Source organism: Carassius auratus, chromosome 30, assembly GCF_003368295.1.
Source record: "Carassius auratus strain Wakin chromosome 30, ASM336829v1, whole genome shotgun sequence".
Classification (NCBI taxonomy): domain Eukaryota; kingdom Metazoa; phylum Chordata; class Actinopteri; order Cypriniformes; family Cyprinidae; genus Carassius; species Carassius auratus.
This window is the reverse complement of record NC_039272.1, coordinates 5929627-6073805: the sequence shown is the minus strand read 5'-3', so window position 1 is coordinate 6073805 and position 144179 is coordinate 5929627. Positions and strand designations below refer to the sequence as shown.

The following is a 144179-nucleotide window of genomic DNA, read 5'->3' as shown; positions in this document are numbered from 1 at the left end:
TGCTGCTAATTGGAAGGCAGGAGTGTGAAGTGATGATTCTGTGCATGAAGATGCACAGCAGTGAGTAATGCGCTTCTCTCTGCATCCAATGGAAATGCTCGCCTGTTTAGGTCAATACTCCAGAGAGACAGAGAGAGGGGAAAGAGAGAACAAGGGAGAACCGCAGAGAACCAAAGACCCCAAGTTCAAAAGTCTCATTCTTCATTCTCTCTGTGAGTGCTGTTCATTTTTTTGTTTGTTTCTCTGACTTTCACACTGTTTCAGGTCCTGTCAGTGGTGTGTGTTTGTGGTGATTTAACATGACCTTTCTAGAACATGACACGGCGAATTCGGACAACTGCTCTTTAGTGAGGCATCAGTAGCTTCAATAGTGCAAAAATAAAAAAAAAGATGACATTTTTTATATTTATATATATATAATTTTTCAGCCTGAAAATATTACAAGACTTATTTAGGACTTAAACTAAATGTATTTAAAGGTTACATTTTTATAGAATTTTTTTTTTCTTTTGTTGTGACAATCAGCAGAAGCCTTCTTTTCAATTAGCTGTGCTCTTCATTGTTTCTTGAGATGCGAGTGTAAATGCACTTTGGTATATAGGTCACAGTTTGACACAAACTGAAAAAACTGACCCTTTACAGCTAATATACGATATAGAAAAATTAGACATCATTCTGAAATGTTAAAAGTGATCTTGAGTCCATTACATAGTAACTGTGTGGATAAAAAATACAAACTGGGAATAAAAGTGTGGTGAATGTCTGAATTGCACTGGTCTGGTCTTGATTGATACAAGTGCAGTTAACTGTGTTTCCTTGAGTTTTGAGACTCAATTGTATTCTGGAGATGCCGCACTTTTAGCGGCTGATGCAGAGCAAGGCCTGTCCATTTGTCTCTGCCGGAGAGAGAGTGGGACTTTGACAGTTTGGAGAGCGGCACAAGTCCCCAGGAGAGGAATTGTATGACTGTGCAACTGACTCGAGGATTTTGACTTGCAGTCTCTTGGGATTTCACTGTAGAGATGTCTGAGAGTGCTTATTTTCTTTCTGATCTGATACCAAATACTATCAAGGTCAATACAAATATAATTAAGAATAAGAATTTGAATATTCATTGCCTAAACTGAAAATTCTTTACTATTTTCTTCATTTATCAATGGCAGTTACAGAATCTGATCAATAACATTTACACCAATTTAAATAAGCTTTGTTTAAACAAAAACTAAATTAAACCTTTTACAAAATAAAAAAGCACATTTAGTATATTATTTAACTTAGGAGTGAAAAGAAAATAGCTCCTTTTCTTTTTTGCCAACTTGTGATACATTTGTTAAATAATAGAATACATTTTAAAAATGTAGGATCGATATTTTTATGCATGGATTTTAAGTAACCTGTATCGACTAGTAAGGTGGAAAGCCAAACACTGCTTCATGCAATGCCGACTCCATTTACCTAGAAACTGAATTTACCTCAGTAAAAAGATCTTTTCTGAAAACATCCACTAGGGTCATGGGAGCTGTGATCTGATGCTCATATTTAAAAGGCGTATTTTTTGTCAATGTACTACTAGGGTTGCCTTCAGCTACATTTGACATAATAAAACAGCTACAGCGACCCCACCAGTGCCGTCCATGCATTATGACTCACTGTCTATCACCTCCTGACTGCCTGCGTTTCATAATTCATGCTGTGTCTAATAGAAAACCTGCCTCTGGTCCTGTAAGACATCCAGAGAGATGGAAGCGAGGAGAGGGCATAGTCTTTAACAAATAACCCTGTGTAAAAGATAAAAGATGGGCCGCAAACTCTAACCAAGGCCACTCCATCTCCATAAAGGAGTGGGACAGAAGCAGATTTATTTGCTCATCTACCAGTGAGAAGGATGCCCAACCAATCACATGGGACAGGGAGTTGTCACATACAGGATACAGAGTAAGAAACGAATCCTGGGGACGAGTGTTGTTTAAGAGCACAGTTAAATGTGTTTTAAAGGGAAAGGATAACACATAAATCCACATACTGTAACTGAATGTTGAGACATCAGTAATGGTTAGGTTTCCAATACCAAATATCCCGGAATTTCTTTTTTTTCTTCCAGTTAATGTGGTCAAATGTTGTTTCATGACACAATGTTGGGTGAACTCTTTCAGATCACATGCCGTGGCAAAAACTTTTCTCTTTATCCTAGTAACCTAAATTAACAGACACTTTCACTCATGGATCAAGTCTTGCACATTTATGCAAATACATTGTTAGCTGCATGTTATTGAATAATGCTTATTCTACACCACCGGGCTTTAGTACAAACCCACAAACAAAAAAGTAACTGAGTACATTTTGGCCCTGTCCCAAATCGCACCGTAAACTTCACCATAAGGATCCTCTCCCTTCTGAATGCTAAAATGATGAATACGGTCTCATAGAATTAACGTACACATGCACTGGTGGCCATTGTAAGTCCGTAAGACCGCAAGTGCACATGTTTTCCATATATATATATATATATATATATATATATATATATATATATATATATATATATATATATATATATATATATATATATATGTATAGACGCTATACAAAAAGTCTTCAGGCTAAATACAGGAAATGCATCATAAAAGTTGTCAAGTGGTCAAGTGCAAAGGTTTTATGTGGGTATTTGGATAAAGCATTAGTCTCCTCTTTGCTTGATTGCTCTTTTTTTTTTGGTACATTTAATTTTTTTGTATCGCAATAACACTAGCTGTAATTGATAACTGTGATGAATGAAAATCTTCATAGTATTTTTAAACCAAGTCTTGTGGTTGCCTTGACAGGATTCAGCAAAAAAAATACTTTTATGACTCATAACCTTCATAGAGATTTTTTTTTTACCATTTATTTAGTCACCTCTTTAATCAGCTCTTACTTGTTGAATAATTTGTTTCATTTGTCTGTCTTTTTAGTTTAAATCAGCTTGGATTATTGTAGATAAATGTTAATTATTCGGCTGAGATTATGTTTATCATTGTGGTATAAAAGAGTGAAAATTTTCAAAGCTCCGATATCTTCAGCAGAGCTGTAGACCTACTCTACGTAATTACTGTGAAATTTGATTGATGAGGAACCTAATTAGGTGACTAAATAGCAATTAGCTAATCATCAGACATAGTGAGAAAGATAATGTCACTGAGAATGAGCAGATTTTACCCAGCACAGGTTTTATCATCAATCTGTCAGTATTATGTAATCAATTATTTTAGAGTGTCTTCATCAGGGTGCGGTACATTTTTTTTAAATCCGTTTTTGTAAATCTGCACAAAAGTCTGTCTGTAAAGACATACATATTGAGCTGGTTATGTGATGCAGACATCAAGATGCATTATTTTACAGATACCTTGTGTTTGTGGTGTCTCAGTATAGCTCTTAGGTTGAGAAAATATTTAAAATATATATGTATTTGATTCACTTGTGAGTCTTATATTCACATTAATGAATTACTAAGATGTTCTTTTCTAATTAAATTAATATGCATGTTTGCTATTATTATTGAAGTATTACATTACTGTAAGCCTTGATTGATCCGTCATTACTTTCACAATAATTATTTTTATTTTTTTTATGTTATGATGCTGAACTAATACTAAATGCGCAGCAGCTAGTTTTGTGGTGATGAGCGTTTGCAGATGATTAACACTTTGTCTAATATCCTGTTCATCTGGAACACAGACTTCTGACAAGCTTTACAGATAATGCCGAGCTGAGATCATTAATTTAAATTCATATCATTAAAATGAAGTAACTGATTTAGGGTATTAACTGAACTCACCAACCTATTACAATATTAATGAGTTCTACAGAAGCAACCGGAGTGTAAAATGGAGAGATCTTTGAAAATAATGGACCATGTTCAAGCACACATTTCATAATTTTCTCCGAAAGGTAGCATCTCAAAGGAAGTGACACTAAATGAACTAGATGAGGTACTGTTTGCACTGTCAGCCATGATGGCATATATTTGACCAAAGTAGGCACTCATTTTAGTGGTATTTTCCATAGAATAGGAGCAAAGTTTTCTCTGGCCTGCTGCTAAGGACATAGGCTGTTCTAAGGGTGCTTGACTTTACAAATGATTCACAAATTTTCAATATTACCGACAAACAACAGACTACTCATTTGTTCTAGCATCGTGTGCTGTGGCTCAGAGTAATGGCTCTCGGTTGTTGCCTACGGTTTTTGTTGCTTTGGTTAATAAGACATCTTTCCAAAGGCTTTATCTCGAGCTGATGGATTTCAGTTTTCGCTCTTCTCATGTCTTAAGTACATCACTTGCTGCACGGTGCAACACTTTTCCCACACATTTCCATTTGATAAAGCATTTGTTTCAAGGTTACATTGTTGCCTTAGAGAACTTACTTACGAACGATACATTAAATATAGACAGCTAAAGCAGCATTCAGTTGACCTCATTTTAAAGGGCATGCATTCCTCAAGAAAGTCCCACAGGGATCAGAAGCAGTGCTGCTGGAGGATCATTGTTTATTCTTTGCATGAGTTTAATAGGCGTCTGCATATTCATAAACAAGCTTTGACAATGATGTTTTATTTTACCCCCCAAAAAACAGGCACTGTGTCCTTGAACTTTTTAATTCTTCATTGACGGTCATTTGAAGCAACAGTAGACTTAATTGTGGGCACTTAAACCATGTTAAGATGCATGCATGTCAATTTAATGAAATATCAAATCAATTTGCAGTGTTCTTTAATAGCATGCTCAACTAGCAAAATATTTAATGAAAATAGGTCAGAAGTATGATCATTTTATTTTAACATTAAGAGGGAACACATTTTTTTAACACTTTCTGGTTGTAAAACATTAGTGGATCGTGTACATAGATTATGTAAGGAAGTACATTTGTGGCCATTCTTGTAAGACACCTGTGTGAACTTGAGAACTGATTTCATACAGCCATTAAAAATTATTATCACAGTTCAGTTAGACACTATAAAAATAAATCAATCTTTCAAATCTTTTAGAAAATTTGTGTACAAATGCCACTTGGTTTTATATTTCATAACTAACGATGTGAAAATCCTTCTGTAAGTCTGGCTTAACTGGCCATTTTTTTTTTTTTTTTTGGGTGCATTCAAATAACAGAATCTGCTTTCTCGTTAAAAGCTAGCCTTCAATTGGTGGCATCTGCAATGCATGGAGAACTCATTAAATGGCTGTCTGTAAGAAGGACGACTTGTCAGTAAAATCCATCAAATGTTGAAAGTCATGTCTATAGATACTATAATGTAAGACTGGCAACTCTTTGAGAGCTTAAGGACTTACAATCACGCTGGCTGTGCTAAACCATTAGCATAAGCGCACATGAAATGTCAGAGATTCCAAATCCTTCTTAGATTCAGCTGAGACAGCACATTAGAAAGAGAGAGCAGAGGAGTAAGTCCTACAGACATGTCCGTACAGTACACTGCAGTCAGACTTTCCACCTCCACGTTAAAATTACTCACAAATATACATTTATTTTGTACTAAAGCCCTATTTGGTTTTTCAAGAATTTACAGGCAGTAGCTGGTGATTGTATTGTAGCCAAATTGTAAATGCGTGTTTTGCTCCAACCACCCAGAGAGAAGTTGAAAACAAACCTTTTTTATTTTCTTTCCTTTTTTCCCTCTTTGATCCTTTTGTAATATAATCTTCATTCCATTCCTTAATGGATTTCCATTGGCCTACATTTTTTTTTTTGAAAATACTGTTTGACCACTGCTGAGTTTAACCATTTATTCAACTATTCTTCTCCCCGAGTTAACGTCTTCCACCTTTTCAGAGAGTCCCACGACGCAGGCACATGCTTTCCTCAAAACGTAATCAACGTTGTTTACGGTTAGGAGAAAGTGTGCACATGCTGAATGTAAACAACGCTGATTATGTTGATTAAGTTCTGAGGAAAGCATGCACATACATCTTTTTTCTTTTTCTTATTAAAAATGGTCTTAATTATTCACTAATTGCTTTAGTGAAAGATCAGTGGAAAAACCATATCATTCTGAGATGGGAGGATCAATAGGAGATTCGAGAAAAATCATATTTCACTCACAAAATTAGAAACTTTGCATACACTTGTAGAACCATTTATCATCAGTTTTGCATTCACTTTGCAAAGGTTTTCAAATTGAATGCAAAGTTTCTCTGGGAAATGCAAAACTTTTGTGTGGGGATGCAAGGTTTCTTGGGGGAGTGCACAACTTTTGCAACTTACCACAAAACTGGTGATGGAAATAATATAAAGTGGGGAAAAAACAGATTTCAGTGCTTTTTCAAGTGAATGCAAAGCTTCTCTAGTGAATGCAAAAATAATTTTTGTTTCTTTTTTTGCGAACATCTTTTCCTACCATCTATTTTTTTCTTATTATTCTTTTAGGGCCTCCATAATAATCTCAAATCATCACATTTTCAGGAAACAAAAAAGTTTTTCAGGAAAAAGCTACTTTTCTTGTGAGAATGTAAAATGTTTGCAAGGGAATGCAAAGTTTCTCTAGGAATTGAATGTTTTGCGAAATACTTTTCCTCCATCTCATTTTTTTTCCCATATCATGTCCTTTTAGGGGTCCTGTAATTTAGTCTCCATTCCTTGTAATAGCATGAATACAAGCTTCCGGCAAAATCAAACTTTGGAGTGTTTCGTGTTTTAGAAAATATTTACACAAAAGGAAGAACATCATAAAGATTTTGAGAGCATTCTCATTTTTGGGCAAACCATTCCTTTAACACTACTGTAACCGGAAACATCACTCAAAAAATGAAAAACATGCTATGATGGGGAGGGGGTTTGAAAGTAATGAAATAGATAGAAAAAAAAAATCCACCCTAGATACTCTGTAAGATCAAATGGCCCTGTGGCGTAGCCTCCTCTGACAGGTGAGTAAACAGAAGGAGCTCATTATAATGCGTACCTGCTCGGATCTCACACTGAGAGACGCAGGGGATGAGAGCGTGAGTTACATAAGCACGCGACACATTAGCAATGCAGGTTCACTGTGTTTTTTTACGCCAAATCAGTCAGCACTGCCTCTTAAAGAACCCAGGATTGTTAATCTCTGTTTAACGTCCGTGTTCAGCAGCGTGAGCCCTTCGACCCTCATTCCTCACACACACAAATGTGTTTCTAACCATCCATCTCGTGTTTGTCAATCTCACCTCGCTTTGATGTAGTTTATGAAAATTGACTTTACAAGGGTCGTGTTTTATGTTCTTCCTTTATTGGCTAGTCTAGCATCCGCCGGCGTGCCGTTGTGTGTGTGTGTGTCAGATAGACAAGTATGTGATTAATAGCTCTCTTGGTCTCTGGCTGGCTCATTTTTCAGCACTGTTGTTTAAGACCTGTGGCTCTTCTCTTTGGTGAGATGTAGATGCGTTTCCCCTTGCTGTTTATTGATATTCTGTTTCCCTAAATACAGACCTATTTGTCTCCGCTGTCTCCCCCCGCCCCAGCCGTACACCGGACCTGAGCGGATGGGCGGATCGGGAGGAGGCGGAGAGGGGCAGGAAGGGAAAACTATCCGTGATTGATAGGCAATCTCAACGCCTGTGGCGTCTGGAGAATCACCAAGGTGATGGTGAGTGGTTTTCCTTTGCTTCCTCTCTTTCCTGGTTGCACTAATCACAGAGCGTGTTGTCGTTCTGGAGTGTGTGTGTGAGAATGTGTGCTTCTGACTGTTTGAGAGAAAGAGAGTTTATCTGTGATGCTCTGAATCTAATGTAGAAGCCAATGAAGAGCACAGAGCTTGTGGTGGCCCTATCTCCAGTGTAAAGTACATCTGAACTGCTAATTCTGTTCATTAAATCATTATAAGATTTCGGAGATGTCTTCCATTCTGTAACCCAAAAGAAAATCCCCAGATAAAGATTTCTCCATGAATTTTGATTTCTCTCATCTCATCTAGTATAATGCAGTTTCCATAACCTCTAGGCCTTGCAGCCAAATGTTACATGCAACCAAACTATTCATTTATTATAATGATTTCATTTAATAAATGTATTTATAGTATCTTTTTACAAAGCAAATTTATATAGCATGTCTGGCGAAATAATGAGTTGGAAAGTGATGAGTGTGCCTCCTCCAAAATAACAAATTCCAGCTCTGCACGTACAGCACTACTTCCCCATTCTTTACTACCTTCCAAGATTAAAAAAGCCAAAGGACAGAAAAAATACACTGACTCAGAATCAGGCAATGAGCATCTGTGTTTTAGCTGTTATCTCTCAGTGTTACTAGAGGCAGTTCTAGACTATTTTAGCCTTTGGGGGCTCAACCCTTATCAAGCTATGTTGTGTTCTAGTCTAGAATAATGTTTTATGAACAACAGGTTGCAGTTGTTCCTTTGAGAATGAGAATTGCCTGAGCAAATGACCATTTACTCATCCACATGCCATTCCAAACACAAATAACTTAATTTTTGTCAAGTTTTGAAAAAAATAATAATAATTACTGGTCTTTTCCAAGCAATTACACTGTACAAAATGACTATATGAGTTTTTACATTAACTCAACAAAATAAATTAAGCAATTTTCAACTTTATTTTATGTTTTGAAAGGTCTGTTTTATAAAGATCAAATTTTGTAAGCCTGCTTAATGAAAATTAAAGGGATACTGTACCCCAAATTTTGTCATTAATTATGTTGTTCCAAACAAGTAAAAGCTTTGTTCTTCTTCGGAACACAATTGAAGATATTTTGGATGAAAACCGGGAGGCTTGTGATTGTTTTGAAGACAAAACAAAGCTTTTGCGGGTTTAGAACGACATGGGGGTAAGTGATTAATGACAATATGTTTATTTTGGTGTGAAGAAACCCTTTAAGTTGAAATGCCTTAAACAGCTAAGTTGATTGTACTTAAAATTTTAAGGCAGCAGCTTATTTTTTACAGTTTACAATGAATGGCTTTCAAACTTCAAAAGGGACTCGAAGGCATCATTTAAAAAAGCATCATAAAAATGATAAATTTGACTTGAGCATCAATGATGTGATGTTTGTCAGTTTTGTGATAACCTGATCAGTCCAATTCAGACCAATGTAAACTAAACTCATTCATTAGCGTATACTATATGGACAAAAGCATTGGGACACCCCCCTCTAATTAACACCTCTGGTGTGACTTTAAATGCCCTTGAGCCAAAAACTCATTACCAAACACCAATGACTTGTACATATGGGTATAGTTATTTTAGACACTTTCAAAACTGTTGCAACAGAGATGGACATAACATTTTTAAATACATGAATTATGTTCCCATCTTCGTTGACACAGATTTGGAAGTTCCTAAAGTGTTCTAAAGAAGGGGTTGTCCCAATACTTTTGTCCATATAGTGTATGTGCAAGTTATTGGTGTTTAGTGACGAGTTTTTGGCTCAAGGTCTGCACCAGAAGTCACACCAGAAGTGTTCAGCTGGGAATAGGACTTGGGTTTCTGCAGACAAGTTCTTCCACACTGACTCAGTCAATCATTTATTTTTAAACCTTGCCTCATTATATGCTTAAACATTAAGATTTACAATCATGGAAATTACTAAAGTAGTCAGACCTGTTCATTAGAAGGGGGTGTCCCAATACTTTTTTTCCATATGGTGTTCACTCTAAAAAATGCTGGGTTGTTTCAACCCAACTTTGAGTCAAATTTGGACTAACCCAGCTGTTGGGGTAATTTTTTTTAATCAAATGTTTAACCCAAAATATTTAAGCCAAATATTCATATTTGACTCCAAAGTATGGTGAAACAACCCAGCATTTTTTGAAAGTGTATCTGAATTGAAATAAATATTTGTTCATGTTTTGGACAGTTATTTCTCTCATGAATGCCCCAAAGAGTGAATGAGAATTTAAAGTCTTCAAACACATGGGGTTGGAACAACATGAGGGTAAGTAAATGATTTATTTGGGTTTTACAGACTTGGACTCACAACACAATGTAACCATGTGATCAGTGGAGGTCCGATAGTAGTTTTTTGTGTTTATTTTGTTGGCTTTTTTATGAGCACTCAAAACGCCTGAACACAGAAAGTTAAGAAAAAGCCTCCAGCACAAACCACAAACTTTGTGATTGCTTAGCCGTAAGCAAGAAGAGATTCCAACCCAGCATCTCTGATCACACAAACAGACACTTCTCCTGTGAGCTTTTACACAAATCAGAGCAGTTTCTTCTGATGAAAGGTGCAAAAACAGTGATAGATATGCATTTTAGCCTTTCATGATGATGAATGATATCGTACTGCATTACTTTAGACTTCACAGCATGATGCTAATGATCTCTAACCCCTCTTAAAGCTCAGCGAAGCAGTGTAGTGCAGCTTAGCAGTGAACTAATAAAACCTTATCCCATGACAAACAAATGCATCCCTTGCCACAAAGAGATACTGTGGCAAGGGATGAAAAACAGGATGAACTTTGGTGGAACATGTTCTTACAGACTCTGCACAGGCCTGAGTCCTTGAAACTCAAAGATTGGTTTGGTACCTGAACATAGTCCAGAATTACAGACGAAAGAGATGGAGACCCACAGCATACCCAAGTGTCTTCATTACAGGTTTTCTCGAGCCGCCAATGGTCGAATGGAACAGTATCTACAGTCACTTCTCAAACTGGTAAGCAGTATTTTACAAACAATGCTGCTTGTTCCAAATACTAGTACAATGGTGAATTTCATGATTGCTCCTCCTGGGAGCTCTCACAGACAGGATAAAGACAACTGAATGAATTTCAGACAATGAGCAACGGCAGAAGGTTCCAATCAATGAGTATTCAAAGAAAACGTATGCTCGCTGTTTACCAACTCGCTCAGTACGAAAGGATGTCCAGGGAAAATGCATTTAAAAGTAAAAGGCAGAGGAGAAACACTCTTGTTGTTCTTCGTATTTCACTGTATTGATTACATTCCAATTTACCGTTACCTGAACACAGAACAGGCTTTTAAATTACAGGGCAAAATTACATTTGTCATACATAGCCATTACAAAAGTGAATAGAAGAGTCGATCAGCCTTACTTAAAGTCCCTGAATAAACTTTCCAGTGTTACGTCAAGCGGCGTTTCTATTTGTATTGATGCACAATAAATGCCTTATTTAAAAAATGTGTGTTGTAATGATGGATAAATTAAATGATATGCCATTTGTCGAAGTGGCGAGCTGTGGTCTTCTTCTGACATCAAAGAGAAAAATATAATAAACGTGGTATAGATAAACTTGGTTGGCATACACATACAAATTCTGACATATGCTTCTAGTTTCAGAGGAATTTGTTAAAGTTTCATAGACTCAATATGGTGTGACTTTTGGAGGGTTTGAGGATGTCTGACCCTAATTAGGACTTGAACTCCTGATGTGAAAACAAATGAAAGAATAGTCTTTAAACATCCATATGTTTAAAAATCTTCCAATATACAAAAGTTACACAGACACTCACAAACAGAAGTTGTATAAACCTGATGTAACCAAGTAATACACTTTTACACATTTCTTGTATTTGCTTATGTTTTAAGTCATTCATTCATTTATTTACACTCCTATTATTGCATGATTTATATTTCATCTATGCCATTTTTAAGCCTCCATAGATGCCTGGCTAATAAATCTAGTCAATACCAGACAATTTGGATGCTGTGAGATAAACCTTAAAAGTAACTTTCACTGTAAGTATAATTCGTACACTATTCTCAAAGACAATGTTTATTTCTCTATGTGAGATGGCATTCGATTTTATTTAGTAGATGCTTTTATCCAAAGTGACTTACAAATGAGAAAGCACATGCACTTTCTCAAAAAGCAACATTACCGGTGATGCAATGCTGAATTTCAATATTAAACTGAGGAAACAAGGTTCTGTTTTCTCTATATTATACTTGTTAGTTATTTAGTGCCCTGTATAAAAAATAAAATCTGAGAATATTGAGTGTTTTTTTGTCGAGTGTCTAACATGGCAGACAACCAATCAGCTTTCTTGGCTAGAACTCTGCAGCCAATCAGCAAACAAGGCCACAACACTGAAATGACAAGCGTTTCCCTCCACATCAAATGCAAAGCAAGTGAGTCAGAGTGTCAGAGCTCTGGGGGCCTTTCTCCAAATGACAAACTGTGACAGAACGAGAAAGACATGCTTATTAATGTAATCCATGTAAAAGGGGACAGCAACATCCACAGGGTTTAAAGAAGGAGTCATTCTAAATCAGTCTAAAATTAGATTAAGAAAATTAGATTACACTATCAAGAGACTCAACTGTTGTTTCCCCTCAGCAAATACAATAACTAAAAAAAAAAAGGAAATTATTTCATTGGTTTGTATCCAACCATTTGAATAACCGCAACAACAACAATTCCTAATTATTTGTCACATTAATAGAGTTCACCCCAGAAGAGGTTTTTATATTTTATTTACTTTGACAGATTCTGAAGCTATATAAAGTATCCACCACGTGGAAGAAAAGCAGGCCTATATCCACAGATACTGTAATATAGGATCAGTCAGTCAGAACAGGTCTCAGCACGGCTTCATAGACATTAATTTGGCTGGAATAGGATACACCTCACTTGGCTCTCAATAAAGGATGATCCAGAGCTCTTGACCGAGGCTTTGTAAATGTAAAGAAGATGAGACAAGACTTGTATACGAATGACTTTGTAAAGCTGACATGCTCGTCCATGTCCCTCAAAACGAAAAAAAAGAGAGACCCAGACATCTTTCTCCTCTCCTCTCACACAAAGTTACTCCTTATCTCAAGAGTCGTCCTTTGTGCGCTATTACGAATTGTATTATTGCTTTGTTGGCTGGTAATTCAATTAAACCGATGGCATCTTTGCAATTAAGCATTTCCATTATTTCGGTGCACTGAATGGTGATGAGTTGGTCTGAATATTCAGCTGAAATGGAGTTCTGACGTGAAAGAGATAAGACCCGTTGTCCAAAGTTATGCACTTGGTATTGTTCTGCGTCTGAAGAACAAGAAATGACTCTATGCATATACGAAGAGGGGGAAAAAACCCACTTGAGGGTTTGCAGCTGCTTTTCAAAATCCAGCACTTTAACATGTTCATTTCCAAGCAGCTGAGAGAGATTTGAAGTCAACAGAAAGTTTCCCGAGTGTGTAAAGCACTTAGAGAAGCATGTGGAAACAGTCAGCTTTCAGCCTGATGGGAGATGTTTAGAAATATTATTCATTTATGAAGAAAACGTGGCCGGACTTGGTTTGAGAGATCAGCATAATCATTCTGTTTTGAACATATTTCCTGATTCATTATAAGCATTGGATTATATTCTAATATAAAATGTATTTTTGACTTAACCCTATAAAGCCAAATGTACTGGCTTTTGAAGGCATTTGATCAATACTTTCCTAAAAAGCCCACGTGTGGATCATTTATATTTTTCAGGAAGTAAAAGGTATTTTTGCTAGGACACCTTTGTTGATTTGTATAAAGTCACGGCAAGAATAATTTATATATTGTTACTTTGTGAATTAATAAGATCTTGATATTTCATACATTATTTATAGGAAAACAGTTTTCAAACTGCATTACAAATACCAGGCATACAGCATGCACATCAGTTTATTTTGATGTTGACCGTTTTTTTTTTTTTTTTTTTTTTTTTTTTACTTAGCTTTTTTTTTTTACTTTATATATATTTTACAGAATTTTCTTGATCCATTTGAAATCTTTTTCTAGATGGTCTTGGATGTCTTTCTCTCTAATGGCAATGCAACGTTTAATCTCTTTTCATGTTGTTGCAAAAATGAGCTTCCTTTTCAAGGAACACGAGACCTTTTAATTCAGGCTCATTGGCCCTGGAGATAATTCACCTAAACAGGCATTTGACTAGTCAAGCATTGAAAGTTTTTCCTCACCATTGAATGACACCAATATGTAAATGGAGCATTAAACCTTTGCCCAATTATTATCGTCCCATAATTATTGTGGAAGAGCTACATGGAGCAATATAATTAAGTCATCCAGCTGGGCACATGGTTTCCAAGCACATTAACTATTAAATAAAAAACAATTAAGCATACGTCTGAATTCTAAAACGAGGACTGAAAGCTTGGCAGGTCGAGAGGAAAGTCACTTTACTTTCGGACATTAGATGGAGTCTGTTCTGGATTGGAATGTGGGAACTGAGATGAAGGGAAGAGGAATATACGCAGAGGTGCAATGTCTGGCTTAGATGCCAAGATAAAGAGTTTTTCTCTTTTTCTGATTATTATTTTTGATTTTTTTTTTTTTTTTTTTGGAAAGCAGCCACATGTCAGTAATGTCAATTAACAGCAAAGACCCGATTAATTAATCTTCCATTAAATTCTTGCTGAACCGGCACTTCGCTACAAACGCAACTCTCAGTCTAACTCTTTGTCTCGCTACAAAAATGAATGTTTTAAACTCAAAGAATCCATCTCATTGGCTGTTGGAGTGTGTCCCCAAAAAATTCTTAAATTATAGTCTACACTACGGTGATTAACAACTGGTGAATTGTGACCTTAATATGAGTCACAGATTGGTTCAGATTGGTTCACTGGTTCAACACACACACACACACACACACAATGTTTTGAATGCAAATAATAAAAGGAGGGAAAAACTGGCGTTCATTTCAATTAATATGTTCAACAGGCCGTTTCTACTGATTAAAACAATTAACTAAGTCCCTGTGTGGTACTTTCATATATACAGATATATTTACTGTATTTAATTACTGGAAACAAATTTCCACCACCTTCAATCTTCAGCTACTTTCTTAAATTCAGTATCATAAAATTTGTTACACAAATTAGTACAATTATTTTGATGAGATAAAATAATGGAAAAACATGTTGCCAAAGTTGCCAGTTCATATATTAATAATATGTTTACTGTGTTTAGTTATATTCATGCATATCATTGAAAATGTTTATACTTTTTGTTATTTAGTGCACATCTATGAACAAATGATGTTCATAATTTTGCATACTGTTGGGCCTTTGCAGTTCATGGTAATGGTATAATGGTCATGCTTTTGATCATTTAATAATTTATTATAGAATGATATTGCGGACATTATTCAAAAGTAATCACAAATTGTATTTGCAATTGCGTTTTCAATTTGTGGATGCATAAAATGTGACATAATCCAAACGCAAATGCAAATTGCGCATTACTGTTTGCATTTTCAGTTAAACGATAATGCGCGATTTGCATTTGTGTTTGGATTATGTCACATTTTATGCGTCCACAAATTGAAAACTAAAAATTGAAGAAATTGAAGACTATAATTCCATAATTCAGGTTCTGACTTGAGTTGCTACTTCATGACCAATGTGAAGTCCTGAAGCAAAATGAGTTGGTCTTCGTCAGCATCACATATACCATGCTAATAAAGAGAAATAAACACACAGATCTTATTGAAATTAGACAGATTCAACAGTCTCTCACCTAGCTATGAGAAAGTTAGTCAATCTGCTAACACAGCAAATCCATCGTTAAGAACAAAACAGCCAGTTTAATGAAGGAGCTGGAGTTCAGAGAAAAGTGTTATCATCACCTGACCAACACCTTCTCATTGTCTTAATATATCCAGACCGGAAGACCTCACACCTGATCACTCGTAAATCCACCTCATACATTTTTATGGCATGTTCAGATTCCTCTCTCTCTCTCTCTCTCTCTCTCTCTCTCTCTCTCTCTCTCTCAGCAGCCCTAGTAATGGGCTACATCAATCCTTTCTTACCCTCGAATAGAAATGTAAATTTCTGTCTGCCTATTAATTTCTGTTAACCCAGGAGGCGTTGAGCTCATTAATCGTGACCAGGGGCAGGGCTCCTCGATAGCTGCGAGTGATGAAACGTGCAGTGTGAGGGAAGATGGGGGGTCCAGATAACTGAGGACTACATATGTACAGATGACAGGCCGCTTCAGCACAGAGGACCAGTGACAACGGCTGGAGCAGCAGGAAGCACTACACAGGCTTTAAAGGTTCAAGCATCACAGAGAACAAGGCCGATACGTTGTTTAAATTTAGTTATGAGGTTTACCTGCACAGCACCTACTCGCTGGCCTCCGTTACACTTAGACATAAATAACTATTAGTATTGTGGTTTAGATATATATTTAAACATTCTCAGAAAACCTTTTGTAAAGGTTTAGATTTTTTTTTTTTTTATTCTTTGTAAAATAAAAAATGCATGTTGATTTGAAGCGTCAGTTTTGAATTATCATTACTACAGTCAAACCTGAACACTGAGAAAGCATTTTGTTACACGAAACATTAAAATCTATAAAATGTAACAAAAATGAACAGGAATGTGTTATCAGGTTTTACATGGTTATAGCCTAAGTCATTAAAGTGTGTGTTTTCTGACTCGTTTTGGCCATATAGCCAAGTGTGTGTGTGTCTGTGTGTGTGTGTGTGAGAGAGAGAGAGAGAGAGAGAGAGAGAGAAAGAGAAAGAGAGAGGATTTGTCTGTTTTGCACTCGTGATGTTTTAAAGTGTAACCCCTTCCTTACTGTCCACTTTTTTACTGCATTGTAGTTGAATTATTGCTTTTATTTACATATTTACTGTTTTATCGTCACACCAGTTCATAGGTGTGTGTGTGTGTGTGAGTGGATGTGTTGGTTTTGCACTCTTGATGTTTTAAAGTTTCACCAAGTCAATGCTGTTTTTTTTTTCCTCGACTGTGGCAGATTTGTAGATAGTTTGTGTTTTTGTCGATTTCCCATTCATTTGCTATGGTTGGTCATTTCTGACCGAAGACCACAAGTGTGACTTTTATTTCATTTTGTAGAACCACTTAACCTGCTTGAATCATGCCCTCAATTTTTTGTGTTCACATTCCAAATCCCATAAAAGTCACCAAGTTTCGTACCATTTCGATGAAGCTGTGATAAAAAAAAAAAAATTCAAAAGATAATTTTTTTTTCAGCCAGAAGAGCACCAGAGGGTTAAATATGACTTTTTAGGGTTCGTTTTAGTTGTAGTTTAATTATATTTTTTATTTATTTCAATTCCAGTTAGTAATTTTCTACTAAATCAAAATTCGAAATGTAACAACGATCATTTAATCATTGTATTTAAGCTAACAATTTTTTAAAAATAGTTTGTTAATGATAATAACCCGGTCTCGAGATTGTTAATGCCTGTTGTAAATGGCCCAAATACTCATTTTTATTACAAGCATTCATCAAGCACATTCTCGAATGATCCTTAAACAAACGATTAGTATCAAGCACTCGGTTACAACATGTAATGGGAAACGTTTAGCCTTTTTCAAGCAGTGCAGCGACAACAGCAGGGGGCTAATAGATCCAAAGCCTTTATGACTGCATTCGGTATAATCTTGCTTGTGAAATCACATGATAAAAAGCAGAATTTTAATGTTGTGGATAAAGTAACAAACCACTGAAGAGCCTGTCTCTCCATTTTTAACTTGATGGTCCACCAGCAAATTCGTAAACCCAACAGCACAATTCAGAGACTAAATCAGAACCAGGCAGAAGTCCAATTCACTTCCAGAACATTTTCCCACACAATTACCGAAACCCAAGAAGTGATGACTGCTAAAGTAGCTCATATTTCCGAGAGCCTCTTTTTCTCCCTCTATGAGATCTGGCTGGGAGAGAGAATCTGAATTGAGTTTTGATATTTGTGCCAGAGAACTGATCCACAGATGACACCCACAGAACACAAGAGTCTTTCCAGTTTAACAAAGACAGACCCACGGCTCTTCTCGTCTAGCTCTGTCCGACAGGAGACAGCATGCCATATACACCGCTACTCACCACACTCGGCCAGCGCAGATTCAAGCAGATGAGCAATATGATCTGCAGAGTTTGGGCTTCATTTGCAAGGTGATTTGTGAAGGCGTTTTAACTTTAAACCATCACTTCTGGACAAAATATGAGTCCATAATAATGCATCATCCAGTTGGGGAAAAAAAATCAATTCCCTGTTGTCCTCTAACGTCTATTTGTTGAGAACTGTACACTTATGTTTGATCTGTGCATATTCTTCTCTTGATTCAGACAAGATGACTTTTTCATCATAGAAAGCAACAGCATGGATTGATGAGCAAGTAATGTAAAGTAATGCTACATTTCTCCAAATCTGTTCCGATGAAGAGCCAAACTCATCTACATCTTGGATGGCCCTATGGATGAGTACCTTTTTTGCACATTTTCATTTTGGGTTGAACTATTCCATTAAAGAAATCTCAAAAAAGTCAGAATCTCAAAGTTATGCGATCATCTTGAATGCCTCGTCCTCTGTACGCGAGCTCGAACATTGACGCTTGTGTATGTGGGCAATGCTATTCAGTTGAGTGTCAGTATACAGTGCTGTAAGGCTTTGGAACTTTTACATATGTATAGGATGTAAATAGATGTATTTAAATAGACACATTTGACCAATGGATACATTTAAATCAATTTATATATACATGAATTCTTCAAAAATTTTACAATTCAGAAATGTTGTTTGTTTAGAAATACATAGTTTAGAGGATGATTTATAAAAATAAAAATAAAAATTATGATGCACAGTTCATTTTTTTGTTGTTGTTGCCATGAATAGAGTTTATAGACAAGAAAAGTGTTTCTAGGAGGCAATAACATGAAGGAAAAAAATACAGAAAATAATGTTGATGGTAAAATGAAATCAGAAAAATCAAGCTCGGGAATCTGAATTATCACAGAGGATGTTTCTGATGTTTTATCAAGTCTAATCAGGTTGTGATCCCCTTATATGAGGTATTGTTTTTCAGCTGGAGCAGCCCAGTTGGGGGGGGGGGGGGTCTCACTGTCAGCCTTTTGATTGATTGAATGGAGTTTGTTTTAGCAGAACATATAAAAGTGACAGAAAGCACTTTTAAAAGCCTCTGACTGTGTAAACTTATTTATGTGCACAAACTTTCCTATATAAAGCCTTCCTGTGTACAGCCCTGAGTAAATTTATTTTAAATTTTTTCTGCTGTGCATTCTGTGGCTTTCTTGCTCCCTCTTGTGGCCCAGTTCAATCCAGACTTCTCAAAGAGAGTTAGATTTTTACAGCCACCTCGTTTTGTAGACACAATTGTGTTTCCGTTGTATTTTTTCCTGAAAGGCCATTCTCATTGGATTCTAATGTTTGGCTCCGGCTGATTTATTTATTTTTGCAGGCACCTAACATTTAATCACAGGATTATTGGAAAGAGCCATGTTCAAACAGTCATACACCAGTGGAAAGCAGCAAACACAGATGCACACCAGTGAAGCATGTCCGATGTCACCCTAATCTCCTCCTCATCTTTGCTCATTCTCTTCTACGACCTTTCATGCCTGGCTTTATGACACACACACTTTTGATGCAAAACAAACACACATCTATCACCAAAACAGAACTAAATACTCATTGATTGGATCCTTTCACCGAATCATTCCTTTGGCACAAAAACAGATCATCTCTCACCTAATACCTTCTTGTTTCCACAATGCAGACAGCACAGAATGAGAATGAGGCAGCAGAGGAGAAGCTTAATGTGTCCCCGCGGGTCACAGGTGACTGATTCTGTCAAGCAGGACACGCTCTTGGATTCACCTCAGGTAGTCCCTACCAATATTTCTTGCGGTTACATTTGTGACTGAATGTAATAATGTCCCATGTTTTCATCTGTAAAATTAAATTATTTCCCTTCGTAAATAAAATTGACAGTTACCAGTGACATTTACTCACAGCTGCGCTTGATATAAGACTTGCTTGTAGTGCTTGTTGTCAATTTGGAAGTTAATTCACCTTCAAAATCATACTATTATTACAAAAGAATGTGTGGACATTTAAAATAATATTTTCTACTATACTATAAAATAATATATATATATATATATATATATATATATATATATATATATATATATATATATTTATATATAGTTTTTATAGGTTTTTTTGTATTTACTTTTGTAAAATATCAGGCTTCAAACCTATTTTTTGTGAAAATATATCATTTTTTTATATATATATAAAATTCATCATTTTTATTTAAGTTTTAGTTTTCATTATATTATGTTATATTATGTTATGTTATGTTATGTTATATGTTGTGCTGTCAAACGATTAATCATGATTAAACAGGGCTAAAGGTTTTGTTTACATAATATATGTATGTGTACTGTGTATATTTATTATGTATATATAAATAACCACTCATACAGTATATATTATTGATTTTTTTTTTCATGTCGAGAGCCTCAAGATTTTGCACTTCAAATCTTGTTATGAAATGAAATTGTATATTCGTGTTTTATAAACAAGTTGTACAAGACCTGTGCATCTTATATTAAAATGTTGTTACTGTTATTAAAACTACAGTTATGCCCTTGATCTTGTTGTTGGAGGAAGAGCAATACTGTAGACGTTAATTCAGGAGAAGACATTTGGAGCACTGTGGATGCCAATACACTACATAAAACATTTGCTAGAATTCTTCCTTGTTTATCTGCAGTCTCCGCTGACAATCTGACCTGTTCAAATCTAGTTACAGACGGTGAGCCGACTCAGATCGAGCTGGCCAATCACACGGGGGTCAGATTCTGACCTTTCCTTCCCCTGCCCTTGTTGGCTTTGTGTCTCAAATTGACACCTAAATGGTTTTGTATAACGGCACTTACATTGATTACAGACATATTTCCTCTAGAGCTTCTCAGCCTGAGGAGAATCTCACATTCAATTACAGAAAACTTGTTTCATTGATTTTTCGTTTGGTGCTCACAGCTGCGAGTTAGAGTGCAAACGCGTATGTTAGTGAATGTCCGCTGGAGCGTCCCTTGCTGTCCTTGAGACCCGAGAAACTTCTATTCTGCCATTAACAAACAGTGGATCTCGGGTTCACCTGTGAAGTGCGCTCTGGGTAATTTACTCAATGAGTATTGAGCGGCTGAAGATATGGACACTGCAGGTATTCCCCGTTCATCAGTTCATCTCTCCGCAGTGCTCAGTCAAGTATTAGATATTACACAGCCGTGACTCAATGTGTTCATTCAGACAATGTAGTCTGACTCTTTCAGTGCACGGTGAGGAAGTCTTGCTGCACTTCTTTTTTTGTCCATATCTGTCTGTGAAGAAAATTATGATGATCATTTGTTTTTTGTCATTATAAACATTTGCTGTGTTATAATTGTTTTATTTAAAAACCTTTTGGTGAATATGAGTCTTCAGCTACACGCTGAAAATCCATTCAGTGCTTCAGAATCAGACAATCTTCCAGCAAGCAAATTATTACATAGATACAGAATCTCAAATCTTTTGTAACTGGCTGAATTTCTAGACATGTGAAGGATAACCTGTTTGAGAGTATGCTGGTGGTCTGTGTAGTTGGGGTTGAGGTGGCATTGAATGGATTTTCACATTTATATTTTACAATTTTAATAAAATGCGAGAATTACGAACCATATTCTCTAACGCAAAAGAAGCATTTCAGCATTAATAAGCATTAAATTCTAAACAGAGGTGTATCCAATTGTATAAGTAGTCCAATCACTCCCATTGGTTGGTGACATGTTGTCATTTGCATATACACTTAACCTCTGCTTAACCATGTTGCATCATTCGCCAGAAGCGCTCAAATCGCCTTTATTGAAAATGAATGATTTCCGGTCACTTTGTTGCTGCAAATCACCTCTTAAAGGGGGGGTGAAATGCTCGTTTTCACTCAATATCCTGTTAATCTTGAGAACCTATAGAGTAGTACTGCATCCTTCATAACTCCAAAAAGTCTTTAGTTTTATTATATTTATAAGAGAAAGATTTTTCCCGGAAAAACACGAGCCGCTGGAGGCGTGACGTGTGGGCGGAGCTAAAGAATCACGAGCGCGATTAGGCTTTTGTGTATAGAGCGTTTGGAAGCTGTGACATTACCGTGAGGGAAAAACCATCATCCAAAACAAACCATGGCTTACAGTCAGATTCAGCCGTTTATTTATGATCCAGAATCAGATCCTGAGGCTGAAATTTAGTTCCACTTTATGTCGTCTTTTTTTTTTTTTTTTAAAGCTGTACATGTGGAAAGTGCAGTTTGATGACAACAACACATGTTGTTTTCTTGATGTGCTTACACGCCGATAGCTAAGTTAACAACACAGAGATATTTGAAGCAGTTTTACTCACCGCCTGCGGTTCCAACACACGATCGTGACCCTTTTTCGTTGGGACTGCATTATCCTTAAGAAATAAACTATATGCAAATCCGGCGTCAAACTGGGCCTTGTTTGTAAAACAAGCATCTTCGAAATGCAGGGAACAAACACATACACTTGCACAACTCCGTTGATGCTCTGTAAAAATAAACTCCATCCACTGGTCCATTAATGCTGTTTTTTTTTTTTTTTGGTAATCTGTGCAGGGTTGTCTTGCCCTGGCAACCAAAACACACTCCTTTTGTGACATTTGGCGACGCTCTCGCTCTGATCAGTGAAGTCTGTTGTGCTCTCAGTGCTCTGCTATACGGGAGCGCGCGCTCTTCCGGCAGAAGTGCCTCAGGACCCATATAAGGAAACTCCGCTCCATCTAACGTCACACAGAGCCATACTCGAAAAAAACTTTCCGAAACTTGCGACAAACCGGAAGAGGTATTTTTGGAACAGAAATACTCCTTCAAACGTACAACTTCATTTTTGAAACTTTATCCATGTTTAGCATGGGAATCCAACTCTTTAACAGTGTAAAAAACTCAGTATGCATGAAATAGCATTTCACCCCCCCCTTTAAGAGTTACATACGTCTTTCAAATGAGTGCAATTTTTTGACCGTTGCCATCACCATGTGGAGATCCATGAAAGAATATCCTGGCCTCATTCTGTTCCACACTGAAATGGCTCTGATCTCTCTGGCATGAGATAAAGACATTTAAATAATGATACAATATTATTGTATATCACGCAGACTGATGACTATCAACATCTTTCCATAGAATTCTCAGCAACAGATTCAAAATCTGCTTCGGGCATGTCGTATTAGCATACAAATACAGGAAAACCTTGCATGGCGGTGAAATATAATCTCAAAGAAATGTATTCCCTTGCTATAGTTCGACAGCGGAACGCTAACGTGGTTTTGATTGAATTTTTGACTTACAGCATAGGTCTACACTGGTAAACAACAGCCTCTATTCATCCAAAGAGAAATCAGTGAAGTTACATGGCTCAGGAAGTAAAGCGCTGGAGCAATCAGCAATGGTAATCGGAAAGTGCTCTGTGGCTGTATGGTTTTAAAACATTGCTATTAGTCTTCAGGTCAGACCCGTGCTGAAATACCGCAGGGTGAGTTTGAGCCCAGATGCAGTCGGAATGATTTACCTCCCGTCGCTTGTGTTTCACCAGAGGTTACAGCTACTCTGCGGAGCATGAACAACGCTCAAGCCAAGTGAAGGGAAAGGATGACAGAGATGGATAAAGAAGGGGCAAAAAAAGAGCGAGACTTCTCCCCACACCTGGTCTCCCCATTTGTCCCTCAGGATACGGACAGATATCCATTCAAGCATGGATATAACAAAGAAGTGATAAACAAATACTGAAAAATGGCACATGCTAAATCCAGCGTGTCTCCAGAGCTCAAGAGTTTGAGGGCATATTAAGTGACAAGTTGCCAAGAAGTTCAAACTGAAGTTGGCTGGGGTGAAGTTAAAAGTTTATGTAGGAGGACAATGGAAGACGAACTGGCTTTGGCGGATAGCATGAACTGGCTTCTGCATTCTTGATTCTGTTTACATGTTCGATTCCAATCAAAACCTCTATTTGTTTCATGCCATTGTTAGCTGCTCTCTTATGGCTTTGAAGGCTTTGTTGAGTTGAGTGAACACTCTTTCGTACAATCCAAGTCCTCTTTGGCCTTCATCACTGCTAATTGATCACAGCGCTTTCTGAAGAGTGTGATTACCATATGTTTATTGTTTAATATATTGAATCTGTTCCAGTCCGTTACATGTTTGGGGCTGCTTTTGTGTTATTTTTATGAGTTTATGGCAGGCGAATTGAGTGCCTTTCAATTTAAATAAAATAGTTTCTATTTAATTTGAGTAAAAATATTAATATACACGTATAAATATATCAAGTACACACATATATATTATGTAAACATACTTTTATTTTGTATATATATATATATATATATATATATATATATATATATATATACCTGGGTGTGAACATTGCATTTACAAGAATTTGATTCAAGTTCCAACTCATTCATTGAAAGTTTTTTCTCAACCCTGGTACTTTTTATGGTTTAATTTTGGGAGCTTTATATGGTATCCCTGCATTCACGCATTTATTGTACATTTATAAAAACACATCAACATATCTGTATAAAAAAAGAAAGCTTGTTTGAACTAAATAAGTGTAGTTTCAGTGTAGTTGTCAGTCGTGGTTGTAATTCTACATATATACTGATAGAATGGCTCAGAAAGAGCTTTCCTCAGCTTTGATTCATGGTTTGACTATGAAAAGGATCACGACTTAAATAGGGAAACTGAGATTTTAATTCTTGTAGCCATCTCAGGTTAAAGAGATCTCAGGTTTGGCTTCTCTTGATAAGGAGCATGAGCAGAGAGAGAGAGATACATGATCCATTAGACACAGAGGTCACACTGTCCACACTGTCAATCAATCGATCTTGTATATTAGCAACGCCCCCCCCCCCCATGCATTATTCATGAGGTGACAATGGATTTGAAACAAGCCACTAATTATTTATACAAGGCAGACACTGCAGCTTAACAACTCATCAGGATGAGATAAATGATCCTGTTCCCTCACTAACATATGCTCTTACCCTCATCTGTTGGCCAAAACTGCTTGTGCCACACTTACTCAACTATGGCCATTTTATTATAACATATGGCCCGAGCTATTCTTGTATACAGATTCATCATCTAAAATAAATAAATTTTAATATTGCTGGTGCATAAAGTGTTCAGACTGTCAATCGCAGCTGCTCATGGCAGATAATGCTAAAACAACACACGTGTGCATAAAAGTACTGTGTCTGTACATAGTAAACTACTACAACTTTTCAAATAACAATTGATGTTTTCGAGTGCTCTAACTTAAGGTGTAGATTAGTCTCATGGTTTAAAGGGAAATATTGTATTTAATACAAATCAGCTTTAACATATAGAAAACATTCCTCGAGGGCATTAAGAGAGAGAAACCTGGTTTCAGATCATCAGTCTGACACACTGTAGCGTGGACTCATTAAAGTGGCAAAGACAGGGCGGTTTGATTGCAAGGGGTGTGAGTGAGGACTGAAGCTCTTCTGTGGGGAGTGTGTAATGAGAGAGGAGTCGCTGGGGGCCGTACGGAGAAGAAACCCCCTCGCTCATATTAGCAAGCTAACAGCCTGATTATTCAGCACGTCTGCTGACTGACTCGGGTCACCTCATCTCTCTACCTTAGAGAAAGAGAAGGAAATAGAAGACAGAGTCTCTTTAATTTGTATTTGTGTCCTGTCATGGATTGTAAAAAGAATAGTTGGCGTGCTGGTTGCTGAATGCTTATACATACATTTCATTTGTAATTTTAGATTGTAATATGTATTAAAATTTGTATTATGTAATTTTTATAAACAAGTATATACCAAAGGAAAAATATGCATTCAGTTAAGAAAAATGTACATTTTTTTTTTTTGGTATTGTATTGTATTGTAATTTTAATCAATTTTAAAACTTTTGACATTTTTTGCCAGTTTTTGAAATGTCAATAAATATGGTACATTACATTGCTACATACATCTAATATGTGTGTGTGTGTGTGTGTGTGTGTGTGTGTGTGTCCCTACCTATTTTTTATTAGTAATATGCATTGATAAGAACTCATTTGGACAACTTTAAAGGTGATTTTCTCAATATTTAGATTTATTTATTCATTTTGCACCCTCAGATTCCAGATTTTCAAATAGTTGTATCTCAGCCAAATATCGTCAGATCATAATAAACCATATATCAATGGAAAGCTTATTTCATATGATGTCTAGAACTCAGTTTCGAAAAATTTACCCTTATGACTGGTTTTGGGGTCCAGGGTCACACACACACACACTATTATATAAAAATATATATATATATATATATATATATATATATATATATATATATATATATATATATATATATATATATATATATATATATATATAGTAGTGTGTGTGTGTGTTCATTTATAATTTTATGTTATTTAAATTTACATTAGTTATGATGTAAGGAATCTGAGGGGCAAACAACACACTTTAGCTGTGTATAGAGTATAGCTTGGCCTCTTGTGTCTTATTGCTCTGATAATAAAGAGGTGAGTGAGACCGCAGTGTTCAAACTCTACTCCATCACATCAATCTTCAGCAGGTGCTTCTGTGGTCATGGCTGTACATAAATACATTCCTTGAGAAGGAATCAAACACAGCTGTTTTAAAAATCCTGAGAGCTGTGGTTCATCGGGCCATCTGTATGTGATGTATAATAGCACTGATTCAGTCTGACTGCTGTCAGATTACGGCCCTGCAGCCAATGTTTTTAACAGACAAGACAATGCAGAATGAACAGGGTGTACAACATGGCATTTCCTTCACACTTTGATTGCTTATGTGTGTGTGTGTGTGTGTGTGTGTGTGTGTGTGTTTGGGTCTGTTTGTTTGTTGTGGGCTGCAGAGTCTGAGTGTTCATCAGAAATCCGCAACAACCCAGCAGAGGGTGTAATTTACAATGATTGCATTTGAATACTCTCTGACACATGCTCCGTGACAATTCCCATTCCTTTCTTTCACCCACCGGCAGATGGGCCATGAACACTTTTTTAATATGTTCTACAGTTCATATTTCATATTCGACATTAAAAATACATTTAAAAAACACACAGAAAAACATACCTAATGCAGAAAAGTCGCCTCTTTTTCCATATTGCATAGATGACCAGTTTTCTGTCACTATCTCTTCTCTTCTGAGAGTTTTTCAGTCAAATCGTTCTCTATGTCGTTCTTCTTTCCCTATCTTTAAATAATGCAAACAAAAGAGAAAACTAAAATAATAACTTAAAAATGGTTCTTGACTGATGGTGGTCATTGTTAAAAACTGTTAACTAATGTTAAAACTGAAATGAAAGCTAAATTGAAATTATATAGTTTGTTTGTGGGATGCAGTTAGGTGCTCATGAATAGATAAGTCTCTTGTGCATAGCGTAACTGATTTAAAATGGTGCATATAAACCCTGTTTGGTTTTTTAACCGCTTGTTATGGCCAGTTTTCTGTTTTCCCTGCTCGAAGTCTTTCTTTATCAAACAAAACAAATAGAATGTTTCCGAGCACAAGAAGCAGACTGTTTGTTTGTCTGTAGCTCTGTCTTGACACTCACTTAACATTCAGCAAAGCAGAGACTGATGGATTTAATTATGATTCTGTCCATGTGAGTGTGTGAATGATTTCTCAACATTCCAGAATGCAAATAGCAGGAGAAGAGGGAATTGTGTATGATGGGAATCAGGCAGGGAAAAGAACGAGTGTGGGGGAATTGCATGTCTGATTAGTTAGAAAGCGGTTTAAAAAAGATAGTTTAACTGGTTTGAGGTATGAGAGCATAAAAATGACGAGCACAGGATGCATGACTCATGATGTGGGTGAGATGGAAACATCGTTCTCCTTTCTAAAGAATATTATAGAAGTGCAACTGTCAGATTACCTGGCACTGTATGAAAAAGCACAAAACATGACAAATAGTCAACGAAAGAAAGTGCTTAGAAAATCCAACTAAATATATTGAGTTGTTTCTCAGCGACTCGAACAACAGAATTGACAACTGCAATCATTGCAACTATACAGTATGTATAAAACTGAAAAGATTGAATGAGTAACTACAACACTGTGTTGTATAAAAAAATAACCTAAAAGTGTTTGTAGTTTGTGTAATTGTTTATCTAAAATAACAATTATTCGTAAATAAATGAATTAATGATTAATGAATGTTACATAATTTTAAATATTATATTTTTCATAAAATATTTTCTAAGAAACAAATTCATAATCTAATAAATTAATAAATAAAATAAAAGTGATTTTTGCTACAAATTTGCTATTGTGTAACTAAATAATACAAGTATTTATTAATTAACAATAACAACTATGAATCTCTATACAAGTTGGCTACTATTATATCATATTTGTATTGGGTTTTATTCAAATAACAGGTAAGATTTGATTTTATAAAAATTATTGCACTTTTTTTTCTGTATTTATTGATTTGTAGTTTTTTTTTTTTTTTTTTTTTTTTTTTTTTTTTTGCTTATAGACTCCAGATGGAGCATTTGTTGTGAGTCTCATATGTGGGTTGTTTTTTCTAAAGCTATATATTTAAATAATGAAACCCCAAGTTTGATGGACTTGTCTGGAGAACTCCATTTGTGTTTGTATGTTTGCATGAGAGCAGTCTGGCTCTTCTAACAGCCAGATGACTGTGTTTTTGATGAATTGTCCAACAATCATTTGATTGACTGCTTCTTGTTTTGTGGCAGTGTCACCATGTCAGTATTCTCAAAATACAAGCGCCGGTCCTGTCCTGATGGATCTGCAGAGAGGAAACCGTGTCAGAAAGATGCCAGGCAGACAAACAGGTGCTCGGCACAACCGTCAGTCCTCACAGACTTCCCCGCTGTTGTGTATTTATACACAGTTGACTCGATAACCGCGTCCGCCCACCTTCCCCCTGTCTGTCTCTCAGATCCAAGATCTTATCAGCTGTTTGAAACTGAAGTGTTAGACGGCTGCCCGCACAGACTTTAAGTCCAGATAAGAGATATAGACATTTCAGATTAGTGCTGACAGAGCTTCTACCCAACAGGACACCAGGGCAAGTCTGTGAAGATGTGCTCCTGACAAAAAAGCTTGTAAATTGCGGTCAAACTGGCTATAGTCCTTTTCAATGAAAGTTTCGGAAGTACTTGTTTTGCACCTTGCTGGTCTGATCTGAATCATGTAGCTGATGAGAAACATCATAAAAGAAATTAGAGGATAAGATTAACTGATGGACTGTTTCTTACAATAACACTTTGTTTTGCAGATGTTAATGGATGGACTGCGGTGATGTTTTTATCAGCTGTTTGGACTCTCATTCTGACGGCACCCACCCAAAAACAAACAAACAATTTTAAATGGCCTGAGTCTGAGTCTTTATTTTATTTATTTATTTATTTTAAGCTGATAGAAGTCGTGTTTTATCTGAACAGAAATAACAACAACAAAACAAAATAGTTAATCTCCATCAAAGCAACAAACAAACCACTTCTTCAAACCACTTAACGGTTTTTTCGTTAAGTTTATTTTGCACAAGAATAAAATAAATACAATAAAAACAAACTACAGCTTAGTATTTTAACTGTTTGCCAAGCAGTGTAATAGAACTCATTATATACCCATATAATGCATTTAATTATTTTGCTATAGTTTTATGCTTTTCAGAACTTTTACAATTATAATATGATAGTTAAGGATCATATAAATGTGAATGTGAAAAGCTGAAGTATTAATGTTTATAGTCCTCCTCCCTGTAGGAAGCTGCAGCTCTCATCAGTAAGTCAAGGAGGACAGCGGGGCCAGAGGCCAGTCTGAGGGACGCTGGTAATATATTTTACTCTAAGCCTTTTCAACACCAGGATTTATATTGTATTAAAACCAGTCCTGACACACTGAGGTTGCTTCTCTCCCAGCTTCAACCTTGAGAGCAATGGCATTGTCCCTCTCCCACGGCTCTCTCGAGAGACAGAAAAAAGAGGACGTATTAAGAGGAGTGAGATGTGTAGATGGACTGCCATCATGTGGCCCAGCTTCTGCAGAGAGAGGAGAAACTGACCCACAGACGCTCACCATATTATACATTTACACTGAATCATTTAGCAGACGCTTTAATCCCAAGAGACTTACTAATGTGGACATTAGAAGCAATCTAAAGGTCAAGACAAATCACCTTTATTTATACTGCGCTTTATACAATACAGATTGTGTCAAAGCATCTTTACAGTATTAAACAGGAAAATAGTGTGTTGAAAAAGTAAACACTTTCTAGTTATAGTCAGTTTAAACTTTAGTCAAAGTTTAGTCACAGACATGTCACTCGTATAGTTTTGAATAGGGAAAAATGCAACGCTCAATATGGCCGCTCAATCGCAGGAAGCTCCGCCTTCCGAATGAAAGAGCCAATCGCTAATCATAAGCTTATTTTTTATTTTTTTTATTTAATAGAATATTTTAATTGTCCTTTATTCTGATTGGCTGAGCCATGTTCAAATCACCTTTGTTTATTTTTGTGTGTTGCTTGGCAACCACTTTGTTGCAACCACAACAGATTCTGAGGAACTACTTAATTGGTTTAAGAATACTGTTTTTATTAATAATCATTACACTTTATTTTGCATCATTACACTCGGTTTTATTTTTTGAAACTTTACAATGTGAACCTATATGTTAAACTATAAAGCTACTGAGCCACCATTATTACTGCTTCCAGGTTCTTTTTTTTTTTTTTTTTTTGTCTTTTTTTAAAGGTAAAAAAAAAAAAAAAAAAATCTGTTTTCTGTTCCTCACTTCAAGATAAACAAGTTTTGCAGTTGGAGTCTAAATGATGAAGAATGAGAGTGGAATTCATAACTTCAAAACTCATTTTCCTGAATGCTCAAATAGATTTAAGCACAAAACTGTTCAGCTTCGTTACAGTGTGCTGCTGTGATATCCATCAAATCTGTCGACAGGTTGAGATGGTAAAAGACTCGGGCCTCGACAGCCTCGACAGCCTCTCTGTGGTGAGATCTCCAGTGAGGTTTCCTCTCTGACAGATGGACCACTCATTGACCTCCACTGTCTGTTTCTGCTAAAGGCAGCGTGGCCCAAATATCACCTGTCCATTTATAATTCATACAGCCCAAATAAGCAAACGTCACATTTAAACTCAAATTGAATGGGCTTTTGTCACAAAGTAAGCAGTCTTTCAAAGTGTTGAGTGTTCTTATTATGATATAATTTGTTAAGAACTAATTTGAGAACTACTGTCATATATTGTCATCTCATGTCACATAGATGAGCGACACATTTTTAGGTGTCAGGTTTGAATTTGTGCAAATAAAAATGTCAATATCAGCTTGTTAAACCAAAGCTGTAGTATAAGTTCAAAAGATGTGGAAAGTATGGCCAAGAGTCACACAAACTACATTTATGGTGTTTTTCTTTTCATTATTTTTAGAGGTCAGCAGCTCCAGTCCCCATACACTCCTAGTGGACAGAAAAAACAGCTTGAACATTGTGAATCAGTGAGTAAATCACTTTCCAGTTAACTTTTAAAAAAATAATAAAAAATGAACAACTAATACATGTTTCAGCCACTGAAGCTCGGTTGTGTTTGGTATGCACTTCAATCCACACTCGACATTCTTGCATTGCTTTTTTTTATCGAATCCAAACAATTAGTTGATTAAACATCGATTGAAAATTTGTACAGAACAAAATCCACTTTTAATGGAAAGGCTTTTATACAACAAACTTAATGCCAACAATTCCCCGCCTCTTGTGACATCTCAAACTAATTCACGTGCCTCACTTGCACGATCAAGGTAGATTCAATTAAACCAAAGTTTAAACAAGCAATAAAAAATCGAAGCACATATGTGAAATGAAATAAGCTTTCTTTAATGTCTCCACACAGAGTCAGCCGGAGTCGAGAGCTATTAGTCTTCACACTGGTCTGAGAGGTGAAAGTTTGAGAGTGTGTAAATCATGAAATGTGCTGTGTGTGAGGTTTCAGGCTGTGGGTTTTTGAGGGGACGGCTTCTAAATTGTGTTTAGCTCAGAGTCAGACCTTGTGAGATGTAGGCAGCACATGTGTCACTTCCACTCATCCTCCTGTCTGTCTCTCCTCTCCTGTTTTCTGTCCTGTCTCTCTCAATCTAAGCCACATAGCCTTTATATATTCTCACTCTATACTGTTAAGATGTTGGCTTTCAGATCTGGACTGCTATGTTTTTAGATTTCATATTCTCAAACTAAGGTTTTCTTTCTTATTTTTCTGATCAGCTGCTGCTTTTATTGACATTTCATTGCTGTTTGGCATTGTTAAGGGTGCTTTGCATTTTTGGGGGGCCCACAGTGCATTAGCCTTTAAATGTTTGGGTTTCATAAATGTGTGTGTGTGTGTGTGTGTGTGTGTGTGTGTGTGTGTGTGTGTGTGTGTGTGTGTGTGTGTGTGTGTGTGTGACCCTGGACCACAAAACTTAAGTCTTATGTCGCTGGGATATATTTGAAGCAATTACTACAAGATAGTAAAAATACATTGTATGTGTCAAAATTATGGATTTTTCTTAGATACTCTGTAAATGTCATAATGTAATAAGTATATTAAAACCTTTTTTTTTTTTTTACCCTCAGATTCCAGATTTTCAAATAGTGGTATTTCAGCCAAATATTGTCAGATCCTAATATACCATACATCAATGGAAAGTTTATTTCATATAATGTCTAGAACTCAGTTTGGAAAAATTGACCCTTATGACTGGTTTTGTGGTCCAGGGTCACACACACACACACACACACACACACATAATTTATTCCTATGATGCAAAGCTGAATTTTCATCAGCCATTACTTTATTCTTCAATGTCTCATAATCCTTCAGAAAGAAAAAATATATATATGCTGATTTGGTGTTCAAGAAAGATTAATATTATTATAAATGCTGGAAACAGTTTAATATTTTGTAGAAACCATTTTTTCATGAATAAAAAGTTCAGAAGAACAGTGCTTATTTGAGATAGAAATCTCTTGCAGCTTTATGTCTTTACTGTCACTTTTGATCAATTGGATGCATACTTGCCAGATAAATAAATAAATATATATATAATACCAACCCCAGGCTTTTGAAATTTTGTGTGTGAACTACTTTTCCCTTTAGAATCTGTAAGTAAACAACAAAAAGGTTGTACAACATACTAAAATGGCATTTTGGCATTTTCTAACATTTACTGAACTGATTGCAGCTGTGTTTCTTTCAGAAAAATGGCATCACTCTGAACTACGGCACCAAAAACAAGCATTTGAGCCCCAGAGAGCTGACACTTTCAAGCCCTCCGGCAAAGCCTCTGGACTGATATGGTGAGCTGAGAAATGAGAATTAGAAATGAATGCGTTTGAACACTGAGCACAGACACTTCTGACTTCTATAAGAGGCATATTGTCCATGCTAGAGGTCCCTTTATGAATTAGTTTGTGTGTGTGTTAATGTGCGGACCTCAGGTGTTTATCCTCTAGTTAAAATGCAGCTGTTCCTGGTTTTAAAATAGGTTTCCATCATTCACACAGTGACATTAACTGAAGCCATGCAGTAGGGTCATAGCTCTTGCCACTTGAAAAGAAAGTTGTTCCTGTTTGACGAGTTTTACACGTGTGTATTTGTATTAATGTGAATATTCTGCATGTGAATACTGTGGCATTTATGAAGGTCAAAAGCTTTTTCAGTTGTGTGGGGTTTGCCAGTTGACATCAGTTAACGTTCATCATTCTAGTGTAAAAGAGATCTGAAATTCAATAATATTTGATGTCCATATGCAAAGATGCTGCAGTATTCCATTAGTCAGAATAATCAGATAGCTTCATAATCATTTTAATGAACAGTATAAATTAGGCTAGTCATTGGTCTGAGATTAAACTGTAGTAGGATAATAGATCCAGCGACTATGCATTCACCAAGATGATTTGTACACTACTGTTCAAAAGTTTGAGGACAGTATGATTTCATTTTTATAAACCAGTACTTTCAATCAGCAAGGATGCATTGAATACATCAGCTTGACAGTAAAGACTTTTACATTACAAAAATGTTATTTAATAAAAAACGTTGTTCTATTAAAGGATCTTGTGGGAAAAAATGTTAGTCAAGTTTCCACAAAAATATTAACCTGCACAATCATTTTTCAACAGGTTATTAATATTGATTAATGTTCCTTGAGCATCAAATTAGTATATTAGAATTTCTGAAATCTTACATACAAAACGGTAAATGTACATTTTAATGGTGTACTTTTTTTGGCTCAAAAAGTGCAATCACTGCTCACACTTATCAGGATTCAGGTTATATTTCTTCCAATTTGCTGCAGTTCCAAGAAAAAGTTTACAAACAATGCTTTTCCTTTCTTTTTTCTCGTTAGAGAGCGGTCCCTGTCCAAACAGTCAGATCTCTGCTACCACCACCAGCACAAAACAAGGTAGTACTGCACACGACCGATTAAAATGCCCTGATCTTAGTAAGTCTGTAGCACCAGCAGCAAATAATAACCAAAAGTACACAAGACACATGAGAAAGAAAGAAGCAACAGATATCGGTCAATTGATTATTCCTTTTTTTAATTGAAGGTTTACCATTTTCTTCATTTTATAGAAAACGGAGAAAAAAGAAATAGCCTTTTACAAACATTTACAAATAAATGACATGTGGCTGTACAAATAAGATTTGAAAGAGAAAGACAAGAGAAAAAAAGGAGGGTGAGTTGGATCACCATTTACAGCTATTTTTAGTTGTAGAAGTACAAATGTCCAGTTTTAAGCAAACTTTGAGCTTAATCAACATGTGAGTTAACCCATACCTTCCTCTTTCCACAAAGTTTACAAACATAATTCATATATGTATAAAAAAAAAAAAAAAAAAGCATTGTTATTTTTGTCCATTTTTATTAGTGTCCATTTCTGCTTTAAAGATGAAGCTGTCAGTGAAGCTACAGCAGACCGTTGTAGAGGCCAGGAAAGGGTCAGGGGTCAAGGTGAAGTGCTATTTCAAACGCAGCAATTCGAGCTGATCCTGGTACTCTGTGAAGAGTCTCTGGAAGCGCAAGTTCTGACCAATCACAGGCAACACCTCTGTCAACAGATCCCTCTTTCTCAGTCCCTGAAATAGACAGAGAAGACAAAGCAAGCTTTATTTACCAACAATTCAGTACAGACATCTGTAATGAGGTTCCAGAAATCATACCAGGACTGTGGGCTCCCAGGAGCTGCTGCTGGATCTGTGAACAGGTCCTAGTAAGTCCTGACAGAGTTCCCTTATCCTCAGCTCATAGCCTGCACGGATACACACAGAGCTCTTGTTAATCTGCTCCCATTAAGAAACAAACTCATCTTCTGAGTTTTTTGGACCCTTTTGACTCTTGTTGCCAGCTGAGCAGCTTCTCACTCACCCTCATTTACGAGGAAGCGTGTGTAGATGAGAATCCAGTGCCTGTACTCGCTCGCTGAGAGGAGGATGAGGGCCGAGGAGAGCTGCTTCTCCAGGAAGGCCAGAGTTATTCCCTGCTGCAAGAGGTGAGGAGTCGAAGACAAGCCAGATGCCAACCGCCCCGCACTGACACAGACAGAAGAGAGACGGTTAAGGTCTGTTCACCCCCAATTACAATAAAGAGAACTATATGTGACCCTGGACCACAAAAATAGTCTTAAAGGAACACTCCACTTTTGTTTGAAAACAGGCTTCTTTTCAACTTCCCTATAGTTAAACAAGTATTCATTTTCCGTCTGTCTTGGTACACTGTGTAACTACAGAAGAGTCAAGTTTTACATGGGAAAAACCTGTAGAAACTCTTTGGTCATTTTTGAGCAAGATGCTAACTGTCTAATTAGACTTTGTGTGTCAATTTTGAAAAAGCTTATAATTGATGTATGGTTTGTTAGGATAGAAGGACAATATTTGGCTGAGATGCAACTATTTGAAAATCTGGAATATGAGGGTGCAAAAAAAAAATTTAAAAGGCCTTTAAAGTTGTCCAAATTAAGTTCTTAGCAATGCATATTACTAATCAAAAATTTAGTTTTGATAGATTTACAGTAGGACATTTATAAATTATCTTCATGGAACATGATATTTACTTAATATCATAATGATTTTTGGCATAAAATAAAAATCTATCATTTTGACCCATACAATGTATTTTTGGCTAATGCAATACACTAATGCAACACAATAGAAGATACTTAGGAAAATAATGGAAAAGTAGCTGGAAGCCATTAAATTTCATAGTATGGAAAACAACAGTCTGGTTATTAGGGCTGGGCGATATATAAAAAAAAAAGATATCTCGATATTGTCAAAATTTCTACGATATTTGATATATATCTCGATATGTTTGCATTTGCATTTAAATAATAAAAAAAACATGATTTTCTTTTGCCCATTAAAAAAAAAAAAAAAAAAAAAAAAAAAGTATGCTTGAATTTGAAATATTCGATATTCCCGATATATTCAAATTTTACATCGTCGTCAAAATTATTCCGATATTATCGCTAATATTCGATATATATCGCCCAGCCCTACTGGTTATCTTTCAAAATATCTTTCATGCTCAGCAGAAAAAAAAAAAGATGGAACAACATGATAGATGACAAAATATGTAGGTGGACTATCCCTTTAAATCAATAATTCCAACAATACTGTTCTACTATGTTATCATCATAGTTTTAGTGTGGACTTCCCTATTCTCATAAAATGAGTATGAAAGTTACTTCTAGTGAATCAGAAAGCAGTATTAGCCAAGTACTAAAACGGCTGTTACCTCAGATTACGTCCCTGTGTTAGGGCCAGTGGCCCCGTGGAGCCCAGAGCATCCTGAGAGGACACACAACTGCGGAAGTCTGCACACTGTACAAGAGAGTCCTGCTTATCTGCGATCAAATTCCTGTTAGAGATGAAGAGAAGAGACAATCATAGCGGCCCTGGAAATCTTCGGAGAGATGTTCTGGTTGTTCAAACTTTAACACATGGTTTTGTATCACTCACCAGGACTCCAGCGATGAGTTAAAGCAGTATGCTTTTCCATTTGACAGCGACACTACAGCAACACCTTGCCGAGTCAAAAACGACTGACTCACTGTGGCGTCTGTGCCTGGAGTGAGAGAAAGAGAGAAATATGAGGTATTATTAGTATATTTCAACTGATTTATGATGTAATTCAGCAGTTTTGTGTAACGTACTGTAAGATTTTAAGGCTCTTATTCTCACCAGTTTGATTGATTTGATCAAACACACAAACTGAAATATTGTGAAATACTACTACAATTTAAAATACGTTTCCTATTTGAATTGTAATTCATTTCTGCGATGCAAAGCTGAATTTTCAGCACTCAATACTCTTTCAGCAGTCTCATGATATACTCATTTTCTGTTCAAAGAAGATTTATTGTGTTCCGTGTTGAGAACAGTTGTTGTGGAAGTGCTGTGGTGATACGCCTTTTCTATTTCCTGGATTCTTTGATGAATAGAAAGTTTACAATAATAGCATTTATTTGAAATGGATATCTTTTGTAGCATTATAAATGTCTTCACTGTCACTAATGTGCTACTGTAATAGCTTTTCCTCTTATTCAGTCTCTCTCTTTTTTTTAAAATCATGTTACTGTTAACAAATGGCAGTCAAAAAGACTCATATACAGTAATATTTCCGAACAGCAGAAATCAAGGGGGTGGAGTTTAGTGAAGAGTCGATTAATAAAGTCAGTAAAGATATAATGAGGAAAATCCCACCTGATAAGACTGGATCCAGAGATTCGTTTTTGACCAAAGCCGTCTGTTTCTGAACATCCCTGGCAATAAAGAAAAAAAAAGACAATACCAGCCATGTAATGTCAGATCTTACAGAATTGATGTAGATAATCCCTAGGCTGTTACAAATACGGCCATGTTTTTAGCATCAGTCAACAAATGAGTTGTCTGGACTTTTGCATTGAGTAACGGAGAGGAAGGGTCAGTACCAGACAGACAGCGCGGCTGATGCGGTCAGCGCCATGACAAAGTGTCCCGAGCAGTGAAGTGCTGACATGGGGGCGGACAGCATGATGGATGGAATCAGTCTCCGTCCACACGCCGTGAAGACCGAGAGGGTGCGGTCCTCGCAAGCTACAGCAACAACATCGCTATAAAAAAAAATCAAATAAAAAAGCTAAATACTTTTCCTCAAGATATTAAAATCAGGCAATAACCAGCGTGTTGTGTGCTCACCTGCTGCCGGCTGCGATGATGATGCGACTGGGCAACAGCGTGTCCCACTCTCGCCCCTCTCTGCTCCATTTGAGCTGACTGAGACGAGATCCAGACACCACAGAGACCTCGTTCTCCACCTCCAGATACGTGACGCCATCGGTGCTCACCTAAACCACAGGTTTCCAGGTTTTCCACAGCCCTTGTTTTTATCGTTAGCTGAGTCTATATCTGAATTGCATCTAACACTCTTACAGACGTAGTACTTGAGCTTCCTGATAAAATGTTATGATCTGCCGAGAGCATTAATAGCATAGACAGGACTGGTGTATTAGGTGTAGAGAGTAGTTTTTTTTTGTTGCCATACCTGAGTGCTGAATGATTTCTGGATGGATGGGGTGGGAAGTTTTAACAGAGCTACAGGTGCTGTTAAACGAGACGGCTCCTTCTCCAAAGAGACTGGGGTCTACGAGAGAAAAGACCAATCAGTCACATGGTTTCCTTCAGGGTCTCATATGTGCCTTGGTCATGAAGATAACGAAATAAAAGTTCTAGGGATTAAAGTACAGTAGCCTTAGTCAACTAATGTTCATTTTTTGCCTTATATTTTTGATATGTATTAAAATAAGTTTACATTTATACACTACTGTTCACACGTTTAGAGTCAGCATGTTTTCTGTTTAAAGAAATAAATAGAATTATTCAGCAGGGTTGCATTGAATTGTGTAACAATAAGGATGTTTATATTTCAAATAAATGCAGTTCTAGTGAACTTTCGACTCCTGAAAAACAAAACTTCCACAAAGATATTAAGCAGAAATAAATTAGTTCTTAAAATAGAAAACTATTAAATTCTTCTACTGTATTTCTGATAAATAAATGCTGCCTTGGTAAGCATGAGACACTTCTTTAAAAAAGAAGAAATGTCACCTGTGGGAATGGCTGTGATATGGGCATCATTTTGGCATCTTTCCTCGGCCTTCCCTTCTTCCTCTTCTCTACCACCTCCGCTCCCTCCATCTCTCCCTTCCTCTTGGCCATAGATTTCACCACGATCTTGTCCTCACTGTCGCTGCTGGTCTCATCTTTTCCTTTCGGCTCCTTCACAGAGCTGCCATCTTTTACCCTGAGACAGAACCACGAAGCAACTTCAGTCTGTTTTTAAGTTTGGTTTAGAAGAACACACCGGTCGGTTATCAAGCAGACTTTATCACCTGTCAAGCGGGGTGATGCCTATAGTGAGGTGTACACTAGTGACCCCAGGCGTGGCCTTTGACCTTTCGGTAAACCGCGAATCCAGCGCTTTCATGGGCTCGAACTTGGAGGCTGATGTCAACAGCAGATTCGATTTCATCCCGATCGAGTTCACAGCTGCAGTTCCACTACAAGAGAGACCAGAGAAAGAAAAAGAAAAGTATTGGTTGAGAGAGAGAGAGGGGAAATGGGACTTTGCATGCATGTACACTTACCTGTCCTTGTTGTCTTCCGCAGGTTTGTTGGGAGAGGTGCTAGTGAGGTCATGTGAGGGGCGCAAGCCAAGCGAGTTGGAATCTGAGGAGATCTGAGGGATGAGCTGGGTCGACGCAGATGACCCCGGCAAGATCGGGACGCTGTTGAACAACGCTGGTGAGAAGTCCCTGGGTAAAAGAAAGAGACATTCAGACACTGAAGTATTGCTGAATGATCATTTTAGATGTGTTCTTGTGTGCGTTCATTACGCCGTGTCGAGCTGAGCGATGCAGAGAGGTGTGATTCTTCTCCTGCCATCTGCGGTTCTGGTCTCCACCTGCTTCTTTAAGAGGTTCTGCACAATCCCCAAAAAATAAAGCCATTTGTTAATAACTGCAATCCTGCAAACGTGAGGATGTTTGAGGATGAAGGTGTTCGGAGAAATCTTCAGGCTCTCTAAACAGCAATGCAACGACCATCACTCTATTAAATGATACATAAATATACAGATTCATTCACAGACAGAGGGACAAGCAGATGTGCATGCAAATTATTTAATATCACACACTTGTAATATGCATGTAAACTATTTTGTTGTTGTAAGCATTCATTACAAGTATTAGGGCCAGGGATTAAGATTCTGCTATTTCATTTAGTCCCAGAAATTTCATATACTCAGAAACCTCAAACCAAATTTTACTGGACGTGGATTTTATATATTTGACAGAGCAGAAAACTATATTTTGTAAACTTGCAAGCCAGCAATGGATGGAGGTGGAAATGCTAGTAACCCGTCATTACTTACCACATCATCATTCAGCATATTCACTTGAATCATTTTAAAATAACACTGCTGTGTGTATTGGTTATGTATTCTTTCTCCTGACCTTTCTGATGTCCTCCAGGGACTCTCCGTTGAGCACATTGGTGAGTTTGTGAGTCTGGTTCTCAGGAGCGCTTCCCTGGGCTTCTCCGTTGGGGTTCTGGTTCCTCTGCCGCTCCTGCTGATACTTCAGCATTTCTGGGTTCTCAATGACGGTGCTGGTCAGATGGGACCCCGTCGTGATGGCCAGACTCTTTCCATATATGTTCTGATGAATAGCATTCTGCAGAAAGATAAAGAGGAATCTTATTTCGGAGACTCGAGTTAGTTTGTGTGTGCTAAATAACTAACCAAAAGCAACAAAGCTATTAAGGCGTTTAAATTCTTCAGAAGCATGACAGTAGCTCAGCTGTTTTTGAAACAGTTTGGCTTTTCCTGTAATAAGCGTTTTTTTTTTTTTTTTTTTAAAGGTTGCATAGCTGTTTTTGTCACACTGCATTAAACAGGCAAAGACAATTAGCAAAAACTCTCTTATAATGTCTTGTGCATCTCTTTGAGTATGCATCTCTTTCTCATGTCAACAAATGGTTCAAAGAAACAATTAATTTAAGTGAGATTCCAGTTTTTCAGTTATTGTTGCCTTAAATACTTCAATAACATTGAAACTGGTGTGTGCACATCTTCTCCACCTTTTCCTCTTCATTCAAGGGATCTCCCAGTTCATCCTGCGAGAAGTCCAAGAGAGCCACAGTGCCATCCATGGAGCAAACCAGGAGTCCCAGCCCATTGAGTGTCCTGAGAGATACGATCCGTTCACAATACGTTCACGAAGAGCAGGTTTTACCCCACCGGATTGTCTATGATACTTTACAAAACTTGGAAAAATAGAAAAGCTGTTTTCTTACCATGTAATATCCATAATGGATTTATCGAAAAGGTCATGGATGACCACCAGTGGGCGCTTGAGTGAGGTGAGCTATAAAACAAGAACAGGATAATTGATTAAAGGTTAAGAAATCGAAAATAATAATAATAATTTATCGCTTCATCCTGTCAGTTTTCGGTTTTATAGTGAACATTAAACAATATTGTTAAAACGGGGCACACCACAAAATAGTTTCTACCCCTATTCAAACATTTGAGGTCAGTAAGATTGTTTTGAATGAAAATAATACTCTTAAAGCCCGTTCACACCAAGCACGATAACTCTAAAGATAACGATAAAGATATAGTTCTAAAAATCGTTCTCAATATTAAAGAATAGCGGAGTCCACACCACAACTATACCGATAAAGGCACAGAGAAACGATATCGTTGGAATCACTTTCAGAACAATTTTTTTTTCTGATGAATGATAAAAACATTGGCAACCGATCAGAATCAATCCTGCTGTAATGAGCTCGAGAATTTAAAGCAGCAGACGCGTGTCCGCTTAGAATACACAAACAAAATCGTTCGCTGGTGTGGACGCTAATATCGTTATCTTTATAGTTATCATTCTTGGTGTGAACGGGCCTTTATTCTAACTGATCAAAAGTGACAGTTAAGACTGTTACATTGTTACAAAAATTTGTTTCAAATAAATACAGTTTCCCTGAAAGTTCTATTCATCAATGAACGTGCAACAAAATGTATCCATAGTTTCCATAAAAACTGTTTTCAACACTGACATTAAAGTAATGATTTCTGAAGAAACAGAATATGAAAGTAATGGTTGCTTAAAATTCAGCCTAGCCGTTAGTGTCTCTTGATTTTGCATAAATGTATAAATCAATTTTTTTTTTTTTTTTTTTTTTAAGCGGGGCCAAACCAATTTGCAAAAACAAGGGGTGATGTGATATTGAGAAGTCTCATACCCATACAGAGAGTGAGCGGTCCTTACTGCCCACCGCGCAGCAGCAGTACGGACAGCTGGGTTTGGGGGTACTACCGTTCTTCTGTTTCTTCTTAAAGATCTTAGGATTAAACTTCTGCAAAGAGATGGAAAAGAATTAACAAACCACTCGATGAGAAACACAAATCAAATTCTAGAGCTTCGCCCATTTAAAAAAATATATAATCAAATCACGATTTCATCAAAACTAGGGGTGCTCCGATCACGATCGGCCGATAGTTATGCGCATCTCGTCAGTAAAGCCGGTTATCTAATCAGCGGTTAATTCCATCAGGTGCGTGATTTCACATAGAGTAGCTGTTACTACACAGAGCCGTTGTTAATAGAGAAGATGCGCAAATCACGTTAATTTTCAGCGTTTATTGGCGCATCTTCTCGGTTAACAACGGCTCTGTGTAGTAACAGCTGCTCTATGTGAAATAACGCACCTGATGGAATTAACTGCTGATTAAAAAAACGGCTTTACTGACGAGATGCGCATTAACGATCGGCCGATCGTGAGCGGAGCACCCCTAATCAAAACACTGCAGTCCAAACTATGACGCAGATTTCAAAAGCATGCTTTTCTGTGAAATATTAGAGAATTGAAACAACACTAACCACCACAGTAACAGCTTTTCGATGACCCACAAAGTCCATGTTGGTCTTCCAGCCGTCGCGTTCGATGATCTGAGCTGTGGGCCCAGAATTATTCATGGCATGAGCTGAAACCAGGTACTGACCATCTGGAGACCAGCTCAGCCGCAGGACGTGTGTGGTGCCGCCACACTGAATCAAAGCAAGAGAGAAGAGGGGGAAAAAAGAGAAGACACAGGGTAAATCGCATGTAAACAACTGGCCAACAGTTTAACTCTGAAGTCTTACTTCACTGAAGGGTTTGGTGATGTTCGTCTCCAGCTGCCAGTCCATGGTCCTCCAGACCTTCAGGCTGTGATCATCCGCCTGGGAAGCGATGTACTTTCCAACAGGGTCCCACGTCAGGCCTTTCACCAGCCCTGTGTGTCCCTTTAAAGTCATCACGATCTCTGTGACATACACAGACAAAAAGCAGCATCTGAAGCTTTGATTCAGAAGCCAAACCTTTATAAAATTCCATGATGAAACTTTCCTAGATACTACGGTGGCCTTTAAAGTATTTGGACACTTGAGCCACACTTAATGACATTGCATTACAGATATTATGGATGAAGAAAAAGATTGACTGATACACAATACAGCGTTTCTTTGGTTACTGCTCTAAACAAAGCAACACTGAGCATATGAACACTACTATAATATGTATAACACAGAGGCAAGATGGAAAGAAAATTAACATCATCTAAACTTTTCTAAAGACTTTTCATATAAACCTCAAACCCTATCGTGATTTGATTAACATCTAACTTGGACGGTCACATAATTGTATTTATTTTCAACCAGCGTTACATCCCTACCAAGCAGCATCTGCAAAGAAATAATCGTTGGACTTATTTCCTCAAATCTAAATGGACTTTTCACCTGGAAATTTCCGAGCGTTCCATATAACGATGGTGTTATCCACACTGCAGGATGCGAGCCAGACATCATGAGGCGACCAGGCGACATCCATTACATCTGAATCAGATTTATAGAGAATACCACATGTGCTTCACACAATGCCAAAACTACAGACAATAGATCCAGCGTCTCCATTAGCAGCGTTTTCCCCTCTCACCTCCCGTGTGGTTCCTCAGAATCATGACGCACCTCCACTGCTCCACATTAGCCAGTTTACTGCTGGACCCAAACACTGTGCTCGGACCGATGAAACTGCATGAAAAAAGAAATACCATATAATCGGATGCATGTGTGGCATCGGTTTGTGTCTTATAAACAAAAAAGACAACAATCTGCACAGGGGAAAAAAGTACGGTAATATGCAATGCATTTCTACAAGCGGCATCTAGATGTAAAAATCGATTTTTAGCATCACATCCTTATTTTTAAACTTTAATATTCAAATGTATGAAAATATTGTAACTGTAGCATCTTCAAAGCACTATGTTTGAAAAATACATTGACATATTCGTGTACATCATTTGTGTGCATGAAGAGATAAATTAAGAGATAGAAAAGACTATGGGTCAGTTTTACTCACGCAGCTCTTTTCCACACCATCACCAGTTTATCGTCTCCTCCTGATGCCAGATATAAGCCATTATTTGACCAGCGCACGCAATTCACACATGCTGAAATGCACAAAGTTACATAAAACATTTCATTAGATACTGAATAGTCATCTGTGTCACACATTCTGTTAGTGCAGTTCACATCCAAAGGAGTTTAAAATACATTTTTAAGTAAAAAATCTAGAGACATCTTGGAATTATTCTTTGGATTGTTGGGAGCAAAATGCATGGTACAAATGCAACAAAATTAAGCATTAAGAGGACAATAACCAACAACATTCATATACTTTACATTTTTAAAAATAGAGATAAAAAAATTTATCAAGTAATACCTAAGTGATTGTCCATCTGACAAAGCAATTTGGGAACATTCTCGTTCTTCTCATCCTCCTCTCGAAGAACGGGAGCCATATTCCAAATGACCACTTTCCCAGAGTCCTCACCTGTCAATCCACATCAAAAATATCAGCTCCCGGTCTCTAAATCTAATCTAAATTCTACACACTAAGTTTATCTGAAAGCTATGCTATAGTCAGGAAAAGAATGACAGATGTTTTCACCTTGGCCACCTGTAGCAAACTTAGATCCATCAGGATGGATGTCAACGGAGAAGATTGGTTTACCTGAGTAAAAAAAAAAAAAAAAAACACATGTACAGGATCCATAAAATGTACATTCCAAAGCAGGTTTAATTCAATAAAGCCACATTAGCATGTAACATATATAAACAAAGTCGCATTTAACGTGTTATTTACAACCCGATCATTTCTTGAAACACACAGTTGACTCTTAACTTTATCTATGCAATAACACAGGCAGCTCCAGCTTCATCAGCTATCGTGTTAGTGGTCTGCCTGCCTTTTGGCAACTTGCAAAATGGGTGGTGTGCACATCATATATTAATGGGGCACTTCTTAAAAACCAGTCAAGCTCTAAAAAGCCGGTTACTATGATTCTCACTGCGCTGAAACGAGCAGAGCAGTCTCTGATCGTAAGAACAGCCCTGCAGAAGAGACCCGATCAGGCTCTCTACATAACAAAAGCCCAAGTTGAAGCCCCGGATTCCAGCACACACACACACACACACTCAGAGAGAGACAGAGACAGACGGGCTGCTGATCTCACCATTGTGACTGACCCAACTCGGCTTCAAGAGCTTCATCTTCACGCTGATCAATTATAAAACCGCCGCGATCTCCCTCTTTGATCCCGAGGAGAATCGTTCCCAGCGCCGTTTGAAGTGCCGTGGCTCATCCGTTACTTTGTTGCTCCGTTGAACTCCAATGTCATCTCTCTCTCTCTCCCTCTCCCTATCCCTATCCCTCTCTCTCTCTCCCTATCCCTCTCTCCCTCTCAGCGTGAAGCTGCAGCAACTGAAGTCACGCCGGAAGTTCGCCGTCTTCTTCCAAGTTCCCTTGGAAACAAAGAATCAACTTCTGTGTTCCTTGTTTACATTGTATCATTTAGCTGAAGCGTTATCCAAAGTGATTCCCGAATGAGGAATTCACAACACACAAGCGACTAAATGAGATAATAATGTTAATAATGCAGTGCTACACTACGTAGTTTCAGATTGAGGTCAGTAACAATAAAGGATCACGATATTACCATGTTTTGGATAAGTAGCGTTGTAATTGTGTAGGTGTGAGATTTAATGCGTGAAATGATTTTACTTTACAAAATACTGTAACTAGACTTCTATCTATCTATCTATCTATCTATCTATCTATCTATCTATCTGTCTGTCTGTCTGTCTGTCTGTCTGTCTGTCTGTCTGTCTCTCTATCTATCTATCTATCTGTCATCAGTCTATCTATCTATCTGCATTCACAGTTCATGATTTTTTTTTTATTTTAGCTGGAATTCATTGTCATGTCACAGGTTTTTACAGAAACATCCAATATCTGATTATTTTGGGAAAATTATACAGATAAAAAAAGGTAATATAAAACTATTTTACAGACTTCCACTGGATGGCGAGCGCACATCTTTTCACAACGCCCGAGCTAAATCTATGAAATACAGAAATAGAAATGTATAAAGGAAAAGCAAAATCTGATAAAACCCGAAGTGGGCGGAGCTTCATGTGTCGTGACGAATGATTGGACCACACAGCGCCCCCTTACGTGCTTACGTGAATTTACCAGCATCTGTAACATTAGTTTCCATTCTAGCTGAGCCGCAGAAGAAGAGCTCCACTCGGTTTGTTTACATCAGCAGAAGGTGACAGAACAGAGGCAGTTTTGACAACCTTTAGTCTATGATTAGTGTCGACTGAGCAGGAGCCATGGGAGAGTTGGCTTGTGTTTCTGTGCTGTGCTGGCTGTGGCTTTACCCGCTGGTGTCCAGCGAACAGGTGGCTTTTGTAGAGGTGTTTCTGGAGGACCATCAGCATGTTTTGCAGGGTGAGGTGCTCCAGGGGAGTCTGGACAACGACCCAATTGAAAACCACAGCAAAAAGAAACATGACCTCAATGGAGACCTCATATTAGTGAGTGACAAATGCATGCAAACAGATACTTGACATAGCAAGTTTCGTGTAAATAAAACATGCATTATTTACTATATTTTCATTTTAATACTTTTCTTGTATGTCGTCTGTGCCAGCAGTGATGCACAAATTATGTCAAATATTCAAATATATTGTAAATTCTGACAGTATAGCTCTAACTTACAGCATGTATAAATTAATTGACAAAATAGACGCATAGCTGCTTTTGTTTCACTAAATTGCTATATATATATATTTGCATTTATTCCTTTCACTTGTGCAATTGGACACATTAAATATAAAAAATCATACATTTTTCTGTATTGATATTATAAAAAATATGACAAATATTGACAAAATAGCATTTACTTCTATTAATAATTTAATTGAGAAAATAGGTGAAAATTATAAAACAGTGTATGTATAAACTATTTTGATTTGTAAAATCAAGTTGAGAGCAAATGAAATGAAACGCAAGGACATTTTTTTTGATAATTTTTTATTAGAGATTGATTTTATGCAAAATTGTGGGACATATTGTGTCATAAGCACCAGTGTTTATCTCTGCAGATAAAAGACAAAGCTATTAAAACCAACAGTGATAGCAGTGATGGAAAGGATCCGAACCCCTGGATTGGAGTGGTACCTGTCCAGATAAAGGAAGGCACAGTTTCCAGTAACAGCAACCAAGAGTCGTTCGCTGCCTCTGTGGTCAATAAGGTATTCAAAATAATGATTAAACATGCTAACTAGGTAGTATTGATCAAACTGACAGATCTTTCCTCCATAGATGAAGCGTGCTCTTGTTCTGGGTGCATCTGCTTTAATCATCCTGGCTTTAAACCAGAATACTGTCCGTGAGGTGAGAGCTTTGCTCTTCTGATCCATAAACCTTCAGTTGATCTCATAATAGTTTTCAGAAGAATAAAACTGTTCTTCTTCTGTAGATGGATCTCTCTCAGGTCCTCTCAAAGCCAGTCATTATTATTCAGACGTCAGAAAATGTCACTAAGCTCATTGGGGCACTGCTCAGGTAACCCTCTGTCATTAAATTATCAATTTATTCTTCTGAATAAACAATATACAGAATTTTGGAATACCTTTATTCAATCAGGGGCCTTCATGCAACAGCAAAGATCACTTACAAATCTTTTCTACAGGACACTCTGGTAAGATTTTACTCAGACGTATCCTAGTTTCATGCATCTATTGGTTCATTAGTGTGATGTTTTTAAATGTTGTGGTAAAGGGGGCCACTTTGACCCTGTGGTCCAGCTGTGGCCGTTCGAGAGGAGGGTTGTACGGGGAATGGCAAGGGGTCATCTGCACCGGGGAGACCAACTCTCAGGTCCAGGTAAAGACATCTCTAATCATCCTGGGTTACAGCTTAATATATGTCAGCACTGTCATGCAATCATCTTGTTTCTAAAAGAGATAGCTCACCCAAAAATGACAAATCTGTCATCATTTATGGGTTTGGAAGGGCATGGGCAGAATTTTAATTTCTGAGTTACTATCCTTTAATGCGCCATGTCATTTGATTTGTAAAAATGTTAAAGCAGTTTTATTAGTCAGCAAAGAGAATTTCTCTTCTTTTTAATTTCCTTTTTGTCCATCCGTCCAGAAATATCTCCAGCAGCTGTGGAACAGTGTCGTTCTGGTGGCCCTGGTCCTGTCCACGGGGGTCATAGTTCATGCACGCTGGCAGCTCCAGGACAACCAGCTTAATGAGGATTTACAGGTGAACGCTTTTTTTGTGAAGGATTCGGTATGAAGTAAGAAACAAAAGTTCATGACACCCATGTCACTAATTATGAAGGAAAGAAGCAAGTGGACACTGGAAGGAAATCTTTTCAAAAACATATGTGACCCTGGACCACAAAACCAGTCATAAATAAGCTTTTCTTTAATGCATGGTTTGTTAGGATCAGCAATATTTGGCTGAAATACAACTATTTGAAAATCTGGAAACTGAGGGTGAAAAAAAAATCTAAATATTGAGAAAATCTCCTTTAAAGTTGTCCAAATGAATTCTTAGCAATGCATATTACTAATCAAAGATTAAGTTTTGATTTATTTATGATAGGAAATTTACAAAATATCTTCATGGAACATGATCTTTACTTAATATCCTAATGATTTTTGTCATAAAAGAAAAATTGATAATTTTGACCCATACAATGTATTTTTGGCTGTGGCTACAAATAAACCCCAGAGACTGAAGACTGCTTTTGTGCTCCAGGCTCACGAATATCACAGTTCAAAATGTTTTAAGACTTTTTAGACGTTGTATTCAGTAAGAATGACATTAATTGACATTAAAGACATTTATAATGTTACAAAAAAAAAAAAATACCTGGAATTTTAATTTCTGTTCATCAAAGAATCCTGAAAAAATTGAACAGCTGTTTCCATAAATATATAAAAACATTTTTCATACTTTTATTAATAATAAGTGTTTCTTGGTCACCAAATCAGCATATTAGTATGATTTCTGAAGGATCGTGTGGCACTGAAAACTGGATGCTAAAAATCAGCTTTGCATCACATTGAATGAATTACATTTAAAATATATATATATATATTAAAACTGTTACTGTTTTTACTGCTTTTTTGTTTAAATAAATTTAGTCTTAGTGAGCATAAGACACATGATCTTACTGACCCCATACGCTGAACGTAGTTCATAATATAAATAAAATTAGAAATAAACTGTGTCTCACAGTCAGACCTAAAGCAAGACATTTTAAAGAGATTATCTGCACTGAAGACGAGGACATACCGCCAACCCAAAGTGAGAAGATGTGACCCAACACAAACTCAACCGCTGGAGATGGACAGCTGTGCAGTGTGTCTGGAGCAATACAACAACAACCAGGTGACGGATCCTATGCTTTTGCTCAGCAAATATATATTATTCTTCCATAAAGAGAGGTTTAATCACTGCTCTTTTTGCATGTGTTTTAGTGTTTGAGGGTGTTACCGTGCCTCCATGAATTCCACAGAGATTGTGTGGATCCCTGGCTACTCCTTCAGCAGACCTGTCCTCTCTGCAAACGTAGCGTGCTTGGTGAGAAAGACAGATATATTGTCATTTTTTACATCATTTCTACATACCGTATTTTTCGGACTATAAGTCGCATCAGTCCAAAAATACATCATGATGAGGAAAAAAAGCATATATAAGTCACACTGGACTATAAGTCACATTTATTTAGAACTAAGAGAAAACATTAGCGTCTCCAGCCACGAGAGGGCGCTCTATGTCTTCAGTGTAGACTACAGGAGAACTGAGCAGCTTAGAGCGCCCTCTGGTGGCTGGAGACGGTAATGTTTTCTCTTGGTTCATGTCTCTTAGTTCATTTCTCTTGGTTCATGTCAAATTAATTTTGATATATAAGTCGCACCTGACTATAAGTCGCAGGACCAGCCAAACTATGAAAAAAGTGTGACTTATAGTCCGGAAAATACGGTAGTTTTGCTCCATGCAAACTGTCATTCAATAGTTGGTGGGCATAAGTTGAATTGAACTCTTCCCGCTCTTGTCCTGTTTTCATCCTGTTTCTCCCAGGTCATTTTTACTGAGCTAAACCTGGAAGGACTCCGGACTCTGAATTTGTATGATTTGGACTGACTCTTCCGATTCAGACTTTTCATGTCAACTAAACCCCTTCACTGTACTGTAAGGTCAGCAGATCTCCACTTGACCACTTCAAAGACTATAAACCTTGAGTTCTCTTACAAGAGACCACAGGAGTCAGGACTAGATCCTGATCTTTGGTCAAACCACTTGAGAAGTTTCTTGAAGCTAGGTCCTTGTACATGGGATCAGTTCTTTTGCGCACATTTCTTGAACCGGCTCAACAATTTACAGCTACACGGATCGAGCACAGAAAAAAAAGTCATATTTCAGATCTCTTCAAATTAAGGAAGAATCATACACCCTGAAGTCTCAAATCTTTGTTTAAAGAACGGCTGGTATAAAGTTTGGATAAAATCCTTGAAAAACAGAAATGGTATCTGTTAGTACAATATCACTCAACCTTTTCCTCCGATACGAGACCAGCACTGGTGCCTAACCTGGTCCTTTTCTACCCTTTTTCACCAAATGCAAAGATGCATTGACCGTGAAGTTGTGATATTGACATCTTTTGAGAATTTACAGGGACTGTGAGTATATTTAACATGCATTCAAGTTCAGTTTAGTTTTAAAATGTCATGTAAATGCTTCTTTCCAGTCAGGGTTTTGCGTAGTTGGAAAGTTTCAAAAGTTTGGGGTCAGTTTAATTAGAGATTAATACTTTTATTCAGCAAAGATGCAGTATCTTGATCGAAAACATAAAACCTATCATAAAAAGAATTCTCAAAATTCAACTATTCAAAAGAATTCTAAAAATATCTATGACAGTTTACATTTAAGTAGCACAACTGTTTCAAAAGTTGATTTCTAAAGAACCATGAAGAATAAAGTAACGTCTACTAAAAAAATGCAGCTTCGCCATCACATGAAAAAATATTAAGAAAATTATTATTTTTACATTTCATAATACTTCTTTTAAGAACATAATTTTTTTTAACAATAAATTATAGTAGCTCAGCTATAGTTGGTCCTAAAAGGTGTGTTCCTAATCCTGTAGTTTTCAGTTACACACTGTGTCATGAACACTTGAACGGAGAGATGAAGACTCCAGCTCGTCTATGCAAAAACCTGCTGGAGCTTCATTACAACTGCACATGTAAATGTACTTAATTATAGAATATAGAAATCTCAAAACAGCCAATCAGAGCATCTCATTAAATATAATCTCGATCTGTGCTTATTTCAAATTTCCCCTCATTTCTCAAGCTTCAGTCATGATACATGACCTCGACTCCTGCCAGATAAGAAGACAACCATTAAACACTCGCACAAAGAGGAACAATATAGAAACACATCCTTTAGAACAGTATTTATTCTTGTTTTATCTTCCAAAGCTTTCTTAAATATGCTTTCTATTACAAAATGCTTTGAATTTATCCTAGTAAGTAGAAATATGTTACCTTACATGGCAAGAGAACATTGCCTTTTCTAGGTATATATGAGGAAAAATGATGATGATGAATGATGCATGCTCAGTCTTTGGCACGGACTTTAAATAGGGAGGTTTCTTAAAAGACTGCTCTGAGGTCAAGTCTTAATCGCTTTTTAAATCTTTTAAAGAACTGGAACAGGATCTTATGAGCTGTGTTTCTGCTTTGATCGTGTAACGAACCACATCTTTTAAGTTCATTATCAAATTTATTTTAGATGTTACTTTCTCAAACCTGATGTTCCTTGATTTATTTATTAAACTTTCTTTAACAGTGCAATATCTGTTCAATAAACTTGTGTGTTACAGAGCAAAAGACATGACTCCTCTACCTTACAAAACTGTTTTCTTCTTATACATTATGTAATGTAAAAATGTACAAATACAATAAAAATAGATGATTATCTTGATCCCTTATAGACAAAAATCCTGGTGCGTTTTACAAAGCACTTCAAACTGTTGATTCATACTTCAGAATATAAACTCATTTTTATTTCTAAAGAAAGACAGGTTTATGTAATAGACCAGAGTGTCGTATCGATCTTTTGTAAACGAGGCGCTACATTTAACCTCAAGTACTGTTTTTGCTTTTAGCTCTCCAAGAACTCTGCAATGCGCTGTTGTACAAGTAAAAGTCTTAGGAAGGGATCATGCCCTTGTTCCTCTTCCTGTCAGCCATCGTTCTGCGATTGTGATTGGCTCCTCTGCTTTTATTCGCTTCTTTTCTGCGGCGGTCCAAAACGGTGTCCTGCGTCTGGCCCCGTCCCCTCGGTCCACCTTCCACGTGACTCGCTGGTGGTGGTCTGTAGCTGTCAGGAAGAGCCAAGTAAAATCAATAAATGACTGACTGATCCATGTTTGAGATTAATTAGAGGATATCTAATTAAACATACCCTTTCCTGCTTTGCATGGCAGCTCTCCTGGCCTCAGCTCTCTCTCGGAGGACTGCTGGGTCCTGGACGAACTGATCCTTCTTCACAGTCTCATTCTGATCAGAATAACCCAAGAAAAGACCATCGGAAATACATGCAAATGTGAGAAGCGAAAACTGTAACTTCAGTGTCAAATCAAATCAGTGTCATTTCTGTTTACAGGGGGGGAAAAAAGAAAGAAGGCTGATATTGAAATGTGATCTATGGCCAAAATCTATTTGATATAAAAAAGAAACCTCGTCCTCTTCCTCCTCCTCGTCTGCTACATCCTCCCGCGCCTGTTTGCCTCTTCTGAGAACTTGTGGGATAGTAAACGGCCTAAAGGAAAAACGTTTTAATGTATTTGACTGCAGTAATAATCATAAATATCATGACAGTAAAAATACACATTCTTCATCTTCAGACATTAAAATATCAAGCTTTTATCTTGAAGGAAAGGCAATTTTGGTTTGTACAGTACTAATATACCGTATTTTTCGGACTACAAGTCGCATCTGAGGATAAGTCGCATCAGTCCAAAAATACGTCATGATGAGGAAAAAAACATTTAAGTCGCACTGGACTATTAGTTGCATTTATTTAGAACCTAGAACCAAGAGAAAACATTACCGTCTCCAGCCACGAGAGGGCGCTCTGTCTTCAGTGTAGACTACAGGAGCACTGAGCAGCATAGAGCGCCCTCTTGTGGCTGTAGACGGTAATATTTTCTCTTGGTTTATTTCTCTCTGTTCATGTCAAATTAATTTTGATAAATAAGTCGCACCTGACTATAAAGTCGCAGGACCAGCCAAACTATGAAAAAAGTGCGACTTATAGTCCGGAAAATACGGTAAATCCACTATTTGCAATGCATTTCTCATTTCAAAAATGGTCTTTGAAGAACCCACATTAGAGAGAGATGCAAGTTTATGTACGTCAGTCACAACACAAACCTGCGGTTCAATAGTTCATCCTCTTCATCCAGATCATTGGCTCCTATTTGGTTGACATCATACGTGTCGTCATATTCGTCATCATAATCATACGTGCCAAAAGCATCATCACGGTCTCTGAGAGGGTCATTTTCTACGGGAATCTCATCCACCACTGTCTGGTAGGCTTGATATCTCGCTCTCTGCTCTTCTATATGCTGCTTGTCTTCTAGCGTGGCTCGCACACTCTCCCTCTCTCTGAAAAATGCAGAGATATTCATTTCTAGTTGACCCAAAGCATCTTTCACAGCTTGAGCTGAATATTTCATAAGCCTACTTTCATGCGATGTCAGTTTACGGTGTACTCGTCAGTTTTTCTTGACCATGTGGATGCATTAAATATCACAGAACTCACCTCCGGCCTTTCCAAATGCGACTCATGTCCAGTCGCTCACGGTTGAACACGTCGAACTCGTCATCGTCAAACGCGTTGGATCTGGTGCTCAAAACTGAGGGAAGCTCTTTCTTTGCCGGTCTACAGGGACACATCACAGGGCCAGTATGCAACAATGAAGCGGACTTGAGTTAAAGCATAAATCCTAGACATTTCAGTTGGACTTTACCTTGCCATTGCCCTGTCCAGTTTGTCAATAGAAGGAGGCAGTTTATCTTCCAGGACATTGTTAATGACAAGTTCAGAATTGTAGCCATACTCCTCCAAACATGCCAGTATGAATCCCTCTCCCAGGTCAGGAAGCAGATCTCGGATATGTGTCAGCAGAGACTCCAGTTCTCCAGCACTCACTGTGCACACTGCCCCCTACAGGACCACAAAATATATATTATTATATAAGACAACATACTATTCTAGATGTATGAGCAGCTAATGAACTCACGTTGTCACCCTTATGGGGAACATCAGTCATAGCTTCCGCTCCTCTCAACTCATCTCTGTCTCCCAGCACTCCTGCTCCTTCTTTCTGGGAAGCTGCTAAATCTCTCCCAGTCATGCTTTTGGCTCCTGCGCTGTGATTGGCTGATGAGGGGAAGCTCCTCTGTTTCCCCACACACTCCCAAGCAGACTCTACGCCCTGCAAAAGGTAAGACGTCCTGGTGTCGTCTCTGAGGGCACAGATCAAGGAGAACCGCAGAAAATCAGCAGAGAGTAGCTTAAAAATGTTAGAAACCAGACATCATTCTGATTCTGTGTGACGAGGTAAGATTTTGAAAATGTGTTCTTAGATTGACAGCATAAACATTGTGGCAATAACCCAACTGGCATTGCAACATTAATTAAATGAATCCTGTGCATACATGATATCTGATATTGGTATTACAGAAAATTGCACCATCAGTGCACCATTAATTATGAAGCATGTATGAAAACAATATTTATCGAAATCATTGAGGTCATCTTTTCTAGTAGAAGTCTGAAAGATGGCAGAATGATTCCTCTTTTATTTCATTGGAAATCGGCATACTGTGTTCCTCTGGACTACTGTGAAGGATACAAATGAGGGAAGGCCTGCTGAAGGAGACTGATGTCGTCTGCTATAGAGAACTGTTCATCATAATCTGCCAGGAATCTGAGCGATAGAGAGAGGAAACATTGGCTGTGATAGATTACATACACAAACAAGACCTCGCTCAGAAATCTGGGCTTAATTTACCTTTTCTCTGGAAGGAAAGCGGTGAAGTTCTGTAGAAGATCATCTACACAGGAAGCCATGCTTTCAGTGCTGTGAAATTGAATGAAATATGTTATATCAAGGATATCTGGTGTTCATTGCTCATCTAGTGTGGTTTAAAGCATGTGTTTGTCCTCACCCCTCCAGTATGGGCTGTAAACATGTGTGCTGGAGCAGCAGGTGAGCGATCTCTACCATTTTCTTTCTCGAATGGGATATTCGTCTCCACATGTCCTCCTGGAAACTGAGACAGATTGCATCTAGTTTAACCAATCTGTATAAATTCACCAAAACGTGCGAGTCTGACACGCATTCGAACCTTTTATCGAAATTTCTCTTCTTCACTGCTTTCTCCAGGTCTGGAACTGCCATCTCGTAGAAAGACGATAGTCTACATTGAAAGATGCTTCATGCATTATTTTTGTATCAGTGATAACAGGTATGTGTGAATTATAGTTCGGATGGTGTGGATGTTTTTGTGACCTGTTAAGAAAGTTGTGTTCTTTGAAGCTAGTACAAGCTTCAGGGAAGATGTCCAGGAAAGAGTGGATAGTAGTGCAAGTATCACACATGTACAGCACTAAATCTGCAAGTTCCTACAAGAAATATAATCATTGCATTTGCTTCTTTTAAAACACTGAGTGAATTAGAGTGAGTATGTGTCTCTGTGTTTGTTATGAAGTGTAAGAAAGTTTGGTTTTTGGTTACCTCCTCTGGCATGGTCATGGTAGTATGGCGTTTGTTTGCATTGAGTTTGAGGGGTTGACCGGTTCCTGTGTCCTCTGACTGAATACCACACATCTGTAATATTGTATCAAACACCTAGAATGTACACACAGAGATTTTTAAGAAGTTCAGCTGAAGTTGATTTAGAAATGTCTCATGATCACATGAACTACCTGGATGATTGAAGGTATCGTCTCATTTAGGTCTCCATAATAACTGGGCTGTTGAGTAAAAATGTTCTCTGGAAAAAAAAAGAGTACAGAATTACATTTTTGTTTTAAATATGGAAACCATTGTGAGTGATAAAAAAAAAAAAAAACAGGTGTGTACCAATCATTTTATGTAGCAGTTGGGAATTCCCTTTCCCAAACAGCACACACACATCCAGAATTTTGGGAATGTCAAATAGGTAGTTGTTGTAGATGATCTCTGCAAACACTTCAGGGGTTATAAAGTGCTCCTAAAAAACAAAAATGTTTTGAACCCCACTGAATAACAAATATATTACAATGATATTAATTTAAAGTCATTTAATACAAAACCACCAGCATACATTTACACTATTGATCAAAAGTTATGTTCTTTTTGGAAATAATCAATGCATTTTTTCAGCAAGAATGCATTAAATCAAACAGATGTTTTATTGTCACAGAAGGTTCTGTTTTAAATAAAGGCTGTCTTTAACCTTTTATTAAACTTTAACCTTTAATTAAGGTGTCTTTAACCTTTAATTAACCAGCACATCCAATAGTAAATGTTATTTGAGCATTAAATTAGCATTTTAAGATTAGATTCCTGAAAGATTTGTGTGATGCTGAAGACTAGATTAATGGCTGCTGGAAATTAAGCTTTGCCATCACAGGAATAAGTGAAATTTTAAAATATATTTATATAGTTCAAGTCTTGGCGAGTATAGAAGACCTATAAAACAATAAAACATCTTATTAACCCCAAACTTTTGAACAGAAGTGTATCTACCGTACAATGTATTATTAGCCACACCGTGCAAGGATTATGAATCTTAAATATAATATAGTTACACAATATAACTTATGTAAGTTCAGGAGTTTGTTTACCTTGGACTCTTTGTGCGTAGCCATCCTGAGGAAGACCATGAACACGGAGCGATGAATGTTCCTCTGCATGTCGGCCACAGCTGGACTAGACGAGAGACCGGATGGGTCCAAACCACGTGGAGCATGTCTCAAATAAGAGTCCAAACACCTCTGCAGTGACTCGTCAAATACCACCTTAAATGGAGAAAGAATTAAAAGAAGAAACAATATGACATCTGCCTAGAGACATACATGTTAGGATCCAAAAACAGCAGTATTATTATTTTGCCGTACTGTATCTTCATTACTAAGATTTTTTTCTTTTCAAGAGATGTATAACTTCACTTAACCTGTAAACTGTCACTGGCCCACAGGTGGGCTCACTTGATATTACATATTTTAAACAGTAATATCTTAGTCTGAAGCTAAAGTAATCTTAACAAACTATATATCATTGGAAAGCTTAAAAATTGTAGTTTTGATATTTGTAAATTAGTGATGAATTTTTGAAATAGTGATGAATCATGAAAAATCTGTAAAAAAAATCTTTATTCATTGTCATGAAGTGTGTTCAACAGATAGCACCCATTGTGTTTTTTGAGAAAAAAAAAGTGTCTAAAAGTATTCTGAATATGTAGAAGAAACAATAGATTGTCCTTTTTTGATGCATTGTGAACTATGACGCAAGTCCAGGGTTCTCGTAGCATGTCTTTTAAGTATTAATGAGGTTTAATTGAAATCAAATACTGCCATACTGACTCTTAATGCATCTGATTGTGATGTCTACTTCATAAATATCAAGGGAAGTATGGAAAAACATGTTTCAGTTCACTCAAACCATTTATGGAAATGAACGCACCCTTAAATGGTTACTAATGGTGTTTGATGGTCAAGAATCTCACTGAAAGCTCATTTTGTGAGATATCAACCTCAGATTTGGAACATAACTTGTTCAGAATTTTGGTTTTCTAGCAGTTTTAGAGTAAAACATGTTTTGTAAAATATTTATTTTATATAAAATATAAATATTTAAATTATTATATTTTATATTTTCATATAAAGTTAAATCAAATCAACATGAACAACTCTTGTATTTTAGAGAGTCAAACCTGACACCAGAATTTGTCATGAGGTAAAGCCAGCAGCCAGTCCAGATCCTCGGAGATGAACTGAGCATGCTCCAGAAACTCCTCCGTCAGCGCCGGTGTGCCGTCCTCAGGTGGAGGTTTATAGCTTAAGAAACATCTCTCTTCTTTACGGTCAGGGTGCTGATGGGAGGCAGCATCATCATTCACACAGCTCATAGACGTACATAGTGATGGTTCAGCACAACTCTAGTTAATTATGCAGTAAAGTCTTCACTCACTAGTGCTGGTAGGGTGCGTTCTTGGCCTTGTGCTCCGATGGGCTCAGTCACATGCAGTTCATCTAAAGGCACTTTTGCACATGCCATCTCACCTGCCTAGGTACAAACCTGCCGTGAGGAATATGGCCAATGGAAATACCTCCTGATAAAAGACATATTCAATCATTTTATTTGTCTGGACTGTGGGTAAATCAGAATTAAATGGCGGTTTAAAGATGTTATTAGTTCTGGTTTATGTTTTACAGTAGGTCTTAAACAGCAGGCCCAGGTATGTTGAGCTGTTGATTGACAGATCTGACATGCTAACGTGATCGAGATCCACAAGCAGTGAGAAGGTCGACAACACCAAGAACATAGTCTGTCATTGTAGAGACTGTCTACACAACAGTTCAATTTAATTTGAGTTTCAGCAAAAGGCAGGCGTTAATAAAAACAGCACGATTGTGTAGACTGTTACTGACGATGAGTCGGAGAACCGCAACGAGCTGGGAACTAAGAAAAAAAGTGAGCTTTCTTGCGTTTAAATAACAAATGACCATGTTCATTTCCACAACACAGAATAAAAATACATAGAAATAACGTTTAGTAAAACCCAAGTGATAGAAATGTCACCTCTCAAGTGAATCTTTCAACAGATGTTCACCAGCTCCGACTCAAGGCATCACATCACATCCGGTGATCTCACGCTGGCGGCATTTCAAAATAAAAGTATTTTATAAAACTTACACAATTTAAAGATAAACCTACGTAAGTAAATAAAAAAAATTAACGTAAATGTTACCAAGAAAATAACGGTTTATTCTGTCCATGGTCAAGTAATTTTTTTTTTTTTGTTTATGGCTGAATAACTGATGTATAAAATTAAGTTGAATCTTTGTTTGTCAGTGAAGTCAATTTTTTTTTCTCTTTCTGTCTTAAAATTTTCCAGTTTAGTTATTTTTTAACTGCACGAAATATCACTGTACATTTGCAACGCAAAATAATAATAATAATACAAATAAAGTTATTGAAGCCATAACAATAAAGACACAAATTCCAGTTTTTATTAGTTATAAGCTAATGCTGTGGTTTGTGAAGTCACTCATAATTACTACAAGAAGTGCATGACTGTAAACCTTGTAACAAATAGCTGTTTGTCTATGATAGAAATTCCTTAAGTTACATTAACTTATTTATTTTCATTAGTTAATGTGAACGTTGTTAGTCCAGTTTATTCCTTGCATAATGATTAAATAAAAGCGTAATATAAAGCACCATCAATAAACTAATAAAAATAATTAGGAAGGAGAAATTAAAAATGAAAAAAAAACAAGAAGAGAAACAGTAATAGTGCACAATAACGATCATTCTTCTGGTAACATTGTGCTCACGTGACTGATTACGCGACACGTGCAAAAAAAAAAAAAAAAAAAACTGTTTACTGAAACCCTGACGATATGCATGTCGGATATGTTGATCGAGATTTTATTTTACAATGTTCTTTTAGGCAGTACTGTAAACTACAAAGATAAACAGACCTGCATTTATTTTATATTTTTTTTATTTTAACGGCTAAATTTCAAACCCATAAATGTACATTTTCAGCAAAAAAGAAAACAAAACAAAATTAAAATGTTTCATAGCATTAAAAAATTCTGTGAAATAATATATTGATTTTTTTTTTACACTTTTTAATGTATTCCTATAATTTTGTTTACATCTCCCCCTAGCATTTTTTTTTTTGTATTGTTATTGTTGCTGGATTGTGTAATGATGAGCAATAATAATAATAATAATAATAATAATAATAATAATAATAATAATAGGCTACTACTACTACTACTAATAATAATAATAATAAAAGATCTGCATGTGTCAACGAGATAATTCTCCAAATCTGCCACCAGAAGGCACAAGATACCAAAATCACAAACAACAAACCCACAAAACACATTGAAAATGTTTTTTTTTTTCTTCTTCTTCTTCATTGGGAACCACTCACCAAACCAAGTCTTCCAAACCTCAACGAACTGAGTTGTCTGTTTTGATATTTGATTAATATGATTTTGAAGGTTTTCAGATGCGCCATGCTGGTTCATTCATGATTTCACTCTGAGTAAGACGAAGTGAGCGTGCATGTGTGTGTGTGTGTGTCAACTCCATAATAGCTGAAGCTCAAGTCTCTGCTCCGCTTCAAAGCTCAACACAACGCCAAGGCCCCTCTGATGGAGCGCGCGCGCGCGTGCCGCCTCCTCTATTTGCGTAGCGAAGGCTCCACCTTTCAAGCGTTGCAGTGACCTCAGCAGCAGTGGGCTGAATTGAGCTGGGTGGGATTTTCAGTCTCGTATTCACGATCTCGTATCCAAGGATCACGATTTAACGGTGTATGTGACGGAGCGAATACGCATTTAGCCGGCTGGCTCTGAACGGTGCAGGGTTTGTGTTCGTGTTTGCGTGCATCTAACGATAGGGATCAAATAAACGAGGAATGTGGGATTTACAGAATGCCCAACAGCGTTGGAAAAAGATTTAAACCCACCAAATACATCCCGGTGTCCACTGCCGCCTCTCTTCTGGTGGGATCCACTACTTTATTCTTCGTCTTCACGTAAGTTTGCGGCGATTTCATTCACTCGCTATTCCGGGAAACGCTGGGAGAGATTGTAACTGTTCACTGGAGTAAGTTTTATGACAGTTAAATGACCACAAGGCCTGCGGTTTGACTAAACATATTGAGCTCTTTCTCTGATTTCTTCATTTTAAACGTTTAGTAAGTTGATGTGTATTAAGTTTGCATTCTGAGGGGTCTTAATGGTAAATGATATTGGTGTTTTCTGATGAGATTTCTTGAAATTAGTTCAGCTGGTTTTCCTGAAATAATTGTGCTATAACATATAAAGTGACCATAAAGTGATTTTGTAAATTGTATCGATGGCCAGGTAGTTGCATTCATCAAGCATTGAGTGTGATAGAGCAGCTTTGATTTACTCCAGCAGTTTGAAGAGTCAACATATGGCTGTTTTGTATCACTTTAACTATTCTCTTTCAGGTTATAGTCCAGAGTACACTGTCTTCCTTTCATCATCTTGCAGGCATAAACCTGCCTGGTCTTTGTGTGTTTTGTAGGAAGAGCATCTTGGAGATTTGTGCTGTCATGATTTTTTTTTATTTTATTATTATTTATCGTGGAATATGTCAGTACATCAGATGACTTTTTTTTGTGTACATTTTTAACACCTTTTTGTTCTTGCTATCTTATTTTGAATAAGTTATGCATTATGACAAATGTTTTTTATTATTATTTAGAAAAAAAATGCAAATACTGTATATAAAGTGCTGCTGCTGTGATGTCAAAAGCGGGAAGCCTTGGGTCCCCTTGAGTTAAACAAGGTCTGCTGTAAATATAAATTGATGTTATGTTTTGTAAATAACATACACCTATACTGAAAATGTGAATTTTGAAAAAGTTATGTTATTTTTTTATGCACAAATGGCCAAGTACCCTCAAGCTTTGTTTACCTGAAATCTTATTTTACTCATTAATTGAAATATTCCATTATAAAAACCCACAGGAAACTCTCAAGGACATCCAAATTAGTCTCCCAGGTTTTGACGTCACAGGTGGATCGCTCTATAGTCTCATAATTAATACAAGGTCGTTAAGCCTAATGCATGATAATTATAAAAGGTTTTGCAAAATACCGTATGTCAACATGCCAGCAGTTTGGTCGTTCGTTCACATGCAAACGCAGCACCAGGTGACTGAAACCGAACGTTTTTGAAAACTCCTGCCAGGATGAAGATTCCCAACACACTCATGGTGTTATCATGTAGACAGTGAAACTGGAGATTTTGAGCATGCACTTACTGGAAACTCTTTCAGGCTTCTAATTGGCCAACTTGGCTTTACAGTTGAGATTATATCGCCACCTGTTGGTATGGCTTGCTCTTGACAGTGCTTCATAATGCTTTTGCGTTCCCTCTTGAGCTTTCACGAGACATCACAGAGACATTTTATCCAATATGGGAACTCCTTCCCTTCCAACCTTTCTGAAGTCTTATTGGTAAATGTCTGGCGAATTGTTCGATTGCAGGCATTGCTTGTCCAAACTGACCGCCATGTTGCTCATGTCCTGTGTGGGGTAAGGACCACTGTCCTTCTCCTGGTGACGGGAGTATCATTTTGCCGCTCTGCCAACCCCAGTGGTCACCCTGTTCCCCGGTTTCCTTCCTCAAAGACTGCTTCCACCCTCCTTCCGATATCACAGAGTTTGTGTCCTTTGGACTTGAGGAGGGAAATGACTCGATGTCAATCTCAGAGGCCGGTCAACCGGACAGCATGGGGTCACCAGAGCTCAAGGAACAGATCATTAAGGGGTTCTGTCGAAGGCTGTCCAGGAGTTGGAGCTTGACTTCTCCAGAGGAGCCTGCAGGAGTAAGCCTGACTCCTGGTATTTCAGGTCCCTGGTGTACACGAGCAGCTGGTGAAATATGGTCTGCACCCCAATCGGTGCATGTCCACTCTGATACACAGGCCATCTTCTCCCAAGTGGATGGGGCAGAGGCCCAACAGTACGTGTGTTCTCCACCTGTCGAGGAGACCGTCGTTGCGCACCTATGTCCTGCAGCAGACATCACCCTCCCCTCAAAGCCGTGCAGGACCACTGCATACCTTGCTTATAAAGTGTATGCATCTGATGGCAAGGCTGCTTCCACGCTGCACCCAATGGCAGTGCTGCAGGTTTTCCAGGTGTAGCTCCTGCAAGCAGCAGAGGCCATTAAGGATCTGTGCATGTCAAGACGCTGATGGCGACTACATGAGCAGCTTAGGCTGTGGGTAAGGCCATGGGTTTTATGGTCATCCTTCAGAGGCACCTATGGCTAAACCTGGCTGATCTCAAGGATGCTGATCGTAAAGTGCTGCTGAATGCTCCTGTGACTTCCTCTGGCCTCTCTGGTGATGCCGTGGAGTCCATTATTGAAAAATTAGCAGAGGCTCAAAAGTGTGCCAAAGCATGCTGTCCTCGTCGACACCTGGCTCTTCCTAACAGAGGGATAACCCCAGGCCATCGACCGTGGCGGTTACTGCTAGGCCTGTCACGATTAGGAAATTTGACTGATGATTAATTGTCTAAAAATAGTCATGGTTATTGCAATTAATTGTCTGTTTTAGGGCTTTGGTGATTATGAAGATTATCATAATTAATTGTAGGTTTTTTATGTCTTTCATTATATAACTTAATTAAATAATTGTTATCTTTTATTCTTTTTCGAGTTATTATTTTGCAGTGTAAGATTACATAGAATATTCCAAATTCTAAGAATAGGCCAATCTAACACCATTGCTATTTTTTTTCTACACCACTACAGAGTATCAATACTGTGGTTGTGGAACTAATGGCCCTTTGTTAAACACAATCCAGTAAATACTCACTTCCTCATTACAGAGAAAAAACTACATTTGAATAAAAAATATATAAGCTATGAAATTAAACTAGCTGACTGTATAATTTAGCAGCAAAAACAATATCTAAAAGTTGGTTCACATTATACAATTTAAATATGTATTCCATTAACTATTTGTATTTTTACAAAATACATTAATGAAAATAAGACATAAATCATGAGAAAACGAGAGGCTTCAAATAATATTTCTGTGTGTAAAACTTTGATGTGAAACGCTTCAAACAGCGCGGCACAAACATCCAGGGTGAAAAAAAGTAGAAAGATTTCAGCACCCATAATTCACTGGGCTTGATCAGACTACTGTATCTGTGAGCGGTGATATAAAAATGTTGAAGTAGTTTTAATGAAAGCCCTGGAGATTGGATGACAAGTTTTACAAATAATCACGGATATCTTGTTTCTTGGACCAGATAATACAAAAATAATACACTATGTTCATTTACTTATACTACCATTGTTAATGTACAAAGCCAGTTGAAGACTGGTAAACCTATGATTTGAAGGATTATTGTTGTTGTTGTTTTGTGTACTGGTTTGGGAGTGTGAGCCTAGAGCAGATGGATGATCTGTGGATTAAGAGCTCAACCCATTGCTGTTTGATATTCTGGATAAATATATTGTTTTGGAAATAGGGGTTGTTCTTTACATGATAAATTTCCTATGCAAATAATCGGAAACAGAATGGTTTTTCAGTTTCCTCTGCTAGCCATTGAGAAGGTGTATCTTTGTCCAGCCTCTGACCTCCAAAACCTCACTGTTATCTGTATATAAAACCGCACTCTCAGAATGGGGTGCGAATCACCAGAGGCCTCACGATAGATATTATCACGATACTTGTGTCACGATACAATATTATTGCGGTTTTAAATATATTGAGATATTGTACGATTAGGATTTATTTAAAACTATCGAATGATGTTATAAAGTGAGTTTGGAGTAAAAACATGCTATTAAATGTGGTGCTTTTCAATAACGCACATGCTTTTTAGATGGAACAGCATTTACTACACCGAGCCGTAGTTCAATGAGATGCTAACATCCGCAAACAGATTTCATAATCAGAGAACGATTTCTTCTATTTGATTATCACCTGATTATTTCATCCGTGATTTTGCGAAGTTTGCATAGCTCTGTGTAGTAAATGCTGCTCCATCTGAAAGCACGCGATGGAGATTTACTACTAATCACCAAACCGGCTTTACTGACAAGATTCGCATGACATCACAAATTAAAAAATAAATTCTTAAATTCGATTTAAACATGGACAGGGCTTTCCTGATAACTTTCCACGATGCCGCCATCTTTATTTAAAAGATTTATTCTTGGCGTCCATGTATCGATAAAGTAATGCTGCAGAAAAAATATCGCGATACTATGCTGTATCGATTTCCCCCCCCCCCAACCCTACACTCAGGTGCAGCACCAAAGCTAATGTCAGTATCTAAAGCACACTTGTTCACTGACTGCTTAGTGCTCACTAGACAACAGTCGGTAGACTTTCAAGGTAACAAAGGCTGTGTGATGACTTTCTCCTGAATGTGAGAAGTGATGGGGGATCTGGGTGTTGTCAGGCATTTAACAAGGTTTTCCCATCACTGCGTTCATGTTGAGGACAGTGAGGAGACATGTGGCATAGTCTTTATCATCTTCGAAGATATCATTTGTTTAAGATGTTTCTTAGTGGCTTTACCACTATCTAAAACATTCATATCATCAGTTTTTGAGATTTAATTTTTCTGACAATATGCAAGCAAAGGGAGCATGTTTAGACCCTACTTTTTCATCAGAGTGAACTGCTCAAGTGTTCCTAAGTAAATGAGAATTAAGAGTCAATCACTTGTAATTGTGACAAGAACTACTGTACTTTGTGAGTCAAAAGATGAATTATGAAGTAGCAGCATTAAAGTCTTCGTTCATTGCTGATGGATCTTTTTTGGAATAGGATTCTGTGATTTTGAGAATCATGTTCATTATTTGAGCTCTGTAATGATTTGCACATTTATTCATCTCGAAATAAAGAAAAATTTCGCCTTTTTAAGGTTTTTTTTCTTTTTGTGGTCTGTGTAGCAGTTTCACAACCAGTGAAAAGACAATATATCAGTGTGCGCTGTCAGATAGTGTCCCCTTTTAATTTGTGTCTAACCTCTTTCCCTTGTTCCCTTAAGGGGGACAGATTGGATTAACAGCGCTCCGTGTGCAGATGTCCTGTGGTCTAGAGTATTTCTAAACATTATGGTCACATAATGGGCTACAGTTGAAATTTAAGGCCATTAATGAAGTGCTCATCTCCATTTATATTTATCCTTGTTCCCTGCTGTGCTTTCTTGTTAATGGGCCTGTAATATTTTTATGCTGTTCTTCTAGATTTCACCATAAGCACTTGTACTCTGTGTAAGTCTGTGCACACAAACATAACTAACTCTTTTTGTGAATTCAGTGTTTTATTGTTCTGATGCAGAGTTTAGAAATGTGAAGGAGGAATTTGATACATTAATTAAAGTGTCTGATAACAAACAGAGACACTGCTTTTGTTTAGCAAACTGTCAGGAAGAGAATAATATTTGGCTGATGAATTGCACATAATTCTGTCGATAATGAATCTGTCAGGCCGGAGACTCAAACAGAGCAGAACAGCGTCATTTATTAGCTTATGCCACGCAGAAACAGCAGCGTGCAGATGGAGCGATAGACGAAACAGAAAGAGCATGAGGAAGGTTTGAACAGTTACTATGCAGCTGAGATTCTTTAAAATATCTTCTTTATTGTTCTGCTTAAAAAAATTAAAGATTTAGGTGAGTAAATGAAGAGAGAAGTGTCAAGACAGACAGATGTGCAAAACATTGTTGCTTTTTTCTTTCTGATTTAACAGAGGAATGGCATTCAAATGTAATCACCAATCAGAAAAACTCCTAAAACTTTCATCGTCAAGTCTCTAATATCTGCAGAATTATTTACGCGCATAACGCAGATATGGATAAGCAATTTTGACTTTGATTTCGATCTAGGTCAACAAATAAGTGCATGCAAGTAAGGTGCACGTAAGTTTCCCTTCATATGCACAGAAAGATGGAGAAAGCTTGACCTCAGATCTGTAACTGTTCATAAAGCTCTGTGAATACAGGCCATAAACTTTAATTATAACCATGAAAAGTTTGTGGATTTGGCTGCAGTCTTTTAAGTCTCGTTCATTTAAAATGATTTGTATTTCTTTTGTTCTCCCTAGAGGAAGCTACACAAGACGAAAGATAAACTCTTGGGTGAAAAGTTTTGTGAGCATCATTATCTGTGTACTGAATGGGGAAAATTGCATGCAATTAAATAAGCAAATATCTACCACTCTTCAGGTGCAAATGAAATGGAAATTACGCAGATAGCTGTACAGTTCTGTATGGCTATTGAAAATACTCTGATTATGAAGTTATTTAGACTTTATATCTGTGTAGGTATTTGTCTAGTTTTAATCTACTGCAAAACAAAAATGAATCATATCCGTTCCTTTCAGAGCCCTGCAAGCTCGCTTAAAACAATGGAGACAGCTATGACTCACTCACCGTATGTGGGACTCACATTAGAATGGATGTGGGAATCTAATTTTGGACGTCATAGCTCATGTATTCTTAGCTAGAGGCTACATGACAGTAATGAGATCAAATCTGTTTCCCCTGGTTAGTTGACATTAAGTAAAGGGGATGCTCATGAAGATTGATCCAAATGATGGTGTTAATTTGGGTATAGGAAGATTGTGCGTAGCTTAAACTAGTGTGTGCACCCTCTGAGAAATACAATTATGCTTTATTATAAGTTATAAGCAATGCATAACCATACATTTCCATTGTAACATTTTGACACCTGCAGCTGTTGGCTCTCAGTCGAGAGATGAATGATAGTTGAATGTGTGCACAGGCTTTTTCGCGTTCCTGTGGATTGAATTTGGAGATGTTTTTAAAACCATGCTCACCAAGCATGCATTTATTTGATAAACATTTAGCAAAACCACTGAAGTTGTGAAATATTATTGCACTATTATTACAATAACTGTTTTCTGATTTAGTTTAGTTGAATTATTTTTCTAAGTAGGCTGCCAATTGCAAACTGTTGATTCTGTATGCGTGGTTAAACTGTTGGACCTGTTTTTATTGATTGCTGATGCAACCCTTAGACGATCTATCAGCAGTGTACTATAATTCACAGAAACATGATCTGTCCATTGATGCATTGATGATCCCGGGTTTAGATAATGCAGATGGATCAGCTGCTGTCTGTGAGCCATCCTCTTGAGCTTTTCGTTGTACACAAATATATGAGCCAAGAATGCAGCGACTGACCTCAGATTCAAGTTTTCCATTGAGACATGTAACAATTTTACAAAACACTAGCATCCAATGTAGCAATGCTGCAAATTAATGAAGAAGTGCCCATTTAGTTATTGATTTAAAGGAATAATTTACCCCAGAATTAAAATATGCTGAAAATGTTTCAAGATGTAGATGAGTTTGTTTCCTCATCAGAACAGATTTGAAGAAAATTAGCAATACATCACTTGCTCACCATCGGATACTGTGCAGTGAATGGGTGCCGCCAGAATGAGATAAAAACATCACAACAATCCAGACTCCAGTTCATCAGTTAACATCTTGTCAAGTGAAATGCTGCGTGTATTTATGAAGAAATTACCATCTCATCTAAAAATCCACCATTTTGGACTGCTTGGTAAATGTTTGACGCTTGTGAATATTTCTGTTCAGTTTTCACTGGAGAAAAAAAAGCAAGCTTATGGATAGAGGGCCTCTATTATAACTGGAAACAACATTTTAAAGTTAAAATTGTCTTTATGGATTTATTACAAAACACGAAGCATTAGATTTGATGGATTATTGTGATGCTTTCATCAGCTATTTGGACTCTCATTCTGACGGCACCCATTCAGATCCATTGCTGAGCGAGTGATGTAATGCTACATTTCTCTAGATTTGCCGAGCTGAAGATACAAACTCATTTACGGTTCATTTACTCAATAACAAATATGACATTTTCTTATTTGTGTGAACCGTTAACTCTATTGGTTAAAAATTTAAAGTGTAGGCTTGCTTCTACTTTATTTATTAATATTTTGAGAAGCTGTAGCCACAGGCTGAAAACTAATTCAGAGAGTCAAGTTGAAAAACAAAACTGAAGCTTTTTCTTGCAGAAAAACTTGATTTGTGCAACTGTAAACTCAAGTGCCTGAGAATGTAGAGCCGAAAAGAGGTTTGTGTCCACATGGCTCTCCATGAAGTATGACAAATCAGCGGATCCTACTATCATTGCACACCTAGTACTCCTCTAAAAGAATTTTGTTTGGATGCTTTCCTCATCGAAAGAAGATTTTCTGACACTGTTTCCCCTGAGAACAGCAGCAGGGTGTTGACATCTGCAACATGCCACGGCAGAAGAGACAACAGATGAAGCCGCCACACATGTTTTATTATTGCACGCTGTAAAGGAGCTTGAACTTTTCACTGTTTCTGCATTCCCACTGTAAAATAAACCAGCAGGATATTTATTAGGGTTAGATCAAGTCAATTGTTAAGATTGCAAACTGCTCTCAAGCTGAGACGGCACAGGTCATTCAAGGTCATACCTGTTTGTAGCGAATTTATCAGTTTTGAATTTTCATGAACTGTATTTACAACAAAGCTTCATTTCACGACAGATAACTGGATTTTCAGTTAGTGAGTCAGATGATGATTCAGGGTCATTTGTCAGACTGAATCAAACCAGGAACTAATTTGAAAAAACTTCTTAAAAAGTAATTTCTAAACCGGTCTTAGAGCCCCAAATGTTTAATTTATTGGGATGCTTCAACTATTACAATTGATACATAATGCATATTACTTATATTCTTGATGCACGATTAATCTGAAATAGATCAGCGAGTCTTCATTATAACTACCAGATAGCAATATTCAAGAATAGCAGTTCTTAGGTTTTTTCTGAACATTTACTTAATGTTTTCATAAATCCAGACCCACAATGTGACATAATTATCCTGGTATGATAGTGAACACTACATATGCAGAGAGTATTTCTCTGTGTTGTTGTGTGGATAATTTGAAGGTACCAAAACATATTTTTAGGACATCTAAGGCAAGTAACTCCCCAGATTGTTTGCTTTCTCGTGGTAGCGTTCCCTCTCATTAAAAGATGGAGAATCCCCGCTGTACACACTTCTGAGACTCGTAATGAACTTAATCATCCTGCTGGGCTTTGCCTCATCTGCCCCAGCAGATAGGTCTGTTTTTGGCCAGTGCTTTCCATTCATTCATCAGTGTAAATGAATTTCATGTGGTGCAGGCTTTTACATTCAGAACCTAGACACTTCACTCAAATGAAACCAGGTGATTGCCCTGTTATTAAACACACAAGATGGTCCTGACCCCACGCGAGAGCTAAAAATACAGTCTTTCTGCCGCGCCACTATTGGCTTTCGTAATCATAGCCTGCCTGGACATCTTCCCTGAAGCTCAGAGGCTGCCTGTGCAGACCGGCTGGGGTAACTGGAGCTCTGTGTGTGTGTGTGTGTGTTACCGCCGAGGTGAAAAGGGCAGCAATGGAGCAGGAGAAAAAGAGCAAGATGGCTGGCAGGGAGGGAGCTGAGTGAGTAGGGCTACTCCTTTTTCTCCATCCCCCTTTCCAACCATTCATCTGCCTTCTGGCTGGAAACATGTGGAACACATTTAACCACCTCAGCTGCGCCCACCCGAGCTGTCTCCACCCTCCTTTCTCTCCCTCTTTTCCACCCATTCTGAACGCTCTTCCTTTATACTGTTTCACTGCGTTTGCAGTTGTGCGTTCTTGTGTTTGATTCAAAAAAGCAGTATGTCATAGTTTTGGTTCTCTGCTGTATTTCAGAGCACTAATGAATCTGAAAAAGAATTGAAAACTCGCAATTTAAGTACTTTCTCACTCTGTTTAAGATGGGGAAAACGGTCTCATAAAGTCTTTTCAGTCGAAGCCTTCTGTTATGAACCCAGAAGATGAAGTATCCACGTGGAGACTGTCACTTCAGAGAGAAGGCGCTGTCAATCAAACTGTTGAAAGCATCTGAGATGTGCTACTGGTCTCTGGTGCTTTGATGTAGGAGATGTAAAGGCCAGCGATGGGTTTGTTATTTTATTTATATACAATATGTTATATCTGTAGTGGACCACCATGGATTTTTTTTCATTGGTTGAAATGGGCAGATTAAATATTTGAAGCTAAACAGGCCTATATTTATTTAAAAAAATTGCTGAAGTATTTCATTTTCTATTCAGTCACTTCTGTTAATTTGCCAAGTGAAGGACTGTAGTTTCAAAGTAACCAAATTATTGGCATTATTATTGAATAATATTTGCATGTAAATGTAATGGAAATGGTAAAAGGAAAGATATACAACAGTCTCATGCTGATCAAAGCTGCATTTATTTGATCAAACAGATCTTACAGACATCATTATAACATGCTGATTTAATGCTCTAGAAAGAAAATCACATGTGACCCTGGAGCACAACAGCAGTCTCAAGTCACTGGGGTATATTTTTAGCAAAAGCCAAAAAAAAAAAAAACAATAAAAAAACACTGTATTGGTCAATATTATCGTATCAATATTTTGTAAATTAAAAACCATAAATATAGAAAAACTTTAACTTAAAAATTTACATTTTTGATTAGTAATATGCATTGCTAAGAAATTAATTTGGACAACTTTAAAGGTGATTTTCTCCATATTTAGATTTTTTTGCACCCTCAGATTCCAGATTTTCAAATAGTTGTATCTCAGACAAATATTGTCCTCCGAACAAACCATACATCAATGGAAAGCAGTCTTAGACTCAGTTTTGAAAAATTGACACTTAAGACACATATTATTATCAATGTTGAAAACAGTTCATATTTTTAGTAGATGTAAAAACTATAGAATAAAAAGTTCAAATCGAATTAATTTGAAATAGATTTTTTTAGCAATCTAGAAAAATGTGCAGTCAGTCTTGGCAGAATAAAAAAATGTTACTGACTAGTTTTGTAAGTCATCAAAAATATAAGCATGTAGTTACTAAAAAGAAATATGCATGCATGTAGTAAACAGATGCTGTAATAATGAGTTGGTGTTTATGCAATGCTAAGAAATGAGTTCAGTTCTTGGTTTGGTGCATAAAGTATAATCATGCATAATAAATTGAACTGAATTTGAATTTCATCATCGGTGCGAGAAGAGTCTTGTTTGAAGGAAAAAAATGTTTCAGGTTTAATCTGTGTGTCTGTGATGGAGGCCAAGAGGGCATGATATACATATATATAAATATGCTTTCTGATCTGCTCATCTATATTCATCACCTTACAGGGTTATGTGATTTTCAATCAAGCCAGTTTGAAGCAAAAGAAAAAAAAGAAAACACAAAAGCCTCAAAATGAGAAGTGACCCCAGAGGCCTTTGAGTGCTGCCGCAGTCTTCTGACAGGATGAAATCACCAATGCAAATCCATTCAATTTGACTGTAAAATTCAGAAAGGCTCCCGCAATTATAGCTTTATCCTGACCGAGGGTGTTCTCATTGCCACTGTGAGTCAGAGTTTGGTATTTTTCTTTCACGACAGATCGAACAGCACTTGAACGTAGTCAGAAGATGTGAAACTCCTTTATTTGCATGCTGCCTCAGTCATTTTTTTAGTGCTTTCATTAAATGCTAATATTATAAAGTATGGTGGCTGCCATATTTAGTTTCATAGAGTAACGTTGTTGCTTGAATAGGAACACAAATACTACATTAAAACAGCAGATTTATCCACCTTCAGTTCTTTTATTTGCACTGATGATGTTATTTTTGGGATTCTGCAGATCCAGATTCTTCTAGAAGTCTAGGGAGACATCTCAAGGTCTGGGAACATTTACCAATTTTTAGTGAACTTGGTTGGGAAAATACAGGTTGGAGTCCAGATTTGTTGTAAAAGACTTGTGTTTTTAGGAGATTGTCTCTGCTTTCACAGTAAGCCCGGTCTGGGTTGTATAGGTGGAAGAGACCAGATAGAAGAAGAATCTTGTCTTATCTGTGCTGGCTTGTTTGTTTTCCTCTCCTCTGGGACATCATTGTTGGAGAGGATGGCTGGAAGATATATATTTTCTTCTTCTTTTAGATCTTCACTGTTGCCTTTTGTTTCTTGCCATCTCCTGCAGTTTTAAACAGCCTGTTGGGACATGTCTTTTACTCAGTTTCATTCTCAAGATCACGCGTGTTCATTTATGTTCCAGTATTCTGGCCAAAATAAGCTGAAGAAAGTATTTTTTGTGGCTGACATCCATGATCCTTCATGGGCATTAGAGTGGGAAATGAAGCTATATCCAGTGATGTTTTCCTGATCAATTCTGAAACGAATGAAGCACATTTAAAATTTGAGAGCCCTTCAGTCTTGAAGTCCCTGTATTGTTGCATTATAAATGTTGTGTATAAATGCCTTTCGAGGTTGATTTATTATATTGGTCTTCCGTGTGTGTTTGGGGTCATATGTCTGTGTAAATATTTTATAGTATGAGATTATGTGTGTGGTAGCAATAAATTGATCCTACACTTCCACTTCTGTTATATTTGGTATCAAGTGTCTACATGTCATTTGTTCATCATTCACACACTTCATGCTGTTATATAGAGCTTGTCGTTGTCATTGTACACATTTTCAGCGGTCAAAATATCGATATCTTTAAGACTTCTTGAGTTATAGCCACTTAACTTTGGAAAAAGAATATAATATGATAAGAATTATTATTATATTTGTGCAAAGTGACCCACATTTGGTTTTTGACCACTGAAAATGTTAAATTTATCGATTTACTCTTTCACACACTGAAGAGCTGTAGAGCTTATCATTGTCCTTAAAGAATAAATGGGTTTCGCTCTAATTTCCTTTCATAATCAAAACCATAATCTGTTAGCACCTGACTCTATGGTTTTGTTATGTTATATTTCTTTACCTTCACCATCATTCAAAAGTTTGGGGTCAGTAGTATTTTATTCATTTTTTTTTATTGAAAAAATGTATGTTTTTATTTAGCAAGGATGCATGTTCTATTTATCAATTTACTCCTGGAGGCATATTGAAATTCCATTATCTCTGGAGTTGAATCATATAGGGCCTTAAAAGTTAAGATGCTAAAAGAGAAGTTTGTTAAGACTCAATATATAAAGGGGCTTTAATATATCTTTAATAGTTTTTGAGTTACAGGCCTGCAAACTTTGGAGAAAAAGCTTGAAAATTGCTCTTTCGCCATTTTTGAATGGTCACCATTGCCACATAATGCAACAAAGATTGCTAAATTCAACAGATTTTACTTATATATTTACCAATTTCTGTGTAAAAGGAACATTATGATACTGCCAGCTTCTTAAGTCATTTTTACTCCCTTGTAATTTGGCTCTGAATCTCAGGTGAAAATTGCCATTTTGACCCCCCTCAACAAAATAGTGGATTACTTAGTAAATATTAATCCATGACATTTAATATTTTGCCTTTCATCACTATACTTGTTTATCTTTCTCCAGAATAAATATAAGCAAAATCTAATTTTTAGCTGGGGGCTCAATGACCCAAATGACATTTGGTGCTCAACAATTCTTGACAACAGTTTACAGTAAGGTTGCACTAATAATGAACAATAGGCTACTTCTACAGCATTTATTGATCTTAGTTAATGTTAATCTCAACATTTACTAGTTTACTACATGTATTTAAGATCAAAAGGTGTATCTATTAGCATTAACTGATGCACTGTAAACTAACATTTTGTAATTAATATGAACAAAAATATTAGCAAATGTTAATGTTGGTTGCATTAGCTGACATTTAACACACGAGGCATGAAGGATCATGTGACATTTGATTTCAAAATTTATTAAAATAGAAAACATTTATTTTGAACTACAATAATATTTCATGATATTACACATTTTAACTATTTTTAATTAAATAAATGCATCCTTGGTGAGCATAAGAGACTTCCTACAAAACCAACAAAGAAGACTTAGTTTAGTGTATATGTTTGGTGAAATGTTTGGAAAGTGTCAAAGTGTGTGTGTGTGTGTGTGTGTGTGTGTGTGTGTGTGTGTGTGTGTGTGTGTGTGTGGCGGGCAGGTGAGGGTCAAAGGTCTGATCTGGATGGCGTTGACAGCTGACCCCACTTGACTGTGTGTGTCTAGTTGAGTGTTATGTGGAGTGAAAACCACAGCTAAAGAAGACAGGGTCAACAGCACTGTCCTGTTGTTTTTTACAGTTGTGCTCTCTTGAATCGGCTGTTGAGAAAGAGACAGAAGAGTAAAAAGACTGAAGTTTCCAGCTGTCACTTTGACATGAACAATGAAAGTCCAGGTGCCAACACTTAACTACACAGTGAAAAGCGGATGCTCTTGATTGTTAATCGAGATGGTTTCGATGTAATTAGAGCTTTGTGTAAATGTTTTGTGTACAGAAGGGAAGCGTGACAAAAGATTTGATGATAAGGTGTCCAGGCGAGTTTCCGGCATCCGCCGCTACACAGTTTCTTAAACAAGATCGCAATGTCCCAGTGGCCTTTTCAGCACAATTACAGTCCATTTGTGGTCAGTAGTTAGAAAAAGCCCTTCACAGTGTTTGTGCTCAAATGCTGGTGTTATAATGAGGTTTGGTGGGAGGACAGCCTTGGGATAAAAAGTGGAAGCCAAGCGTTTTGTGTTTTTTTTGAGTGAAAAAGATGGAGCGTGTTCATGTTGTGTGTGTCTGTGTGTGTTTAAATCATCATTATGAATGAGGTTATGGATATAGATGGAGTGTAAAGCTCATGCTAATTAAACTCAGATATGTGCGAGGGATACAGAGACTTGGAAAATATTCCTCATCGCATGAAAGCCGAGCTCGAATCAAACAAACAGACCCCAAAACCACCGCTCTCTTTCAATCGGTGCAGCGCATCTGAGAGTAATTAATGGCTTTTATTCTTTCAGCACGATTTATGATGCAATAGTTTGTCATTTTTGCAGACATTCATTTATTGTAAGTGTGTTTAACACACACTGCATTCCTAAAAGCTTTTGTTTTGACAGTGACCCTTGACCTTGAGATTTCAGCATGTTATTGCTTTTATTCATCATCTTCTTGTGTATATTCATTTTCTTAACCGTAAGCTCTCTATGTAGTTTTTGTATAGTATCTTTATTGTTTTTGTGAATAATAAAGCCGTGTATTGAAACAACATATAGCAGTAGTTGTATCTTCAGACATCAGTTGCTCTTGTCCTACACCTCCTCGCTCACAACAACAGCAGAACGGTTGGATGAAAGCGCTGTGTTTTTCACACAGCTGTAGTTGTGACTGTCAGGTTGTGTATGCAGGTGTATGAGACATTCCTCTGATCCGTGAAGAACACATCCACTCGTGAGTCGTGAATGTCAAGCCTGAAAACACACGGCCTCTTTACTGCCACTCATCATGCTGTCAAGCACAAACCATGGCGTTGAGGATTCTGCTGATTTAAATTAGTCTGTAATGGTTTACTTGGCGTTTGATCATTTTCCCAGGGATCGTATTGGTGCAGAATAGTTGAGATGGGTGAGAAAATCATGCACACCACTCAAACTTGCTTGATCACGAAGTAGCCTTAATTAATACACATTTTGTTTAACATAAACCTTTTTCAAACTTGTCTCTATCCTGAATTTAAACTTGAATTGATAGCACTCGTTACTCATCATTAGTGTCACGTGATCCTTCAGAAATCGCTCTAATATGCTGATTTCAAAAGAACAGTGTTTAATTGAAATAGAAATGTCTCCCACAATGCCGTGCGAGAGGCGATGTATGCATGTGTTCTCTTGGATGCATGACAAGGACAGTCATACCTCCAGAGGCCATTGAGGAGTTTGGTTTAGTAACTGTGTGGTGTCTGGTTGAGCGCGCACTATTTTTAAACCTAGCAGAAGAAGAGTAAGACACCGTTTTATTTCAGAATATAGCAGCTAGGCGACAGTCAGCCAATCTGCAAGGTCTCTTCTTTTTAAGTACATATAATAATTACAAAATACAACTTTGTCTCGGTCTTCTGTGACTGAGAGATTCTCACATCTCTGTGATCTTGACCTGGAATGAATCTTGCCAGCCAGAATACGAAATGAATAAATGTGCGAAGGGAGTCTCAGATGAGAAAGTAATACTGATATAAAGTAGAGTTTATCAAAGTTTTCCAGAAGCTACTTTCTAGTCGCCGGCTTGCAAACCTTATCTCTCTACCCTCATCTCTCTCTCTCTCTGTCTTTCGATCATTCACAGCTGATGCAGTGCAATTATTAAACTACTTTTATGCAAAGATGTTTGTTTTTTTAATTGTTTATCTTGCCATCAATGCTATCAGCTCGTTTTCCTTTGAATGTACAATTTGGTCGTGAATGTCCTATATGGTGGAAATTATTTAAAATGTTCTGCTTATCTAAAAAATAATACATGTGAAGTTTCCTTCTCTGGCATAAATTACCCAATTTATCAGCTTTTTTTTTTTTTTAAATCTGCATATTAGAATTATTTCTTTAGGATCATGTGAAGACTGCAGTAATGATGCTTAAAATTCAACTTTTGCCATCACATTTTATACTGTAGTAACATAGAAAATACTAGTTATTTTAAATTGCAATTGTATTTCAAAGTATGACCGTTTTTACCGTACTGTAAAGCAGCCTTGGTGAGCATAATGGGCATCTTTTAAAAACAGTATTTTGAACGGTATTTCGATTTTTAGCTTTTTTCTTTTAGTGGCAAGATGTCACAATTTAGCTACAAGGTAAACATGTTTATCTTTTCTAGGGAGACGTAATATTTCTGACTTGATGACTAAATGGCCCATTTTGAAATCAGCAGCATGATACAAACGTTGCATTCACTAGAACACACAGGCGCACACGCACGCAGTGTTTAGGATGCTGTGAAGTGGATGTGGACCTCCTTTGGAGACGGCAGCACCTGATGTCAACACTGCATCAGAAAGCGTCTCGTGTACCGTGCTGACTAATGAATGAAGCAGATGGGAATGGGATTCTAGCAGCTCCGTCAGAAACACACCTGTTGTTCTGCGTGAAGCCTTTCTGTTTTTTAGAGGACACTTTAATGCTTGTGCTGACGTGGCTAACCTTTAGCATCGACAGTCTCTAAGAGCAGTTTTCAAAAGAACCTGAAAAAAAAAAAACATCGTTCTCCAAACGGGAAACCACTTGGAGCTACTAAGTGCAAAAAGCTGTTTTTAGGCTCATAAGCATTTGATTCGTTCCTTTTTTACCAATTTTTGCTGTCAGTTCAGCAGCCAAAATCCCTCTTTTCCCAAAATGAGTGTTTTGTTCATTTAATGACACTAAATTAAGGGGAAGGTTGGCCACACAAATCTACTAGGACAAGCTTTCTGGGTTGGTTTGGTGGAAGAATTTGGTTGAATGAAGTGCCCACAAATTACCAACAACCCAGTTGCTCACAGTCTTTTTCGGCCAGTCACGACAGACGTTTTACATGAGAGGATTTTATATCTTATCCTATTATACGGATAAAGCCTATTAAATGCACTGCCTCTTTATCTGTCGAGAGCTTTCACATCAGACAGCGGTCAGAGAGAGTACCTGTGTACGTCTCACGCCATAGTTGTGGACCACAGTCTATTGTTTTTGTTTGTACTTGATTGGACTGATTTTGATCTTGTCTGACAGGTGTTTTGATATGTTTTTCCTCCTGTCCTCTTTACACCTGTGTCAGCACTTTCACAGAGTGTTTTATCTCACATCAGTCGAGCCATTGACTCGGCCCTCAGGTGACTTTTCTCAGCTCAGAAATAATGACAATGAAAATGGAAAGTGCTTTCTCTGATTTTTTTTATTTTATCGTTTATGTTCTCATTCTATTCTACTATGTTTATGTCACGATGTTGACCTCCATTCAAAGGGTCAGAGGTCAGCACTTGTGATAATTCTCCTCTGAGCATGTGTGTTTTGGGTGTCTATGGTAAGATAATTCTGTGCTGACTTATAAAGTCCTGCGTAAAAGTGGATTTCATTCTGTTTAGGCAGTATTTCAAGTTTTTAAGGTTTTTATTAATCATTATTTAACTTACACTAACATTTGAAGGTTTGTGGTCTCTCTTGTTTATTTTTAGTTTTTCAAGTAAGCCTCTTATGGACTCAATGGCTGCATTTATGTGATTAAAAAAAATACAGTATTGTGAAATATTTCTTCTGTTAAAATATATTTTTAAATGGAATTAATTCCTGTGATGGCAAAGCTGAATTTTTAAGCATCATTAACTCTTTCTTCAGTGCCGCGTGATCCTTCAGAAATCATTATGCTGATTCGGGGCTCAAGAAACAAGTTTTATTATTTTAATAACTGTGCAAACATTTGTGTTGCTTAATGTTTGTGGAACCCTTGATCCATTTTTTGTATTCTGTGATGAATACATTATTTAAAAGAACAACATTTAAGATAGAAATATTTTGTAACATTGTAAACGTATTTTCTTTGTATTTTAATCAATTTAAGATTTAAGATTTAAGATTTGTATTTGTCTCATACATGGTTATATGGAGAGCATCCTTCTAAGATGCAATCTTAGAAGGATGCAATCTAAGGATTCAATCTTAGATGCATCCTAATGTCTATCTGTCTTGCAGTCAAGTCCCCTGTCTCCAGTTTTATTTTTCCTGTCAACCGCTGGTTGGAATACAGATCCTCTCTAGCATCTCTCTCTTCTTCTCCTCCTCTGTGAAGATGGATGGGTTCTGAGCGGAAGTGGAGTGCAATGCTTTTGGGTTAATAATTAAAATCTCCAGACAGTCCATTGAAGCTCTTACACTTGACATCCATCATGGTGTCAAACTCCTGCATAAGATAGTGAATAGTCTCGGATGAAATATCATGACTTTGTAAGCATATACAGTATGTGTATATGTGTGTGTGTGTGTTTAGGGTGGTCTTTTAATTATTTATTTTTTTTTGTCTATAATGGAAAACAGATGCAGTGATGGAACCGATTTGATCAGCTTATTCATGTCTCTTCCCCCCTCTCTGTCTACTGGGTATTAGATGTGACCTGTGCTCAGAACTAGATTTATTGCACGTTGGTGGTCCTCCATCGAAACACATGCATGCACAGAAGTTGTGCTTCTCTGTAACAAAGTCATTGATGAATGTTGTTAGTCGATGTGTTTAGCAGCGATTATACCACTTCTATGGATCACTCATTGATTTTGAAGTTTAATGAATGACAAGCAAAGTTAGAATGAAACTTAATATGATGTGTTTCTACAAATAGCGCGGTTGCTTGGTTACAGGATTCCAAAGAAAACAGCTGACTGGAGTTTGCTGGAAAAAAACCTTGTGATTGGCCACTCGTGCTGTGATCGGAATTCCATTGGCTTCCGTTATATATGTAACAATATAAATAAAAAATCAATATTACTATCATTTTTTTGTTTTGTTGGGAAAATATTTAATTGAAGTAAACAAATAAATGAAAGATAAATAAATATTAATAATACATAAGTAGAATATGTGTATAAAAAAAATAAAAACATACCATGATCATTTAAATAAATAAATAAATAAATAAATATGATTTATAAATACTTTTTTTTTTTACTGCATGCTGAAACCAGTCATAAGGGTAATTTTTTTTTTTATTATTATTATTAAATAAATATGCTTTTCATTGATTTATGGTTTGTTGGGACAGGGCATTGAAAATCTGGAAACCGAGGTTGCAAAAAATTAAGGCTAAATTAGGTTCTTAGCTATGCATATTACTAATAAAAAATTATGTTTTTATATATTTACGGTAGGAAATGTACAAAATATCTTCATGGAATATGATCTTAATGCCCTAATGATTTTTGGCATAAAAGAAAAATCGATCATTTTGACCCATACAATGTATTGTTGGCTATTGCTGCAAAAATAATACCGTGCTACTTATGATTGGTTTTGTGCTCCAGGGTCACATAGTATTCCCTTACAAACACAGCCTAATGTTTCTGAGATCAAGCAGAGCACACTGATTCTTGTTTTTCAGCTGAGCACTGATGTAAAATACCTCTGAGCAGTTCTCAAGTCATTTGTGACCCTTATCGTGTGTTAACAAAACACAAGTGCTCTGTGTAAACACTCAGTTTACAACTCAACCTTCACAGAGCAAGACACTCAATCTAAGAGCTTCCCAAAGCCAATTCATTTATTCAGTTGATATCACCTCTGAAGCAAACCACAGTAAGAGAGACCGTGCATAATCTGTGAGTAAGTAAAGACTGAAAGCAAAGAATGAAAATGTAGTCCTGAAATGAAGTATGGAACGTGCTAAACTCTCTGCATCTAATCTGTCAAGACGTTTGTTATGGGAAGTTACAGTCGAATCCATCTGGTTGACAAAATGCAGATATGAAAACTTTACATATCTTAAATTCTCCAGTTATCCATCACATATATATATATGCAGTGTATAATGTAATGCATAATGCATTTAATGTATTCAGTGGGTGCAGCTTTTTCTGTACTCAACTGCTTGCCATTCCTAAAAACGGACCGGTTTTGTTCGCAAAGGGAGAGCGGCCCCATGGGATGGCAAGACTCACAAAACTTAAATATAAAACTGGGTGTAGTGCCCTAATAGTGCTCTGCTCTGAGAACAGCGCATCAGACTTTAATGGAAACAAGGGAGAATTTTTGTATGTTTTATGGTCCCCCTGCCTCTCGGTTTATAAAAATAGCACTTGGTTCTCTTTAAAATCTGCAACAATGAACTTGTCTCGCATCTTAAAAGTGGCTTGTATTTATTGGTTTATGTTGTTTTGCATCACTTTTTTGGTATAACCTTGTTCTAAATATAACAGATTTTTTTAAATAAGCACACTTGTTGCATGCAAGTACACAAATGCACATAAAATGCAACCTTTGTTTGCCCCATAGACATTTTTTATTGTGAAAGTTTCATTTTTATTATTTATTTAGCAAATTTCAGATTATTTGGACATTTGAACTTCATCGGCATCAAATGTTTCTCGCATGAATGGCCGTGTTTTTTTTAGTTTTAGTTTTTGTTTTGTTTTCATACACAGAGGATATTATTATAGGGCAGAAATTCTGTGTTTTTTTTTTTCATACACTTTTTAACTTGTGTGCAATCCTCTCAAACAGGCCTCTACAGTTGTACTGTGAAATAAGGCGGATAGTAAATCTTTTGTTTAAATTAATTTAGACTCGACCTTAAACCAGGACCTACTCATAGCCCTGTAAAGGCATTAAGAAGTCGAGATGTTATTTTTTTCTTATGCACTCATTTCACAACGTGCTAAATTTAACCCCTCACGGCCCTAAATCCCAACCAATACCGTTCTAATAGCAGTGCTATCTGTTTTGGTCGCTGACCCCTCTGCTGTTTCCTGACCACAGGTCTTATTTAGAAAAAAACATTGGTAGAATAAAGAGTTTGGGGTGTTTTTTTACTGGCTTCTAGCCTCCTACCTGCTGCTGGCTCTGGCCTGTCATAGTTTCCACTGTAGGAGGAACGCTGCTTCACTCAAAAGAGCCCCATTCATGCCGAACCTTTAGAGACGGAGATAGAGAGAGTTTGTGCTGTGAGAGCTGAGGTGGCCTGTAGATAAGAGGAGTGTTGAAATGCAGCGCTGGGATGAAATGAACCAATGAATGCTCACAATGTGGGACAGTTTGCCATTGAAATCTGATTTCTAAAGAACTGTTGGAAATTCCATCTCATGACTTTCATGTTGAGGTTATATAGCTCTTTTGTAGTTCTGTCATATGTTAGATTGTTTAGATAGGCATGATGATTTGCAGCATGGCTCTCCTCCTGGTGCTTTCGTGACTAATGGACTGGGTTTTCAGGGAGCTGACACTTTTAAGGAAAAATATATTGCATGTTTTAATACAATGTTATAATAAAATAACCCCGTTCTGTCTCTCTGTTGTTGTTTTTATCAGTCATCTCTTCTCAGATTTATTTGGTCACTCACCTGAACATCTGCTGATCTTTGCTGAATGTAATTCGCTAAGTGCCCGGTCCATCATTTAGCTCTGCTGAAAGAAGAGATGCTGATGCTGGTCTCTCGTTGGGCATTTCCATTCCTAAAAGCTTAAATGATAAATTGGTCAGTGTGCTAGTGCTCATCGGTATGCCACTGTATCGCTCCCAATGGCATTAGATCTTTTTTCGGACGTGATAATAAACCCTAATTAAATCCTAATTACTGTATTCATGGACATGCTGTGCTTCTTCCTCTTTTAATATCGGTTCACTAACATGCTGCATCCTTCAAAACGTCTCCAACCCTAATCATCATCACAGCATACAGAAGTGGCAGTGCAAAGACAGCTCTATTCATTTGTGTTCAGGCCGCGCTGCACGTTTGACTCATTTCTTCGGTCGAGCATGAGGCCAAACAATGCATTTCCTTCACATCATCATTCAAACAAAGACAGAGAGCAGTCACAACACAGGAACAGCTGCTCTCCCTAGGGACTATTCAGTGTCATTTTCAAGGGCATAATGACTGGGTGAGATCTGAACCTCACGTCTTACTGTTTACTGTACAGTTTCAGTAGCATGAGTGTCTACACAGAGACTGTTCGTACTGTGCTGTTTATATGACTGGTGGAGAACATGGCACATTGTTTGTGCAAGTAATGAAAAATGCATTTCTGTGGAAAAAAAGGAAATGTTCAAAAATGACTTGCTGTGGAAATATTGTACAGAAGAGAACTTTGTATTAAAAATAATAACCCGCCCAAGAAAAAAAGTTTGTTTCTTCATCGGAACAGATTTGCAATTTAGCATTACATCACCTGCTCACCAATGGATGCTCTGCAGTGAATGGGTGCCGTCAGAATAAGAGTCCAAACAGCTGATAAAAGCATCATATCAAGCTTTTCACTTCACAATCGTGTGGATTACTTTAGGGTTGTTTTGATGTTTGTCTTGGATGCTTGAGAGCTCAAGCTCACAACAGAAACTAAGTTTGCAAGACTGTCCCAGAACTATTAATAATAAATATTAATAATAAGTAGGTATTGCATATAATTTGGTAGTAAAACATAAAATGTTTCACATTTTATTGGTGCAGAGATGAGTATTTTTGTCTTGTAAAACATTTGCAACTGTTTTTTTTTTCACCTAAAGCACCACAATTATTAAATTTTGTTGTTTGTTGTATGGACTACTGAACAAACATTTACAAGTTTATTTTAAGATTTTAAAAATCGAATTAAAGCTCTGTAAATTTAGTATTTTTACTACACTGTAATTATGACCTATTAGGTTTTACACACACTGGACAAGCCCGTATCTGACGGCACCCATTCACCGCAGAGAATCCATTGGTGAGGAAGAGATGCAGTGCCAAGTTTCTCCAAATCTGTTCGGATGAAGAAAAAGATGAAGAAACAAACAAATCTACACAGTTGGATGGCCTGAGGGCGAGTACGTTTTCATTTTCGGGTAAACGCTTCAAAAACTAGGTCATAATAAACAACAAACATGTGAGTTGCATTTTTCTTCTGATGAAAAAATGACCTGATCAGCAGTTTTTGGTGTTTTGTGAACTGCGGTTGGATCGGGCCACATGTGGTGTGGGAATTGGGCTGGCAGATTTTCATTGAACAATGCATGTTAGCTCTATTGTGCATCAGTAATCTGTGCCTCCCATTGTGTCCGTGCAGAGGAGGGATTGTTCTCAGAGTCCCACGATCCACGCAAATCCCTTCGTCAGCTCCACCAGCTGCAACCAAAGAGTTCCTCAGAATGAATGAGACTCTTATGCCCATTCACACAACATGAGTAGTGTAGTTATCTGAGAAGATCATTCAAGTAGGCTGTGATGAAGAATATTGCCAGTGTTATATATTAAAGTGTGTTCACTGTGCCTAAAATGAAAGGGTTATACAGAGATGTTATGTGGCATCCTTAAACACTACATGAATGTTCATTTCAATCACATCACTGTACCTTTCCATTTTTTTTAGCATGTACACACCACCATCCAAATGTCTAAAGACAGTAAAATATATTTTTTAAAAGGAGATTCTTAAGCTAAAAAAATGCAGTAAAAAAAGTAATATTGTGAAATATTGTTAAAATATATATAATTAAAAAAATTCTGGGATAGGCAGAGTTGGAAAAACAGCGTTTATTTGAACCCTATGTTTTTCATCTTAAATGGCTTTTTTTTTTATAATAATTATTATTTTATTTTTTGATACAATATGGTATTGTAAAAGTATATGGTAAAAGTACCCCACTACACACTTAAAAAATAGGGCACATTGTACTGTATAGTGAATGCATTTTCCATATTGATTTTTATGCCAACTTTGCCAGATTTTTATGTAAACCTATGTTTAACAATGACCTGCTGGGGGAAAAATTGTACAAGAGAACTTTGTATTAAAAGAATAACTCACGCAAAAATGTTATTTCGTCATCGGAACAAATTAGACAATTTAGCTTTACATCACTTGCTCACCAATGGATGCTCTGCAGTGAATGGGTGCCGTCAGAATAAGAGTCCAAACAGCTGATGAAAACATCATATCAAGCTTTGCCTGATTTTAATGTAAACCTATGGTTTCCAAATTTTCTTCTGTTGTGCTTTGGTTAATGTGAAATATATTGAAATAAAGAGGACTGTTAAAGTTTTACAGCAGGTGGATAGTGAAGTTTTCAACTCCTGAAACTTTTCCCTGATTTTGCTGTGTGCAGTCATTCTGCTGGAGCTCAGCATTCACTGACAGTCTGCCGAACAAACGCAGAGAGCGTGCTCAGATTCGGTGTCCTATATTTGCGTGCATCTGTGGGGAGAGAAAGCAGAGCATCTCTTCCTTGACTCCTTTAACTTTTCTCATGGGACCTTTTCTGTCTGTCCCTCTCAGTGGAATACGTCTGCAATTCCATCATCCTGCTTTTATTCCCGTTTTTACTCCACAAAGGTGTCTTTTTTGTGAACTGCAGGCAGAACCCTGAAGTTTTACATTTTAAAACCAGAGTATTATTTTATTATTCATAATATAACTTTATTATTTATGTATTTTTATATCCATGGTCTATTTCTGAATTTGTCTGTGAGACATATAATATTTATGAGAGAAAATGTGCGAAAAAATATTTATATTTAGAAATATTTATGTAATTTTATTTTAATACAATTACAAGTAATTAGTTTCTTGAAGACCAGATCAGCATATTAGAATAATAGAGTAATGATGCTGAAAATTCAGCTTTTTCATCACAGGAAATATGGTAAAAAAATACCTTATTAAGTTCTTTTTTAGATTAACTAAATGTAGCCTTGGTAAGCATAAGATAGTTATTTTAGAAACATAAAAAAAATATTTTGATAGCAACATCTGTCGCCTCATATTAACATATTAACTAATTAACTACTGTTAACAAACAACTGGGTTAGAAATTCCCAGCTTTAACTACACCAATACATTTTGTTATTCAAAAACAATTAAATTTACAACATTTTTTAAGATACACCAGCAAAAAAAAAAAAAAAAAATTATATATATATATATATATATATATATATATATATATATATATATATATAATTTTATAAGCTAGATCATGACCATTACTTCATTATAAATGGCCTTGGGGGAATTTATATGAAAAAAAAAAAAAAAAAGCCGTTAATAAGGTTGGTTTTTGCATGCTGTTACTTGTGAAGGAAAACTGCTCACTTGCGTCTAAGAGTCTTAAGATTTCGTTTTAAGTAAAGCACCATCAGAGCGGTGGAACTGAAGCAGACCCATGAGGAGAGCGCGTCTGAGGTATTAATGCATCAGAAGAGTGATTCTATTCCTGAGATTGTATCTCATCCATCGGTTAAAGCTTAGCTAAATATGGCTCTTAATTATGCTAATATATTGTCGTTTGTTAAGGAATTTTGAATACTGCTCCAGCAGTTTCTCTCATATTGCTCATCTGATAATATGCAGCTCTTGAAAGAAGATGATTGGACTGAAATTATGATTAAAAATGTGCTATACAATATATTTGGGCTCCAGAATAAAGTCCTAGACCTTTTACTACAATGTCCGAATGTTTCCCATGTGGCATTTCGAAATGTGTTGTACTGCCATTTGACCTCTGACCCAAACCTGTCATTGGGAAACTAAAGCTTGGCATTTTTTCCTGCAGAGAGCATGTATTCATTCCCATCATGTCTTATTGAACAGCTCTGACGCTGCTCTTTGTGCAGTGGAGAACATTACTGAATGTCAGATTGGAGACAAATTGGACCGAGGCCACGGCAAGGGAGCAATTATGGGAGATTTTGGAGGAGCAGAGGCAATATTCGCATGACATTTAATTATGAGAGTACAGTTTCTGGAAAGCTGAAGGTGATTTTATATATTTAAATATTTGTCAGATGATCTACTTTGAGTTTATTATACTCCGTTCTCTTTGACTATAGTTGGAATAGTTTTCTCAAAAATAAAAATGTACTCACTCACTCATCAAAGATGAGATTTTTTTCATATGAACAGATTTGTAGGAGTTTAGCATTGCTCACCAATAATCCTCTGCAGTGAATGGGTGCCGTCAGAATGAGATCCTAAACAGCTGATAAATACATCATATAATGATCCTCAAATAATTCAAACAACTTAAATCCATCAATTAATGTCATGTGAAGTGTAAAGTTGTGTGTTTGTGAGAAAATAAATCCATTAAGATGTTTTTAACTTTAAAATGTGTCTTCTAGCTTAAATATGAGTTCATAATCCAACCTTTCCTCCAGTCAAAAAAACCCATTCCCTGCGGTCATCTTTTTGTTTAGTTTAGAACAGTTTTGCAATGCTTTTGCTTATCAACACCGCCTGCTATCTACATATTTCACTCCTGATTGAAATGCAACAAGTTCTTAACTGACGAAAGCAATGTTATGGATAAAGGACTCTTATTTTAGCTTGAAGCAATGGTTTGAAGTTAAAAACATCACACAGCTTTTTGCTTCACAAGTTGTTAATTGATGGACTAGAGATGTGTGGATTACTTTGATGTTTTTATCAGTTGTTTGGACTCTCATTCTGACGGCACCCATTCACTGCAGAGCAAGTGATGCAATGCTACAGCTTTCAGTGAAGAAACTAATTCATCCACATCTTGAATGTCCTGAGTTTGAGTGCATTTTCAGCACATTTTCATTTCTTGGTGAGCTATTCCTTTAATTTGAGTTGACTAACGTTTGAGCTGTTGTCATTGTTCTTGGTGAGATGTCGATCAATCTCATATAAAGAGAGAGGAGGTAATTTCCGAAGTGCCAGAGTAAACATTCGGTCTTGCTCTCTCCCGTCTATCAGCGTCTCCTGCTGGAACAAAGGCAGTTCCTCTTTGAGACTGAAGAGCGGTCATTACCGCAGCAGCCAAACTGATTTCCTTCCATTCTTGTGTGGGGAAATGTCTCGGACACTTCTTAATGAGTAGATTAGATAGATGGAGAGGAAATGTCGGTCCTAGAGAGACTCATCTGTTTCTTCTCTGGGTTTAATTCGCCCTGTGTTCAGTCTGCATGCTGCACTAATTGCAAGGGGTGTTTTTTTGTGCTATTTATGTTTTTGCAATACATTGTTAGGACACCTCGCACATTCATGCTTTGTTTAATTGGGTACAGTATTCGAAATCAAATCCTGGCAGCATTGATTTAGATGCAAATTAAAACCCAAACCAAAAACTTTAAAGGAAACTTGCTGTGTCTTAGATGTTCTTCTAATTAAATATGATTATTAATATGTTCTGGCAGATTTTTACATATGCATGTGGCCTATATATATAATTATTGCTCATACTTGGGGTTGCATATTAGGCTTTTTGATAAGAAACGACCATCCAACCACCTAGCAACATGCTGAAAACCTCTTAGTAAGAATTTAGCAACACGATGGCAAAGTCCTTATAACATCTGGTGAAATTTGGTGCAAGGGAATGTGAAATCTAGTTTTTCTTTCAGTTATTACAAATAACTGCCCTCATAAGTCTGTACGAGTGAGTCCACATTCAGAGGATCTATCTTGCATAATACTCACACTCTCTGAGTCATTCAGGTCAAGGATTTCTGGATTGTTGAAAACAATAGCCTTTAGTGCTTAGAAACCTTGTAAGATCTCCTGTGAAAAATCGACTGCTGTGGCCATGCAGTTTTAGAAAAGAAAAACTTCATTCAATTTCTTGTGGTATATAGATACTATTCCTATTTATATGTGATTTCTGCTGTGCTATTTATTGTTCTAGCACTCTCTCTGATGTTTTACCTTTTTAGCCTTCCATCTGTCGTTCTAGCTTTCTTTCCACCTTTCTTTTGTTCTGACCAATCGTTCTATCACTCGATCCATCTGTCTGTAAGGCCTATAAACCTTCAGACATGCTTCGAGGAATCAAACTATTGCACAAAGTGACTGCTTTTCTTTTTCTCCTCTTTTATTTGACACTTTCTGCTTGATTCTGTTCCATTTGCAGTAGTCTGTAGTCAACCAAAGAAATGCTTAGGCGACCAAAGTCCTGTCCTGCGCAACGATCAGTCAAAAAAAAAAAAAAAAAGACTCAATGTTTTGCATTTTGATTTGCACATTTATTAAACAATTGTCACAGAGCATGTGTAAAACAACAACGGAAAAACATCAATAATACATAAAATTATAATATTAATACAATTCTTTGAAAATTAAGTGATATTTTTAATGCTGATAAAGGAATAAATATCAAGAAGTAAATTAAAGAAAATTTCTTGGTGAAAAAATTAAGCAACTGGTCGACCAATGAGAATGTCAGTCGACCAATACGTCATCGACCGATTAGTCGACTAAACGACTAAAGTTGACAACCCTAATTTGCAGTACACAGATTAATGCCAAAGAGACTGGACTGGATAGAGAGATCTCCCTCTCTTTTCATCTTTGTTATAAGACTTTCTGTCTTCTGCTTTGTTCATCTCATTCACCATCTCTATCTCACTATCTCTCATTCCTCTGTTGGAGCGGATGGATTTGTGTGCTGTAAATAGCAGCACCTGTTAGGCGGAGATTAACAGGAAGCAAAGGGTTATTCTGGGTATAAGGAGGTGTCCTCTCTCTCTCTCTCTCTCTCTCTCTCTCTCTCTCTCTCGCTGTGTGTGTGTGTGTGTAAACTGTATGGGGGTTATTGTCTGAAAGCGAGAGAGACCGCATGTCCTCATAGTAAAAGGCAAGCGCACATATGGGGAGGTATTTTTGAACATTAAAAAGCTTCATAAAGTGACTTTGGCCAATTACTCGCGCCAGATGATGTGCATGTGTTTGAATGTTTGGGTATGGCCACTGATACAGTCCTGAAGGGGCTAAAATGAGTCATTCTTGAAATCTAATGCTAGTTTGGGTAGTGCCGTCTTATATTTTGCACGTTCTGAGTTTCACACATTTGTTGTAGCGCACTGAAATGCCAAGACTTGACTTGACCGTGTGTGTCTGAACGGGCACGTGTGGTGAGCTATTTATAATCATATAGCTGTTTTTTCAGGCTTGTGCCAGAAGTTGTGCCACACATTCGTACAGTAAGTCGGAACGCCTACTCAGAGCTCCATCAGCCGTGCTTAGTTTTGTAACCTGTGCTTATTTGAGCATCTTAGATGCATTGCTAGACTGTTGATGCAACGCTCATAGAGTTAGAAAAATAAATATACCATAAAGCAGACTTACAGAAACGCTTTTCATTACAGATGCATGCATTAATTGTGTTTCTCTCAGACCAGTTTTATACACAACGAACTGACTAGTACTTTTGACAAATATCTCAACATCATTTACACAAAAAAGTTGTGTAAACACCGTCATATTGAGATCAAATGTGAAGCTGGACACAGTTTATTAGCTTTATTTCTGCTCATACAATACATTAATCACTATCATTCAAAGACGACTTGCACATCTTCCTGTGAAAATGAATTAAAAATAGTGAATGCATCTTTAAGAATACCAGCTTGGTTGAGCACACAAACACACATGACTGTTTGCCCTCTTTCTAAACCGCTCAGTCCATCTTTCTCTCTCTGTCCAGATGGCTTCATGTGGGTTTTGGCCCAGACACACACACAGTAATCAGTTTAACAAGGAACCAGGCCACCAGTCTCTTAAAACACTATTTACACTATATCTTACATCTGACATTGAATTTAACACACCAAATATTTGTCATATCATTGTTCCTAGAAAAGCCACTTTACATCAAGTTTTTTATCTGTCTGATTCTGAGCACATGGCCAGCACATTGAATCTTATTGTTTGACTATACTTATGCTCTATTATTCTATCATTCTATACATCTATTGTTCAGTACATTATTCATTATTCATTAAAGCTTTTCCATTCTACAATTACGCAATCAAGTTAGATCAAGTTTGATATATAGGCTTTTTCCTTTTGTTTCATATAGACATATTCACAAACTCACACATTCTCTGTCTGTCCCCTCCCTCTGTAGTTCCTTGTCTGTGAAAGCTCCTCATTGTTCTGGGGCTCTGCTTTGATAATGCAGGCCCTCACAGTTCATATCTTTCCACAGTCTTTTTTATTACATACAGAAACATCAACTGCATTGTCCCATTTAGTTTGGAAGCTTGTCTGCATGTGATCAGTCTGAGCAGACAGACAGGAAGGTAATATTACCAAGCTGTCATCATGAGTTTGTTTTGACCTTGCTATCTTTTTTTAATTCATAGTGCGTTCGTGCATGTTTTTGTTCCTATGTGGACACTGTATTGTCAACATTACAGCCATATTTATCAAAGGATGTACTGTTCTGCTAGATTGGTGTTCCAGATGCATAGTCAGTGTCAGGATATCTTGCTGTTTTCCACCGGACATGCTCACAATGATTCTGTGTTTTTAATAAGTAGCTAAAGCAGTAAATCAGAAGGAAAGGAGAGATCTGCTACACCAAAACATGGTTGTGTAACTGTGTTAACTGGTCCAGAAACAGACTTACTCAGAGCCAAACAATAGCCATATTTCATATTAGAGCTGTGGCATTGTGGTTTGCACACACTTGACACAATAAGCTGGTGCTCATGTGCATGTCCAAATGTTGCTTTGATAACATCCTGATGGAAAAAAGGGTTAAGAAATTAATATATAACACCGTGTGTCAGTACCACATGGGCACTAAAGTATGTCTAGATAGTGTTTGTTATGTGAGATGTGGTGACTTTTGACCTCCTTCATTCTGTTGGACAGGTTTATAGAAATGCTGGTCTTTGTCTCCTAGACCTTATCTTCTCTTAACAAACACCCAGCTGTATTGAGTCTGACACTAAGCAGCAGTTGAGTAAACAATGCTTGACGGTTCAGATTTTTCCCCTCTCTCACTTAGACTCATTCTGTCTGGACTTCCGTTCAGGAAGTGGCTAGAAAATGGCTGAGGACTATTTTCCAGTCGTTTGGAACCATTCACCGACATGTTTGAAGATAGATGCGTGTGTCTGCACACTCGTGTTTGTGTGCAAAGGTGTGTAGAGGACACACAAATAAATAGGGTGTCTCTTAAGGCCAAGGAGAAAGGAGATATTGAGTCCCAGTACTTGGCAGCTACTCCATCTGGGTCATTCTCCAAGCCCATCTTAAATGCCCAGGTGTCACAAGAATGGATGGGGCTTTATTCTTATCTCTGGTGTGTCATGTGTGCTGAGGATTTGGATATGTGCTGTTTACTTATCCTTTCAATCAATGCACCAGATATATTTGCTCTGATTTCTTCAGTGACCTGTTCTGACACCAGTTAGTGGCATGCGTGTGAGCTTCTTTTTTTGTGTGTTATGGGTTGAGTGATTGAAACATTCACTCAACTGTTTTGCTTGAAAGTGATTATTGACTAAAACAGTTGACCCGCCCTCTAATGTTGTTATATCCAACAAGCTACAGTGCTCTCACACAGTGAAACAATGTGATGCAAAGAGGACACTAAAAACACGCCAACAGACAAGACAGAGCAGGCTACTTTTGGTGTCAACCAAGTGTCAGTGTTTCCCAATGGCTTACACTCAATGTTTGGCGACACTTGCCCTGGGGGGAATATACGATATATATAAAACAGCAGACATGCTGATTGAAAATGCACATCCATTCTTTGCCAGCAGGAGGCGCTTTAGGAGCATCAGAAATAGTGGTTTCCCCGGTAATGACTGTAATCGAAACAGTGCTCAAAAATGCAACTTCGTCAGGCATTATAGGAAAGATAAAATTAAAATGACATCAAAACATTTCTAAAGACAGTCGGTGCCTTCAAAAATACATTAATATAAAAACAGCCGCGTCGCATTTTGACTTTGAAACGTGCAGAGCTCATGTTTATTCAACGAAGTCAAAATATTTAGGATAATCTGTTTGTGGTCAATGTTGATATTCCAGTGGGCCGCCACAAATAATTTGGTGTATGGGAAACACTGTTAAAAAAATTCAAACAATAAATGCGTCGTGTGGCTCTTTCATGTGTCATGACATATCACTGTAGTGCCTCAGTTCATGCAGCATGTTAACGATCATCTTCATATTTACTACTATTTATAGCATGGAATAAGCATCAGTGAACATCAGAAGGTATGTTTTTTTTTTCTTAAAAAAGTGAAGTGACATTCAGCCAAGTATGGTGACCCATACTCAGAATTTTTGCTCTGCAAATTTGAATTTTCAGCATCGTGACTCCAGTATTCAGTGTCACATGATCCTTCAGAAATCATTCCAGTATTCTGATTTGGTGCTCAGAAAACATTTCGTATCATTATCAATGAAAACATTTTGGAAATGGTGATACTTTTTTATCAGGCTAGAAAAGCCCAAAAGAACAGCGTGTTCGGCCTGGACTTGGCTGTCTGTTTTTTTGCCACGCATGTAACCTCAGCAGCTGCAGTCTGGCCTTAAAATACGCGTGGTAAGAAATACGTATGAGGTTAGCCAACAACTGCCACGCAGATATGCACCGTCAGGACACAACTTAGCAGTGTGCGTGTTTGAGCGGCACACCTGTGGGTGTATGTATAAACCTGCTCAGAGTCTACAAGGATATGACGGCATCAGAGTATTTACAATGGCTTCGGCGAACAGTGGTAAAGATGTTTGGGGACAGATTCCCTCAGGGCTAAATCTGACCCGGTCGTATTTATCTCGCTCTAGATCGCTTGGTGTTCAAGGTTAGCCCTCTGTTTAGCTCAGATCCGTTTAAGCTGCTGTTGTTGGGGGTATACTACTGTTTTAAGCAGATCTAAATGAGGAAAGAGCTTCTGTTGTGCTTTCAGAGCGTGATTCATAGACCGGCGGGACTTGCTGGGGCTTTTATTTATGCTGCTTTTCACTCTCAAAATGAAATTGTTTAAAGGGCTAGCGCTGAAGATAATCTCTTTGATGTGGATCACATGCCATAATGCCCATGGAGTAGCATGTGGTCTTGTGCATGTTGTTTTTAGATGGGTGAGATTATGCTGGTAGTAAGTTTGGACTTGTTCACAGCTGTATCTGTGATAGCGTTTCTCCTTTCGGCTGTGTGTTGACTGATGCTTTAACCTGGCTCTGTGTTGAGACTGCCGGCGGGTTAATATGGGATTGATCTGTGCATGTGTTTCTCACTGCATCTTGTTGTGTATTCAGAATCTCAGAAAAGATGCACTGTAAAAAAAAATAGAAAATGAGGATATCAGTATTTGTTCAAATAGTTTTTGAGATGTTAGATGCACATACTGTGAGGGCATATGGGATTGATGCATGACTCATTATAGAGTCCCTATGAGCAAACAGCTCTTACATGTCCTGATCATGTGCACTGACCACAGATCTGGTCTTTTCCTTTAGAGGTTTTAATGTTTTGAATGCTTGATTTTGTGGACCCAATTAAATCCAGTGAGGCTTTTTCATAGCTAAATCAGTCCTGTAATTATAAGGGGCATGAAAGGTTATTTAGTGATCGGTGTGTGTTTGTGTGTGAATGTATTTTGTTGGAGGTTTTGGAGGAATATTGTGAGATCCTGTGGGTCTCAGAGAATTATTTGGCAAATACTGTCGAGGCTGATAAGGGGAAACCAAACGAAGCTCACCGTCTCAGATAAACTTGGATTAGAAATTGGGGGATAGTCTCTGTCTGCCTTTAGTCTGGAAAGATTTGGAGAAATTAAGCGTTATTGTACATCACTTGCTCACTAATGGATCCTCTGTAGTGAATGGGTGCCGTCAGAATGAGAGTCCAAACAGCTGATAAAAACATCACAGTAATTCACATGACTACAGTCTATAAATGAAGTCTTCTCACATTAAAATCCACCAATCCATAGAACGGTTTTAGACCGTTTCTGCTTGTAAACTTGATCTGTGCATATTTTGCTCCTGATACTTTTTCACTGGAGAAAGCAATATCATGTATAGAGGACTCATATTTTAACCAGAAACAATGTTTTGACATTGAAAACCGCTTGATGATGGAATTGTTTATTTAAAAATGCATCTTTTGGAAATCTGTTGAATACTTTTGGATCATTGTGATGTATATATCAGCTGTTTGGACTCTCATTCTGACGGCACCCATTCACTGCAGAGGATTCATTGGTGAGCAAGTGATGTACGATAATGCTACATTTCTCCAAATCTGTTACTATAAACGCTTCCTATTAACAAACCAATGTATCTACATCTTGGATGGCCTAAGGTTGAATTCATGTTCAGCTAATTGTAATTTTTGGTTGAATTGGGTGAAACCGTTTAACTTGCAAATCCTAAAAAATATCACAATTTTACTTCTATCTGAATCTCATCAAGTGTTCAATTTGGACCCAGTGTGTATACTCACACACGCCAAATGCACACACTACCTTGCTGTCAGGAGTGCTCATTTACTTTCATAAGATTCTAATGAGGAAAATGTAGGGCAAACATTTTTCTTTCAGGGCGGTTGTACAGGAAGTCCTTCTAATGAATAAGGTGTTTCATTTCTCTGTTGTCAGAAGCTCCAGGGTGGATCTGTTCACCACACAACATTCCCTCAGTAAGCTTCTGTCTGATGATTAACGATCTCCTGTGTTCAAGCCCATCACCATCGTCCTTTTTTCTGGCCTGCCCTGCTCCATTATAAATCATGTAGATTTCACACACGTTGATTAATGAAGCATTGTTTATTATAGATACAGGACTCCTGTGGTTCGCTAATTGGCCCATAGTGCTTTGAAATAATTTAAGCAGTGAAGTGAAAGGGGTGGAAAAATGAGAATAGAGGTGTGTGAATTCAACTACCTTATCTCTGCAGGCATAAGATGGCATACGTGCATTAAATGTGAGGACAAAATTTTTTCCAAAAACAAACATATACCAAGCGTTGATGTTGCATATTTTTTATTTATTTTATTTTTTTTTTTTTTTTATTATTTTTATTTATTTATTTATTTATTTATTTTTGAACATAGTAACTTTGATAATTGTCTTCTCCAAGACCAGTAATAAATAGTTTCTCTGCCAGATAATTTATTTAATAGTTTAATAATTATTCAGTTATTTAAAATTATTTTTTAATTTTGTATTATGTTAATTTATTTTACAGCTGTAAGTGTCGTATCAAGGGGCCACTAATAAATAGCTTTTCTGTTAGATTTTATCATTTATATTATTCATATTCTAATCATTGCTCCATCTATTAAATAACTAGATTTATTCGGGTTGTGATGTCTTTCTCTTCATGTTTTTTAGCATGTTTGAATGCATTTTCTGTTTATCTCACAATCAGAGTGTTATGAAGTAACCAGCGCTGGTTTAAAAACCTTGTGCTCCCTAAAGCTGTTGTTGACAGGGTTGTTTCTTTTATCTATATTGATCTCGTCAGCATATCATAAACCTCACGGATAGATGGCTCCTTGGAGCGACTGCCTTTGGCACAGATATGCTAATATTTGTAGCAGCGAGGCGTTAGACACACTGCAGGGAATGGCCTAAATTAAACCTTATATACACCCCTCCAGCTCAGCCCTTGGGTTGTTAAAATGCCAGTGTAATTTACACTAAAATAAGGGGCTCGTGTATGCTAAAAGCGTGATTTAGGATACAGCCTTCTTACTCAGGGTTTGCTAGATTTAAAGGGGCAGCTAGTTAAATGCAGAACAGTAGATCTGCATGAAGGAATTAAGCATAGATTGATACTTAAGTACTTTTAGTCATGTTGTTTAAATGCATACTTTAATGTTTATACTCCTAACGATTATGTACGTAGAAGAGGAAACAGACTGCAAATTGATGAATTTGTTGACTTGTTGTCTAGGTTCATGTCTACTGAGAGACTTTCTTTCAATATGTGATGATGATGTGCTTCCAACATTGCAAAATTTATACTAAGAGTGGTGAAATAATGCATAATGTACATCCAGCCAGAAATAAAACCCTGTCGGGCTTTTTATTGAGTTCATTAGGTTTCTGTTTCAGGGATGGTACTGCATTTGCATCTAGGCCTGTCGCAATAATCAATATATCAACTTATCGCGCAATATATGTACATGACCTCAATCATTTTTGGTGACGAAATATATCGCCCATTATATTAACTTAAAAATGTAAGTGTCAGCATGTTTTGTACAATCTACTTGCGCCTGTGTCTTTTGCAGCTTTTCGTAGAAAACGTGGTGTAGTCGTCAGGAACTTGTTCAAATTTAAAACATGCTTCAAAAAAAAAAAAAAGTTTAAACTTCAGATTTGGTATTTTTTAGGGATCTGTGCCTTTGTGCATACAGTACAGACGTCTGAATGCTGAGTAGTGATTGTGTTTTCCAACATTAGCGTGCACCCTTTATTTACAGAGAAAAGAAAAGAATCTGTACATGAAAAATCTCCATACTAGTTTGTTGTGCATTTTTCTGTTTTCTACTATTTACTATTTATTAAGGGTTTTTAAGGTATCTAATAAATGGATACTTAATTTCCACGATCTAAATATTCTCAAAAATTCAAAGTTCGTTGTCATTTGGAAGTGTGTAGGCTTTCTTGCATTATTATGCCGTAACATTATGATTTTATATTCAGTGGCATGAATTGGTCTTTAAAATGACAATAATATTGACTATTGCAATTATTTCTGTGGCAATATTTCTTACAAAGAAATGTTGTTATCGTTATTTTGAATACTATTAATGAATTGACTTTAAACAAATTACATAGCAATACATGCATCATTTTTGGTTTTAATATTTGTATTGTGTGGTAACCGTTTTATTAAAGCAGTAAGAAGAACGGGGGAAAGCGCCCCCTACAGTTTTTCCCAAAATAACCAGAAGATCGAGATAAAGTTTTATTGTAACTAACTATGCACCACGTTGACAAGAAGTTTTCACGATTAAGCTTACACTGGTGATTTCACAGTAAATGATCTACTTCCCGTAGTAAGAAAAAAGCGTTTTAAAGCTTGTTTTGTAGCACATCACAAGCAAGACGCTCCGAGATCAAGGGTTATTGCATTTCACAGGCAGTGTATTTATTCCCTAATTTCCCTGACGTTCTTGTTTACCCCCTAGGAGATGTTCATACGGCCGATAAAACTGGCATTTATTTCTTCGCCCACAGCATGGATTGATTCTGAGGTCGTCTGTTTGGGATTGAATTACACATGAAGCAGTAGTTAGCCATCGGTTTTACTCTGTTCTGTTGTGTCTGAGGCCTCTTTATCATTCTGCAGTACTGCTTTGTATTCTCTGGTCTGCCATCTCTGATTAAAATGAAGAAAACAACGAACTGAATGGAATGAGTGTGTTGAATAACAGACTTCACCTTCCTCTGGTGCAGACGGAGTATGAGTTAGAGAGTTGTGGATCATTTTAGCTTTAAATCTGATTGGATGAGGTGTGTTCGAAGCTGCTTTGGAATGGCCAATATAACGTCTATATATAATGTCTGCAGTTAGTGTATTACTTTAAACATTATTTCCATTATCGTAATTGTTACTATGATTAAAAGCACTTATTTGTTGAACAGTGCTGGCTTTATGGAATACATCTGGTAAAATCAGTGTAAAGCATGACCTTGTGTGGCTCGTTGCTTCATTATGGAATGGTTTAGATGGTCACATAGTGGTCATATTTTGAATGCATTATAGATTTATCTAGCTCTAAATGACATGCAGGAACTAAAATAAATGTGCTTGGTCACTTTGCATGTCGATCAGATGGTGTCCTCCTGTCTGGGTGGGCGGTTCGTGGCCAGAAAAAGTCCTGTTCTGCAAGACTACAAGAAATGCAATAGACTCTAATAGGAGTGCAAATTTAGAAGTGCACAAATATATATATATATATATATATATGTATGTATATGCTTGGCTCTGCCTGTTAACATATGTTAAATAAAACCTGAGCAGAGCCCAGTTAGAGCTGTTGCAGGACAGCTAGTCGTTTTTATGATATGATACGATTTGATTAACTTTTATTATCTGTATGTAATAAATGTTTATTATAATAATAAGAAGAAGAAGAAAAACTAAAAAATAGTACATATCATCATTATTAATAGTATTATTATTTAAAAAAATAAAATGTGTTGCAGACATGACAACAACAATAATAACAATAATAATAATAATAATAATAATAATAATAATAATAATAATAATAATAATAATAATAATAATAATAGAAAAAATAAATTACATTGTACATTATTTTAATATACATTTACTATTATTTTTTATTATTATATTATTTTTTATATATAAGATTTATATCATATTTTTATATAGATATGTTATTTAGATATGTTATTTTGTTGTCATTTCATTTGTGAAAAACAATTATTTTTAGATCGTTGCAGTTATTAGTGCTGTTGTCAATAAATTTTAGCAAAATGCTATTTTGTTGTAGCGATAATTTAATAATAATAATAATAATATTATATATATATATATATATATATATATATATATATATATATATATATATATATATAATATTTTTTTTTTTTTTTTTACTGACCCAAGGGGAAATTTATATTTCTGTTAATCGGCATTCATAATATATCCCAAAATTTGCAGGTTATTCAGTCTGTGACTATATTAACTGCACATATTTGATTTTAATTTATTCAGCAATAATGTTCACGAGTTTGCATGAATCTCTCTGTTGAAAAAAAAAAAAGAAAATATTGCAGGGGTGAACACAAATATTATTCTAAAAAAATGTCGAAAATTGATCATTCTGATACATCTTTCTTGTGTTTCTCTTGCGTGCTCTCAGGTGTCCGTGGTTAAGCAAGAACATCTCACCTGCTGTGCTTCTGTACAATGGCATCGTCTTCCTCTTCGTGTTGGCCAACTTCAGCATGGCCACCTTCATGGACCCTGGAGTCTTTCCCCGAGGTATGATCCCCTTGTTCTGTAGGTTTCTCTGTTTCAGATGTCTGGAAACACAACAGTAGGTCCATGATTAGAATGTGCAGAAAACTTCTCGTCTCAAACAAAGCCGATGATGCATGTCTGTTTCGCAGCGGATGAGGACGAAGACAAAGACGATGACTTCCGAGCTCCGCTGTATAAAAACGTGGAGATAAAGGGGATTCAGGTGCGGATGAAGTGGTGTGCCACGTGCCACTTCTACAGACCTCCTCGCTGCTCACACTGCAGTGTGTGTGACAACTGTGTGGAGGTGAGGCGCGTAAAACACAGAGTGTGAAGATAAACGACCACAGTGCTGTTCTCACACACACTTGTCTTCTCACTGTAGGAGTTTGACCACCACTGTCCATGGGTGAACAACTGCATTGGCCGGAGGAATTACCGATATTTCTTCTTGTTCCTGCTGTCTCTGAGTGTTCACATGGTGGGAGTGTTTTCCTTCGGTCTACTGTTCGTCTTACATCACCTTGAGACGCTGAGTGCGCTTCACACGACTGTGACGTATCCTTCCACAGCTCCTGCTCAGAAATAACTCGGGACACACACACACACACACACACACACACACACACATATATTCATGTTTATAATCCTTGTGATCGGGATGCACCAAAATGAGAATTCTGGGCCGAAACCGAACATGATTTGTAACGATTATTTATTATTTTATTAAATAATATAAAGTTACTTTTTGATTTAATGCAATTATTTTAATGATACTGAATTTTAAAAGAACACATGCAAATAAATTAATCACATTTTGTGAATATTAACACAATAAAACTGGACTGAATTTAGATTAATACTGGTAACACTTTAGATTAGTTAACTACTTTAGTTAACATGAACTAAGAATGAACAATAGTTCTTCATCACAGTTAATGTTGATTTCAACATTTATTAATGCATTATTAAGATCAACACTTGTGCACGCTGAATTAACATAAACTAAGAGTGAACACCTATATTATCATTAACAAACATTTGTATATTTGTAGTTTTAGCAAATTATTGCGCTTTTGTCTTTTTGTAATTTTTTGTTTTTGAAATTTTAGTACTTTAGCTTTAACTTATTTCACTTAATTGCAAAGGCAACATTTTAAAATTTCTTTTAGCATCATATCTAATATTTATAATTTATTTTATTTCAGATTTTTTTTTTTTTTAGTTTTACTTTTTTGTTGTTTCTTTTAAATATTACTATTTTCTTTTTTTTTTCAGTTTAAAGTTTTAGTGATAACTTCTTTCAGTCGGTTGGCAAAGCAACATTTAAATTTTTCGTTTTCTTTTAATCAAATATTTATGACGGGAGGCCCCGCCCACAGTGAGATCACATTGGCTCAAAATTCTGCACTACTTACCTATGCATCAAAAATCTAAAGGATTCTAATTAGCTGTATCTTCGTGCAGCATTTCTCAGAAATTGAATGACGACAGGCTCCTTGACCTTCCCTCTGTCCAGTCTTGTGGTTATGTGTGTGACTGGCCTGTTTTTCATCCCTGTTATGGGCCTCACTGGGTTCCACATGGTTCTGGTAGCCAGAGGACGAACCACAAACGAACAGGTGAACCAAATTACACACCACTTAATCTGGTTTGTGTAACAACACGCACACTTGTAGAGGCAGAACTGTGCTCACATGTTGCACACCCACTCAGAATCACCTTGATGTCCATCCAACTTGATTGCCTTCTGTTGTTTGGGCACGACATCTGTTACCAAGCCTGGTATTTTCATCGCGGTTCATTATGGTCCTATGGGTCAAGGACAGTTGTTTTCAACTCTCTTCAGTTTGCTCTAAGTAGGATTCCTCTCTCTCTCTCTCTCTCTCTCTCTCTCTCTCTCTCTCTCTCTCTCTCTCTCTCTCTCTCTCTCTCTCTCTCTCTCTCTCTCTCTCTCTCTCTCTCTGTTCTCAGGTGACAGGAAAGTTCAGAGGGGGGGTGAATCCATTCACTCGGGGTTGCTGTGGTAATGTGAAGCACGTCTTATGCAGTCCACTTGCTGCTAGGTAAAGCACACACACACACACATATATATTCATGTTTATAATCCGTGATAGTCACAAATACACACACATACCAGAAATGTGTGCAAGTGAGTCGTGACACCCTGACAGCTGGTTATATTTCACTCACTTCGGAACATACGGTTTCATTTCACTTGAATTTACATTAGATTGTGTTATTTTACATTTGCAAAACAGACAGGATTCAGTGAACATTACGCTTCGGCAAATGCTACAAAAGACCTTTGATACGATATCACTCTGTCTTGAGCAGAATTAACAATAATTCATTAATTCAATCATTCATCAGTTTCAAATAAATGTGGTGTTTTATATTTTTCTTATCTTGAATTTTGAAAAAAAAAAAAAAATCTAAGTATGCAAAAAAATAAAAAAAATAAGAAGCAGCATAACAGTTTTCAACATTGATAATAAGATTTAATTTAATTTATTTTATTTTTTTTGGGGGGGGGGGGGGTTGCAAATCATCATTGTATATGAAGGATCTTGAGACACTGAAATCCATATTAATGGCTGCTCAAACTTAACCGTTGCCATAAGAGGAATAAATTTTATATACAAATTAATTAAAGGCGATTTTCTCAGTATTTCAATATTCCAGATTTCCAAATAGTTGTATCTCAACCAAATATTGTCCTCCTAACATAAACCATACATCAATGGAAAGCTTATAGCTTTTAGCTTTCAGATGATGTATAAATCTCCATTTTCAAAAAGTGGTTCCTTGTGACTGGTTTTGTGGTTTCCGTTCACGTGTGTGTGTTTGTGTGTGTGTGTGTGTGTGTGTGTGTGTGTGTGTGTGTGTGTGTGTGTGTGAACTCGAAGCTTCAAGAAGAAAATATGGTTTGAAATATAAGATCCTTTAACAATTACTGGATTACTTCTAAACAGCAGACAGAGGTGAAAAAGAGGTTGTTTATCACAGGAGACAGTCTGGAGGGGTTTGGGAAGAACAGGGCTCCATAGGAAGGTAGATTGTGTCCTGTTTTCCTGGCCTGTTTTATGACACACTGAGCAGGAAAAGCGTACAGTACTGAAGATCTGAATCAGGTTGTGAAACAATGGAAAGAGAAAGTAATTGCCGTATAAACACAGATCAGAGCCAAGGTCAGTCTCTTGTTAATACTAGTGAAGGCATCTTCAGAAACAATAGAAGGCAACCTTTGTGAGGACAAAGCAGAACAACAGAAAGCTGCTGTAAATGTTTTTTCCACAAGACTATTTAAATCATTCCTTCAATCAGAATTATAGGAATAGGAATAGTTAAAAATAAAAAAAGGAAAAATGCGATCAATAATCATTTTACTAGGTTGATTTGGTGCTCAGAAAACATCTCTTATTATTGTTGAAAACGATTGTGCTTTTTAAAAATATAATGCATATTTTTTCAGTGTAATTGTTTTAAATAGAACAATATAAAATGTCAGTCACTTTTGATCAATAGAATGCATCCTTGCTGAATTAAAGTAATAATTTCTTTTGAAATAATAATAATAAAGTAAATAGATCAAATACTACTAATAAAAATAAATGTTCCTCATTTGAATCAACATGAACATGAGTAAATGATGACACAGTTGTCATTTTGTCAACTGTTTTTAAGCATTTGATAACCTACATGTGGTTGTGCTACACACTAAGTTACACTTACATGCTTTTTCTAAAAGTAAAAATAAAATTGCATGCATCATTTCACCTGTTTCTGTTCTACAGGTACATCACTGATCCCAGGAAGAAACTTCCCATCACTCTGAATCCACCGTTCCTCCGTCCTGACCTCTCTCACCGACACGTCAGTGATAATGGCATCCATAGTAGCATCCTCCGAAGCAAAGTGAGTCCGCAAAAGCTTTTAATTCAATCTGCACATGACCTGGAATTTACAATGGCGTTGATTGAACTAAGCACCTTTAGTTAACCCCAACAAATGAAATTGTATGTCCCAACTAAATGGTGTCCCCGCCTTTAAAAGGGACAGTTTTAATAATATGGTGTTTCTGCCTAAATCAAGATTCCCAGAATAAAAAGGTTTTTCTTCTGCTTTAGTCTAAGACCAGCCTGGATGGTGTGGATGATAAAAGTGTAGATACACAACCTCCTCTACCGCCCAAAGCAGATCGCTACAACCAGCTGAAGAGTCAGCTCACCTCCAGCGAAGGCAAGTAACACAAACATTATTCAAAGCCTGTGTCTTCAGTAGGCACCGTAGCAGCTTGTTGAATTGTATTTTTCTTAACTGCACTTCTGCTGCCATCTGGTGTTGCATTGTATTGCAGCACTGCCGAGTCATGCATTTCATTTGTGCCTTATTTTCTAGAGAGTTCCCTGTCCGGCAAACCAACCAGTCCATCTACCCCAGCCATGTACAAATACAGACCTTCCTTCGGCACCATGCCTAAAGTGCACTATCACGCCACCGGAGAGAAGGTGGGAGCCACAGAGTCATGCATTATTATAAAATACACTGTTTGGGCCTGTAAGATACGTTTTGCATTTATTTAATCAAAAAATACAGTCAAAACAGTAATATTGTGAAATAATATTACCAGTTAAAATAATAACTATTATATATTTTATAATGAATTATATTCCTGTGAAAGCAAAACAGAATTTTCAGCATCATTCCTCCAGTCTTCAGTGTCACATGATCTCATGGAAATCATGGAAATATGATGATTTAATCCACTAGAAACTTAGTTTTTTTGTGTGTCAGTGTTTGGGATTCTTTGATAAATAAAAAAAAAATTGTAAAAAAAAACAGCATTTATTTAACAAATCTCTTCTAACATTGTTTTGATTGTCAAGCATTTGATCAATTGAGTGCATCCTTGCTGAATTAATTTCTTGAAAAAAATACTATAGTAATTCATAGTAAATACTAAAGTGTTTTGAACCATAAAGTACTTGAAATAATTTGTTGTGGTAATTCTATAGTTGCCATGTTAATATAACAACTATAGTAATACAAATAAACTTTTCTTCAACTATCCAGTATATTATACTACAAAACACTTCAGTTTATTTTTTATTAAAAACTAAAGTATACTACAGTTCATCAGTTCAGTATAGTTAATACTACAATATGCTGTAGCATTCATAAACAAATACAATGTATACAATATAATACACTTTACTATATAGTATGGTTCAAAAACACTAAGCTCCTATAGTATTTTTTCGTGCACACCAAACTTTGTACAACAATACTGTAAGTTTGTGAATGCTGTTGATTACAGATCGTGATGTCTGAGAACGGTAAGCCCTCTGCCGTTTTGGAGGAGCGAGGTCACGATTACCGCTCCGAGCCGAATCTGGATATGCCAGACTACCGCAGCGCTCCTCTTCACCGAACATACCAGTCCTCGCCCTTCCAGCTGGACTCCTTCAGCACGACGTCTCGTTCATTCAGTCTGAAGCAGGGCGTGAACGGGGCCGACCCGATGCCACTGGGTGTCAGCAAACCAGAAACGGTCACATCCACCCCTCACAAAGGAGTCTTCTCGCCTGGGACGTTATCGGGCCGCAACGGCAGCCTATCCTACGACAGCTTGCTGACCAACAGCATAACGCCATCTGTGGGCGAGTGCGCCGCTCACCCAGGAGTGCCCTCTATGGGTTTCCATTCACCGTACCTGCCCACTAAAATGTGCCATGTACGAGGGCCCGAGCTTCAGCGGCACATCGGCCCCCCGTCCTACAGTCCCGTGCACGTCGGAGTGATGTACGGGCGGCAGTCGCCGCTCTCAAGAGACCGAGATCCCTCGCCCGTCCGCTATGACAACCTCTCCAAAACCATCATGGCTTCCATCCAGGAGAGGAAGGAGCTGGAGGAGAGGGAGAAACTCATGCATCGGCACGCTCAAGCGTACGCCAATGATTCGGGTGTATTTGACACCTGCAGCGGAGCCGCCTACGGACTCCCACGAGGCACCGGATCTCGAGAGCCCACTCCTCCAGTGTGCGGCTCTCGGGATAACTTGATGGGAGTCGGGGTGGGATACGCTCCCCGAACACCCGTTCTGCGTTCCTCTGCATCCTCGCTCTCCAGAGCGCCGAGGACTTCCACGACGTCCCTCCACACCGATGCAGGCGGTGTGAGCCGGACAGCCGAACGCCAGTATCGCTCTCCGGTGCGCCAAACACACCACTCCCCAACAGCTGTGCCCCGTTCCCCGACATACACGCATCAGAAGGTCACCTTCATTAGCGCCCTGGAGAGGGCGGACTCGCCACATCTTGGTACAAGGTATGACACACAGCATCCACTTTAAACCAGTCAGAAACGGACGGGGCGAGAGACTTCAGAAAAGAGATTTCCATTGTGTTATGTTGATCTGTTCGTTTATGAGTACTGCTTGAATTTTGTCATTATTGTGATTTAGAATATATAAATATACGATTACGAGATGAAAACAAAAATGCTGTGATTTACATATTTGTTAGCCAAATAAATGTCATGTTTTTGCTTTTCCTCATATTTTCATTTCTGCCTGCTTGTTCATTCATGAGATTATATTTAACACTTTGCATGGCATGTACTTCTGACATACTCTACATTTTATTGCATCATTGTAATCAGAATTCAGTGTAATATAAAGCAATTATGATTTGATATACATTTATCTTTTCTTGTTCTGTTTGCTTTTTATGCTTAAACAATGCTTTTTAATAATTTTACACACTGTACTTTTCTTTGACTTGATTATTTTACAAATGACTAATACCAGACTGCATGATTGTCTTTAAAATTATGATTTATTACAGGGCTCAACAGAAAGGAATTGTTTGTTTTCTACTTTCCATGCCAACATTTTTAGAGATCCAATCACAAAGAATCATGCGTTTTTATTTTAGCAATGTTTTTTAGATTTTTTTTTTTAAACTAGAAATATTGTAAAAAAAAAAAAAATGCATTACATAGCAAAAAGAAAAGAAAACAGCATTATAAAAAAGATTTTAATTTAAACAAAAAATTATGCAAGGCATAATTTGCCGACAAGTGCCTGTTTGTCAACTGGCCCTAATCTGTCTCCTTATTTTTGAGTCCTGTATTATTATTATTATTATACAATCCCTTCCATAACTCTTTAATACTGTCCTCTTCTTCATGAACTCATTTGTAACATTTCAGTCCATGAAGCATGTTTGAATCTCTTCCTTTCTAAAGAAGGATAGATAAGGATAACATTTCACCATACAGCTGGAAAGCAATCGCTTCAAATATTTCTTCCTGTGTTTTGATATTTTCTCCACATAGAGAGGACCTCTGTCAAGGTAAAGTCAACGGGCAACTAAAGGGCCAAGCACGTGACTGCCATCTAGGGACTCCTTCTGGAACCCCCAGCAGACACGCCAATGTCAAAAAGGTCACAGGAGTGGGCGGGACTACATATGAGATCTCCGTTTGACGGACAGCTTGAAGAGCCACTGCCTGTGAGGAAAAGCACTGCCATGGCAGCACCACCATTTTTTTTTTTTTTTTTATAATATTGAAACGACCGATCAGGAGGCACACAGTACTAATGGGAAAGGTTTTTGCATTGGCCATTTCTTTGCTAAAGAGATGACAAGCAATTTTTCATGTGTGCCAGTGTATAATATAACAGGAGTGCTTCGACAAAGAAGTGTCAGCCATCAGGATATAAATCACACACAACAGAAAATAATGGTTTAATTACTTTATATATATAAATACCGTTAAGGGCTGAATATGTACAGTGTCAGTTCTGTTGTCTGTATATAAACTATCAAAGTTCGCATATTGAATGCAAATGTGCTCAGTGTGCAGGTCTTTCACACATGAATGTGAGTGTATATGTGCTTGCCAGTAACTCCTTTATGTTTTTGTCACTATGCTGATCTAATAATCAGGGTTTCATCTCAAATGCATTTCTCTGTTAAGCTATCAGGTTCCACACAAACCATAACAGCACTTGTGTAAAAAAACAAAAAACAAAGCAGATTTATTTTTTAAATATGGTGGTCATTTACACTTTTTCTAATGTAGAACTATAAGCTGCCATAGAAATGTGTGTATCTGCAAGAAAAAAGAAAGAAAGAAAAGAAAATGGGGGACAAAAATACTGATACTGGCTGTTATCATCAGTTTGTTAAAATGTTCTTTCAAACTTAGTTTTCTTTATAAAAAATAAAGTATTTTATAGTGGGGGAAAAAATATGAATATGGAAACAGAAACACCATTTATTAGCAGTACTAGAAACATGTTAAAGCCATATTTTTACTTACAGTCATGATCACAAATTCAGAGTTGTTTGACTGCTTTATATTTCCATTTATTTGTAATAGATTAGAAAAGCATAACAAGGTTAATTCATGGCTGCATCCCAAATATTGTCATTTCTTTTTTTATTTTGTAATGTCTTTTTTTAACCCAACTTGGTGTATTTAACTTTTTCTACAGATATTCAAATGGGATTTTCAAATATTTTTCAGTTTCATTTTTGCATATTTTATAATTTATTTGTACAAATTAATTAGTATGCATTGCCATTTGAAAGTAGTACTTTCTGTTAAGACTTTTTTTTTTTTCTCAGTGAATGAATGTTGAAAGATGAAGATGTTATTATAGAACGTTTTGTGAAACTGCAAGAAAGTTGAAGTGAAAGATGCTTTGTTTTTTGAATGCAGGATCCATTTGAGAGACATAACACTTTTTTATTTTCTACTTCCGTTAAAGTTTAGGGACAGTAAGACTTATTTTAAGAAATTATCAAAATTTTAATTACAAAAATACTATATCATTTCTATTTCTTTTTAAACTCTTTTTGTTCAAAGCTTCTTTAAACTGTAATAATATTTGTCAATAAACCTGTTTTACTGTAGTTTAGAACAAATACAAACAAAGCCTTGGTGAGCATAAGAGACTTCTTTGAAAAACCTGAAAATCTTACAAGCCACAAGCTTTTGAACAGTAGTGTATCAAAGTCAGTAACTTCTTTTCATTCAGTTTGATTGAGGAAGTTTAAAAAGCCTCACTTTCCCTTCTCACTTTCAAAAGTAGCTTTTTGATTATACAGCAAGTACAAATAAATATTGCTTGGTAAATATTACTTTTTTTTTTTTATTTGGAAATTTTCACTGCTAGTGCAAGACATGCCGATTAAAATAAAATAAAATGGCATGCTTTTATGAGGTTAACAGCTGAAAAGTAATCTGTAATTATTATTTTCTCAAGAAAAGGTGAAAGTGGCTTAAACCTACCCGTTAACAGAAAAACTTCCCACCGTGGCCTGTTTCCGAATTAAAGATCTAACAATTTATACTGACATATTTGACGGTGATCTTCTAGGTGTCTTGCACCACATGTGGAGTTCTCTGCTGCTCATCAGATGACTTTCCAAGGAATTCATATTGATTTCCTCACAGATCTGCCTTAGGGGTATAACGGACTACATGCACTTGAGTACAAATGTTATTTTGGTGCATGTGAAAAGGGTCATTACCATACTTTTCCCAAGACAAACAGCTTCTTGAAATTGTAAATAATTAATGTGGTCATGGAAAGGCCTTTACGGATTGCTAGGCTCCATTTCTGAATGTTTGACGGTGTTTGGTCATCTCTGTCCTTCACTGATGCTGTCTGGCACAGCGTCGCCTTCTGTTCAGATGAAATCAGTGTACAGCTAAAACAAAAAAGAACAACTATGGGACTCTTTTTCTGTGATGAAGTATTTCATTCAGATGAAATAAAGACATTATAGTTTCATATCAAGGTACATCTATTATTTTTGTCCATCAAAGGGGAAAACTGAATAAATATAACTTGAACGTTCATTTGTCTCGTCTTCGTTATTTTTCTTCTGTTTTGAAAAATGGTAGGTATAGATATATTTTAAATATACATTTAAATTAAATGAATGAATACAAAAACATACAATTCTCTATTAAAAATTTAAATCTTTTAGGTAGGTATATCTGGTATGTGCTGGTCATATTAGATTCTTAAAATACATACAAATGATTTAATTACACATCTATGATGAAAATATATATTTTTAATTCTTTACTTTAATCTGAATGAATATAACTTTAACCTGAATTTTGGTCTCATTTTTGTAATTTCTCATCATTTTAAGATTAGATACAGATTCATCTAAACAAAATTTTATATCATTGAAAAGTTCTTAATTCTTTGTTATTTTATTCAAAAAAGCAGAAAGCTTTCTTATGTTCTAGATTCATTGCACACGAACGAAAATACCATATTGAATAAATAACATAGAATAACACAATTGTATTGAGTAATACCATAATATAATAGAATAACACAATAGGTTCAGGTCAGGTGAGTTGGCTGGCCAGTCAAGCACAGTAATATCATGGTCTTCGAACCACTTGGAAGTGGTTTTAGCATTGTAGGCAGGTGCTAAAGTCCTGCTACAAAATGAAATCAGCATCTCCATAAAGCTTGTCAGCAGATGGAAGCATAAAGTGCTCCAAAATCTCCTGGTAGATGGCTGCATGGACTTTTGACTGTGGACCAACAGCAGCAGACGTCACAGCACCCCGAATCATCACTGACTTCAGAAACTTCACACTGGACTTCAAGTAGCTTGGATTCTGTGCTTCTCCAGTCTTCCTCCAGACTGAAGACATTTATTTCCAAATGAAATGCTAAATTTATTTTCATCTGAAAAGAGGACTTTGGATCTCTGAGCAATAGTCCATTTATTTTTCTCCTTACCCCAGGTGAGATGCTTCTGATGTTTTATTTATTTTTTTTTTTTCTGGTTCAGGATTGGCTTGGTTCTAGGAATATGACAGCTGTAGCTCTTTCCCTGAAGATGTCTGAGTGTGGTGAGTCTTGATGCATTAACTCCGGCTTCAGTCCACTCCTTGTGAAGCTCTCCCAAGTCCTTGAATCAGCTTTTCCTGAGAATCTTCCCAAGGCTGTGGTCATCCCTGTTGCTTATGAACTTTTTCCTACCACAAATCTTCCTTCCAGTCAACTTTCTATGAATATACTTTGATACAGCACTCTGTGAAAGGCCAGCCCTTTCAGCAATGACCTACTCTGTGGCTTACCCTCCTTGTGAAGGCTGTTGATAATTGTCTTCTGGACAATTGTCAAGTCGGTAGTCTTCCCCATTATTTTGGTTGCATGTTCTAATCTAGCACAGGAGGTACCCAGTATTTATACAGAATATTATTCAAACTAATTGAGCTCAATTTTTTTTTGAGATGCTGAATTTTAAATTGTCCTAAACTGTAAGTCGCAAATCAGAATTGTATATATATAAAAAAAAAAAACAGCTGAAATATTTCAGTTTGGTACAATGAATCTAGAATAAAAGAAAGTTAGCTTTTTTAAATTAAATTACAAAAAATAGTTATATTAAAATGATATTCATTTTTTTTAGATGCACCTGAAGATAGATATATATATCCTCTCTCTCGCTCTCTCTCTCACTCACACTCACACTCACACACTCTCAGACACACACACACACACTGATGTGTATTTGATCTGTGCAGTGATCGAGAACGCGCACCGCCAGACCTCCGCTGCGGCTGCGTGCGCGCCCACGCGCTCCCTCAGGTGAATGGAGAGAGGGAGAGCAGTCCTGCGTGCGTCTGCAGCCGAGCTCAAGTGACTAAAATGGGGCTTCGCGGACTGAGCAGCACAGGGGTGTTCCTGACAGTCTGCCTTCTGTGGGTGACTGGGTGCTACACCCAAAAAGTGAGTACTAGTGTATGGCAGGCAGTAGCCCACTTTCTGTTGTGTTTGTCTGCGGTTTGTCCAAATGTTTACAGCAGGGATTATAGTATGCAGTTTACTGAAGACTATGTGGAGCTTGTAGTAGTTGAAGCAACTTTGAAATGTTGCGTCTCTTGGTCTGAAGGGATTTTAATTCGGAGGTTTGGGGAAGGTGTTGTGCTGAAATGTGGAGCAGCTTGTTGTGTGGTCTGGCTCAGTTCAACGCGGTAAACGCTTCTGTAGAAATAAAAACTATGTCTCTGTAAACAATTAGCCTATCAAAGTGAGAATTCAAATTAATATAAAGAATAGAAAAATATTCTAAACTAAATGAATTGAATTAACAAACCAGTCTTTTTATGTGAAGGTCAGGTATGAGCTGTTTTTTTGTTTGTTTGTTTTTTTTTATTATAGTGTTTTAAATTTTTCTAAATAATATTTTTATTTAAAAAATGTTTTATGTCTAAACTCTATGGTGTACCTGGAGAGCTGAATTATTGTAGGAAATCTTATGCATAAGTATCTGTTGACATTAGTAGATTAGTTCATTCTTAGTACTACTAAGTGAATCAGATTTAGTTCAAAATATTATTAATGTTTGACTCAGTGTTATGTGTGATCCACATATGGGAAGCATTTTTTTTTTTTTGTCATGTGACAAGAAATAAATCCGATAATAGACCCCTTAAACCCTAGAAAACATTAAATTTATTTTCTCTAAAATGTCTGCTATATAATACATAGTACATAGTTGCGTTATATATTGTTACATCATCTCATTGTCAAAATAGGCCTATTATGTTTCAGACAAAAAACAATTTAGTTGTTAATTTATTTATTTATTTATTTTTTTTTTTTGAGTCTCTGAAACTTTTGTTTCTCAGACCTGTCTGTATGTACAGTCATAGATCAGAACTCAATGACAGGACCTTTGATATTCCCTTCACTTTACCATCTTTTCTTATTCTACCAGTTCTCATCACAGAGCCTGTGCATTGTTTATGTAGCTTCTCACATGTTAGGAAAAGGAGAGTTAGGGAAATATGTTGTTAAGGAAAACCTTAGTGTGTTTTGGAGGTGATTAGCAGATTCCTGTGGAAAACCAGCTCCACTCGTGCAATTAAACACTTCTGTGGTCATTTCCACATGCTGCCTTTCACCAATACTCTTTCCCTTCCAATGCATGGATATGATTTATTGATTCTTGTAAAGCAGAGCGATATTCCATACAAGGATAAATAGAGAGAGACATTATGATATTATGTCAGAACTTTGATCTTAAATATTAATGGCGCATAGAGTAATTTCCATCATAAAATAATACAAATAAGACAAGCAAACCTATATGCAGTTGTTTCTTCTGTGGCACACAAATATATACATATTTTATATATTTTTTTCCTCAGTGTTTTTTTTTCTTTATTTTTTTATACTGAATTCCAACAAGTCAGCATTCTCCAAAATATATTTTATGTTCCACAGAAGAAAATTGAAGTCATAGGTTTCAACAGGATGAGTAAATGATGACAGATTTACAATTTGTCTCTGAATCATGTAGCATATTCTCCCACTAGTTTCATACTGGTCTTATTTATTTATCTTTGTGGGAAAGGTCAGCATGGTTTTGACTGTGTCACATAAGGTCAAGGGCTATTTCTGAGGTGACGACCTGTCAGATTCAGTCATAATCCTCTTCCTCCATAATTCTGAGAATCCTGAGCCGCTAACAAAGGCTTTGTTGCATTGTTGATGTGCATCGCTTCTGTTACTGAGTGTGTGCTCCTCAGCGCCTCTGCAGTTATCCGGCCCCTCTAAATGCTCCCATTGTCCTCTTGAATTAAGTTGATTTTCAGAACTGTGCAAATCAAGTTTGGAATTTGCTGAATGGCCCTCACAATCGGATGAAGAAGAAAAGCTTCCTTATATGATATTACGTAAAAGATACTTGTCATGGGTTTGTTCTCAGCAATGTTTCTAATCAATATTTTAGACAATGAATTCCTCTCATTCTTGAGTTAATGCGGTTAGCAATGCATAGGTCAGAAAATTCCTGCGTGCATGCATCTATTTGTGTTCACATATCTATGCAAAGCACTTGCAGCTCTCTGAGTGATTTCTCTCAATTATTCAACCTCACCCCACCAATAATGTTATATCACACCCACACAATTCTGATATTTTTCACCCAGCCGAATGAGAACGGAGAAAGCCGCTCGTGACAGTTTGAATGAGAACAAACCACTAATGTGTACTTCCTGGCCAGCAGAACACATTCTGTGTGAATTTGGATATTTGAGAGAATTTGGATATTTCCACAAGAAATACAGTAGAAGTACTCCAGCGACAGTTGTGAACAAGTATTATAAATATTTTCAGGGTTACTCTATATACAGTATATATAAATTATAGCAAATACCAAAACCATTTAAGTAAAATGCAATCAACAAGTGATTAAATCAGGGTTTTTTACGCTTTATAAGTCTGTACCTTCCAGAAATAAAGAACCTGGAATAAATAAGAAAAATACAAAATAAATGATAAATTAAATCCAGTATTATTTTTAAACATTTAAAACCAGTTAAAAAAAATAATGCTTTTTGGTTTTAAAATGTATTTATAGTTTTTATTGATTATTATTGTTTCATTTACATTGTTAATTAATTTCTATGTGTTTCAAAATGTGTTTCTTTGTGTTGCACAGATCTGTCGCTGCAGTTACGGCTGCTCTTTTCATCAAGATATTATTGTGAAATATTGTCATAATCCAGTCCTGCTGGCCTCAGTGTCCAGTGGCAAGCTATGACTGATGTAACCGGTTGTAACACATCATCATGGGCTCTCTGGGCTCCATAGTGCCTGGAACAGTCTCACTTTTCACAACCAATAAATAGCCATGCTCCTCTTCCAGCCCCCTTACAGAGGCCCATAGCATGTTTATGGGGGACTCACAGGATGTTTGTGCATTTGAGTGTGTGTGTGGCAAAAGGGCTTAAGCTCTCTGCTAGCACAAGTTCAGTAGTCATATTGTCAGCTCATGTTATCCCTGAAAGCTCTGTTGTGAAAACACTGTGCAGCAAAAGAGAACAGCTGCTTTAACAGCTTGTTTGACTTCTCACATTTCATAATGAGTCACATTTTTCTGTTCAAAAAGCCTTTAAGTGCCGATAATGTTGGTGAGACAGACAAGCCGAGAATTAATAATAAATGACAATAAGAACAGAGGTTGTGAACAGATGTGTGTAACCTATCAAATACGAGAGGAAGTTTCAGTGTGGTGTTTTTCACATGGCAGTCCTTACTGTGCAATCTGCTGTTCCCTGCGACAGCTGTGAGTTTATCTGGCACTGTTTTACTCGCACTCATTCAGTGAGTCAGCTACAGTTTGTTGATGTTGAAAGTGCAGGAGGCTTGTTTTTCAGTACATGAGTCGTTGTTGCACCAACAGAGGGAATAGATGCTGAAATTCAAATGGAATGAAACTAAACATAAATAAATAATAATAATAAACAGCAAAATGTTTGCACAAAAATGCATGCATAAATTGTGCTTCTATTGCTTTGCACTGTTATGCATTTACTGTAGTAAACTGTGATCAGTAACATTAGATTGATATCTTTGTCTGCGAGTATAATACACAGGAAAACCCCATGGATATCATGTATTGTCATATTCCGGATGTGTGTGTTTGGTGGCTACATGTGAAGAACTGCTCATAACACATAATATCATTTTATACCTGCCAGCCTCTTTATAGTGTTTCTCTAATCTGCCCACAGGGTTTATGGCGTCCTCATTTCGTGTGGACTTGTCCCTTGCCATATTCTTTTTCCATTGTTACCTTTATGTTTCATATTGATATAAGTCATGCTGTGCTATTTAAAATTGCAGTTGATAGGTGAAATAATAGTAAAGAAAGGTAAGTGGCAAGTAAAAGGATGACATTACACTTTTTCTTGAGTTTGAGTTCTTAGTTTTTTTTTTCTTTAATTTTTAACAAAAATGTAGAGGGAAACTTTTGATCTTTTGCTGTGTTTCAGACTTGAACGTGATTTCATTGGGTTGTGGAGGGCTACTTCCCTCCTAGTCATTGTTCTCTTCAAAATTTGGATTTACAATTCACTCAAAAAAAAAAAAAAAAAAGAAATCAGTAAAAACAAACATTTAACATTAATACTTCTCTCACACATAAAAACAAACATGAGACCATATGTCTTTAAAATCTGTAAACTATTTATAAATTTTCTTTAAAATATATGATTATTATAAACTGTATTGTAACTATTTTTTTTTTATGTTTCTGTTTGTGTGCATTCGTGAAGCTCAAGCAGTAGAGAATTGCAATCTAATGTAGCATGCCAACATTATAAGTTTGATTCCCAGCAAAGTTACCATGCTTGAACTGCTAAATCTTTAGGCTTTCAAAGCAGTGTGCATTGCCCTCGGAGTTAAAAAAGAAGAAGTTTTTTGACAGATTGAACCATGATCATCCGTTGATCCATTGTGATGTTTGATGTCGACTTTAAAAGACATGGATTTTTTAAATGATACTCACTGACTAGTGAATGACTTAAGTATTCAAGTGTATATTGCTTGAGTGATTGGCAGAGGAGGAAGGGGGTCGTCAGCTATCCTCTTTTGATTTAGCACAACTGGGGCGCGATAACCAGCGGGACCTTATGTAAATGCCTCCTCCTTATTACCCTAGTTTCATTAAAATGCTATATAACCAAACACCAAAGCCTTCCAATGTCCCCTGTGGGAGAAAAGACAACTTTACTAATTACGCCATGCCAGTGCGGGACGATGATGTAACAGAGCTGGGATGTTTGGCATTATAAGAATGTCCCATTTCCTATTCCACACTGTGGTACTTTGGACGCCATTCATGTGAAGTCTACCATGCATGGTACACTACCCTATCCAGCAGATAGTCCAGTATTATGGCAGAGCCACGGTAATGACCCAATTCCATTTGTTTGGAGAGAGAGAGGGCGGTACTTACAGAAATCTTGCAAATCACTGCCAAAGTTTTCTTTTTTGTTGTCTTTTGGAAGTATGCTTGATCCTGTTGGACTTGTTGCACCAAATGGTTTTCTAAGGGCAGATGGGTGATTTGGTTGAATCACAAACCTCTTTAGCATGGACGGTCATGGAAACATGGACCTTGACCAACTGCATCTACATGCTTGTCTTGAACCTTTTTTCACCTCTTGTTCCATTTGCTCTTTGTCTCTCAGATTTATCGGCATTGTTCAACTTTCCTGTTGTGCTAGTCTGAAATCGGCTTACTTTACAACTCCGCAGTGAGTGGCATTTGACCGGATCAAATGTCAGGCATGCAATTATTAGTGTAGTAGCACATGAACCTGAGGTAAACTCAGGCTTTGACCAACAGATCTGAGTTTGATAAATGGCCTGAATGAAGAGAAACGTAGGGTGAGAATCAGAGTATGCAGAAGAAATAAGGCACTGTGAAGACAAAACTTACTTGGACTTTATAAAGCTGACATTATTTACAGTGGCCTTTTCCATTTCAACTTTTGCACTAATCTTGCTTTGTCCTCCAACAACGTTTTTTTTTTTTTTTAAGTGGGTTGGGGCACAAACACATAGCTGTATGATTATGTGGTATCTTTTATTCATTTTTTCTGAAGAAAGAAAGACAAACATACATGATGAAAGGCAAAATGTTATAATAACAATATATATGTCATGAATGAACATTATTCTTTAATCACAATGAGTATTACTCACATTTGGTTTTCGACCAATGGTATAATAGGTGAATTCAACAATTTGAAAATGGAGCTGTATTGAAATTGAACCATATAGGGCCTTAAAATTAACACCCCAGATAAAAAGTTTCATATTGTGATAACTTGCATTTTTTTATGAGTTTGGAAATTTTTTATTTATAGCACTCAGACAGGTATGATCTCTCCAGAAGATATATTTCTAGTTTCAACATTCCTGTTTAAAAGAAAAAAAAATATCAGCTGAACCACATTTAGTTTTTGACCACTGAAAATGTGTACCATTTAAGTTTATTATAGTACACATCTTGAGTTACAGCCGTGAAAACTTTTCCATGACTGTTTGTCTGTTTTGTTATGGTTGGTCATGAGTTTCTTGTTTGTTCTGAACAGTTAAACTGAGCGCTGTTCTTCAGAAAAAATCCTTCAGATTATTCGGTTTTCCAGAATTTTTGTGTATTTGAACCCTTTCCAGTGGTGACTGTATGATTTTGAGATACATCTTTTCAGGACAACTGAGGGACTGAAACACAACTATTAAAAAAGGTTCAAACGTTCACTGAAGCTCCAAAAGGAAAAACGATGCATTAAGAACCAGGGCGTGAAAACTTTTGAACAGGATGAAGATGTCCAAATTTTTCTTTTTTTTTTTTTTAAATATCTTTTTTTTTTCATTTAGTTCTTACCTTCGGAAGCAATAGAAGATACGTAAAATTTTCCTGGAACACAAATTAAGTATAATTTACTTTAATCTTCAAATTCCAAAAGTTTTCAATCCAGGGTTCTTAATGCATGTGTTTCCTTCTGGAGCACCAGTGAATGTTTGAACCTTTTTAAATAGTTGAGTCTTTCAATTGTCCTCAGTGTGAAAAGATGGGTCTCAAAATCATACAGTCACTGCTGGAAATGGTTCAAATACACAGAAATGCTGGAAAACTGAAAAATCTGCAGGAACTGGAGGATTTTTCTGAAGAACGCTGCTCAGTTTCAACTGTTCAGAACAAACAAGGGACTCAAGCACAACCATCACAAAACAGAAAGACAGTCGAGGATCATCAGGTAACAGCACATAGTATTGAGAACCAAGGAGTAATTTTAATAATTTCAGATATATTTTTGTCTTGTGGACTATATGTAAACATCTTTTATTTAAAATATCTTACTCAGGAAAATATTTAGTATGATCTCTCTTATTTTGTGAAAATGATTCATATTTTCACCGATTTTACAAGGGGTTCACAAACTTTCGCACGCCTTTTTACATATACTGCAAGATTTTTTTTATTAAATGTGAAAATATGCGGTGACTTGAGTTTATCCATCAGTAATTGGTTTTATTGATTTTATCCATCAGATTGTGAAACTTGGATGTTACTGTACATATCTGAATCAATCCAGATATGAAAGTGTTTGCAATCAATTGGCGTGAGGGTGAAAATGATAAGATCTGATGTTTATTTGACCCTCTAATTTCTCAGTACTAAAATGAGGATTCTGCAAGCCAAATGTACCCTCAATAAGTGATGCTTTCTCAATTATCGTTAAAATCCTTATAATATCCTTTTTTTTTATATATATACAATCATTACTGCCTTTATTATATGAACCAACATTAAAATGCTGTGTCAAGGCAAGATTTTAAAATCTACATCTGTGCCTAGTTACTGTATGTCATATTTGGCTATTGGCTAACATCATTTATTTTCCTTCCCTGGCAATGTCAGCTGAAAAGGAAAGTCGTTTCAGAGGCAGTGCGTGTTTTTTCAATTTTCATGAAAGATAATCAAGCATTTCTTGTCGACTAATAAATCATGACAATACGTCTTGGAATGTGTCTTTAGAAAGTAAACCCACTCCTTTTCATCTTTAATTTCACTTCTTTGTCACATAATGCCGTCACTTGAGGCTAGGCTTGTTACCTGTCTGGCATTGTTGAGGTCTTGCAGTTCATTTATTCCCTCCCACAGTCCAGAACCAGTGCCAGCAGGAAACCCAATAAACAAACAGACCCCTGCCAAGCTCTTGTTTGGAGTGGTATAGCCCCGATTTCCATCTGCCTCCAATTATACCGAGGTCCCCTCATCCTGGACACCTGTGAGATATTACAAACAGCATGTCTGAAGGAATACCTCCCTGAGGTTAGCAGAGCAGCCAACATATCCAGCTTTGATACCCGTTGAAGGAGGAAAGGTTGAATAGTTCAGTTTGGGAGAGGCAGACTGAAGCTAATTTTCTGAACAGAACATTTTGTTTGTTGCTCGCCGGGTTTCTTTCACAGCTGTCTGTTATTATTGCTCTGAAACGATCAAATTAGGGCAATGCTTTACGTACAGTAGGTTTCTAGAATCTAGCGACTTACCGTTAGTGCAGCTATGACTGCCAAAATTGTTTACCTATGTTTAATGTTGCGTCGAATGAAACAGAGCAGCGCCAAAGACTTTCCCATTGGTTTGTTGAACTCATGCCATCCTCTTGAACTTTCGATGCTAGAACAACCACAGCCTATTAAGATGATTTAGGACTGTAGCACTAACCCCTGGAGCGCGGGTTCTGGGAAGAATTATCTTCAACAGTCTCCACTGCTATTACATGAATTGTAATTTAGTTTGAGCATGTTTATCTTAATCTAAATTCAAGTCATGCAAAAAATGTTCATCATTGGTAATCACTGTCTTTCCTTTGCTACCGTGTTATCTTTAAATGTGCTGCAATAAAGTCAAACCACCTTTCACCCAGGCGTCATGCAACTCTTTGACCTCCACATGAAAGTGATTTTAATATAATGTGCATATTTTCATTTTTTATAATAGGAGGATTGTTATATTAGTTTTTATTGCTTTGTTCCGACTTTTTTACCTGCACATGTTAGGTAAAAAATGTTAGCCTGAATGCACTGTACTGTATGTCACTTTGGATAAAAGCGTCTGCTAAATGCATACATTTTAATTTAATTAAAATTTTAAAATTGTTTTTACATTTAATTTACATCTTGAGGCCAAGGCCCTCCATTTTCCAAAATAATATTTAAATGCCTCCACAATGTAAAATAAATATAGGTCTACTAATTACATTTATTTCATGCTAATTATAATAAAAATACATTTACATATTTATGTACTTAATAAACATAACCTGCAATTGTACTTTTAGTATACTAAAAGGTTATACTTGTATAATTTAAGTCAGCTAAATGTTGTGCATAATGCACTTTAATTGTGTGAAAGTATAGTGCTGAAGTCCAACTAAAGATGAACTGAAGTATATTTGATTAAGTTAAAGTGGAAATGTTCCAAGTAAACTTTAGGCACTTTAAATATTTTGTTTCTAAAGACCAATATTATTCAAAGATCACACAATCCTCATCAATAGTGACATTAAAACACAATTTAGGATTTATATTAAGAAATGTGCATTGTGCACAAGTAGTATTTTTTAATTAAGTTTAATGATTTACTTTTAGTCATTTAAGCAAACACTTTTATCCGAAGCGACTTACAAATGAGGAAAACAGAAGAAATCAAAACCAACAAAAGAGCAATAATAGGTCATTTTTTTAATGTCAATATTTCAGTAAGTCTTGAGTGATATGTCAGTAAATACATGAATGTAGGATATTTTGAACTATAAAATAAATGTATTTTAAATATTTACAACTTTTTTGTTTTGTTTTTTGCTATAGGGCTCTATGCACTAATTTTATTTTCAAAACTTATTTAAATCTCTTAGCACTTTTACTTTCTGTAAAAAAAAGGAATTACAATAGTTGTAAATAAAATAATTACATGATTCCATGACTTTTAGGAGCTCAAAGTTCAGGGCTCCCACACTTGTAACATTTGCTGACATACTAAGGGGAAAAAACTGACCCAGTTAAAAAAAGAAAAGAAAAAAAAAACACTTATTGTGAAACGCGAGGTTCGAAAAATCAAGAACCTGCTCCAAAAACCTGAAGTTTGTATGATTTTAATTAGATGATCTTTTAAGTTTGGATAGGAGTAAAATATTCTGTCACAATAAATGTACATGAACTAGGTCTCATGGTCCTGACTCAATCATAATTTAGTTTCAGAATGTGACCGTGGAAATGCATCTGATGCTTTTTTGTCTTTGTTCTCTAGGTTTACTTTGATTGTGGAGCCAAGGTGGATGTTGTGGATGTGCAGGGCCTCGTTCTGTCCCCTGGCTTCCCATATAACTATTCATCTGGAACTCACTGTGTGTGGCAGTTCTTTGTACCTGTTGGTCACCAGCTGATCATGGAGATGTTTGATTTTGATGTCTTTGAGAGTCACGACAGTGCCGTTGTGGACGAGGTACCAGACAATGGTGGCACGCTGGCATCGAAAAGCCTCGGAAGTCCAAAAGAACCCCAGTCCGCGCTCCGAGAGGACGTCAAGCAAGTGGTGATCCAAGAACAGTCCACCAAAATGGAGATGACCAAAGTTTCCAATTCTGACAAAATGCTTTCCGATGCACAAGCATCTCTTCCAGTTGAAAACAGAAATTCGATTTCATCTCAGGCATCAAGATCATCCGTTGACTTTATCTCATCAAGCCCACGAATGGCCACAGGAGCAGGTGACACTGTGATTCCTGAGACCCAGTCACCTTTGTTTGACGCCTGTCCCCACGATGTTCTCTACATATCAGATCTCATCACCTTCTCCTCACGATTCTGCGGCTCTAGACGGCCTTCTAGCAGCCAGTTAGTGTTTGGATCTGATGATGACATGGTTGAGGTCATTATGGAGTTGATTACCACTACCCACTGGGGCCGTGGTTTCGCTCTTCTTTTCCATTATCAGAATCAATCTCAAGCAGCCACAAGCGAACGTCAGAGATCGCTATTGACCTCCGACAGCAGAACTGGTGTTGTACTGCTCGGTGCTGTAAGTGGGACAGTTGTTTTTGCTGTGGCCCTTGCTGGTATCCTCTGTGTGATTTTCAGGTAAGGATGTTTCTTCTATAGATGCAGAGATTTATTTAAAGTTGATTTTAAATTGCAGAAAATCCCATGCAGTCGCCATGCAAACTTACCTGACTTAAGAGTTGCTAGGCGAACCAGTGGTGGACATGTGTATATCTGCATTTATATATATATTGATCAACTTATTGCATACCTGCTGAAATAATTATATCTTAAAGTCTCACTGACCCCAAACTTTTCAACAGTAGTGTACAGAACACTTATACTGTACACTACTGTTGAAAAGTTTGGGGTCAGTGAGACTTTAAGATATAATAATTATTTCAGTAGGTATGCATTAAGTTGATCAAAAGTGACATTTTATGCCACAAAAGATTTTTAAGTCAAATAAGTGCTTTTCTGTTGAACTTTCCAATTTTCAAACAATTGTGATAAAACGTATCCGCTTCCACAAAAATATGACGCAACCTTTCATATCCTCGCTCACAGTCCATAACCTGCTATCGGTGTCACAGATATTCACTTTAGAGTTAGTATGTGACATACACTGTACCATGTCCGTGACAGCGTAAATCAAGTTGGTGTTGACACAGCTGGAGGTATTTTTCACCATTGTTGGCAGCTTAAATCAAGTCTTTCTTCTCCTATTTGGGAAACACTTTGATGTTAAAACACTATTCATACCTGTGCACGTTCATGGTGCTGCACCTGGCATTAAACTAAATGCACAAAAGTGAGGTGCAGTCACACAATACAAAGAAAACAAAGCGGAAGAAATATAAGAAGCCAAGAATAGAGAAAATGAGAGACCATTGTCCACAAAGATGTTTCAATTGTTTCTTAAAACACAGGCATGATATTTCAAAGAATACATCATGTAAGATTCATTCTTAGTTGGTCCTAGTGGGAATAAACAGCATCACTTTTGACACTCACAGAACTGATTTATGAAGTTATTGAGCGGAGGTTATTTTTCCCCCAATGCCTTTCATTGTTTCTGTTTACATGGGGAACCTAGAGAAGTAAACAGTTATTTAATGGACCACCTAATTACCGATAACAGTGATTAAAAGCCAACAAGATGATGTTACTTGTGTTCTGTTGTTCTCCCAGGCCGAAACTGTGCGCAAAGAGAGCTAATGCTTCCTCTTCCGTCAGCTCAGAGGTAAACAGTCATCATATGATCTTCCTACAGATGGACCCCACCTTTATGAAAGATGAGGAGGGTTCAAAATGTTTCCCCACACTTGGCAATGTAGAGTAAATTGATTAAATGCACCATCCATAAATGATGCATATTGGGCATGAAACTGAAATAATTAAAATGTATTTTGTATACAGAAAATTGCATATGAATTATTTTAAGATTTATTATTTAAATTTGAAAAATGATTCCTTGCATATTTAAATGTGTGTGTGTGTAGAAAAGCAGACTTGAGCTCTCACAGAAAATGTGAATGCACAGTGATTTTGTGCTGTCATCTTGTGCTTTGGCGAGTGATTATTTTGGTAGCTCGTTTAGAAATAAAGTGAAGTATTATGTTGTAGGTTCCAGAAGGAGTGCTAAATTCAGCGGCTGATGTGAGTGAACTGCAGATGGTTTCTCCCAATCACTTGGAGCAGCAGCTGAGAACAGTGAACGACAACAACAACCTTCCCCTCAACCGCAGGCTGTCCCATACAGGTGCTTAGTGTCTCTTTTTTATTTTTGTGAAGCTGTGGAGTTCATTATATTTTGTCCCCTTTCTGTACCTATACATTGAGATTAATTAGTGTTTTCTAGAAACAGACCAAGGCTAAATAACTGTAATTCAAGAACAGTATAACAAGACTACCAGAGCTACATTATGATGAAGTTTGCAGAAAAATGAATTTCCTCCTGTGTTCAAAAGCACAAGGAAATAATTATAAAATTATATAATTGTTAAATAATTTTTTGATCTTAAATGAAACATTTTTCAGTATAAACAATGTAAATAAATAACAATCTATTTAAAAACAGACGTGAGGCAATATAATGCAATTTGTTTTAGATGTCTCTACTGAAACAACAGAAGGTGCATTTTGAACCTTAAATTTTTTTTAATGCAAATTTATATGTGCAATAATAATAATAATAATAATGTGAAAATTATGTGAGGTTTCCCAGTAAATGGGGACACAAATGTTATAGTTTCTGTAGAAACTATGCATATAAAATCAGGAAAAAAAGTTTAGTGTGTAATGAATAATAATAAAAAAAAGAATTAATGTTCTTCTTAAAAACAAATATATTAAGTCACAATATCATAATGAGAAGTCAAGACCTTAATGCAGTAAGGGGCAATTAAGAGGGAAATTAGTTTTTAATTAAAAGCTTAAGACATATTAACTGGGGTTCTTCGGTCATTTATGACCCGAAATTTTTTTTTTAAAGAATGTTAAAAATCGTAGCTTCATCGGAATGGTCCGAAACTTGGTGACTTTTTTGGTACTTGGTATATGAACACCCCAAAAAATTGGGGACAGGATTTTAAAAGTCTAAGTGGTCGTAAAAAAAATAGTCACACTCAGGGTCTTCGGGTCAAAAATGACCCGACATAGGAAATGAATGGGAAATTTGCAAAAATATGAAAATACTGAGTTCTTTTGTGTGTACAATCTACAAATCAGCCACAATGCAGAAAAAAATCACACAACAGTGAAGGGGTGAATCTCTAAAACATCAAGAGTGCAAAACAGACAAAAAAAATTCACACACACACACACACTTATACACACAAAAACACACGCACACACAAATGAAAGTGTGTCATTGCAAAAGCTAATTTTGGGAAATGTGTGAAATAAAAGCAATTATTCATCAATGTAAGAAATAAAGTGCACAGCAATGAAAGCATGAGGCTGTAAGCCATCAAGGTTGCAAAATAGACACAATCACACACACACACACACACACACACACACAGGGAATATGAGACTGGTGAAACTGTAACAGAGAAATGAGAGAATATGTGAAATAAAATCAATGAATCAAATAAAGGGGAGACATTGGATCCAAAATGCAAAAGTCACACAACATGTCTCTCTCTTGAACACACACACACACACACACACACAAACACACACACAAGCACATGCGCACGCACACACGCACAAGGAAGGTCGAGTAAGGTCAAAGGATGGAATTCTTCCCTAGTATCCTCCAGGCCTATTGCAGCACCTGTTTATAAAATCAAGAAGCCAATCACAGCATCTGTTGACACACACACACACACACACACACACAAGGAAATACTAGACTGGTGAGCCTGTAACAGAGAAATATGAGAATATGTGAAATAAAATCAATAAATAAAATAAAGGGGAGACATTGGGTCCAAAATTCAAAAGTCACATACTATGTCTCTCTCTCTCTTGAACACGCACACACACACACACACACACACACACACACACACACACACACACACACACACACACACACACACACACACACACACACACACACACACACATGCACACACTGAGAGTAAGATCAAAGGATGGAATTCTTCCCTAGTAACCTTCAGGCGTATTGCAGCACTTGTTTATGAAAACAAAAAGCCAATCACAGCATTTGTTTATTAAATAATATGGACATAATAATATGTAAATATTTAGTTATGATAATATTTAAAACACATTTTTATTTTTCTATTTTCCATTTACATATACTGTTTGAAAATGATTATATGTTTGCTGTTATTTTTGTTTTTTGTTCATAATTGCTGTTGGCAATTTTGAAGAGTTACTGTTCATTGAATTGCAAAAAATAATTTTAATGGAAATGTTTATAATAAAAGGTAAATAAAAATATGTTATGATTTAAATAATGTAATTTTTTTTATTAAGTTAGAATTAAAACAATGGGTAACAAAATGCTTTCCATTTGTTCTCTTTCTAGTGCAATGTTCAGGTTTGACTGTATTATAAAGTAAAACTGGCACTTGAAATTACCATTTAAATCAACCAAACAAAAAAAAAAACTTGACAAAAATAGTCTTTGAGAATCTGTGATTATATATTAAAATCCACAACCTGAAATAAATAGGCAAATATGTGCAAAAATCACTAGAATTCACAAGCCTTTCTACAGAGAGCTGTACATTCTCTCTAGTGGTAAAAATGTGCTATTGCATGATAAAAATGCTTAATTTGTCCACCAGATGGCACCAATCTAATTTCAAAAATTGTTTTCTATAGGCCTTGGCTGTACTTTAAAATAAAATACAGCATTAATAAAAATAAAAATAAAAATACATATATATATAAATTTTCTATTATATTCAATGGGAAAAAATGGATCATAATTATTGCATAAAAATTCATTATTATCATAAAATTCTCTCAAAACACCAAAAAAAGAAAGAAAAAATATTATTGAACAAAAATACATTTGATTGATTTTACTGAAAAAAAGTATACCTGAATCCCGCCCTCTGGGTCATTTTTGACCCGAAGGTCCTGAGTGTGACTCATAAATGAAGAACCCCAGAGGGTTAAGCTTAACCTGAAGTATTTAAAGCCATTTTTACAAAATGACATTCCATACGATCACTGTTTTGTGCTCTGAAGGGTCTTCAGTAAAAGGAGCATGTGACATGTCCGAGAAGGCTGCTCTAGAACAGTTCTCCAGTGGTCTGACTGAATTAGAATTAGACACAGATGAGGTTTTCGTCATCGCCTCTGCACCCATCTCAGCCAATCTTCCCTTCTCTCCACATACTGTGAGTATTTGATTCTTCTGTGCAGAGCTACATTCAGAAATGGATGAGAAACGTTGCTATATTTTATACATACACTACCATTCAAAGGTATAGGGTGAAAAACAATAATATTGTGACATAGTTTTTGAAAATATATATTTTAAAATGCAATTCATTCCTGTGGCAAAGCTGAATTTTCCAAAGTTATTAATCCAGTCTTCAGTGTCACATGATCCATCTGGAATCTAATATACTGACTTGGTTCTTAAAAATATAAATAAAATAAAAAAATTCTTAACAAGAGAGAAAATTTTGAATGTATTTGTGTAATATTTGTTCACATTAAACCACAAAATATTAAAACCAGTAGCTTTTATTTGAGAAAAACAAAAAAACAAGCACGCTTTCCAGCAGAATATTTCATGACATTTCAGTTTAGAAAACATTAGATATTTAAACTTGGATTTTTTTAACATTATTTTTATATTTTTATTACATTAGAATGTCCACACTTATTATCTTTATGCATGTCTTATATTATTTATTTTTCATTCTCATCTTGTACTACAGTAACGACAAATTATTTTGTCCAGATGTGCAAAAAAAAAAAAGTACAAAAAAGGGTAATAAAAGTTTCTCCATTAGGAACGGTGAGGGAAACTGATTTCATACATCCACAATGAAATCACAAAGTAAAGTATAATTATGTGATTTTAAGTGAAAATTGTTTTGAAAAAATGTCCAGCACTTTTTTTTTTTTTCAGACGTCCCCTGGTTTGTTAGTTTGTTGTATAAACTCTACTATCTTTAAGTTCATATTTTTATTATAAATATGGCGCTTCTATTGCTCTCCTAGTACTTTAAGAGATACTCTGTTTACTTTTGCTTTGTGGTTTCAAGTGTCCAGTTGTATTCAGCTTGAATAGCTGGAGCAGTGTAGTGCTCTGATGGAGGCCAAGCTTCATGGTGTGTGCTGATGTTCAGAGAAGCAGCTCTTCACTAGAGACTCTGGCAGCCGGAGGGGAGCTGGCCCGCTAATAGCTCTGACTAATGAATGCTATCCGCCTGTAGCCAATTTCCCAGCACAGCTCTGTGTGCTTCTGTGCAATTGTGTGGTCCATGCTGCTTTGGCTCTGAAATGTGGCTTGAAAAGTTTGCCAAGCTGTGCCATCCGAGGAGGTTTGAGAAGAATCAGAAACCTGCATCTCTGGTGTCCGGCTGAGTTTCTGCTCGCTGTTTGTCACTGTAGTTTCTTATCCTTTTTATTTTAGCCTTTACCCCTCAACCGGACAGTTTGGTATTGTTTTTGGTTAAAAATATGAAACCGTGCCAGAACAGCTCGAGATTAAATCCAGAATAATACTTGATAAACTTTAGATGAGGTGGTTGAGGAGAGACCCTCCATATGATTGTAAAGCACTACAACAATACACAATAAAGCACTATATAATGCATCATTCATTCATTAAGACACAGGGAGCTGTTGGAGATCATGTGTGAGGACTGTTAAACACAGCTGGTCTCTCTGGATATAGCTTCCCTGACTTCCCTGAAAGCATGAAATCCAAGCCAAATTCTCACATTTATTAGTTTTACACTGATGCAAGTTTATTCATTATACAATTGAATTTCTAGCACCTTTGAGCCATTTATGAAGTTCAAATTATTTTGTTTCTGAATGGGTCCAGTGGGGGAACTTTGTAAGCCGCTTTCTTTCCTAATTAATTGTATTATCAAGCTAATAACAGTGGTATTATAGATTATATTGTGCAATGTTAATGGATTCCTGTTTACTCAAATATTTGTAATATCACCTTTTTTTGTTTTTGTTTTGAGATTTCCCTTTTTGGTGTATTTTGTGTTTATTTCGTTTTTTTTTTTTTTTTTTTTTTTTTTTCTTGTTATAACCCAATTGTATGTCGCTTGGGATAAAAGCATCTGCTAAATTTAAATCTGAATAACAATTTAATCAACAATACAGTAAAATCAGTAATATTGTGAAATATACTTAATTACTATATTATTTATTTATTTGTGTTGGCAAAACTTAATTTTCAGCAGCCATTAATAGCATTTATTTGAAATGGAAATATTTGGTCTTTTATTGTCATGTTTTATCAATTGAATGCATCCTTGCAAACAGCATTTATATACATTTACATTTATTCATTTAGCAGACACTTTTATCCAAAGTTACTTGTGGTTGAGGTTTTACAACAAATAATTCATCATAAAGAGGCAAATAAAAACAGGAGGTGTTTATAATATAAAGTTTGAGACACTGTTCAGATTAGAACAAGCTAGACAGGGAGGGATTAAAGAGTGAAAGCAAAGTTGTTGTTTTTTATTAGTTTTTTAGGATGCAGTTATGTTGACGAAAGTACGCATTTCAGTGCCATGTTGAAAAAACTATTTTGATATAAAGTTGAAATACTTCGAGAATAAAGTCGAAATATTCTGACAATAAAGTCGAAATTTTTCAAGGATTTAAATCGTAGAAATTAAAGTTATATTATTTTGAGAGTAGGCCTTTATTGCACAAGTAAATGTCCCGGATTGAGAGCACTGGGAGAAGTTGCAGGCCACCGGAATTGATTTTAATATTGTTGCATCATTTTACTGGAATGAGGAAGAGTACATTTTGACTTGCGGAAACAGCTTAATATCAAGAATATGCTATTTATTAACAGACTTAACAGGAAGCACTTTTTATCTTAACATCAGCTCACACACCCAGTCGACATTCCTTCGGGGAGCACTGTAGCTCTCTTATTTAATACTCCACAAATATATGTGGAATTAGCAGAAATCATATCATGTGTCATACTCGCGGGGACAGTATGCTTGGAAATAATATTTCATATCTTCCATTGCATTCGTTATTTGTAGTGCACCAGTCACCCTATAGCAATAAGATTCGTGCTTTTGATAGATCTACTTTTAATGTCTCAGCTTTCAAAATCAGTTTTATAGCGAAATTATGTGTCTTAAAGTAATGTGTTTTTCAATCTCTTTAATGATCAGGTTGCTGTATTTATCGCTGCTTTATTCTCATAATATTTTGACTTTAATCTCGTAATTTTTTGACTTTATTCTTGTAATATTTCGACTTTATTCTCGTAGTAGGCCTATTATGACTTTATTCTCGAATAAAAAAATTAAAATTCTTGAAACATTTCAACTTTATTCACATAATATTTTGACTTTATTCTCGTAGTAGGCCTATTACGACTTTATTCTTGAAACATTTCAGCTTATTCTCGTAATATTTCGACTTTATTCTCGTAGTAGGCCTATTATGACATTATTCCGAAAACATTTCAACTTATTCTAGTAAAATTACGACTTTATTCTCTAAACATTCCACTTTATTCTCGTAATATTTCAACTTTATTCTCGTAGTAGGCCTGTTACGACTTTATTCTCAAAACATTTAAACTTTATTCTCTGAATATTTCGACTTTATTCTCATAGTAGGCCTATTACAACTTTATTCTCGAAACATTTCAACTTATTCTCGTGAAATTATGACTTTATTCTCGTAATATTTCAACTTTATTCTCGTAGTAGGCCCATTACGACTCTATTCTTGAAACATTTCAACTTTATTCACATAATATTTTGACTTTATTCTCGTAGTAGGCCTATTATGACTTTATTCTCGAAACATTTCAACTTATTCTCGTAATATTACGACTTTATTCTTGAAACAGTTTAATTTATTCTTGTAATATTTCGACTTTATTCTCGTAGTAGGACTATTACGACTTTATTCATGAAACATTTCAACTTTATTCACATAAGATTTTGACTTTATTCTCGTAGTAGGCCTATTATGACTTTATTTTCGAAACATTTAAACTTTATTCTCGTAATATTTCGATTTTCTCATCGTAGGCCTATTACGACTTTATTCTCGAAACATTTTGACTTTATTCTCGAAATATTACGACTTTATTCTCGTAATTTTAGATATTTTTTTTTTTTCAAAGTGGCTTTAAAATGCCATCTTAAGAGAGATTTTCAGCTGAGAGTTTTTTTTTTCAGTGTTTGTCAGTTGTACAGGATCTACTTGTCCTAAATTAGCTCTGTCTTTTATAGCAACGAGAGCGTTTTCTGAGGCACAGTGACACGGGACCCAGCCGTCCCTTTGACTGGTCGAATCCTGACCAAACGTCAACGTCTGTGACAAAGAGCAGCCAGGTCGGATCGACAAACAGCACACGACCACGAGCATGGAGTGTCCGAACCTTCCAGGATCTCCTTCCTCCTCTTCCTCAACTCCATAAGAAATGGTGCAGCTGGAACTCTACCAGCCCATTCACCAAGCTGGTGGACAGTGTGAGTATTGAGGCAGAAGGCATTTTATCACATTTAGCACACAAAAATATGATTAAAAGTTCATTAGTGAAATATTTAAAGACTGCTTTTTATGATTTTTTTATGCAAATGCAAAATCTGTTAAAAATAAATGAATACATTCTGTACATACTGCACTCTCAGAAAAAGCTTTTGTACCTTTTTTCTGAGTTTTTGTATATATATATTTTTTTATTTGAATATATTTATTTATTTATTAGTTTATTTAAAAGGGACAACGCAGTATAACATTGCTACAATTTCAAGCAGCCTATCCTCCACATATATTTTGCTAGCCAAAGGCAAATTTGCAGACCCAGTCCCTGGTTAGGCCTTTTTAACAACAGTTAAACAATAATCACACAAAAAAATTAGCAAAAAAAAAAAAAAAAGTCATACAATAAGATAAATGCGAAAAGACCATTGCATGCATGTATAAGTTAGCTGCTTTCAGAGATATATACGGTCTGATCATGTAAAAACAATTCAAGTTAATTCTGATTGTTCTACACAGCCTCTTTAAATGCACATCGAATTTCAAATGAGAATCTAAAATAATAAATTAACTGTTTCTAATCCCTTTTGATTGATCTTCATTATAAAACCACTAATTTCCTTTCAATTGAAAAACACACATACGGTTTTTGAACAATTCAAGGACAAACTGTGACACACCAGTCATGACATTTGCTAATATATCTGCAGCTAAGCGTGGAGTCTGTGCCGATACATTAATGACTGTGTTATCTACATATAACTGACATTTAGACTGCTTACAAAAATTTGGTAAATCACTGACATATAAGGACAACAACGGACCCAAAATCGACCCTTGAGGGAGACCCATCTCATTGTTTTCTTATGATTTATTTTAACACTCTGATCTCGAGAGTCTAAATATGATCTAAACCAATCAATTGCCTGCTGAGAGAAGCTAAACAAATCTAATTTATGTATGATTCACCATATCAAATGCCTTTTTGAGATCTAAAATAACACTGCACCTACTTCAGTGCAATTATCTAGCTCCCATAACAAATTCTGAGAGAAAGCAGTTTGCTATTTCTGGCAAATACTTGGGCCTAAAACCTAACTGTTAACAGTGAACTAGATCTTGGTTTTCTAGAGTTGATAAGTTGTTCAACCACCAACTTTTCCAAAATTGTAGAAATTGAAGGGAGGATAGAAATTGGTCTATAATTCTGAACCTCATCCACTGATCCTGCCTTAAAAATTAGGGTTACAGTAGAAGTTTTCCAATTTACCAAGGGCTTTAGCAAACAAGCACAATATTTTTTATGAATGTGATATCCATTCCAAATATATACTTAGGCCTTGAATTATTCAATTGATAAATCTTTTGAAATATATTATTTTCATCAATCTCGGAGATATAAGAGGATGAGGGTATGTAATTTATTGCATTTTGAGGTAATTGTACAGGTTCAAAACATATAGCAAGCTCTTCCACAGACTGGATAAAATATATATTAAATTAAAATATATATACGGTCTTTAATGAAATGCACACATTACAGAAAGTTTCACTTTGAAGTATGGAACAGTGTTTAATTTATCTGTGGTATATGATTCACATCTTGTGAATATTTCAAAACTCCCCAGACATGTTTTTGGATTCCTATTCCTGTTTTTTTTTTAACTATGACACTGTGCACTCAGGGACTCCCAAGCACAGCTAAAGTCTCAGGAAGGGGAAAGGTCCTATCTGATGCTCCTCTTCACAATCCTGCCGACAGCTGCCAGTCCGACTCCTTCACGAGTAACGCCTCTTACCCCCTGACCGAACCGGCCCAGCGCCAGCGACGCCTCAACTCCACCATCAACCTCAGACGCTCACGGTTCAATGCTCCCTGCTTTGGCCTGCTCTCCGGCACATCCGAGTCCTCCAAAGCACAAGCCAATGGAATTACGACCCCAAACATGCTCTCAGATACCAGCCAGCTGCAGGTCAAAGGTCAACTATCAAGCGTTGAGGATGACCACGTCACTGTACCCGTGTTTTCCATCTCAGAAGAGGAAGACCGAGAGCCTCTAGTCTCAGAAGAGCATCCCGAGAAGCTTTTGCAGATGAACGGACAGATGTTTGAAGGCACAAAGATGCCGCTGCTATCAAAAAGCCAAGCTCCCAGCATCCAACCGAGCTCTTTAGTGAGGGGAGGCCGTTGTGGCGCGTCGGAGACACAGGATCCTTCAGCTCTCTCTTGTTAACAGTGACTCTAGAAACATAGTCTTCCAGTGCCATGAAGTTTGAGTATGATGGTCATGTGACCAATTCAGCCAATATATGATCTCAACAGGACTGAAAACTCAGCTTATGAGCTGCTGTTCCAGATTAAAATTTCAAATGGGTTTGTTATGAATATTGGCATGAATGAAAAATTAAAGCACTTATTGTTATGCACATTTAATTTGCTAAGTATAAAACCACCATCTAACAGTATATTTTATTACCTGCAAATGTATGTATAAGATAAACGTTTAACCAAGCTCAATGTTTCTACTCACTACTGAGGTTTTGAGTTGTACAGTAAGTCTGTATTGTTGCTTTTATTGTGAAATACAGTACAGCTTGTTCTAATCCCTCTTGCAATCTGTAGACAACCAGTTAGCTGGTCTGGTAGAAAGCCGCTTGGCATCTCGCTTGACTTCCACGTTTAGTTTTTTGTAATTCACTCTGGGTCCAATTCACATTTTGTACTGTTGAAAAGTTAGTAAATCATGTATGAATCGAAATGGCATATATTGTTATTTCTCAAGGGACATAACCACTGAAAATTTCATTTTGACGTAATTTTAATTACTAAAGTTACTGTTTTTCTACTTACTATGTGCCTTGTGGCCATCATCTATGCTGCTAAATATGCACTGATGCAATACCTGAAATTGTGTATACAATCATATTTTTATAGCATTTCCAATTTCATAACTGTTTTCTTTATATGGTATGTTTTCCTGAATGCAGTAATATTGTCAACTGTACTGATTATGATGGATTTATAAAGGGAACGGATCACCGTACAGACATTTAAAATGCAGTAACTAACATTCAATGCAAATAAAACATTGTATATTGGTGATGTGTGCTGCTGTATTATCTTGTACAACCATTTCAGAATATGCATAAAAGAGATATAGTCTATTATTATAGACTATATGGCACAGCAAGCGCTAATTCAACTATAGAAACATTAACAGTGCTGTCATATGGGGCTTCCCAATAGTTACTCAAAAACCTGAGTCTCCATTTGAAGCCCCAGCTTAAACTTCGATGAGGTAGAATTAAACACCCTCTTTTCTGAAAGAAAAAAAGAAATAAAGTAAAAATCCCATCCATCCAAATTAAGTAAATATTTACGGATTGCATTTCATTTCATTTATTTATTTTAGGACAGTGCACATTAATCAACATTACTGTAAATGTGCCAGTGTTAGCCAGCAGGCTAATTTTCAACTGTAGTCCATTGGCAAGATGTTATACTAGGCACAAGTATATCTCCCTTTCAGTTAATGCAAAGCAGCCCCACAGTGTCTCAAACACTCGGGACCATTCCTGAATAAATCCCTCAAACCAGATTTTAAGAGTTCATACAATGAAGACCCGCTTTGGAAATTACATAACATACAATTCAACTAACATTTATAGAAAAGCCTGTAAGTGGTTTCAAATTAAGGTTTATCAGTCTATTAGACATACAAAATGTTTAGGTAGATATTAGAATAAAATAGAAACCACTTTCCCACATATCTTGATATTTCAGAATATGCATTTATAATCAGATCAAATTGGGGGAAAGCTGCTTTAGATAAAAGCATCTAACAAATGCATCAATGCAAAAAAAAAAAAAAAAAAAAAAACCCGAAATAGATCAGGTGGAAGTAACTATTAATTTGCAATAAGCATGAACTCTAGAAACATTCCCATCCAAACTTTGAAAAAGTAATGGCAGGGTGAGTTATCCTATAAAACCACAGTGTATAAGATACCTTCATTAAAGCACAGCTGAGGCTAGTGAGGGATGCAGAGGACTGATCTCTGTAGTAGTCTAATCTGAGCCTCTGAAGAATGTGAGGAACAACAGACCCCAAAAACATGCACAAGGCAAAAAAGCAAAAAGTATTTTTTTAACAATAATGTAAAATGTTCCCTGCAAGCTTTTTGGAAACCCCAATGAGATACTGAGATACAGCATGCACCATTGGTTTGTCGTCATCTGATTGACTTTGCATATGTAAAGTTGCCATCTAGAGGAGAACAGAGGATATAACACATGCCCACAGCAGATCAGGTGCTGTCAAATCAAGCCACTTTCCCCAGCTTCAGTTCTTAAAACGAGTCTGCACACAAACGTGGTTGAATTTCCTGACAGACAAAAAAAAAGTTTCGCTGTTGTCATAGCATGTCGGCTGAATTATTGATTTCTGCAGGTTTAATGAAGTCAAGACTTTAAGACCAGGTAAAGAAATGGAAGCAATGAACTGAACTGAACAAAATGCATCAAAAAGTTCTCTAAATATAAATGATAGTTTTAGCAGCAGCACTTCAAAGCTGGAAAAACACAACTTGACAAAAATTGCTAGAATAGATTTGTAAGTGTCTAAAAAATGCTTAAGGTCAAGTGAAGTTAAAGTCAAGCTTATTTATATAGCCCTTTAAAGCAACATAAATGCTGACTGCACAACATAAAAGACCAAAACATCCTCATAAAATACAATTTAAATACTAATAGAATAAATCAAAAGAAAACAGTACAAAACATCACTATTCAAAATAAAACTAAACTAAACCTATTATCAAATTAAGCATATGTCTGAGGAAAAAAAAAAGTTTTAAGAGAGGATTAAATCAAGACATTGTGAACATGACAAAATGAGCAAAATGACAAAATATGTCTCGTTTCATGAGAAATTGAGCAAAATAAACTGAAGGGGAAAATCTTAAATTAAAAGTTAAAACAAGTTTTCATACCTGCTCTTGTTTTAAGCATTAATGCACTTAATTGTGTAGAGTTTCTCAAAAAAAACAAGACTTCATGCATTTAATTTGCTCCTCACATAAATATCTTGAATTGAGGATGTACTAAGGATGAAAAATACTGAGGAAAATATTCAGACTGAGGAAGAAATATTTTGAAGAGCATTCAGAATATAAGACTTTCTGCTCTTGTTTAAGACCTTTTTGGGCCTTAATTTGTAGAAGAGTGAATTAAGACCAACAGAACTTTTACATAAACTGAATGTTGTAGACATGACGCTACACTCACGATGGACACGATGTGCACATAAGGATGGCTGGATGTGTATAATGTATGTAAACGATCATGCCAATAAAGTACTGTAAACTGAACTGGATAGGCAAGACATGAGATTTGAAGTTGTACTGTAGATCTATCAGGACGGATATATAAACACAAAACTTTTTTGTAATTTCAATTTCATTCTGCAGTTTGGCTTGATGTCTACCTACAGCAGATGGGAATGAAATAAATGCTGTGCCACTAATATGACTGTGCAGCTTTGTGTTATTATACTGCACAGGAGTCTTACCAGGCAGATCTGATGGGGGAATATGCTCTCTGTATTTATATGCAAGCTCTCTAAAAGTGAAAGTGAAGGTTTTTTTTTTTTTTTTTTTTTTTTTTTGCTCTCAAATCTTATGCAATCTTTTTTTTTTTTTTTTTTTTTTTTTTACAACACAGCAAACATTATTAAATATCTTAAAAATACTTTGTTGACTTTCAAGTGTTGATATAATTTTTTTAAATTGTTTTTAGTAGCTTACATTTGGCCAAAATCTAGAAAAGATGATGCTTTGGCTGTGAATAAGGGGGCAGCGGGGTTTTGGATAACGTTAGGTCTCATTTTTTTCATTTTCTGCTTGAGTAAAGAAAAACAATGTGCTTTATAATTATTATAATTATTATTATATTATTGGCCACATTATAGGCAAAGAATATATATATATATATATATATATATATATATATATATATATATATATATATATATATATATATATATATATATATATATATATATATATATATATATATATATATATTTTTTTTTTTTTTTTTTTTTTTTTTTTTTTTATAAATAACGTTATTAACTGGTATTTCTTACACCCGAACCAGTTTTGGAAAGTCTATATATATATATATATATATATATATATATATATATATATATATATATATATATATAAACTTTTTTTTCAAAGAAAATTTACAACTATTTACATGCAGGAATAAAAAGGATCTTGCGGGACAAAGTGAAGGAGAGAAAGTCTGGTTCATTCCCTGCAGAGATTGCTGCCTCTTTTTTTTAAAACTACTGTTTAAGCTCCAATTGTTCCAAATTAAGCTGCTTTCATAGATTAATTTGTGTATTTGAAATTTGACGAATTCTTTCGTCTGAGGTGGCAAACTCTGCAGGGAAGGGGCCAGACTCAAGAGGAAGAGCTCATCCTCGGAGCGTGGAGGCGGCGCTGGAGCTACAGGACGGGTCTGGGGAACTTCTAGGAGCTGACCCTTCACCTCCGATGACCGCTCCATAGGCCTTTTCTGTGCTCTTCTTCTTGGTTGCACTGTATCAAAGGAGAACACATTTTGTGCAATGAAAATAAAAAATAAAAAAGGATTAAACTTATTCACATGGCTATGACGAGTGCTTACTGTAAATGTAATATGCGTGTAAACATGGTCATTATTGGCTGTACACACCTGTGGGTACAGCAGCAGAAGCAGGTTCTGGCAGAGGGCACTCAGACTCACTTCCATCAGAAGAAACATTTCTATCGTGTCTTTGCATGGACTTTAAATGTAAATCACTCACGTTTAACGCTTCATTCGCGTCTGGTGTGAACGCACCATAACTTTCAGAAACTGTCAAAAATGGTACAAGGATGAAATTAGGATTTCAAGTCAACATGAAATCAGAATCTCCTCTATCCACCTTCCGCATGTTACTGTGAGTAATTCAATCAGAACGGTTTGTTTATTCCCCCCAATCATTTCTAAACAAAATGTAATGGACATGCTCTTTCTCTGAAACAACTTTCTTTTTCTGCTGACCTCATTTAGGCAAGCAACAATAAAACTAACTTTATATAACAGGACTAAAGGAACATCTGTATGAAACTTCATATCCAAAGTGTATTTACCTTCGGTGTCCTGCGAGGCACTTTCCTGTGGCCCGATGGCCTGATAAACATAAGCAATGTCTGCAAAAATAGAGGAGTGATGTGGCATCTGTGTCATCTGTTTGGATGCAACTATAGAATTGAAACTTAAACTTAAACTGCTTAAAGTTGAAAACTTACTTTCCTCTGGCTCATGCTTCCTGTACACGAAGTGAATGACATCACCATTCTGCAGTAAGTGTGTCTGTTTCTTCACCACTTTGGACATGTTGATCACTGTTCCATTGGTGCTTGATGGAAACAAACAGATCATCATCAAGCAAAAAATTACAGTTATTATGAATTTCATAGATTCCCCTTTGCATGACGCTAAATGACTACATTTTTGACCTAGGACCACAAAACCAAGTGTCAACTTTCAGAAATGTAGATGTATGCATTATCTGAAAGCTGAATAAATAAGCTTTACATAAATATATAGATAATTAAGATCGGACGATATTTGGCTGAGATACAACTATTTGAAAATCTGGAATCTGAGGTCAAAAAATCTAAATATTGAGAAAATCATCTTTAAAGTTGTTCAAATGAAGTTCTTTAGCAATGCATATTACTAATCAAAAATTACATTTTTATATATCTACAGTAAGAAATTGACAAAATATCTTCATGGAACATGATCTTTACTTAACATCCTAATTATTTTTAGCATAAAAGAGAAATCAATAATTTTGACCCATACAATGTATTTTTGGTTGTTGCCTACAAATATACCCCAGAGACTTAAGACTGGTTTGTGGTCCAGGGACACATTTGTGAATTTTATTCTCAGAAATAATCAAAAAATCTAAAGGATATGATTGTGAGAAGTTATCAGTAAACATCAAAATTCGAAATGCCTGAACAACTTGTCCAAGCATGTCCTCATAATTGTCCATTTATGATCGCAACATTTTCTTTTTTAAGTGACTGAAATATTGACTATTTCTTTCAAGATAATGAACAGAGACTAAATAAAGTGCATAGGATAAAGCCATGTTAAAAATAGCAAAGAGAAAGTTGCACAAGAAAGGAAGACAAGAAGGTAGGGAGGGAAGCTTGCCGTTTCCTTAACGCTGATTGAGCGTTGTGTAAAACACAGCATTCAATTTCTAGCAGATATTGATTTAATTAATTAGCTGGATGGAAATGTATAACACCATTGGTGAGCTAGCGTACACTCAAATACATGAGCCACACAGTCGCTAAAGACACATCAACGACTGTATCTCCATCCACTGAATATTAACCAGATTACAAGTAATTATTCACCAAAGCAAAGATTAAATGTCATGAGGGAATTGGATGTATATTTGCCGCAGGGCCAAGCATGTCATTAATTTAATTCACTTTCTAACATAATTACAAGTCACTCAGTATAATTTGCAAAAATTAATAGAACTACAAATAATTCATACCAACTGCTTCTACGTAAGTTTTTTTACTGGTACATCTATTTAAGAAAAAAAAAATACTGTAGCATTACAATTATACATCAGTCTTCCAAACTATACTAGTTCAGTAAATTTAATGAACATACCTTTTTCTTGCTGTAATCAATGCATGGTACAATCTTTAAATATAAGATATTTTGCCCCTAACTCTGAGCAAGATTGCTAACTGAAAGAAAGTTGCACTGACTGATCTTAAAATATATCAGTGCCTTTGTTTTGTCTCAAGATGCACAAATGACTTACATTTCCTAATTGATCTATGGTCTAATCCTGGCTTGGTCTAAGCCGGGTCTGTGAAACCAGGCCATTATATACTGTATGGATCAAAGACAAGATGCCATTTTTGTGCCCACATCAAATTAAGTTTACAAAATACATTTATATACACAAATATAGGCGAAATAATGTTTTACTGTCATTCAGTGTAACGACATATTTATGCGCGCACACCCACACACATATTATATATATATATACTGTATATAATATATATATATATATATATATAGCGTCTGCTAAATGCATAAATTTAAATTTAAATTTAAATTAAATATAGTGGAGGTCAAACGATTAATCACATTCAGTCGCATTTAAAAAAGTTTTTGTTTTCACAATATATGGGTGTGTACTGTACACATTTATAATGTATATATAAATACACATGCATGCATGTATATATGTAAGTTTTTTAAATGCATTTATATATAACATATTATATGAATTTAATTATATACACAAGTACATTTATATATACACATAATAAATATACACAGTGCATGCATATATTATGTAAACAAAAACTTTTATATTGGATGCAATGAATCATTTGACAGACAGACAGACAGACAGACAGACAGACAGATGATAGATAGATAGATAGATAGATAGATAGATAGATAGATAGATAGATAGATAGATAGATAGATAGATAGATAGATAGATAGATAGATAGATAGATAGATAGATAGATAGATAGATAGATAGACATTAGATAGATAGATAGATAGATAGATAGATAGATAGATAGATAGATAGATAGATAGATAGATAGATAGATAGATAGAGATAGATAGACATTAGATAGATAGATAGATAGATAGATAGATAGATAGATAGATAGATAGATAGATAGACAGACAGACAGACAGACGACAGACAGACAGACAGATAGACAGACAGACAGATAGATAGATAGATAGATAGATAGATAGATAGATAGATAGATAGATAGATAGATAGATAGACAGATAGACAGATAGACAGACAGATAGATAGATAGATAGATAGATAGATAGATAGATAGATAGATAGATAGATAGATAGATAGATAGATAGATAGATAGATAGATAGACAGATAGTTGGTCGTACCTCATGTCCTGCAGCCACACCTGTCCTGAGTTCTCATCTCGAGTGATTTTGCAATGTTTCCCTGAGACCAGTTTATTATCCGGGAATGAAAGGTCACAATCTATAAAGAAAATATGTCTGTGAGGTTATGATATCAACACAAGTCAATGATATTATTTTTCTCACTGTCTACAATCCACCCATCACTGCGTTATTCCAAAGAAAGCAAGCAGGTCTTTATAACCTTTCAACAAAGAGAACTGTCCCACTTCTGAAAAGTTTCGGGTGATGTCACCATCAAGACTTTAGACCCTGTCACCAAATACCAGATTATATGCCTAGGACCTTTAATATTAATAGTTCGCACTAATGTAATAACTATTATTATTTATAATAAACATAGTAAGTATTATTTAGTCATTACAGTAGTGCATGAGTCTAGCATCGCCAAAGTCATAGACGTGATTCTCAGGGAATGCATGTAATGATATATAGAAGTTGCTCTGTCTTCGAGAGTCTAGATAAATGTGAAGAGCAAAAGCGACACTCTCCAACTTTATTTAACATCCTGCTTTCCTTTAAAGTGTGACATTACTGAAGTGAAATTGGCTGCGAAACAAATTCATATTTCGACTTTAATAACCCCATTCCTCTTTCAATCAAGCACCTTTTCTCTTCCTGACCTGACCCAAATGCTTTCTCGTTAGGAATATAAGTCTTAAATGAAGTATAGTGATGTACAGTTAAAATGACTTAGTCTATTACAGTAATGAAGTGTATCAGTTCTGCTAAATAACCAGTGTCCAGTGTTACAGAAAAAAGCAAGTAAATGAAGAAGCCCTTTTAAAATGAAAAAAACTTTCACAAAACAAGACTGAGTAGCATTAACATGATGATGTTCAGCGCACCTTTTTTTCTCCCCACCATGCATTCTCTATTTCTGAGTAACATCTCTGGACCCGGAGATGTGTTCAAGTTCACCAGTTTTCCCCAGGCCTGTCCAGAGCCCTGACGCGCAGTCATCTCCTCTGCAGATCACAGCAGCGTGAAGCAAAGACACACATATTTCATAAAGAAAAACAAATGTGAATGCATTTACTCACAATGCTGAAAATGTCGTGTGAAACACTACAGAAAGCAAGATTTGTAAAATAAACTGAAGGGGAGATCTAATAACTCAAGGTGAGTTGTAACAAGAAAAAGAAATGTGCTACAGGGTTGAAATAATTCTTTACATGAACGCCAATCTCAAGCGAAAAGTTAGACTTTGTGCAAAACAATCAGCACATTTTTTATTTTATTTTTTTTCTCAGAAATTTGTTATCCTGTTAAATTACTGAACTGGTATCATCTTTGTGTATAAGCTTTACTGGCTGTTTTCGAGTCGAGTTTTGTTTTGGGAATCTAAACAGCATTGTGAAGCGGCGCCAGTGTTTACGCAAAGGACACAGACACATCTCAAACTCTCCAAAATGACTAAATTAATCGAGAAAGTCAAACTCTAATGTAATGAAAGCACTAACCTAGACAACGTCGGGGAGTATCCGGAGCATTAGTGCATGCTGACTTGAATCCTCTGTGTGCTTTCGTTTTTATTTTCTTGAGCACTTCCTGACAAACAGTGCATTTACACACATCAGCTGATGGAGAGAGAGAGAGAGAGAGAGAGAGAGAGAGAGAGAGAGAGAGAGAGAGAGAGAGAGAGGCAAAACCCTGTCTGGAAGGATGTCTAGACAAGAGATGGTTACACAGAGCCAGACATCACTGATGAAGTAGTATGGAGTGTTGTGGATGGGTGATTTAACTTTTTTTAGATTATGCATAATTCATGTAATATTGATTCAGAATTAAACATTAGATGATTTAATGCTTGAATATTCAGGAGTGCTTGAGGGTCTGTAAAACTTTCAGAAAAAAAGTAAAATAAATAAATATTAAACTATCATGACTGTTTGAGATTATTTTATAATGGTAACAATTTTTAAATGTGTGTATATACAGTATATATATATATTGTGGAGGGGTGAAGTAGGACATGACTCGAGGATGAAGGTAAATTCCCTGAAGGGTGGATTTTATTGCCAGAAAGGGGTTGTGGGAGGCGTTGTTGTGAGGCGGTTGTTTGGTGCTCGGTGCTCGGTGTCTTGGTTATGGGTGCGCTGGTGCAGTTGGGTCCGTGCTCTCCCGTGGGCGTGTCACCCTGGCATTGGTCTCCTTCGCTTG

The 144179-nt window shown here is 36.5% G+C and overlaps 6 protein-coding genes across 9 annotated transcripts; 3 read left to right on the top strand and 3 right to left on the bottom strand.

The window, feature by feature from the left end:
* Nucleotides 1-34376: 34376 nt before the first annotated feature.
* LOC113048981 (protein HIRA-like) lies at nt 34377-45710 on the bottom strand. Its single transcript, XM_026210977.1, has 25 exons — nt 45449-45710; nt 44884-44946; nt 44656-44766; nt 44293-44383; nt 43870-43964; nt 43674-43769; nt 43041-43201; nt 42777-42944; nt 42139-42252; nt 41188-41258; nt 40972-41077; nt 40347-40565; nt 39729-39814; nt 39480-39647; nt 39225-39392; nt 38941-39136; nt 38378-38476; nt 38032-38180; nt 37785-37946; nt 37558-37616; nt 36814-36919; nt 36590-36712; nt 35222-35385; nt 35017-35105; nt 34377-34932 (listed from the first exon to the last, which is right to left on the bottom strand). Exons 1-25 carry the CDS (start codon nt 45483-45485, stop codon nt 34816-34818), a joined length of 3018 nt encoding a protein of 1005 aa, XP_026066762.1. The 5' UTR covers nt 45486-45710; the 3' UTR covers nt 34377-34815.
* Nucleotides 45711-46301: 591 nt separating this feature from the next.
* LOC113048988 (RING finger protein 215-like) lies at nt 46302-51597 on the top strand. Its single transcript, XM_026210988.1, has 10 exons — nt 46302-46814; nt 47385-47534; nt 47605-47676; nt 47762-47847; nt 47929-47983; nt 48064-48168; nt 48439-48555; nt 49540-49692; nt 49782-49884; nt 50386-51597. Exons 1-10 carry the CDS (start codon nt 46611-46613, stop codon nt 50397-50399), a joined length of 1059 nt encoding a protein of 352 aa, XP_026066773.1. The 5' UTR covers nt 46302-46610; the 3' UTR covers nt 50400-51597.
* Nucleotides 51598-52119: 522 nt separating this feature from the next.
* Nucleotides 52120-59268, bottom strand: LOC113048983 (activating signal cointegrator 1 complex subunit 2-like). Of its 3 annotated transcripts, none has more exons than XM_026210981.1 (19): nt 59174-59268; nt 58562-58703; nt 58305-58463; nt 57217-57390; nt 56471-56600; nt 56314-56381; nt 56123-56236; nt 55898-56010; nt 55734-55805; nt 55554-55658; nt 55397-55465; nt 55238-55312; nt 54623-54848; nt 54350-54546; nt 54142-54261; nt 53748-53984; nt 53052-53133; nt 52777-52871; nt 52120-52692 (listed from the first exon to the last, which is right to left on the bottom strand). In XM_026210981.1, exons 2-19 carry the CDS (start codon nt 58646-58648, stop codon nt 52521-52523), a joined length of 2295 nt encoding a protein of 764 aa, XP_026066766.1. In that variant the 5' UTR covers nt 58649-58703; nt 59174-59268; the 3' UTR covers nt 52120-52520. The 3 variants fall into 3 exon arrangements, with proteins under 3 accessions (XP_026066766.1, XP_026066768.1, XP_026066767.1); XM_026210983.1 differs by having other exon boundaries at nt 58562-58657; nt 59174-59192; XM_026210982.1 differs by lacking the exon at nt 59174-59268 and adding an exon at nt 58805-59157.
* A 1507-nt stretch (nt 59269-60775) lies between these two features.
* Nucleotides 60776-110264, top strand: LOC113048985 (probable palmitoyltransferase ZDHHC8). 2 transcript variants are annotated; one of them, XM_026210984.1, is made up of 11 exons: nt 60776-61148; nt 100287-100408; nt 100537-100694; nt 100773-100945; nt 101907-102009; nt 102362-102453; nt 104185-104305; nt 104518-104629; nt 104789-104898; nt 105708-106717; nt 107729-110264. In XM_026210984.1, exons 1-11 carry the CDS (start codon nt 61045-61047, stop codon nt 107877-107879), a joined length of 2256 nt encoding a protein of 751 aa, XP_026066769.1. In that variant the 5' UTR covers nt 60776-61044; the 3' UTR covers nt 107880-110264. The 2 variants fall into 2 exon arrangements, with proteins under 2 accessions (XP_026066769.1, XP_026066770.1); XM_026210985.1 differs by lacking the exon at nt 60776-61148 and adding an exon at nt 93874-94238.
* A 1703-nt stretch (nt 110265-111967) lies between these two features.
* On the top strand, nt 111968-135024 carry LOC113048986 (uncharacterized). Its single transcript, XM_026210986.1, has 7 exons — nt 111968-112172; nt 122062-122891; nt 123984-124035; nt 124419-124554; nt 127467-127618; nt 131699-131938; nt 133637-135024. Exons 1-7 carry the CDS (start codon nt 112092-112094, stop codon nt 134183-134185), a joined length of 2040 nt encoding a protein of 679 aa, XP_026066771.1. The 5' UTR covers nt 111968-112091; the 3' UTR covers nt 134186-135024.
* A 2059-nt stretch (nt 135025-137083) lies between these two features.
* On the bottom strand, nt 137084-143589 carry LOC113049937 (E3 ubiquitin-protein ligase CHFR-like). Its single transcript, XM_026212681.1, has 8 exons — nt 143480-143589; nt 142865-142984; nt 141978-142077; nt 139296-139405; nt 139137-139196; nt 138697-138858; nt 138309-138560; nt 137084-137088 (listed from the first exon to the last, which is right to left on the bottom strand). Exons 2-8 carry the CDS (start codon nt 142977-142979, stop codon nt 137084-137086), a joined length of 804 nt encoding a protein of 267 aa, XP_026068466.1. The 5' UTR covers nt 142980-142984; nt 143480-143589.
* Between the last annotated feature and the right edge of the window lie 590 nt (nt 143590-144179).

Bases quoted from the DNA above. Each gene is read 5' to 3' on its own strand.
- LOC113048981 (XM_026210977.1), bottom strand. From the start codon at position 45,485: ATGAAGCTCTTGAAGCCGAGTTGGGTCAGTCACAATG. The intron at 43,965-44,292 runs GTGAGTAAAACT...TTTTTCATGCAG, and splicing joins ATGGTGTGGAAAAGAGCTGC to TTTCATCGGTCCGAGCACAG. The intron at 41,078-41,187 runs GTAAGAAAACAG...CGTATCTCTCAG, and splicing joins TCCATTATGGATATTACATG to GACACTCAATGGGCTGGGAC.
- LOC113048988 (XM_026210988.1), top strand. From the start codon at position 46,611: ATGGGAGAGTTGGCTTGTGTTTCTGTGCTGTGCTGGCTGTGGCTTTAC. The intron at 48,556-49,539 runs GTGAACGCTTTT...TGTGTCTCACAG, and splicing joins AGCTTAATGAGGATTTACAG to TCAGACCTAAAGCAAGACAT. The intron at 49,693-49,781 runs GTGACGGATCCT...CATGTGTTTTAG, and splicing joins AGCAATACAACAACAACCAG to TGTTTGAGGGTGTTACCGTG.
- LOC113048983 (XM_026210981.1), bottom strand. From the start codon at position 58,648: ATGGCATGTGCAAAAGTGCCTTTAGATGAACTGCATGTGACTGAGCCC. The intron at 56,601-57,216 runs GTAAACAAACTC...TTTGTTTTTTAG, and splicing joins CTACGCACAAAGAGTCCAAG to GAGCACTTTATAACCCCTGA. The intron at 55,313-55,396 runs GTAAATTAAGCC...TCTATCGCTCAG, and splicing joins GCTTTCCTTCCAGAGAAAAG to ATTCCTGGCAGATTATGATG.
- LOC113048985 (XM_026210984.1), top strand. From the start codon at position 61,045: ATGCCCAACAGCGTTGGAAAAAGATTTAAACCCACCAAATACATCCCG. The intron at 102,010-102,361 runs GTGAACCAAATT...CTCTGTTCTCAG, and splicing joins GACGAACCACAAACGAACAG to GTGACAGGAAAGTTCAGAGG. The intron at 106,718-107,728 runs GTATGACACACA...TTCTCCACATAG, and splicing joins TCGCCACATCTTGGTACAAG to AGAGGACCTCTGTCAAGGTA.
- LOC113048986 (XM_026210986.1), top strand. From the start codon at position 112,092: ATGGGGCTTCGCGGACTGAGCAGCACAGGGGTGTTCCTGACAGTCTGC. The intron at 112,173-122,061 runs GTGAGTACTAGT...TTTGTTCTCTAG, and splicing joins CTGGGTGCTACACCCAAAAA to GTTTACTTTGATTGTGGAGC. The intron at 127,619-131,698 runs GTGAGTATTTGA...TGTCTTTTATAG, and splicing joins TTCCCTTCTCTCCACATACT to CAACGAGAGCGTTTTCTGAG.
- LOC113049937 (XM_026212681.1), bottom strand. From the start codon at position 142,979: ATGACTGCGCGTCAGGGCTCTGGACAGGCCTGGGGAAAACTGGTGAAC. The intron at 139,197-139,295 runs GTAAGTTTTCAA...CTATTTTTGCAG, and splicing joins GAAGCATGAGCCAGAGGAAA to ACATTGCTTATGTTTATCAG. The intron at 138,859-139,136 runs GTAAATACACTT...CATTTTTGACAG, and splicing joins TGCCTCGCAGGACACCGAAG to TTTCTGAAAGTTATGGTGCG.